This window comes from Aptenodytes patagonicus, chromosome 9 (genome assembly GCF_965638725.1).
Source record: "Aptenodytes patagonicus chromosome 9, bAptPat1.pri.cur, whole genome shotgun sequence".
Classification (NCBI taxonomy): domain Eukaryota; kingdom Metazoa; phylum Chordata; class Aves; order Sphenisciformes; family Spheniscidae; genus Aptenodytes; species Aptenodytes patagonicus.
This window is the reverse complement of record NC_134957.1, coordinates 18,519,759-18,647,619: the sequence shown is the minus strand read 5'-3', so window position 1 is coordinate 18,647,619 and position 127,861 is coordinate 18,519,759. Positions and strand designations below refer to the sequence as shown.

The 127,861-nt window shown below is 41.0% G+C and overlaps 1 protein-coding gene across 6 annotated transcripts; it reads right to left on the bottom strand.

Moving 5' to 3' along the window:
* Nucleotides 1-45,704: 45,704 nt before the first annotated feature.
* On the bottom strand, nt 45,705-127,388 carry STAG2 (STAG2 cohesin complex component). Of its 6 annotated transcripts, none has more exons than XM_076347333.1 (34): nt 127,149-127,387; nt 88,725-88,869; nt 86,586-86,664; nt 85,263-85,424; nt 82,375-82,471; nt 80,944-81,020; nt 79,173-79,377; nt 76,736-76,887; nt 74,239-74,312; nt 74,001-74,124; nt 72,720-72,818; nt 72,544-72,623; nt 71,909-72,016; nt 70,920-71,031; nt 70,158-70,275; nt 69,317-69,420; nt 68,355-68,447; nt 68,072-68,161; nt 66,828-67,031; nt 65,262-65,332; nt 64,842-64,929; nt 64,658-64,738; nt 61,406-61,498; nt 58,830-59,004; nt 58,282-58,421; nt 56,975-57,076; nt 54,648-54,796; nt 53,973-54,101; nt 53,417-53,622; nt 52,799-52,988; nt 52,600-52,713; nt 50,884-51,010; nt 50,470-50,547; nt 45,705-47,619 (listed from the first exon to the last, which is right to left on the bottom strand). In XM_076347333.1, exons 2-34 carry the CDS (start codon nt 88,766-88,768, stop codon nt 47,596-47,598), a joined length of 3,789 nt encoding a protein of 1,262 aa, XP_076203448.1. In that variant the 5' UTR covers nt 88,769-88,869; nt 127,149-127,387; the 3' UTR covers nt 45,705-47,595. The 6 variants fall into 6 exon arrangements, with proteins under 6 accessions (XP_076203448.1, XP_076203453.1, XP_076203450.1 ...); XM_076347338.1 differs by having other exon boundaries at nt 52,600-52,683; XM_076347335.1 differs by lacking the exon at nt 127,149-127,387 and adding an exon at nt 125,769-125,868.
* Between the last annotated feature and the right edge of the window lie 473 nt (nt 127,389-127,861).

Below are 127,861 nucleotides of genomic sequence, written 5' to 3'. Positions count from 1 at the left end.
TGTTGTTGAAACTCATTCTTTACTGTTCTTCCTGCAATATTTTCACCTATCAGTTCTAACAGACTGCAGAATAATCCTGGCAGATTTTAGGGCATCATAATTTTTTTTCATAACTTTTCCAAAGTTTCCTCAGTTTTTACAAAAATTTCAGAGATGTAAACATAACTTCTTTACTCTATGATAGCATGTATATACTTTAACTGAAAAACAACTGAGAAATTACTGAGTGAAAAAAGGAAAAGCAAATAAAAGTACAAGAAATGAGATAATTCTAGATAGCATGTTTCATTTAACAGAAAAAGGGGACAGTCACCAAAAAAGAAAAGAAAACCAACAAAACGTGTGCTTTTCCCTTGACTGAGCCATGTCCCGATTACATACCATTGGAAATGTTCCTCTTAACTTCCAGGTGTTTGAGGTCAGATAATTTCATGGAGTATCACATTTTTAGCCCACTCCTTTCTTATCAGTTGCGCCCCTGTCCTGGTTTCGGCAGGGATAGAGTTAATTTCCTTTCTAGTAGCTGGTACAGTGTTTTGGATTTAGGATGAGAACAAAGTTGATAACGCACCGATGTTTTAGTTGTTGCTAGGTAGTGCTTACACTAGTCAAGGACTTTTCAGCTTCCCATGTTCTACCAACTGAGAAGGCTGGAGGTGCACAAGAAGCTGGGAGGGGGCACAGCCAAACTGGCCAAAGGGACATTCCACACCATGGGACGTCATGCTCAGTACATAAACTGGGGAAAGCTGGCCGGGGGGGCCGCTGCTCGGGGACTGGCTGGGCATCGGTCGGCGGGTGGTGAGCAATTGTACTGTGCATCACTTGTTTTGTGTATTATTATTATTATTATCATATTATTATTATCATTTTATTTCAATTATTAAACTGTTTCTATCTCAACCCACGAGTTTTTCTAACTTGTGCTCTTCCAATTCTCTCCCCCATCCCACCGGGTTGGGGGGAGTGAGCGAGCAGCTGCGTGGTGCTTAGTTGCCGACTGAAATTAAACCACGACAGTCCTTTTTGGCGCCCAACGTGGGGCTCGAAGGGTTTGAGATAATAACAGGTTAACCGGAGTGTATTAAGGAACTTATATCTGTTAGTAGTTGTGGGTCACAATGTTGGTTTCTCTGTTCTCGATATTGATTTGTACAATCTGCATCGCGCTCTTTTTCCTGCTGTACATGTTAAAGATTGGTGTTGGGTTTTGCAGTTTGCTGTGGTCTGCAGTGAATAGTAATGTCTCGCTTGTGAGGTTTGTTTTTAGAACATTGACCTTGACATTAGTGTGGTATGTAAACTTCGCAATGAAGCCGTTACTGTACCACGGAGACCATTTCGTGGAGACAACTAGCAATTGCAGTAACTTTTCTGAGAGTTTTTTTACGGAGGAAATACAGAATGGCAGGGTCACTACCTTCTTCTATAATGTTTCCTCCTTCATTACAGTAACTTTTCAGTATTTTGAACATCCTTGGGCAGTTAAGATACTTCTATTAATACTTCTTGGGAATACTGTTTCGGTTTTGTCTAAAGTTGGTAAGCAATTTAAGAATATCATCCCGAGATCTGCCCCAAGGCTGAATAACTATGAGTGGCAGGGTGTGTGGGACAAGATGGGCAAGTACCTAGGCCAATGGGCACCCCCAGTGTTTTGGAACTTCACCCCTGAGCAAGTGCAGAATCCTGAAAAGTTAGTAGAATATTTGGAAAAAGTATGCTGTCACCCTGGCAACTCCAGAGAGATGCAGATCATTGCAACGTGCTGGGGCCTGGCCCATGCCTACCGAGCCCTGTTCAACACCATTCAGTGCCCTCAAAGGGAAGGGAAGGTCTCTGGATCTGACAGTAAAACGACATGCACTGCGGCCACTCAGACCCGGGCAACAGCCCTGCGGCCACTCCGACCCCAGCGACAGGCCGTGCAGCCACTCAGACCCCGGTGACAGGCCCTGCGGCCACTCAGACCCCGGTGACAGGCCCTGCAGCCACTCAAACCCGGGCAACATGCACTACGGCCACTCCAACCCCAGCGACATGCACTGCAGCCACTCAGACCCCGGCAACATGCACTGCGGCCACTCAGACTCCAGTGACATGCACTTGCACAGCGGCCACTCCAACCCCGGCGACATGCACTGCGGCCACTCAGACCCCGGCAACAGGCCCTGCGGCCACTCAGACTCCGGTGACATGCACTGCAGCCACTCCAATCCCGGCGACAGGCCCTGTGGCCACTCCAACCCCGGTAATATGCACTGTGGCCACTCCAACCCCGGCAACAGGCCCTGCGGCCACTCAGACTCCGGTGACATGCACTTGCACTGTGGCCACTCCAACCCCGGCAACAGGCCCTGCGGCCACTCAGACTCCGGTGACATGCACTTGCACTGCGGTCACTCCAACCCCGGCAACAGGCACTGCGACCACTCCAACCCCGGCAACAGGCCCTGTGGCTGAACCAAAGAACCAGCCTGTGCCGGTATCAGTTGCCCCTGTACACAAGAAGAAATTTTGGAAGCGGAAGTCGGCTCGTTTAGTAAGGGAGGAAGAAGCTTCTTCTAAAAGGGAACCGGAGGAAGAACTGTACGACTACCCTGGAGAAGGGCCATCACGAGAACGGGAGGAGGAGAGCCGGCCGCTGATCGGGGAGGAGGAAGAGGAAGAACTCATAAACGAGGCAGTGACCACCCGATCTCTATCCCTGAGTGAGCTGCGAGATATACGAAAAGATTTCAGCTGTCGTCCAGGTGAGCATATTGTCACCTGGCTGCTCCGATGCTGGGATAATGGGGCCAGTAGCCTGGAATATTTCTGGGGTGACGGGGGGATCCCAACAGCTAACTGTATTGGAAGCCAAAGTGAGTTTAACTGGGAACGGGTGGCAGAAGCACCCCATTGTGACTGGCCCAGATGCTCCGTGCATCCTTGGCATAGACTACCTCAGGAGAGGGTATTTCAAGGACCCAAAAGGGTACCGGTGGGCTTTTGGTATAGCTGCCTTGGAGATGGAGGAAATTAAACAGCTGTCCACCTTGCCTGGTCTCTCGGAGGACCCCTCTGTTGTGGGGTTGCTGAAGGTCAAAGACCAACAAGTGCCAATTGCTACCACCACAGTGCACCGGCGGCAATATCGCACCAACCGAGACTCCCTGATTCCCATTCATAAGCTGATTCGTCGACTGGAGAGCCAAGGAGTGATCAGCAAGACCCGCTCACCCTTTAACAGTCCCATATGGCCAGTGCGGAAGTCTAATGGAGAGTGGAGACTAACAGTAGACTATCGTGGCCTAAATGAAGTCACGCCACCGCTGAGTGCTGCTGTGCCAGACATGCTAGAACTTCAATACGAACTGGAGTCAAAGGCAGCCAAGTGGTATGCCACAGTTGATATTGCTAATGCGTTTTTCTCAATCCCTTTGGCAGCGGAGTGCAGGCCACAGTTTGCTTTCACTTGGAGGGGTGTTCAGTACACCTGGAACCAACTGCCCCAGGGGTGGAAACACAGCCCTACCATTTGCCATGGACTAATCCAGACTGCACTAGAACAGGGTGGAGCTCCAGAACACCTGCAATACATTGATGATATCATTGCTGTGGGGCAACACAGCAGGAGAAGTTTTTGAAAAAGGGAAGGAAATAGTCCAAATCCTGCTGAAGGCCGGTTTTGCCATAAAACAAAGTAAGGTCAAGGGACCTGCACAGGAGATCCAATTTTTAGGAATAAAATGGCAAGATGGACGTCGTCAGATCCCAATGGATGTGATCAACAAAATAACAGCCATGTCTCCACCAACTAGCAAAAAGGAAACACAAGCTTTCTTAGGCGTCGTGGGTTTTTGGAGAACGCATATTCCAAATTACAGTCTGATTGTAAACCCTCTCTATCAAGTGACCCGGAAGAAGAACGATTTCAAATGGGGCCCTGAGCAACGACAAGCTTTTGAACAAATTAAACGGGAGATAGTTCATGCAGTAGTCCTGGGGCCAGTCCGGGCAGGGCAAGAGGTAAAAAATGTGCTCTATACCGCAGCCGGGGAGAATGGCCCTACCTGGAGCCTCTGGCAGAAAGCACCAGGGGAGACTCGAGGTCGACCCCTAGGGTTTTGGAGTCGGGGATACAGAGGATCCGAGGCCCGCTATACTCCAACTGAAGAAGAGATATTAGCAGCATATGAAGGGGATCGAGCTGCTTCAGAAGTGATCGACACTGAAGCACAGCTCCTCCTGGCACCCCGACTGCCGGTGCTAGGCTGGATGTTTAGAGGGAGGGTCCCCTGTACACATCATGCAACTGATGCTACATGGAGTAAGTGGGTCGCACTGATCACACAACGGGCTCGAATAGGAAACCCCAGTCGCCCAGGAATTCTGGAAGTGATCATGGATTGGCCAGAGGGCAAAGATTTTGGAATATTGCCAGAGGAGGAGGTAACGCGTGCTGAAGAGGCCCCAATGTATAATGAACTACCAGAAAATGAGAAGCAATATGCCCTGTTCACTGATGGGTCCTGTCGTCTTGTGGGAAAGCATCGGAGGTGGAAAGCTGCTGTATGGAGTCCTATGCGACAAGTTGTAGAAACTGCTGAAGGAGAAGGTGAATCGAGCCAATTTGCAGAAGTAAAGGCCATCCAGCTGGCTTTAGACATTGCTGACCGAGAAAAGTGGCCAGTGCTCTATCTCTATACTGACTCATGGATGGTGGCAAATGCCCTGTGGGGGTGGTTGCAGCAATGGAAGCAGAGCAACTGGCAGCGCAGAGGCAAACCCATCTGGGCTGCCGCATTGTGGCAAGATATTGCTGCCCGGGTGGAGAACCTGGTTGTAAAAGTCCGTCACGTAGATGCTCACATACCTAAGTCGGGCCACTGAAGAACATCAAAATAACCAGCAGGTGGATCAGGCTGCTAAGATTGAAGTGGCTCAGGTGGATCTGGACTGGCAACGTAAGGGTGAGTTATTTCTAGCTCGGTGGGCCCATGACACCTCAGGCCACCAAGGAAGAGATGCAACATATAGATGGGCTCGTGATCGAGGGGTGGACTTGACCATGGACACTATAGCCCAGGTTATCCATGAATGCGAAACATGCACTGCCATCAAGCAAGCCAAGCGGTTAAAGCCTCTCTGGTATGGAGGACGATGGTTGAAATATAAATATGGGGAGGCCTGGCAGATCGATTATATCACACTCCCACAAACCCGCCAAGGCAAGCGCCACGTGCTTACAATGGTGGAGGCAACCACCGGATGGCTGGAAACATATCCCGTGCCCCATGCCACCGCCCGGAACACTATCCTGGGCCTTGAAAAGCAAGTCCTATGGCGACATGGCACCCCAGAAAGAATTGAGTCAGACAATGGGACTCATTTCCGAAACAACCTCATAGACACCTGGGCCAAAGAGCACGGCATTGAGTGGGTGTATCACATCCCCTATCATGCACCAGCCTCTGGGAAAATTGAACGATACAATGGACTGTTAAAGACTACACTGAGAGCAATGGGTGGCGGGACGTTCAAACATTGGGATACGCATTTAGCAAAGGCCACCTGGTTAGTCAACACTCGGGGATCTGCCAATCGAGCTGGCCCTGCCCAGTCAGAACTTTTACGTACTGTAGATGGGAATAAAGTCCCTGTAGTGCACATAAAAAATATGCTGGGGAAGACAGTTTGGGTTATTCCTGCCTCAGGCAGAGGCAAACCCATCCGTGGGATTGCTTTTGCTCAAGGACCTGGGTGCACTTGGTGCATAATGCGGAAGGATGGGGAAGTCCGATGTGTACCTCAAGGGGATTTGATTTTGGGTGAGAATAGCCAATGATCTGAATTATGTGATGTTAAGTACTAATTATAGTTATAATAGTTATACTAATAATACACAGATATACTAATAATACTAATAATATTATATGCCATACTAATGTTATTACAATCAGAATCACCCAGACTAATGAAGAATAACTTCAGTGAAACCAAGCAAAGCACAGTGATGATGGTACCAGAACTGACTTCAACATGAAACAATCCAACACCACATACCATCTCCATTTTTCCTGCCCTGAAAGATTATTATGACAGATGGAGCCCGAAGTCATGGACTAAATGAACTCACCGAACATTTTAGAGGGATGGCCCACAGACGAAGGGAATGATATCTCTGTGTGTGTGTGTGTGTGTGTGTATATATATATATATATATATAAAGGGGTGGTGATTAATGAAAATGTACTGGAAAATATGAGACTTGAGCATGACGCAGATGGTATAGAATAAGGGGTGGATATTGTCCTGGTTTCGGCAGGGATAGAGTTAATTTCTTTTCTAGTAGCTGGTACAGTGTTTTGGATTTAGGATGAGAACAAAGTTGATAAGGCACCGATGTTTTAGTTGTTGCTAGGTAATGCTTACACTAGCCAAGGACTTTTCAGCTTCCCATGTTCTACCGACTGAGAAGGCTGAAGGTGCACAAGAAGCTGGGAGGGGGCACAGCCAAACTGGCCAAAGGGACATTCCACACCATGGGACGTCATGCTCAGCACATAAACTGGGGAAAGCTGGCCGGGGGGGGCCGCTGCTCGGGGACTGGCTGGGCATCGGTCGGCGGGTGGTGAGCAATTGTACTGTGCATCACTTGTTTTGTGTATTATTATTATTATATTATTATTATTATTATTATCATTTTATTTCAATTATTAAACTGTTTCTATCTCAACCCACGAGTTTTTCTAACTTGTGCTCTTCCAATTCTCTCCCCCATCCCACCGGGTTGGGGGGAGTGAGCGAGCGGCTGCGTGGTGCTTAGTTGCCGACTGAAATTAAACCACGACAGCCCCCTTGAACAAGTCATGTCTTTCTTTTGTAAGAGTGTATAAATGCCCCCCATTTGACTAAGGTCAAAGTAGTAAGAATATAATCATAGGCATGAAACCCCTTCCAATTCAGCATTTGTAACACACTCATCTGCCTTAATCTTCAAGAAGAAAGGACTGATGCTTAAAAAAGTCCCCATGTTCCTCATTAGTCACAAAAAGGTGAAAGTAACTTTTATGGAGATAAGATTATGTGCTTTCTTTACATGTGTTTAAATGTCATTCCTTACTTCCAATGGCAAAGGTATGTAGGGACAAAATATTTAGAGTACCATCATAAAAAAAGTATCATAATCCATTTGTTCTACACAGTTGGTGCTCTATTAATGCAGTATATTCACTGCTGCCTTGGTCAGGGGAAATCTAATAACATGAAACTAGATCACTAATTTTTGACCTCTTACTTCTCAGTTTCCTTCAACGGGTAAAGAGCTGTTTTACTGAAGCCTTTTTAAATTACATTCACTGAAAATTATACAGTAAAACTCATTCAGAAGATTATTTCTTTATAGAGAAAATGTGAAATTACCTAAGCCTAGAGCGGCATGGGGAGCAACGTAATGAGCCTTTAGTACTGCAGTCCAGATCACCTGCTAGCAGATATCACCATTCCTCCAGAAAATAGCACCCACTAGTATACAATGTGCATCCACCTTTTTACCGCCCGGAGGTAAGATTTGTTTCCTTCCCTTCAGCTCATTTTCCCTGTTAGTACAAACTCTGCTTTTCCTCTGTCTCTCTTCCCCTCACTGAACATTACCTCCCACACCTTCACTGTGCTGTCCTCAGCTTCAGAGAAACAGAAACCTCCAGACAGCTGTAAGAAATAAAGTCAGTCCTCCAGTAATAGCTCCTGGTCTAGCTGAGATGGTGGCATTACTGTATTTTCTCACTGTATTTAGCTTCCCTGGCACTTCCCCCGCGACAGGCAATGTGTCCCTTTCCACTGTGATATACTGCCGTCAGGCTGGGCAGGCACAGATGCAGGAGAGGGTGAGCAGAGCTGAGGCACCGTTGTTTTCTCTAGTCCTACCTATTTATCAAAGTACTTTTATGGTCCCTGTCCAAGCTCTATCTAAGCACTACAGGCAATTAAAGGCTGGCTCTATGGGAGAAGGATTTCATTTTGCAAGAGAACAAGTAGAACATCGATGCCTCTCATGGATTAAAACAACCAACCAAGCCAATGCTGGGCACGTGTCTCTCACCTTCCTCAGTATGTTTTGTCCAGTTAGACAAAACAGAGATCAAAATTGCATCCAGGTCAATGGGTGAAGACTGCTGTATCACCACGAACTACAGAAGGAATGCACTTTGGGTAAAACAATTTTGAGAAATACGTGTTCGTGAAATAGTTTAAGATCCCTCCATGTAAGATGCAACATGTAGTCTTGTATATACATTTCTAAATAACTTGTATCTCATATACAGATTTCAGTCATCCCACAGCACTCATTTCCAGCGTGCATTTGTATATGCGAGCCTACGGCATTTTCAGTTTGCAACAGGTACTCCAGAGTCACAAGCTCAGCCTGATTTTACAGCCTGATCTGTAATGATCACCCAGCAAACCATGTCATTTTATATGAAGTCAAAGAAATTATTTTTGCTATCAAACAACTTTACAATCTTGTTTAAACCATTCTTTTGTTTCATTTCTTCATCTTCCCCTCAAATAGTCTTTTGGTCCTTTTTTTGTGCAGGTCTTTTATAAAGATGAAATTTAACACGATGCTGCAGCTCAAATACATAAGACTCATCTGCTCTGGCTGCTGAGAGATGTTCATCTACAGCATCCTCCTGACGGCCTGGGCAGGATGTGCGAGAAGAAAGGACCAAAGGTTCCAGATCAACTACCAAAAATTGAACAGTGGCCCAATTATTATCCAAAAATTGGAAAGGTCAACAGCCCCACGCTAAACAGGGGTGGGTTTTTTTTTCTTGAAGCAGCAGTCCAGGACATAATTTGCTGACTATCATAACCATAATGTTATTTAAATTGAGTTCCTTCTGAATGTAATTTACTGCCAAAGTTTATTGAGCTTATTTTAACACCATAGTGGGAGATTAAAAATTAAACTATCATTTTAACTATTTTTATAAAGGTTACATTAGTACATTTCATTTCTTTATTGCTTTACTGAATGTCAAGGTGCAGAGCACTCAGCGAAGCCTGACAGTGACTAAGAGATATAAAGGTCATGTCGTGTACATTTGCTTCAAAAGTTCAACCTTTGTTTTACCTCGAAAATTATTCACAAATTACTGCCTACAACAAAAATTAATAAAAGAAGAGGTTGTCCACACTCAGAGCACCAGAGACACCGCAGGAAATTCTGACATGGGGAAACCCGCCAGTCCTCAGAGCTGTCTTTCCATTTTGATTTCAGTGGTGGTTTAAATTCACACGCAAAGCTCACCTCTGCCTACGTGGAGCGATACGATCACGCAGCAAGGCGCTGCGCTGCTGCTGGCTGAGCGCGTCCAAGTTGCAGCTGGAGCGTGAGGAGTTTGTCAGTGCTCCCTTTGATCTCCAGAGCCCTGGAATCTTTCTGAGGGCCAGAGCAATAATAAATATTAATACGCAAATTAACTATTAATAATATACATGACGGGTGATAACATAATAGGTGAAAACAGTAATAAATTCACATTGAAGAATGTGTCTGCCCTAGTCTTGCCCCGAGCACCCACACAAGTCTTTTCTTTATCATTAGTGTATCTTAAGATAATCATTTAAAAATGAATTTAAAATATGCATCATCATTTGAAAATATTTTTTGTCCACTTCAAAAGAGCAAATTTGTCATAGCAGGGTTTAAATTGAATTAAGAAATGAAGTATTTGGTTAACAGGGCACTTGACTTTTATTACAGATGAGTATATATCACTGTTATTGCAGTTTTAATCTTCTCAGGGTTTTTTTCAGCAGCAGCTCTGAAGTCATTAGTACTTGGGGATGCTTTAAAACTCAGGATGTGAGTAGAAGCAGGGCAGGGGGCTCATTTCTGACAGGACAGGGAAAGAAGTGTTACGGGGTGAATCCACAGCGAGCTCGGGTTCCCCCGCACCAGCGGCAGCACTGGGGGGGCTGCTGGGTTCCACTCGTGAGGCTCTGCTATGAGCTGTGCAAGCCAAGCTGCTCACCATTGCATCAAGAGGCACTGCGGGGTCTGATGTGGGGCTTCAGCTGAAGGAAGAAGTCATCTGCAATGGCTGTAGAAACACGCCTTCTGCCGAGAGAAAGATCATAGTCAACGTGGGCAGGGAAACACCATCCTCCTCCTTTTCTCCACCGTTTCTGTCCTCCCTCCCCACCGAGTCCTGCGCCTTTGAGGCCCCTACCATGGGTGGCTGAGGCATCAGGGCTGTCCTGTAGCTCTGACCCCTTTGGCACCCACCTGCACAAGGCACAAGGATGGTTGCATGCAGGCAGCCCTCCTGCAAGCCCTGAGAGCAGAGGGGCCATCGCTGCCAGCCAGCTGCCCTTTGTATGGGGCACCAAGAGCCCCGGGGCCGCACCATGTGCCTGCAGCACCTTGAGCAACCGGAGCAATAGCCTGCAAACGGCGTCCAGCAACATGCGACCCATGCAGAGCTTCTCAAGCCCTGGCTTTAAAAAAAAAAAAAGGCTTTAGTCATAGTGTTCATGCTGTGGGAGCTGTACAGGGGTGAGACACACTGGGGCTTCTGGTAGGGTGAGCTTTTTGGTCACTTCTCCCCTTGCACCATCACCACAGGTGAAACGGAGAGCAGAAACCAGAAACCAAGAGAATTCTGCACAACTGGCTGAGAACGCAATTCAGAGAAAGATGTAAAAACCCACCCGACTACAGGGCCAGGCAGCATTTCGGCTGTGCATTGTGATTGCCCGTCCATGCCCCATCGCGTGCTCTGAGTGGTCCCCAGGAAGCAGCTCCCACACCTTGCTTTTTACATGGTGTGGTTTACGTTAGTTTATTTTGAATTCTGTTGTTATGAGGTTTGACACAAATGCAAAGATGATAAACTGAAAAAACAAGGTGTTGCATGTCCACACGATGGGGGGGTGCAGAGCTTAGGCCCTGTGAAAACCAGGGTGCCACAACCTTTTATCACGTTCTGCAGAACACAGCACAGGACCGTCTCTGAACGCACCAAGCCTTGCTTTCAGCTAAACCAAAACTGGGTTGCTCTTGTCATTTGAAACAGGGTTTTTCTTCAGTGGGGAGGGAGTATATTGTTCTATATTTCTTATGATGCCTTTTTTTTGGCTGTTTTCTTTCTATACCTGGCTTATCTTCCTATTTTTCCTGCTTAGTCTTCTACGTAAGCTTTCTAGGGCCCTGGACGTCTCCGTACCTTATCAGATACAATGGCCTGCTACTCTTGAATGTGCTTACACTTGAGAAGTTTATTCTCAATTTGACAACCCAAGTAAATCAAGATAATTTTTAGATTGAGCAGTCTTTCTTTTTGAATTTCAAATATATAAAAGTCCCATCAGTGAAACACACGGGCCTTGTGTGTTGGCACAAGCCAAAAAGCTAAAATTCAGTAGGTGCTTTTTCTCCTGTACAATTTGTTCTTCATTACAACAATGCAAAACGCTGGAAATAAAAATGAAGAAGAAAAATTAGATTCTGGTTAGCAAGGGGGATATAACCTAATATCAGCCACTATTACACTTCCGTATGCTGCTTAATGAATCAATGCCGGCAGGAAAAAAGATTGCGGAGCCTGAGGCACTTAATAATGGCGTGTAACATAACATGCATTTCCCTTTAGGTGTCACTTTAAAAAGTTGGTATGTACAATTTCTAGTTCTAATGTAATGAGAGCGGAGGGTGATGCTGTCAAGATGAGAAATTTTGGCAGCACGGCGTGAAGCTGCACGCAGGCAGCCAGTTCGTTAGGCAGCCGGCCGGCCTGGCGCAGCGCTGGGGGCAGGATGGGCGTCCCGAGGCTGTGTGCCCGGCACTGAGGGCAGGAGCATCCTCCCCACCGTGGGCACTGCCGGAGACCCGCCACCACCACCAGCTGAATCGATGTCAGACGGGTTTAGAAATGAGCATGTGAGCTGCTCATGCAAGACGTAACTGAAAGCATGCAAGCGTCAACTGCTCCCATCAGAGCCTGCACAGCCTGGAAACAAAAAGAGAATGAACATTTACAAAATGCAGGGCATGGAAACGCCTCCTGGTTAGCAGAGATGCTGCAGGTGCTGTGCTGCACAACTAATAGCATCCACCTGAAAAAAACCTTAATATTTGGCCCCACCTTCATGATGTATCACAACTCACGTATTCCTCCCACCCTGGGACTTTTGACTTTTCTTTGACCTCCACCTGGCCGTTTCCCCTGTACAAATTCAGGACCTCGTGGGTGCTGTGATCACCTCTGAGGTGCCATCGTTCCTCCCCATCTGTGGCTGCCTCCTGTATGCCCAGGTATGCTCTCCAAAGCATCCTCATTGGTATGTACAGCCTGTAATCAGCAATGAAATACTTTAGGATTCATTTCAGTGAAGGACGTAAGGCTTGAATTGTATTAAATTGTCTGGTAATTAATACTAAGAAGAGATCCTGCACAGTGTAACAGTAGCTATAAAATTCCTTCAACTACATGGGATGCAGAGAGAATAAATGACACGATATGATCATTATTATTATTTTTGCTTTTTTTACTTCTGCTAAATCTTGTAACATCCTTCATGAACTTACTTCCTTTCAAAATGACTTCTTGGCAGAAAATGGAACTAAATCTCTAAACGGGACATCACGTCATTTCAGAATGAGTCAAGATCAGCCAGTTCATTTTTTAAGTACAAAACTCCTAACTGCTCCCTGCTAGCCAGGGAGAAGCTACCTGTGCTGTTCCATCGGCCAGATGCCGTGCCTGTGCAAAGACGGAAAATAAACAGGAGCAAATGGGAGGGTGCAGCACAGTACCAGAAATACCAAGTGACCTGGTGTTGCGGGGCGATCAGGTTTAAAGACTAATTTCTTACAAGTTGCAGTGAGAGAACCTTAATAATATTGCGATGGCAAAGAAGCATTGCCCTGCCACAAATCTCCTGCGCTCTTTCAAATACCAGTTCCACAGTGACAATAAATGCAGCCGCTGGTTTGTGTCCTTTGACTATGAGCCAGTTTATACAATTAATAACGCATCCCTGCCCAATCAACAGAACGATCTGTCCTTGCCCCCAGGTACTAATCATGTGTCAAGACAATTAATTGCAACGATGTACTATGTAAGGAAGGTTGCCCTTAATGTAAAATGTGGCAATTTTTCTGAAGGGCCCAAGGCAACGATCATCTGAATATCCTCCCTTACAGTAACACTACCCTCTCTAAATGAGAGAGGAGAACTTAGTCAACATGAGACCTAATAAGAAACATCCCTCTGGGTTCAAGCCCACGAGATCCGGAGCACCCTGCCACCTCCCACTGAACAGAATCACGCTCTTCAGCAAAGGTTACAATTTTCCACTTAGATTGGATCAAAAGTCTCTGGACAGCTAAATTTAAAAGCTGATCACTGCAAAGGATTTCTAAGAAGATTTTTTTTCTCCCACCAACTTTGCTAGTTCACAAGAAGCATTTTCCTCACAGAAGCTTGGTCCTGCACCAGGGAAGGCTTGTCATTGATTTTCACAGAAATACGATCGGATCTTCCACTAGTCACCATCTCGCTGGGCGTGTAATTGGGTGCAGATGAGGGGAGCTAGCGGGGAGCCTGAGGACATGGACTTTGGGCATAAAAATGAGTCAATATGTCAAGGTGCTCTTTGTTTCACTTTGTCTTCTCTTCCTCTTCTTTCTCAAAGTGAGAGGGGAAAATCAGACCGGGTCCGCCCAAGGAGGGCAGAGCCACCTCCAGCGACCCCCTTCCTGCCTCCACCTCCCGACATCTGCTTCTGGCACTGCACCATACTGCACACCGTGGCGGGGGGACACCCCTTCTCAGGTGAGGGGGCCAACTCATATGGTTGCAATTAGCCAAGGAGCACCCACAAACCCTTTGCCCCATCTGCAACTGGGGCTACCTGGTTGTTGGCAGGATCCCTCCTTCAGTGTGGGAAACAGCCCCGGCAGCAAGAACCACGGCAGAGGGCCTGGTGACTGGGGAGGTTCTATCTCACCACTGCCTCACCTTGTATTTTGATTTTTCACTTTGACTCATTGCTCCCAGTCATCGTTGTCATCAATAATAAGAGGTGCTGGGGCACATTTTACAAATGCGTGTGCTTAATCATTTTGATATCTGAGAGGAGCCTTGTAGATAAGAAGGGCTGTTATCTCCATTTTGCAGAGGCAACGTGAACCCTCCAGGGCTGCACAGGATGACTGCAGCCGCACAAGGCTCCGGCAGCAGTGTGCAGACATCCCATTGTGCAAAACCGAGGGCAGAAAAACCCTTCCAGTGCTGCAAGGGGTGGATTTAACCTCACATGCTGCTCCGGGACCTGGTGAGTCCCACCAAGCCCTTCCACTACTGTAGACTCAAGATAACCTTTCTCCACTTTGTCATAGTTCTCTTTGGCTCATCCTCACCAGCAAAGCACACAGTCAGCCTTCCTGGCTCCTTTGGTACATGCTATTGTGCATCAGAACCTGCCTAGAAAGTGTTGCTCTCCTCCTCGTCCCGCTGTGAAAGGCCACCCGTCCCCAAGTCATCGGTTTCTTTTACATACAACAAATTGCACTGATAACGGGAAAGCCCAGGCAGAATTCCCCCGAGAGTCTGAAACAACATTTTTCAGGATCTGACAATAAAAACACCACTTGTGCTCTGCCCCTCATCTGTTCACCCTGTCAGTTAAGCTTTCACCCTGTGCATTAGAGAAATGAGTCATCTTTACCATCTCTCATGCACTCATATTCTCAGTACCTTGCCTTAATCTTCAGTTTTTCACTATCACCTGAAATATATGCTCCTTAATCTCTAATATGACTTTATGGGGAAAAACCACTAAAAAATAAATCACAGTTATAATGAGAAGCTTCCAAGGACTCTAATCCTAAAATGCACTCCTATAATAACACAGGGGAATCTCCACGCTCAATATTAAAAGGGTAATTTTTCAGTGCATCCCCAGTTTCACAGATACACACAGCTCTTCATTTTCACCTGCAAATGACTCCATAGATTAACAGAGAGACAAAACTCAATCAAGCATGTCTGTCATTGCGATTATGGCCTGGCTGTAAAGTAATTTCACAGAATGGGAGAGGACCATGATATACCTATCACAGCTCAAAAGCCTTCCTCATCGCACCAGATTTACATAACTTTATTCAGTGCTGTAGATTAAAGGTTAAAAAAAATCATATTTGCCCATAGGGATGGGAAACGAGCAAAGCGTAGACACTGGAGGTAGTTCGTCATTTGAATTGGGTTTTGCACCTGCAGAATTCCCCTCTTTCTTTTTGATAATACCTTGTGGCTTGCACAGACCAAATGATTGTAAGGGACTGTTTGTGTATTTGTATCTTCTATCAAATAAAAAATCAAAATAAGTTGGAAAGGCTGAATTAGAGACCCCAATATTTCAGTCTGACTCAGGCTCTGGAGTTCAGTGGGGAAAATGTAGCCCTTAAAATCTCTTAGGAAAATACACCAAGATGCATGCACTTCTCTGTGATCTTCCAGAGCGACTTCAGCATGCCTTCAAAAATCCCCCACAATGGCAGTTTTAAAGACATATCTATCAATACAGGTTGCCATGTCCAACCATTTTCAAACTCTGACATGCCCTCAAATCCTAAATCTGACTTAAAAGTTTTTCAAGAATTTTCTGACAGTTTAAGCTAGAAACTTTGACTTTTTAAATAAAAACTGAAATTCTTATTCTTATGAAAACACTAAATGATGTGAGAGTTGACATCTCAGTCATCCTGGCTCTGGCATGAGAGTTCATGCTTATTTTACTAGGAGATTAACAGGTGTGCAAAAGCTCCTGCAAGCACTGCAGAGCCGATGCAGCTGCAGGAAGCAAAACTCTCCTTCAGCCACAAGAACCTGCCCCAGCTCCTTGCTGCAGAGCTGCTGGGTTTGGGCTGCTCCGGCCCAGGCAGAGCATGGCTGGGTGATGCTGTGCCGTGCTCCCGAAAGAAAAAGAAAAAGAAAACTGGGGCATGAGTGACAGCAGGAGTGTCTCCACACTGCCAAACTGAATGTTTTCCTTCGAAAATCCCAAAATAGCCAGCCCTGATTTGGTCAAATCAATGCAACTGAAGGTAGTGTAGACACTTTCAAAAAGCTGACCACGTTTTATAAGGAATGGCTTAATCATGCCATTTTCAGAGAGAAAGCCATAACAACTCTTGGTGGTGTGCAGCTTGTTCCCATGAAGGCAGGGGAAAAGCCCAGGGCCGGGGCTGCCTCTCCAGTGTAGCGGCTCAGAGGTGCTGCTTTTTGTTCCTTATCATGAAAACTGATTTTTACTCTCTTCTATACAAGATGGAAATCTGATGCCATTTCATTTCACCTTTTTCCAGGATCCTGATTCTGCAAGGCTAAAGCTGAGCTCCCTTGAGTGACTCTGATGCTGAAACATGTACATAAGTACTTTGCTGAATCAGGCCCTCTTAAAGTATAAGGAGGAAGATATTCAAGCTTGCTAATCCAGCAGCACAGCAGGGAAACTGCTTGTCTCTGCGTGATTGTGTAATTGCTTTTCAAAGAGAGAAGCGAGTTTCTCTATCCACGTAGCACTGATAAACCTCAGAAGTCACTTTGGTCTCCTAGCCTAACTTTCAAGATTATTTGTTATGGATAAAAGGAAAGACACTTCTATTTCCATAGCTGACAAGCTTTGCTTCAGGGCATGCATTTATTTTCCATGCTGTTGATCTCTTCCTCCCTGTATCAGGCTAATTCATCAGATTAATAAAGGACGATTTAGCTTCCTGCAGGGTGTTATTGATCTCTTAGGGAACGTGGCAATTGTTTGATATGCCACTTTTCCCCTGAGCAAAGGGGATGATTTTTAAATATTTCTAATGCTTGAAGGCTGCAGCTGGCTCTCACCAAGCAACCATGGAGGAGCAAAAGGCAGCGACAAAGGGAAAAGGCAAAACATACCGCCTCGATCCCTCAGCTTTCCCCTGCCCCTGTACTCATCAGTGTGTCCAGAGCACACAAAGCCACCACGAGGAAGTGGGAGTGAGCAACTCGCTCCAACACGGGGCTTTAGAGAGACAAAGCTCATCTGGGCTGAGCTGTCACACACTTAATCCACCAGCGCCGGGGATTATTTGAAACATGCAGCGTAGTTCATAGATTATAAAGTCAGAAAGGACCCCTGTAATCAGCTCCTGTAACGCACCCCAGCCTGGTCACTCCTCCCTCTGAGCCATCCGGCACCGAATCGCCCCCACCAGTGCTCGGCGCGCTGTGTGGTGCCTGCCTGCGCTCGCCAGTGCACCCCTCTTTGCTCTGCCTTTGCCCACCTTCAGCTATCTGCGACAGGATCTTCTTCTACCTCTGACAGCATTTACCAAAGCTGCCTTTCTGTACACCTCTTCAGAGCGCCTCTGGAAGGCACTGGGGTTTCGACACAAGGAGCCCCGTCACAGTCGGGTGTGCCGAGCGAGGCCCAGGACGTCCGCCGTGCCGAGCGCCTCGCACGCCACTCAGCCAGCCCCGTGGCCAGCCAGGCACGACGGTGGCTGCACAGCTCCTTACCTCTCTGCCAGGCAGAAACCGCAATGCAAAATGTTCTCCCATCTCCTCTCGGGGCCTTCTGCAGCAGCAGTGGTTTTCTTAAGAGACCAGAAGTGGACACATGTTTCAGAAACATTCACGTGTCATCCAACACAGAAACAACAGCGTCTCCTTACCAGTGCTGCAATTACCCTCTTTATCCCACCAAAATTATTTCTGTACCTTTAGGCTACAGTGCTGGATGAGGAGCTTTAATTCACCATAATCTCTCAGTCGTTTCCTGGCTCCCTGCTTGTCTGGGCAGAAATCCCTGCCCTGCAAACACAGCCTGGCTCCTGGCTTCCAGGATGCAGGGCTTGATGTTTGACCTTATTAAAAAACAAACACTGTTTATTTGTGCCAAGCTACAAACCCCAAATGCTCAGCCTTAGTGACTTACTACCTCATTCTTCACCTTTCTTCTGGTTTAATGTCATCTGTGAATGTTCCATTTTCTCCCCAAAACCACTGACAGACATGTTAAATTGCGAAAGAGCAAGACCTCAGCCCCACCACAACTGGGCGGACGCAAGCTCACTTGCTCCCCTGTTTGCAGCTGTGTTGTGAGGCTTGTAAACCACTGGCTTGAAATCCATTCAGTATGTACTATATTAATTTTATATAATTCTAATTCCTTAATCAATAGCTTTGAAGAATCAAATATCTCTGTAAATTACAACAACATTATCACCTTTAGCAGTTTAATTTGCAATCTCATTAAAAAGATATCAATTTCTTTTCTGTAATCCTACAGTGATGGAATAACTCTCCATCCTTCATTAGTCATACCCTTGCACGCACTGTTACATGTTTGTCTAGGACTGGTGTCAAGCTGGGCCATTCCCCGCTGGTTTTCAAATCCTGGCACAGCAGCAGCTTGCTTTCATTGCCGCCCAACCGTGACGACCCAAGCGCCACTGAAAATCGGTACGACCGGTTCAGAGCGCTGCGGGGCCAGTCCCGGTGACCAGTCCCCTGGACCCGCTGGTGCGGAGCGTGCAGTGGTGGCCCGTGCTGTGCTGCACGTGCGGGGTCACCCTGGGACTCTCCACCTCATGATACGACTGCAGTCGAAACTTGTTTTCCCCAAACATGACACATTTATTGAATGTTTCTGCATGTATCGAGTGCCTTTTCTGCATTATCAATGGCTTTTCTGCAGAGTTTAGCTGGTACCTGACCAAATAAATGCCTTTTCTTCCCAATGTATTCTGAAAATTACTGAGCTCTGCTTGTATCATTTTCCTTCCCGTATGAAAGGAAAACACATTTTCTCAAATACAGAAGATTTTTGGAGCTTGAATTAGACACGGAAATGTTTCAAGAGAAGGGGTCAGGGACCGGTTTCTCCCAGCGGCGGGGGCTCGCTGGCAATCCGTCCAGTTAAGCCGGATGATTAAAGACTGGACCCACCCCGCGAAGCTGCCTGTGTCTGACTGCTGCCTGCATCCCCGGTTCAGGCACGTTTCTCATCATTATCCCTTAACCCTGCAGTTTCCAGTCCCACTTAATAAGGCTATGTTTATTTATCTGGCTTCTGGCATGACAGATAAAACAAAGCTATGCCAAATTTTAGTCCATAAATCCCAGTAAGTAGATTGGATGGGCCTAGATCATAAAGGAAAATAACTGCAGAGAACTTATTTTAGAAAAAAAATGAAGAGTCTTAAAACTGATTTGCTGACAGGGTAGACCTTGATGTCATCCTTCTGTAAGTGGGTTATGATTGTTCTCACAGATGCAAAATGATATGCAAATATATCCATCACATCCTGCTGCTTCCAGTTTTATCTGCCTTTTTCCTAGTCTTTTTTTTCCTTCCCCTGGAGTCTCCCAGAAGCTGATGAGAAGCGTTTGTCCTGCGTACAAGGCCAGGGACGAAGAGAGTGGAAAAGGAAAATATCCTGCACTATGCCTCTTCTGACGGGTACAAGTTTCCTGATGGTTTATGTCCATATCAAGAGACATAGGTTTTCATTTCTGTCCTTGAAAAATAGATCAAAGACCATTGCCAGTGTACATTCTTCCTCGACAATTTTTCACTGGTTTTGGAAAATATGGAGAGTTTATAGTCAGCCAATGTCGCTCCTAAAGTAACAACTTTGCTGTCCCACGTGGTTTGGAGCAAGCAGGACTCACCAGGACTGCGAAAAAGTCTTCCTCAAACCCAGAGTGATTTGTAGCACGAAAACCAGCAATGGTCTCCCATAGGAAGGAAAATATGCATGGGTTTGTTTCTTTTACTTTACTCAGTGCTATATGTTATCTTTAGGGTCCCCAGAACAAGATTGCGCTCAAGCTGAACCGCAGTTCAAAAATCATGGGGTTTGTGCCTAGAGGTTGATCTGACAAATTCGTTCCTAGCGAGGCACCAGAGGAGCCTTGGCGAGGGGCCGGGAGCCCTGTGCCAGGCTGCTCGCCCCACTCGGAGGGGTTTTCACCCGCTGTGGGTGGGTGCGAGGCGGGGGCCGGGGCTGGCCCGTGCCTTGCAGGGAAGCTGGCGCTCAGGCTGCCTCCAGGCAATGTGCGAGCAGCTCTGTGGGAAGCGGCTGCTGCTCCTAATTAAATAGCACAGATCCATTCCTGCTCATCAATCTGATGGCGGTAAGCCCTTCTACCGCCTTGGGTGCTGGAATTAATGCTGCTGTGAGACAACATAAATTGCAGCTTGAAAATGGCAGATGAGGTGTACACTTACTGCCATTAAAAGGCTTTAAATTGGTTTAGAATTGAAAAAGAAAAAAAATCTACCATAAAAGATCCAGATATGGCTGTGAAGGGCTGAATGCAAATGAGAGTCAAGTTGAATTCAGCATGAAGTTGCTTTAGGACTTTGCGATGCACACCCACAACACCAGCCCTTAGCAAGGGACGCAGAGGCTGGCTCTGCTTAGCAGCCAAGTTTTAAAGCAGTGTCAGATTAAGAAACCTGGCTTTGAAATACTGAATGTCTCTTGAACAACTTTAAACCTGTGTTTGTAATGTAGGATCAAAGTATTTGAAGCCTTAAGACAGGATCAAACTGCAGAAATTCTGGACACTCTCCACCCAGAAGGATCTAAGATCTGTGCTGTTAGCAATTACTAATACACAAGTAACCTGTTACATGACAGCAAAATGAATATACTACATCCATATTTGTGTGTATATATATAAAAATATATATATAAGGTCTGTGAGCTACAATAACATTTAATAAAGGAGTGACCAACTTTCCTGAAGTTCCTAAAGTTCAGTCTGCACTGAGATTATTTCCGTTTCAAAACCACCAAATAATCATTGGGTAAAAAAATCTATAAATAATTTTGACATAAAAGTCAGAACCCAGACTGCCGTTCTTCCAGGACAGCCTGAGGCCACCAGCCATGGCCATCCCCTCCCAACCCAGTGAACCTCCTCCTGCTGCTGACTGCGGTGGCTTAGATGGGAGCAGGGTGAGTGCTCATGCCCAGGGGAGCCCAGAGCCTGACAGCGAGGGACGTCTCTAAAAATGGGAGACGTGAAACTGAATCGTCCTGGGCAGGAATAAATAATGAACTCTGGGTGTCTCACACCTGTCACAAACGCTGGCTCATCGTGCAAGGGGGTGATGGACCAGCCTCATCTCCTCAGTCTTTCAAAGGAGGGTTGTATCCTTCACTGTGTTTTTAACCCAGTCTGTCTGGGAGATCAACGCTTTTTGACTATTTTGCACTTTGTGAACCCTTAAACATCTTCCAGCTGAAGAACGGACTAGCTCACAGGGAACACAACCCAAACGACCATTGATTTGCTCTCATACCTACCTTTCATGGAAGGGTGGGAAGACAAGGCAGTGCAGGGAACTTACGGCAGGAGGATGATGGAAGTCTGGAACAAGATGCCGAAGCCACCGACTCTTTTTGCTGTCATGGAGAAACAGGAGAAGGGTCTCTCAGCCCCTCAGCATTTTGGGTCAGTGCTGGGGACCCTCTCATGTGGTGGCCGTGCCACCAGCATTCTCCCCTCCAGGCTGGCCAGGGACACCCCTCCTTCCACAGTGGGGGCATTAGCACACACCTAATGCTGCAAAGCACATCCTAGGGAGGATGGGATTCCTGGCAGAGGCCTTGGGGAGTACTGCAGGAGTAGCTGTATTTTACTACAGAAACAGTGAGCAAAAGAGAATGACCAGGAAAACCCATGAGACATCAAGGGAGAAAAACAGCAGCCTTACAGTCCCAGTTCAGCACCCTTACAGTCCCAGTTCAGCACCCATTAGCTGGACACCGGTGTAACAGGGACTGAACGATTCTCATGTAACATTTTCTTCTGAAACATTAGCCACAGACAAAGATCTTTCTCTGTTTGAATTAAGTATTATTTCATGTTTAATTGCATTTATTTGCATTGAAAGCTTTAAACATCAGCCTAATAATTATCTTAAACCAATTTGTCATCCAGAATACAATAAACCATTATCTATGCCAGTGCTTACAAGGAGCTGATTCCCCTGCATCAGAGGAACTGGAAGAAAATAAAAAGAAACACTTAAAATGCCAGAGTGCGTGTCCAGGTTGCTGCATTTAGGGGAAAACATTGTGAGAATGATTGCCGGTAAAGGTGACAGTAGAAAAAAACTTCAGAGCCAGCAATGGTGCTTATTTATGGAGAAATGTCCAAACGGTGGTCAGGGGCTGGCACCCGCCAGCACCGAGCTGCCCTGGCTGGAGCCGTGGGTCACCCTGCTGCCCTCGCACCAGCCACGGGGCTCTCCTGCAAGCCAACACAAGGGGAGTTGCGTCCCAAATCCTTCTCTCTGGAGCTGAAACTAGCCCCGAGTACGGTGGGTGTGCGGCGGTGGTTTGTGTTGCTGCTGGCGGCATGAAGACTGGCTGCCTTTCTGTCTTGTCACTCCCCCTTCCCTCTCGCACCGACCAGGACGACGTTTCTGCTTACAGATAGAACATCAGCAAATATTTTTAATGAGGAAACTTCACACCGCTCCAACCCCTGCTCTTAGAAAAGGTCTGACTATTTAAAACCAACACCAAAAAAAAAAACTGGCTAGAGGCATGGAAAATTTTGAACAAAGCAATTATAGCCTCAGCAAGCTACGAGACACCACGACAAGGAGACAGCAACGCGAGACGCGTTATGGGCAGAGCTGTTGGGCCAGGGTTACTGAACGGGGCTCCCACCCAGCCCGGTTTTGCCAGGGGGGGACAGGCTGTGAGTCCCCGCAGCCTGGAGGGGAGGTGAAAATGATCTGTGCTCTGAGCCCCCAAAATTCCTGCGGGAGCAAGAAGGATGAAGCAAAGGAGAGCTATGACAGGATTTGAATATTTTAAACTCCTTTGACAGCCACGTGCTGTAGTGCATTTTATCTGCGTGAGATCTCGCAGCAATTGAGCGCTTTACAGCTCCCGTCCCGGGGAGCAGACATTATGCAGTGCTTAGCTTGCAGCATCGCGCCAAATTTTACTACCACTGCAAAACTTCCCCCCTGCCCCACAACAAGTTGCAGCATAATGGTCTTTATTTTGCAGAGTGATTTTGAAACATACACAGCGGTTTTTAGGGGCAGGATGAAAGCCTGATGTGACTCACGGTGGTGTTCTCAGGGGGTGTTTCCAGGGCTGTCCTCCCCACCAGGAAAAGGCACGTCACAGGGCCGCCGGCTGGAGGGGCAGCCCATGCCCCGGGAGCTGCCAGCTTCACCCGCCGGAGGCACAGGGGTGCTCAGCCAGGGGACGGGGCACACGCCGAGGGTGACAGCCCCTGCCCTGGGCGCAGCCATCGTCACCCTGTGCTGCAGGTCTGAGCTCTCGGGCGGCATTTCTTCCCCAGCTGGGAAGCCTTTGGCATTGCACAAATCCATTGGTGCCTCGGGATTTTTATTGGATTTTCTTGAGCCGCGCAGGCCAGCAGAAGGCGACACTTGCCCGATTGGCAGGCTGGGGAGCAGGGCTGCGCTGCGATGCTAGCTGGGTGGAAGCAGCAGCGCAGGAACATATTCCACTGGGCTGGGGCCTCCTGCCTTCACCACAATGTTCATTTCAGCCTACAGCCCTTCATATAAAGTATCATCAGATAATTTACAGTAGGTGTCAGCTGCAAGCTACAGCCAAAGAGAAGGTTTATTTAAGATACCATGTGGATTGTTATACAAGATCCTGATGGATTATTCCTATCTGAGAATTTACAGGTACTGCAGGAGGGTGGCCAACAATTTGGATTAGTTTAGATTAAACTCAGACTAGGTTGTTTTTTCTCCCTTAGGAAATCTCAGCCCTAGGTCTACGGATTTTTTTTAAAGGAAAGATATAGACAAAAACAACTTTTACGCTTTCCAGCAGGCACCTAAAGTGCTTTTTCCATCAATCACCTTTGATATATGGAGGCAGAAGTGTGAGTTACTTCATTAAGAGCACTCACACATAACTGGGTACATTTACATATTAATCAGACAGCTGAGCTGCTAGTCTTTCTATCTTATGCGCATCTGTAACCATTAGTCAGAGCCGGAGTGCTGTTAAATACTCCAGGTACCACCGAGTGCTCTAAAATCAAGACGAGTGCAGGTGACAGGGAAAGGCTCATATTTACAATGCTCCCGTAGAGCCGAGCACTGTTAGCTCTGCAATGGTAATATAAATACATATATCTAACACCGGGAGCTTTAATCCAGCGGGAACCCTAAGCGAGGCGAGGCACTCCCACCGCCGAGAGGCTAGAGTGATTCCTGGGGAAAAGGCTGGTTCCAGTTCAGCTTTCTCCAGGCTCTTCGCTGGTGTCTGAGCGGCACAGGGCACCCGACACGATGCACCCTGGGCACCGGGCACCCCGGAGCAAGACCCTGGGAGATGCTGTGCTCAGGGTGTGCCCACGGGTGCCAGGAGCTAACGGAGCGGCTGATGGGGATTTCAACCAAATGCGCTGCATGCACGCATGGGCTTACGACAAATTAAAAGGTGCCACTTTAGGTGTGTGTTTCTGTGTTTCCCCCTTCCCCGTCTTTCTGAAATACTGTTTTGTGAAACTTGTCCGTGTGTAATGATGGTGAAGGTCACTGCACACTGCTGCTCACCCCATCTGCCTCTTCCTCTTTTCCTTTCTTTTTTATTTTGGAAAGGAAAAGCTCCTCAAAAAAAGAAACTCTCTGCAAGTAGCGTGCCAGCTTTAATGAAACTAACACTTCTCTGGCCTGAAACCAAGAGGCAAGGGAGCCATTCACACCGGCGCCAGTCAGAGGGCCAAGCAACCCTGGCCGCTGCACTGCTCCGCCTTTCCCAGGGCCACACAAAATGCTGCACAGCCCCACCAGACGGGGAGGAACCAGGGTGGACTTTTCTTTGTCCTATCAAAGGGAAGAAAGGAAGACAGAGAAGCAGCTTCCCTCCACCCCTGATAGCCCACGGCCCAGCCCCGGGGAGAGCGGGGCAGCGAGGGCACGGGGCCGCCCCCTCCCAACCCTGCCTTTCCCCCAAGGGCAGCAGCTGCCCCACACCCAACCCCTTAACCCGGTGCTTGGTGGGGTGGGAGAGCCCGGCCCCAGTTATTCACACTGTCCTGAGTCTTTCGCAACATCCAGCTGGTTTTCTGGACAAGATTTGGTCCCTGGGTAAATCAGTTGCAGCAAAAGGGATTGAAGCAATGGAGAGATGTGTGGAAATTATGCTCCAAAATCAGTAATTACTGAGATGAACAACTCACATGGAACTCAACTGAGGATGCAGTGGCTCTACAATTGAGCTGTTCCTCGCTGTGGTGCTCCCAGCACCCGCCTCAGGTACAGCACAGCATTTGCTTGTGTTTTTGTTTTACCTTTTCACTTGCCAGTCCAGGGCCTGCAAATCCGTGTCCTCAGCTCCCTCCCTCCACCGCCTTGCACACAGCTCTCCATCTGGCTTGCACGGCGCCAGGCTTTGAGCTGCTGAATTAAATTCTCTCCATCCACCAAGAGCAGATAGCATCACGAGGTTTAAACTTGGGGCGAAAGCACACTGCCTGTTCCTTAGCACAACGCACCTCTCACCCGCCTTTGCCCCAAGGCCAGGGGCCCAGTGGCGAGGGCACCGGGCGAGCAGGGTGCAGGGGCAGCCGGTGCCCATGGGTTACGCACCTACAGCTGCAGACTGAAGAAAAAAAAAAAATAATACAAACACGTAATAACTGCCTTTGCTGAGGAAGTGATCTGTGGTATCACTTCTTCTTTGCAGAACTGTCACAGTTTATGTTTCCTGGGCTTTAATTAAACAAAGGAAAAATAATGTGGGTGACTGCAGCGATAACACAGGCTCTGCAGAGCGCTCTGACGTTCCCTGCTTTGGGGCTTCAAGTTTTTGTTTGCCACTTTCTCCGGTTTAAATGGATGGAAAGGTTAGCCAGATCCCAAGGAATGGCTTTGTGATTCCATGAGACATCACCTGGGTTATCTGCAGCTCTCAGCGCTTGATACAGCATCAGGCTGGCTTTGCTGCCCATCCCCAGGTACAGCAACCCAGCTGCACCAGCGACACTCACCCACCCCTCGGCACCACGCTCCCTGCTGCCATCCCAGCACCTCTCCCTCGTGTCCGAGCAGCACCGACCCTCAGACCACACCAGCAAGCTCTGCGCTGCCCTCCCCGCCCCCAGCCCACGCGTGGGGACATTTTGGAGACCATGAGCCTCTGCACAGGCTCTGCCGTCATTCTGGACCAACAACCAAGAGGTTTTGCCAATGGTTTTGGTTCTTAGAGGAGAGCCCGGATGCCTCACTGATGCCATTACAGCCCTATACACCCCATCCCAGCAGCTGGAGATGTTAATTGCTCCTATTCCTCACTCCATGGGAACAGGTGGATTTTGGAAACCACCAGCAATTCACGCTTCTCGTCTAGAGAGGCTGCGTGTGGCAGTGGTGCTTTACAGCCAATGGATCTCTCCTCCATCTTTCACTGCTTTTTATAATGTTTTATCAATTGGTTTTGTCGAACTATTTTATCAGTTGGAAGTATTTCCAACCTCTGCAGTCTGGACATAAATATTAAAGAGGAAATGAGGGAACACAGGCTTTACGATGGAGCCCTGGCTCAGCCTTGAGTCTGGCTGGAAACGTCGCCCTGGTCCAGTGGCCTTGATTGACCCAGGCCAAAAAGTGGGAGAAAGGAGCTGGGACACACTAACACCCATGTCCATATTTCTACCTTCCAGGCAGAGGCACAAGCACCGCAGCGCTGTTCAAGCTGGCTAAAATTAAGCCGCGGCCATGACTAACCCTGTGGTGGGGGTGCTTGAGGGAGAATGGGGGTCACGGCCACCACCGCTGTGGCTGGGGGACCCGGCGGGTGCCTGGCCAGTGGCAGTGTGAGGCCATAGCCAGAAAAAAACAACCGACAAACCCAACCCACTCACCCCTAGAAAGGCCAGGAGGAGTTGCTGTGGCACGTGGCACTCGCCCTGTGGCTGACACACCATGCCCTGGCTCCCCTGCGCATCTGCTGCCCGCTTACACCCTTCTCCTGCGTGCAGGAGGAAGAGGAGGGAAGGCAGCGAGGAGCCAGCGCTAGCACCACGCGCCCCTGCCTGGAACATCGCCTGTGCACCACAAAGCCAAATACTCAAGGAGACGCAGGGAACAACCAGGAGGCTTTTGAAGCTTCAGAAGCAAGCGCAGCTCTGCCCCGGGACAGCCCAGCGTCTGCTCAGCCGCCACTCAGGGATCCTTTCGCTTGTAGCTGCATTGGATTTTGGGTCAGGATTATTTATTCTTCACATCGTTTTTAAAAATGAGCTTTACAGTTTGGTTTTGACTTCTAGCATTCGCCTCTCCTACGAGCATGTGAAAGAGAAACACCTCAACGAATGCAATGGGGCAAAACCTCCGGCCCCTGTAACACCAAACCACTGAAAGATGGTCACATTTATCACGTTAACAGATGGAAGAACATCTCTGCTCCTTCCAGAGCAGCGGCGGTAGGCATTACTGTGAGGAAGAGCTAGTTAAACCAGAGAAGAGCATGCATGATGTCAAGATTCCCATTTCATACACGAACCATCAACAAATAAATAAAACAGACCATAAAAAGCACATGACTGCCCCACTTTCTCATGCAAACCCCCAGCTAGAAGGATTTACCTTTGCTGTGGTTTAGTTGCCCGGTTTAAGCAGTGGAAACAACCTGTCTTAAGATGAGCCGTGCCTCAGGCTGCTGCTTCATGCTAACAGCTTACAACACAAGCTCACACGAGCAAGTCACTGGGGGTTTACCATGGGCTAAGCTAAGCACAGGCAACCACAGGCAACAGCTGGCCCTTGGTCCTGCTTGCCTATCTCCTGGGAAAACAACGCGGCTTGTTTCCACCTGGATCCCATGGTAGGGATTTGGTGGCCTTTTCCAGCCCCCAGCGCAACCCCCCCGTTCCTGCAGGAAGGCAAAGCTGAGCCCCCAGCTCTTATTGAGGAAACCCCAATTTCCATTTCACTGGCTCTTCGCAGCCGCAGGGATCGGCGCCCTCCTCCACCTGCCCGCGAGCCCCCACAGCACTCCGGGGGGAAGGAAAGGTCCAACCCTCACCTGCGGAAAGGAAACTGAGTTATTTTTTAAACATTGTTAAGCACAGTTATTTAATAGCTTCCAAAAGCTCCTAAGCGCTGGTCTTACTGCTGCCCCCCAGTCCTCAAATTACATATATCAAATTAAATTTGCACTAGCCACTCTGGGAAGGGTGGATGAAGCTCTTTTTTTGTTTTTATCAGGAAAGAACACACAGCCAGAAAATGTAGTGGCAAAGCCAGCTGTCCTTTAGGCAGCTGATTTCACAGATAAGTTACTCCCCAACTGCGCACAGTATAGATCTGATCTTGCAAGCGGCCCCGTGGGGACACATCCCGCTCCCACGCAGAGCGGTGCCGGTACAGGACAAATCAATGCATGCTACAGCAAACAAAACTCATCTTAACGCACACATTTTTTAGCCTTGATTGAGCCTCTTGAAATCAATGGAAATATTTCCTTTGCCACGTGTGTCTGCATCACGCTGATCCCGTGGCTTGCAGGGTGGCACTGCGGGGTCCTCCACTTTGGGCTGCACAAAGGCCCCCCAGTATTTAGCAGCACACAGGGGGGGTCCAAAAGGCCCAACGCTGGGTATTGCCTCCAGGGGCGGCAGCAGAGCTGCTTTCTTGTCCAGCTCCTTTCTTCCACCTTTAACATTTATTTATATAAATCCTGCAAAGCCTCCTGGGGTTCCACCAAAGCGTGACTTTATCCATGGGGAAAGCAGACACAGCGCTCCTCTTTCCCCTCCGGCACCTGTCTGTGCCCACAAGTGACCCAAAGCACAGAGGAAACGGCCCTATATGTTCCCGGTGGCTGTGGGTGCCTGGAAGGGCCCTGGGATGAGCCTGGGGGGTCTGGGCTGCCAGCTCTCAGCTCGAGGCAAATGCAAGATTGTGGATTTTATAACTTTTCCTCTGTACTATAAGCTAAATTGAACTATACTGCATTATCGCATGTTATTTCATTTGTTTTATTTAAATAATAAAAACCTAAACATTCTCCCCAAAAGGAGGCTCCCGTCACCACCTTTAATTTCTCAGCAGGGCCAAAAGCTTCGAGCCCTGACACAGAGCACGGGCAAACCAGACCTTTACAGAAGCTCCCAGCCAGCCCAAACGCACATGGGCCTTCCCCAGAAAGCACAAGTATCCCTGGCTGTATCCTCCGTCAGATTTCAGCAGAGTAAGAACCACTTTGGGACATACGGAAAAATGTGATTTTTGCCCCTTCCGGAGCCCAGCTGAAGCGGCTCCCACTCCCCAGGGGGCACGCGGAGCAGGGATGTGTCCACCTTCGGGAGAGGGGAGGTGGGCAGAGGCGCTGCCGAGCACCGCGGACCCATCACAGCCCCGCAAGCGACGGGCCGGGGAGCGGGAATCACGCTAAGTTCCTAACACGATGGAAATCTAAAAAAATACAGACTAAATAAATCGCTGAACAATTTCAAAGCCCCGTGCAGGGTTCCCAGGTTCTATCTCAGCCTGTTCAAAGTCCCTGATCAGTTTGGCAGGGGGGAGCGGCGTGGGAAGTTGTGGGGTCTGCGGGGGCTCCGTGGCCGGAGGTGCTCCGTGGCTGAGCGTCAGCAGCCCCAGCGCTACTTTTGTTTGTTTGTTGTGAAAAAAGCAAGCCCAGCAGAAGCTGTGGGCCTTGGGGCCACAAGAGCATGGCAAGGGAGGGGTGTGGGGGCTCTAGGGCAGGCAAGACTTGAACAGAAAGCAGAGGCTTTCTTCTCTGCTGGGTGTGGGCAGCAACGCGGGGACTTGCCTTCACCCTCGTGCAGCTCCTTGAAGCAGGAGCACAAAAGGGCTGAGCTGCAGCTCCCATGGGAAGGTCAGGCTTGGCGGGGGGGAACCAAATAAATAGAGGGATTAAGAAGAGTTCAACTGTTTTTTCTCTCCATACTTGCACTCCAAACATAAGTTAAAGATGCTAATAATAGACTTCAGTGCTTGCAAACACCTTCAGAAAGTAAACAGTTTGGGGGAAGGATGGCACGGCTGATGTGCTGTTCCGGGCAGAGGGCTCAGGGTTGCTGCTGCCGTGCCCAGACCCTTCTTGCTCCTCTGTGCAAGCTTCGATGGCAGCTGATGTTGCACCGTGCCTAAAATATTTTAAATGGCCCAGCCACCCCAAATGTCTTGGCAGAGAACAAGGGGCTTGCAGCACTGCAGATATATCATGCCGCTATTTCTGGGCCATTCTATAAATACGCTTTTTCTCTGGAAACAGCCCTCAGCAGCACTGAGGCCAAAACTCTTCTCAGCACTTGACCTCTCCTTTTTGGAGCCAGCCCCTCTGCTTCCCGAGAAAACCCCCTCCTGGATTACAAGCTCGTTCCCCCCATATACAAATAGCTGTTGAGGGAGCTGGGAGCAGCCGGGGCAGGAGCCCTTCCTTCCACCCAGTGAGCCCATTCCCCCAGCGTCTGGCCTGCGGCAGCGGCACACTCACTCACAGTTAGCTGAAGTGAGGTTTAGGCGTATTTCCTAGGGAGAGGAGCCCGTATCACACCTTTCCCAGTGCCAGCAGAGAAACGAAGCCCATTTGAGGGGGACAACAGGACCATCCCAGCACCGCTGCCCCCCTCGCTTTGGGACTGTTGCTCTCAGGCCCTACATGGGCTCCACTTGCTAATCCCCGACACGCTGAGACACCCCTCTCCAAGTGCCGAGGGGACAAGGTAGGGCACGGCAGGGGAGCGGGCAGCAGGTTTTGTGCCCCCTCCTCCTCCGTGCAAACTAAAGGCAGCTCAGTGGGCAGCCGCGGGCAGCAGGCCCTGAAGCGGCACCGGCAGCAGGCTCACCACGGGCTCAACCTTGGTGCAGCGCAGACACCGCAATTGCGAAGAGGCGAAACTCTCGCCCCGGGGAGGTTTGTGTGTTCGCCGCTTCCTTCCTCGCCCGCTGGTTCCGCTCTGCAGCGAGACGGAGCCAAGACAGCGTCCTGCCGCCTCCTCCCTCTGGGACACAGGACACACGGATTTACCACCGAGCAGCACCTACTGCAGTGTCAGATTTATACAGTCTGAACCCTTATTTACACTCCAATTTAGTCACTGTTCGCACACAAACACAAATCACACTGCGTTCCCAAGACATTCTCACCAGCAAGGCTGCACGTGTTTTCTCCCCTGGCATTTAAGGGTGGAGTGCAGCCGTACTAGCAGGTAGATATTAAAAATAAATAAATTGGGGCAAAAACCCCAGGAGCTAGCAGCTCTGTTTGAAGATGAACAGGTACGTGGATTTTCAAAGAGATAGTGCTCTGACTTAAGCACACGAATGACTGATCACGTTTATAAGACTGTTCATCTGCTTTGTACTTGAATTAGATGATGCACTTTTAAAAACCCATCCCCAGGCGAGCGATGGGCCTTTTTGGAAATCTGGCATGAAAGCACAAGACAGACATGAGTCACGTGCCAAGCGATGACACACAGTCATCGCTCACCAAGTGCCATCTCTCTCGCGCCTGGTGCTTTGAACACAGTTTGAAACAGAAATGCAAATATCTATTTTTTTGTTAGTGACCCAGCTCAAACCACTTCAGTTTGATCGCAGAGATGCAGCATGAACAGTTCAACAGAATAAGCATTTACTCAAGTGCCTGAAAGGCTGGTGTATCCCATAGGAAGAAGGAAACTTTTTTCCCCAAAAAATTCACTTTTTTCTTCCCCTCCCAGAACTGTCAGGAAAGGCCATAAAACCTTTCCACAGACTTTTCTCACAAACCCAGAGGACTGAGGGTTTCCTCGCCAGCTGGCCGTGCCCTGTGCCGAGAGGGTGGGAGTATTCACATCCAGGCTCCAGGGCACGAACAGCAGGACAGATGTCTGCGCTGGACCACGTGGGATGGACAGACAGGCACCCGCAGGATGGAGCCCAACCCAGCCCGGCAGAGTATGAGTGTCAGGGGGTACGTGGCAGGGACTGATCTGCCCGTCCCCACCAAATACTGTGCCCTGGGGACAGCACCCTCCAGCCTTCCCCACTTGAAGCCTTTCTTCCACCAACCTGCAGCCTGTTTCTCAGGAAAGACCTAAATCTTTCCTCCCATGGAGTGGGCTGGAAATGGAGAGCTGCCAGCTGGGTCCTGTTCCACATGTTCCCCGCGCACAGCCCTCAGTTGGTGAGAACATTAGTGGGCCCTCGCCCACCCCGGGGGCAGCCCCCGGGCGCTGCAGGGAGCATGGCACAGCCTGCGGGCACAGCAGGATGCTGTGCAGGAGAGAAAACACTATTCTTCTCCCCAGCAAAGAGAGATCTAACTGCTGGGCTGGAGATGTTTCGCTAGATCCATTTCTAAATCATCTCACTTCTTTCTTAAAAAAAAAAAAAAAAAAAAAAAAGAAAAAAATGCTGCTGCTCATTTTATTAGGGTTTTTTTTCCTTGTACCTGGAGGAAGCAGCAGCACCATCAGCACAGTGGAGTCAAGTCCTTTCCCCCGCTGCCAGCACAGGGATGAGGACGGAGGCCAAGGCGCCTGTATCCTGCAGAACAAACTCCTGGGTTTCTGCTTGGTGCCCTGCAGCACCAAGGAAAGGTCTGATTAACCTCACTGTGAAACAGCGGGTATTACATTATGTGCCGTATTATACTTAATCCAGAAGGATAAAACCATTCATTTAGATACAAGATGGATTCCTTATCTGATGTCGTGAAATCAGACAGCCAAAATTTAGCATTTGATCTGTGCTAATCTATGGTCTGTGCTGGCTGGAGAAACATCACAGCTCCTATCATCACCCTCCCGGGGTTCCTATATTCCCGTATGCACTTGCATTTTAAGCAGATCAATAAAACCTGCCAATCCCACAATGATATGGTCTCCTCAGCTCTTGGCAGCGTGCACAGCTCATCACAGGTTTCAGGGTTTTGCAGAGGCGGAGGCCGCCTGTGTCTGCATGGAAGAGCGAAGGGGACAAGCAGGAGCCAAGAGACACTGCAAGGAGGAGGCACAAGCCCCTCCTGCTGCAAGCCCTGCACACTGGAAATCTGCAAGCTCTGGTTTCCACCCAGGTCTCAGCTGCCTGCCCACAGTCGTCTGGTTGTGGGATCGGGGCCATCTGCAGTCGCCACCCTTAGCCACACCGCACCAGCGCCCAGAGACCTCCCAGGAAAGGCTCCACACACGCGGGGAGGCTCAAACCAGCCGCGCTCGCTGGCAGGAGGGGCTGTGCCCATGGACCCCGCAATGCCAGCAAACGTGTCTTGTGCTCCGACAAGGGCTGAATATTCTCCTGTGGGATCACACAGCGCTTGGGGTCTGCGAGCCTGGAGCGGAGCCAGAGCCTGGCGCATTCGTCAGACAAGCTTTTCTCTCGCCCGCTGGGGTTTGGACTAAGACCTACAACCAGCGAGACAGGGGCCCTCTCATTCATCCAATACATGTGGGATTTTGTGATGGAAGAGCTTCAAAAACCTGCAAGAGGCCAACCGTGATGAGCGTTACAGCCTCGCTGCCAGGGGAAGCTTTCCCAGCCAAAGGGGCCCATCCTCGTGCAGGCAGGAGCTGCCTTTCCTGCCTTCACCTACCTGAGCAGGGCTCCCGCTGTCTCAGCATCAACGATCAGGTTTCTGCAGAGCTTTTTGCCTTCTGCGTAGCTCTGTGACTTCCTCTTCCTTTCCATTTTAGTGACTTCAGATTTTCCACCCAACACTGCAGTTTCCTTCAAAGCCCAGATTTTATAGAGCAGCACCAGCAGCTTCCTCCTCAATCACATCTCTCTCCACTTGCTGGCAGGTTCATTTTCCTTTACAGCTTCTTTTCCTGGGACATGCAGAAGTCCACCTAATTGCCAGATAGCCAGCTTGACTGGTATTATCAAATTTCCTGTTTTTCCCCCCCCCTCTCTTGGTATTTTGTGTTCCTAACCTGTATCTCATTCTCTCCCTCCTTGGTTCCCATCCCTCCTCTTCTCCACTTCCAGGTCCATCCCCCCCAAACACAAGTACAAGAGATTCCAGCTCACTGTGACCACGCAGCCCACCCCACATCACTGCATGCAGCCCAGCCCACAGCTCACCCCATGATCTCACGCTTCACATCATGTTGGTTTTTTAGGTGTACAACCCTGTACCTCTAGCACTCCCCACCTTCGTTTGTGGATGCAAGTCAAACACAGATCTCCACCGTGCTGCAGAAAAACAGCAAAAAGGAGTCCAAAGGCTCCTAAATTAACAATTAACCAAAGCCAGTTGGTAAGTGAATCTGCTACTGTCCCTCTTCTCTCACCCCCTGTTTCTTGTCCATCTGTCCTGAGGTTGTGAAGCTCTGGCACATCACTGCTTGTGGGCTAGGTGGGCTCCCAGAAGTTGGGAAGCCACTAGCAGGGGGCTGTAGCATCCCCTCCTGCCCGTGGAGGGCACTCACTACCATTGTGTGACGCTGCTTTTGTACGAGTGTGCCTGTATGTTGTGAAATAAACCCCAAATTTAGAACATCTGTGTTCTGCTCGGCTGCGAGACACTGCGTTATTCAGATATACATATGCAGCACTTGTTCAAGAGGAAGGTTGATTTTAATTTGCACATAAACTTTTAAAAGCTGTAGAAGGTGGTCTTTTGTGATACACTGAAAGAGATGATTAGGAAGTGACAATTTAGGTGAGAGGCTCCATGTGGCTTCCATCAGCCTTGCAGAGAATCACAGACTTCACCAATATGGCAAGATACTACAATGATTCCAGCAAATTTGTCCAACGGCTTAGACACCGTTCTGGCACCGGAGAAGATGTCTGTAAGTCAGACACCTGCTCGGCGGTCCCCGCAGCTCAGCCTTCTGTCAAGCATTTGCAGTGACAGAGTATCCTGGTTTTGCTAAAATTCCGCTTTGGAGTGTATCGAGCAGCCGACATCACCTGCTGAGCAAGTACCCAACCCTCTCCTCGCGTGAGTCTCTGGATGTTCACATCCACAGCTCCCACGTAGAAATACTCTACCTGGTGTAAGATGGGGCAGCACCAGACCTGTGGTCCCAAGGAGACAGCCCATGAAACCATTCTCGGGAGAAGTTCAAACCCCCACCCTGCCCTCCAGCGCCTCCATCTCTGCTGCACCCAGAGCACTGCAGAACCTTTAATGTCCCGCTGTGAGAAACTGCCCTGCTTTAACACACGGCATCTCTTAAGATGAGCAGAAGCCTCTTGACCTCTGAATTTGATGTAATGGGGTGGTGAGAATTTATCTATACAGAAAACTTCCAACACAAGCCCTTCCTAGAGCACTACCACCGTCTCATACATCCTTTCAAGGAGGGCAATAAGGAGCAGTTTGAAAACCCTCCAAGCACCCCCGGAGTGAGGACCCACCGGCAGAGTCATCCTCTCTCTGGCACAGCAGAGGCTTTCCTGGGCCTCGGTTTGCCCCACTGACGAAGAGGACACCCATTCCCGTGCTGCCACGGCTCACCAGCCACGCCTGGTCCATCTCCAGTAAACTGCTCTCTCTCCTCCATGGCTCCCCAGCCCAGACCCCCTCCTCGGCGCTGGCCCCGGGGAGCACACGGATGCTGAGCCACCAGCTCAGCTCCCACGGCCACAACGCTCCGCACAGCGGCACTGAAGAGATGCTGTAAAACACACATCAGGCTTACGGAGCCAATTACATGAAGTGTAAAATGGAGGCAAAGAAAACTGATTCATCCAAGGTTTTATGATCATTCCTCGAGAAAGAAGAAGGTTTTGCTCCCACTTCCTCTAGCATTTCTTTTTATCGCTGTAACGGTGCCTGGCTGATTGGAAGAAGAGCCTGCAGAGTTTTAGCCTGGCTTAAAACAAATCCATCTACAGCACCAAGGAGACTTCGACTACCACTGAGAGAGGGTGGAGACAGAAACATTCATTATTTAGTGGAAAACATATCAAATTTGATAGATCCTAAATTCCTTTTTAAATGACATTGATTAGTCCTAATTGGTGCAGGAGTCGGCATTACCTAGGTCCTGACACCAGCTCAGGAGCTGAATGCAAAGTCAAATAAATTCCAGTTTAAAACTATTCAAATTTTAAATAAAAACTGGTGGGTGTGTGGGGGTGTGTGTGTGTGTGTGTGTGTGTCTTTCACTATGCCAAGAACATGTTTGACAATTAATTGTGCAAATGCCTAATGAGTTAAGAAACTATAACAATTTTAGGGGAAGAAAAGTTGAAGTAAGGCAGTAAAAGAGTCAAGGACAGCACTTTGGACAGGCTCTCCATTTCATACCCAAGACTGAAAAGAACCGATTAAGTTAACTGCCATTAATGAAACGATATACCTGTATATCTTATGTCATCATCTAACACATGGCAGTAGCCATGTGGTTACTCATGTTACTGCTTTTATGCTTTACTGGTATCCACTTCTCAGTGCCTACTGCTTCGAGATGCCACTGTCGGGGCCAGGGTGACGGGTGCTGGCTGCGAGGGTGGGCGCTCCCCGACACCACGCTGCAAGGCATCTACCCTACTGCTAAGTCAGGCAACCAGAAAAGGGGGGCTGTGGAACTCTATCAGTATTTTCCAGGCTGAAAAACTTCGCAGCCATGACAAATCCATTCAGAAGAGAGACTCGAAGAAAAAGGAAATGTGGGGAAGACACGGGAAGTTGGAGGACTGGCTTCTGTGGAACTTCCATCCCCAATTCCTGCTGAACACGCACAGACCTTTGAGTTTATTTTTCTTTCTAGCTGGAGGGCCACTGAGAGGACACAGTAAGACACACTAGTAGAGAAAACACAGTCCAAGAGAGCTTTTGATGCACATTTTTTTTTTCCCCTGATGATTTGGAAAGAACCTCTTCCCAAAGCCTCAACTAGAGACCACTCCACTACGGTGAGGACCTCCTGTTAACTGAGTATTGTCTTGAGAAGGGCCCTACAGGAGAAATAGGGAAGAGAGAGTGGTCCCTGTGATGGAAATGGAATAGCCAGCTTAGACAGCATTCAAACCCCACTGATCCATAATAACGTGTTATAAGGACCTGAAACAAGCCTGAATACTTCCCCAGAAGTCATTATGGTGAGAGTGGGGAATTCGTATTGTGGTTCGAGTCTCTTAAGGGAGCCCTTCTGGGGCCACGTATCTCTTCAAAACCAGCAAGATGACCCTGCTGTTGAGCGGATCACTTTACGCTGTGGAAGCACAGGTGTCTATCAGGCTACTGGAGGAACTATGAGAGGAGACAAAGAGTATCTGCACAGCATAATGCACCACCACTTACACTTCTGGGCTATTTTGGGTCCTAGAATAAGTTTAGCTACATTTATGTTGCACTTAAGCCTGAACAAAAAGTATTCTCTTCCCCAAATTTCTGGCCAAACGAGAGAACGATGAAGTCCTCTCCCCAGGAGCCGAACATCACTTACCTGACCTTTTCTCCAGTGGGAAGTACAGCAGTCTTCACCACAGTGACGCTCCAGCACTTAAAACATATTTTCCATTACACATCTAAACCAGAACATCTGTAAATCATATCCTGACAGCATTGGAAAGTACAATCTGCTCTCAAATTTCTCAGCCACTAAAACCATGTAATCATCTCCTGTTTTACCCTTCTACTCTGCCGGCTCCTGTATTTTTATCAGAGGCTCCTGTAGTTTAATATTTTCCTAACATATTTTCCTAAGACAGAGAACTCGGCCCATTTTAATCTAGCAATTAATTCCTTCCAGCTCCAAAAGTACTTGCCATTTTGTTCATTAACACAGAGGTAATCCTCCATCCACTGAAAGGTGAAAGCCTCTGCAGAGGTGAAGGCTGCTGGAGCACACTGCAGAGCTGCTCTTGGGAGAGAAGAGCATTAAGCACTTCGTACTGAAAACAGCGCTCCCGGGATCGGTCAGACACCTACACATGCACCCCTTCACAGCGCCCTCCGACAGCTCCCGGGCCTCAAGTGACATGGGGAAAGATGAAGTCCACACACACAGTCTGCAAAACACGGTGGAGAAGCCTCAGCCCTGCTCTCACGTTACAAACCCTGAAGTATCCTTTAAGAAGGTTATTTTCTTCATCACTATTATTCTTCTCTATGAAGAGTCGTTAACCAATTTTACCTTCACCCTGGAGTGGCTTATAATGACCTTCTTTCCTCTGAATAAAGGATTATTTTTTTTTTGTTACCATAAAGCAACAAGAACAGCTCTGCTTATTTGTATGTTCTTTTAGAGATTTACAGTTTGCGAAGATCTGCAGGTACAAAGTGATGGGGGGGGGGGGGGGGGGGGGCAGGGAAGAAGAGGGGGGAAAAACAAAAACCCCACAACCCAAGCCCAGAGGCCTTATCCCAGGCTGCAGATAGCCGTGAACCAGGCATGGCAGCGACACTGGCATCGGGGGGGATCAGATCAATTCTAGCCAAAAGAAACATCCAGGCTGTGTACGTGCAGATGTATGGGCCCTGCAGAAGGGGACACGCCACACCACACCCTTTACACTCTGCTACTGTAAGGTGCTATACTTGGAGTTTACACACAAGTATCAGAGTTAATTGGAAATATTTGAAAGAGAGAAGATCATTTTAATACATATAAGCCTTCCTGTACTCGTTAGCCTGATGGAAAGCAGGCTGCGGGGCCGGGGAGGCACCGCGCCTCTCCAGACCAGCACCCCTCATTCCGGTAGAGTAAATCTCTGCTCATGCAGATCGAGCGACTAAACAGGCATATACGGAATATTAAATAGTCCCTCAAGTACTGATATATTAATACGATGTACAGTAAAATATATTTGCCTCATAATTCTGGAAATGCCTGCTGAGAGTCAGCTGAATGTAAAAATTGCTTGATCCTGGCTTAAGTAGATTAAAGATGATCTTCCACTTCTTCACGGCAGCCTGCCTGGCCAGCAGGTTGAGGTGTTACGGTCCTCTGCTCCGGCGAGGTCATGCCTGGGGTAGCCTGTTGACTGTTGGGCCCCCAGTTCAAGAGGAGTGTGAGGAATTGGGAAAGCCCAGCGGAGGCTACGAGAGGGTCACAGCAGAGGGCACACGACCTACTTGGAGAGGGGCAAGGGAACCAGGCTGTGCGGGCTGGCAAACGGGGGCAGCCCCCCAGCAGCTCAGCTCCTGCAGGCCAGCTACCAACACCGTGGAGTCGGGCTCCTCCTGGCTGGGGCAAGCGATATAGACGGGGAAAGAGCTGTGGCTTGGAGCGCTCAGCGGGGACGTACACAAAACTTCTTAGCCAGGAGGGTAGTGCAGCAGGTTACCGCCATCCTTCACAGCGTTTAAGGCTCAGCTATGAAAAGCTGTTCCATTTAAGCTGACTTAAACTTTCAGAGGGATGCTGGACTAGATGATCCCTACAGATCCTTTCCAATCAGTATTTCTATCATTCTACAATCTTATTAAAAATTATAACCAGGTTGGATGCTGTAACAAACATTTTGTTGCTTTAACAACGTTTTGGATGTCATAAACAAATACTTGCAACTTTTCCTCAATCTGGTTGGAGACTAGGGGCTGTCTTAAACGAAAGTCTCAAGTTGCCTGCTAATATGAAGGTTATCTTCACTCAGTAATGTGTTGGGTGTCAAGAGCTATACTGGAACAGCGTTAAAAAGCCTTGGTTCTCCAAACAGGATATATGTATTAAAAAAAAAAGACAATAGGGACCAAAGATAACAAGAAAAGCTCCCTGTATTTTGGAAGGGTGGCAGAAAAAAACCCCAACTGAATCTCAGCCAGGGATAGCAGCACCAGAAATAGAAGTAACTGAAAAAACACCCAATGTTTGAATAAATCAAAGAGGGCAAATTCAATGAGTAAGTTACCACAAATTATCTATCCAGATCTGATTCTCATACCAAGACAGGGAAATCTCACCCCTAAATGCTACGGCACTAGAATGAAAACAGAATTAATACTTTAATTTGACTTTTGCAAAAGCTACAAGGCATCACTTTGAAACTATCGTACCAATTTGAGCTGCACGGATTTACTAACTTGAGCTTTACTTTGCGTAACTGCTAGCATCATCCTTTGAAAGCAGAATTCTTTGTAATCAGCTGTACCACAAACATCAGTTTACTTAATGATATGTATCTGCCTTGAAAGACAAGGCTCAGCTCCCCAAATCATTCAGTCCAAATTCCTGTAACACGCGCACTCCTTTGTACCTTAAAATTGTACAGAAAAATTCTATCATTACAAGAAAGAATCACTGTTCTTAAATTCAGAAAATCATCATCCTGTTCAACGTATGCAGGTGAAAGAGGGCATCTCGGTGTCTGCCTGGCTGCCATTTCAATACCCCCGGACAAACACTTCTGTCCACCTTCCATTACCTACAGCAGGGCCCGAGGACGGAGACAGTAGCGGACTTGTATCACTCTCCTGACCGGTTACACACAGAGTGGAGTAAGAGGGGCCTTCTAAATTCAGGCTGAGAGTGGAGAATAAAAGCAGTGACATTTTCAGTCCTCGTTTCAGGAGGACTTGTTCAAAAACTAAGTAGGAATGAGTTAGGACTACATCTAATCTTCCGAGTTTTTTGAAAAAGGTATCTCAGGTAAAACGTTAGCGGCATAAATGTCCCCACTCCTCTCCCCCCGCAAGTCCTACAGGGGTAAGAGGCGTACGTTATGCTGATGCATCAAATCCGTCTTTTTATTCCTAGAATACAATGGTCTGAAAGCCTTGGCCCAAAACCAAGCTGGTTTCTCCAACATTGAGGCCTGACTGCATTTGCCCGGCTCAAGCTGACCACACTAATCGATTTAAAATGAAGTGGACAGCAAAGGTAACTTTTTTGGTATTCTTTTTGGTGGAGTCAGAAGGTGGCTGATCCAGGCTTACAGGACTGGCAAGGCCACCGGCAGCTTGGTGACAAGCTAACATAAGAATAATAATTAATTACCCCTTCAGAGAGGGGATGGGCACCACACACGTCTGACACCATGCAGAAGGCAGAGCCTGAGGAGGAACCACGTTGTGGCCAAGCTGTCAGCCAGGCCCCAACATGCTGCCTGCTCAGAGTATCTTGTTCCCCGGATCCATGTTACGCTGGTGTAAACTAGATCCGGTGCCGTGATTTGTGCGCACGTGTGTGTGTGTGTTTTGCAGAACAGGAGTCGTTATCCACCCGCAAGACCCATCCTGCCAAGCCACCACGTCTTTGATTATACATCACTGAGTGGTGTGGTTTGGTTCTTTGGGCCTCGCCACATATCATTCATTTCTGGTAAATGAGTAAGAGATGAGCAGCAAATCAAATTTAAAAAAAAAAATTAAATCTGACTTCCCTTGCGGGTAGGGATTTAAGAAAAGTCTGAAAGACACGTCTTTTGAACTTTAATAATAGATCAAGTGACCTAAATCTAATACTGTTAACTAAAGGAACAGCATGTGAAGAGACGATGCTTCTAAACTGCCTAAATCCACAAAATCTGTGGATCTGTCACAATCTGTGGCAAATCAGTGGAGTGCCACACCAACCAACCAACCTGTTCTCCTCGGTTAACTCAAATCCCAGGAAAAGGCAGGTACTGCAAACAGCTGATACCGCGTCCATGGCAGTCTCTCTGTTCTACAGGGCACCACTTCTGTCAGATCTACAAATCCAACCCAGGTGAGCTGGGGAACTATGCAAGTTAAAAGTCGTTCTGAAGTAGAAGATGAAGTATTGCAAGGTTAAAAAAAAAAAAAAAAAAGAGAATTTGTAATGAAAGCAACTTTAAATAGAACATCTGTTCCTTTTAGCTTCATGGCACTTCAAACAAGCTGCTTTCACCAACTACAAGCTATTGGTATGAACAGGAAAAAAAAAAAAATAGTTCCTAAACAAGGAAAACTACTGATAGTCCAAATCTGTAGGCTTCTCCTTACAAGCATTTACACAATATGCCCTTAAACCGTAACACCATCAGTACCTCAAACGGGATGGAAATGACAAGATCACGTTTTCACTGACAAATCCCTAATCCACGCTAGGTTTCACAGAGCACTTCAATTCCTGGCTGTAATGGAAGACTTCAGTTAAAAAACCGCCCCAAAAAATCTGCTTTTCAAGATTCAAAAGATTACAAGCCAGCAACAGAAATAATGAAAAGACAGGTTTTGTCAGTTGATACGTAAGAACAGTTGTGTAAAAGAGAGCTCAGTATTTTAAGATGAAAAATACAAAGAGCAGGCTAAATATAAGATATGCCACATCTTTACATGCTTTTGTGCACAATACGAAAAACAAGTGGATGTGGTTTGCTTTTTTGCTTTTGGTGGAGCTCAGCAGGCTAAAAAGAAGAAAACAGAATATAAACCTGTGAGAAGAGCGTGTTGAAATAGTAAGAGATCTGTGCGTATGCCACTCAAGAACTGTGGTTTAACTGCTATTTAAAAAGCAACAGCAAATTGCGTGGCTTCCTGGAATGGCCATATGGTGTGGTAAGTAAGAGGTTTCACATGGAGCTGCCAACACAGTACTCAAAGGCTGAAGCACTCTATCAGGTAAATACTCGGGCTGAGCAGCGCAAGATCAGAAGGTCGAGATGGAGCCCCGTCATACGTACCACAGCTCTGAGCCAAGCCAAACCAACTACGAGCTGCACTAACTACGGCACAGTGTCCACGCCAGCCCCCAAGGAACCGCTGCCTTACAGTGCCTGTTGACAGATGTTACAGGCAATTGTGAAAGGTACACGGAAAAAAGTTTCAGTTAAGGTCAAATGTATGGAACGCGCAGTCTAGAGAAGGGCTAAATAAGCACAAAGGACATCATCCCTGCTAAAATTCTGACAAATAAATCATAACAGTATTAGTATCCAGGAAAAAAAAAATAGGGAAGGGAGGGGGAAAAAAAGGCTCTCAAAGGCAAAGAATGGAAATAAACAGGACATCGGTCGCTTATTCATCAAGACAGCATTCTAGACACGTCCACAGCCTACCAAATTTGAAACAAACTGCTGCTGTTCGCATTGATCTGACCTGTCATTACCCACCTCAACACACAAGAAACTGTCTTCATCAAGCCAATTAATCAATTTCTCCAAAACCTCGTTGTATTACTTGAGTAATACAAGTAATTATTACAAGTAATTACTATACAAGTAATTCAAGTAATACTTACTTGAATGCTTTATTGAAGTAACTACCAACTTCACATCCCCTTCCTAATTTCAGATGTTCTAGGACCCCCAGAGGTTTTATTATTTTCATTTATAGTTTACTGTATTAATTTTTTTAAAATAGCTTTTCTAAAAGGGCAGAATTCAAGCTGTTATCAGCTGAACACAAATTTCACTTTTGAAACTGGTAACTGCAGCTTTTTCTTTGACAAAAATAGTTAATATAGGCAAAATACGATGGCCTTTCCTCTCCTTTTCCAATCAAAAAATGCTCGGAAAAGCTTAGCAGAAATTACACAATCAGTTTTGGGAAGCATGATTACATTACAAAGAACTGTACATATTCTCTAGAAGAGCAGGGAAGTTTTCATGCGGGATTCTGTCAGCCAGCCAACCAATCACTTTAACATGCTTTGGATCATTTTTCTGGGCACGGTTCTAGCTTCTTACCACTGTACTGCCACTGTGATTTACATCTATAAAATCTGGCAGCAGCTACAAAAAACATAACCCAAAAAAGGCAACTGAATCTCTAGTTGGCAGGCACTCATCTACAAAATCTGTAACGACTTGAAGTCTAGCCGTTAAGAACTTTTTAAAAATATGAAAATTAAAGATTTAATCAAAGAAACACATTCAAGAAAGCTCAGCAACATGAAGAAGGGATACAGGAGAGAAAGACAGCTGAGGAAGATGACAGGCACAACCGACACTGTTACTTTTTTAATAGAATTATTATTGTAGTATTGTCCTACATTACCTCGTTTTCCAAGTACGTGTCATCACTCACCTCCATCAAAGATATGATCCCTTTTGGATGCCAATAAATAACAAAAATTAAACAATCTCAGTACTAGAGGTTTCTTTAGGATTATGAAAAATGAGGGAATGGCGTAAGCTGCATTTCAGTATCATGAACTGATTAAAGAAAATTAAATTAAAGCAGTTAAGTAGGAATGAGTGTATTTTTAAAGAACCAATTTGTGTTTTATCAAAAGAATTCCGAAGCACAAATTGACAATTTTGACAAATGCTTCGAAGAACGAACAAGCCCATGACGTTCATCAGGCTATTTAAAAAAAAAAAAAAAAAAAGGTAGATGTAGGTTGAAAAGCAGCAAAACACTATTGTGAATCAAAGCATCTCAAAAAACTCAGTAGACTTTTTATGGGCAGGAAATTAAAAGTTAGTAGTATTGGTACCCTGAAATCCCATGCTAGGACAAGTGTTTGTATAAACTGCCAGGAAAAGAGAGAGGAGTAAATTTTAAAGAGGCAATTATTTAGTTATCCCGAGATTAGAGAAGATGGGGAGTTACTGGCTCCAACAAGCTACAGGAATCGGCACCGCACCATCCAAAGGGAAAAAAAAGCCAAACAAACAAACAACAGCAATCACTAACTTCTTACATATTGTCTTTGGTTGTTTAATATCAAGAAATACTTTTTACAGAATATGTGAAGACTATTCCTTTGAATTTCATTCTGCGTCAATATCTTCTCTGTGGCCTCTCTGGTAAACTAGAGGACAGGCTTTAGTTTCTCTGAATTGTTTGTTGTTTTCTACATTTTTATCACATACCTTTTCAGAAGTCAAATTTCTTTCATTTACAGGCTTTTGTACCAAAATGGTATAACTAGAACAGACTTTACATTGTATAGTGAAGGTATTTTCCTTGTGTTATAACCTTAGAACATACTAAAACCATTTTCCACAAGATACTACTGAACTTACAGCAGGATTTAGGAGACAGGAATGAACATTTGTAATAATAGTAATAAAAAAAACCCCATCCAAAGTTACAGTAGCAAGGATTAAAAGTATGATCTCTAAGATTTTAAAATGACTCCTTTAAAAAGCCTTGTAACAGAAAGGAGTTTTCAACACACGGCGAGAGCCGCTCAGTAGTTGAGGAGAGGGGAGTGGGAGGCAAAGAGATGTTTAGGCTTTTTCCCCCCGATTTCCTTGCTGTCTTGCCAATTAAGCTTAGAATGTTTATCAGATGTATGATAAATGTAAGAAATGGAGAGTAGCGTACACTTTTAGTGGTATTTCGATTGGACTATATACAGTATCTCCAATGCCTGCATCAAAAGCATTCTGAATAATGTCAGATAATAGTTAATAGGAAAAAGAAACCAACAGAAAGGCTATCGATACACCTTTAAAAAACATAACACAAAAATAATTAACCATTGATTTCTTGGCATGTAAAAGTTCTATACAAATTTTAAAAATTTTATTTGCAGGTACTAAACCTCTTGAAAAGCTTACTCTGTATTTACACTAATTCTTTTAACAAGTTTATCTCAAATTAAAGCATATTTAACACAATCATGATTGCATTAACTTTTCTACTTTAAATTATTACCCAATTAGTGCTTTATTCACATTTTAAAAACTTGTACAATTTATTACAAATATAAAACAGTGCAGTTTTTCATACATTATCCCAACTCTGAGACAAACACTTAAAAGACATGGAAAAAGATTTTGATTTCTATAAACATAACATTTGCATTACTCATACCCCTTTCTTCACTGTCCTCCCCTAACCCCGATTTAAAAAGATCAAACATACAACATACTGTAGGTTTATTTTTATTCAAAAAGTTACTGTCTCAAGACATAAATACAAATCAGAAAACAGTACAATTAGGACAATAGAATGTGGAGGACAACAGGTTAAGGTAAATATATAAAACATTTTTAGCTGGTTGAAAACAAAGCTGTAAGAACTGCTTTCACAAAGAAACACTCCTTCAAGAGTAAGAAAAATCAACTTAAGTTTAAAATCATATATACAGTCCTCTCAGCAGTTCTATTAAATGCAGTGGTGTGAAAAACAATATAGGCAGTACTTTTAGACATGAGAGTATTTATTTATGTAAAATGAGTTAGGCAGATCTAGTTTTGAGTTTGTTGTTACCCCATGACTTAGTAAAATAATTATATTTTATCATGATCCTTTAGATAATCTATGGTTTTTGGCTACCACAGCCGAATGTTTAATTTCTGAAGTCTAAAAACAGGAAGCCTTTTTGTATTCACCCATTTGGGGAGATTCTTGTATTGCAAGCATATTAAGGCATGGAATGATTAAAATAATATACCTCAAGAACTGAGAGACAACTGACAAAAAATATACATATGTAATATAAGTTAATATTTCCTTTAAAATGATGTCTAGCTGCCTAAGCCTTGCAAAATGAGTCGATGTCAAAATGGCATAGATCCCACTTTCTGTTTTAGACCGAATTTATTTGTGAATGGACACAAAATGAAGTTTAAAGCTTAGCTTTCAAAGAATATTATGGGTTGTTTATGAATTTCTATTATCCAATCTAATTTACATACAGAGGAAATGTACTGTAACCTGTTAGAAGTATCTTTAACCTGAAGACTGCTTGCAAAGACAGATAGATAAAACAATATAAAATACAAATTTAAAAATCATTTTTAAAGCATGAATTCTCATGCTCTTCTATTTTTAAACATTGTTAAACTTTCAATATATTTCTGAAACCTCATAATTTTAAGTTGGAATTTAAAAGTAAGAAAAAACTAAACAAACTGCGCAATTATAAAATCAGCACCAATTTATATATATATATAATTTTATTTAAAATTTAGATCCCTATTCCCACACTCTAATAAGCTGTATAATTTTTGTTTAGAATTTTTCTGCAAACATACTACAATAAGCTTCTTTTATTTGGAGACAAAATACAGTGGCACTACTGGAAGGAATTTCACAACATTACATTTTTCTTAAAGGACAAGCAAACTTTCAGGGTTGGTAATGGGCAAGCATGACTGAGATCTGTTACTTTCTGGTAGTTCATAGTCTATGGACCCTTCTGAGAAGGCTAGCATGAAGCTTTTGGAATAAAAGTGTGTTTTAGATTAAAGAGCTGTTAAAATTCTGCTTTATGTATTTTTTTTTCCGTGATTAATTAATACAAACCTTCTGTTGCTGAAGTTTGCATTTAATTTAAAATACTGACACTCTTCTGGTTCTATCACTGTAAGAAAACCAATCCATCTATTATTTCAGTTCATGGATGTAAACAGCAATCCAGCAGAGCTCATGATTATTTAGTATAGCCAGCAAATGTATAGAGAGGGGCTCAAATCTGTACCAAACACCTCTCAGACTGTTAGATTAAAACTCTGAGGGAATAGTTCTTATGATCCGGAAATAAACTGATAGCACATAAATAAAATATTGTTTGGTTTTTTTTTTTTCCCCAACAAAAAGTGTAGCTTATCCTCAAATTGTTTACTTGTCCTTTACATTTCTTTTTTTTTCAGGCAAACAAAACTGCCCCTTCAATGCACTTGATCTTGAAAGCATGTCATTCTCCTTAGAGAAAAATCTGTTCAGAATTTCACTGTATCTACCACAATTTTGTATTGAAAAACTTCCTCTTCCACTTAGAAAATGACTTCACCACTGATTTATTTGCTGCTCTGGTATTAAAACATTGACACCCCAAGAACCTAAAAAAAAAGTTAGAAATGGTGTCAATTTGTAGTCTACTACACATTTAACAAAAACAAAGCAATTAGTATATGATTTAAGATTAAGACACTTCAAGATATGTTAAGGCATTATAAGTTTATTTTTCTTCCAAACCAGATTCACCACACTTTGATTTATGTAATAATATGAAAAGGGCACCTCAGCATTAGAAAATATCTTTCCCACACTTGACATTAACTAGATCCAGTAGGAATGTGATAAAGACTGTGCTTTAATTATTTTAGGTAATAACTGCAAAATAATTTTTAGTCAGTTGCCTAACTGAGACTTCTTTGACAATGGCATTCTATAGGCCTTAACTTGAAATCAAGTGTGTAGTTTCCAGCAACTAAGCCTGGGACAAAACACTATATGCTTGCTGCTGCTGCGTCTGTGTTCATAAAAACAACAGGTCATCTCGCAGCAGCCAGCCAGGACACCAACTTAGTATTTCCTATTAAATATCTCAACTCTGTCAGGAAGACAGCGAAAAAAATCAAACAATAATCAAGTAAAATCAAAATACTGTCCTTCAGGAGACTGTGTGATTAAGTGAAGAAAAAGCTTTCCTGAAACGAAGAATCAGTTTCCACTTCCCATGTGGGAGCAAGCCATATATAGCTTTCTATGCCAATGGAAGTAGGTATCACCACTGATATGCCAAAACCTCAGAAGATCCAGATCTTTTGACTGTCCTAGCTTTTATAGGACTTTATAAAATAAGAAAGAGCCATGAGAGTGTTAATTTTCCTGAACCTTAACACTGCTGTTCACATTTATCTGTTTACAAACCAATTTTTACTGTTCTTGGTATTAAATTCACTTTAGATGCATCATACAATATAGCACGCTAAGACACAACTGCCTCTGGTGCCAGCAATAACTGGACACATCAAAAAATGAGAAGACAGACTAAAATTTTGATCATAAACCATGTGCATCTGAATAAATTAAACAGCTTTATTATGTCTAGGTCTATTAAAAACAAGTGCAACAACTCCAATCATAATGGACCTCTGAAATAAATATATGAATAAAGTAAATTAACTTTATTCAGAGAAGGTTTTTTGCATTTATGAAATTGGGTTTTTTACATTTAAAATACTGACAGAGAAATTCAGCTCTGATTTAATAGGGGTTGTCTCCTAAACTATTAGCAGAGCTTTCCCCACTTAGGCAGTTAAATTCGTTTAGGTGGGGTTTATGCTAAAGAGCAGCTGGGTTCTGCGATGCAGCTGTTTTCTCCAGTCCTGCTTCCAGGATCACCACCCTTGCCGCGTCCTGCCCGGGAGGAAGGTTTGCTAGATGGTGCCCCCTTGACCGTACCAACTCATTTCAGTGCACCACTGCTCCCTCCTTGCAGAGGAGCAGCATCCAGCTTGTTGTGCTGGCACACTGAGGCAGGCCACCGCTACGCTCTCGGAACAGGCTCCAAAAGCTTGTGGAGCAATGCGACTGTAACCGGCTGCCATCATGTGGTGATACTCCCACAATGCAGCTAAGGAGTGCCCAGCAAATCCTGGGCTCACAGGGGATGATGAATGAGAAATAAAGTAATAGGAAAGAAACCTAGCTAACTGTAAACCTATTAAAACTATTCTTAATTAGTTTTAGAAACTGAAAAGCTGAAAGGTTTCTGAAATCAATGAAATGCACCTGTAGAAGACCAAATTTTCAGCATTGTCAGAATAAAAAAGGACTGGTATTTCACAGATCGATCAAAAATCGAGAAGGGGAGAGGAAGAACTATTTTAAAACAGAACGTCAGAAAACAGGTGATATACTTTCTTGATGTTACTTCAAGAACAGAACACACAACAGCTAGATGCACAACCTAATCTGATTCATTACTACTAAAGCAAAGGCCTACTGGTACAAAATATATGGATTTCCATTTAAAACAGTATTTCAGACTTCTTTCTCCCATAACAAGAACAGGTTCACGCTGCAACGATACTGTAAAAAAATACATAACCGTCTTCCAAATTCCACCAAGCTGTCCAAGATTCCCAGGAAGCCTTGTTGCACTGTCCTCTGCTGGCTTGCTGCAGCTTGTTATTTCCAGTGTAATTTTGTACCAGCTACACAAGGTCAAAAATGGCTGCATACATTACAAGTGGTTCAAGACAGAAGGAATCCCTCATGCAGATTTTTAAAAGAGAATAGAGACTGCAGATTTATCAAGTCGGAAAAAAGGGCAACTGCAAGCAGAAACTACAGACTTCGGATGTTTTGGACCTAAAACTTTATATGGAAAGAAAAAATACCTCTCATCTCTATAAACAGGTATCTGTATTATCTCTATTTTCTCCATTATCTTACTTATGCACAAAAGTAAATAAGCCAATTTAAAAAAAAACAAAACCAAACCAAAAAAAAACCAAAACCCACAATGCAAACCATCCAATGCTGACAACTGGTAATGACAGAGTCACTCAACTAAGCTCATCACAACAGAAAACTTGCCTTAAATATTGTGTATGCACAATTTTTTTTTTTAAAAAAGCTTTTTGCTACCAACCTCTGCAAGGGTCTTTTCCATACCAGATGTGTTTTCTTCTCAGATTCAAAGGCTTTTGATTTTTACATAGCTACATATAAAGTATTAAGAACAAAAATCCTATGAACTTGCAAAGAACATTGACTACCTTAGAATTTTTGAAGCTGAATTACAGCATAAAGTATTTCACTGCCTGTACCAGTCTGCCAAAATAAGCTAATGAAGACAACCTAAAGATTGCATTCTTTCCATTTAAAATTTGGAGTAAGAGAGTATTGTAACCTTAAGACTGATTTTACATTATTTTCCTCTTAGTAAGTTAACCTACCGATTCATCCATGATTGAAGCGGGGTCAAAGAAATCTGGTTTTAGTTCCATTCTTTCTCTCCTGTTCTTTGATGGTGGCTTTAGAAAGCAAGCAAATAAATGTGTTAACTGTAATTTCAGAAAAAAAGAGTTTTTAAACTATAATAAATGAAGCTGAACTCTCAAAGGGGTAGGAATTTACAGGGGATAAATGTTCATCTCTCACATTATTATTACAGGAAGTGTTCTTGCTTTTTGTATGGCAGTTTGAACAGATGACACTTGTATACAGATAGTGGCATAGCCGTTTAAGAATGCAGAGATCAGTAAGAATGATTTTTCTGTTTCACCAAAAGGAAAATTTGATTCAAATATCCTACTTTAAAAGGAGAAATACAAATCCAAAATCCACTAAAAAGAAAGTAAATTTCTTACTAGGTCTATGTCCATGGTGTCAAAATCCATGCCTTCATTGAGATCTTCAATCCGCCCTTCTGATGACATCATCACATCTTCAACAATTGGCTCTTCATCATCTTCCATTAGACTTGTGCCACGTCGACTGAAATGAAAAGAAAAAAGCATACTGTTTAGCACAAAATCAAGTTAAGTTTTATGTGAATATTTAGAAAGCTAGCGTTCAGTAAGGAACTGCCAACGAATGATAATTCCATTACATAGAAAAGAAATTAAGGAATTAAATAAATGCATAACTACTATTAAAGACAGCTGTTATTTAACCAGCCAGAAGATACTAAAAGAGTGAGAGAGAACGACTAACAAAGATCAACTTATGGAACTTTGTGGTACATCTCTAAATGGGTATTCTGAGAGGCTGCAGGAATTGATAAGCAGCTCAAACCCACACCTAATTCAGACATTTCCGTGCAAGTATTTATGCTCAAGTGAGAAAGAATGTAAGTTTTGCCACCTAAAGAAAAATTGTTCCTGCCTTATGACAAGGCAAGGAAGAACATCTTTGCGATAAAGTGGATGCATAAATCCATTTTCAGACAGACATTTTCACACAGTCCTTCATCCTCTTTCCTCACAACTTCTACATGCAACATCAGACCTTACGGGAAAAGTGAGGAGTCATTCTAATTATACTAATTGGTGTCACTATATTTAAAAAAAAAAAACACCCACCACCTAAACTATATTGCATGAAGTACTGGTATTAAAGAATTAAAAACAAGTTGGGGAAAGATGTAAAGCTCCTCAATATGTATGTCCATGGTTTTAGTTTACAACTTGTACTTTTCTTCTGTAGAACCACACAGTCTTCACTAAAGCAGAGAACTTCTAAAACTAGTCTTCCCCTCCTCAGCTAAACCACCTCTGGAACATAATTTCATTAGCGTGCATGTCAAAATGACCACGTGATGAATCACAATGAAGTAAATGACACTACAGTAAGAATGTATGACCTTCTGAAGGACAACATTCATTTAAGAAACACTAGACTGTCTTCATCTTCATTCACAATATTGAGGACTTCACAAGGTTTTTGTGTGTTTGGGTTGGGAAGTTCTACAAAACTGGTACTACAGGATTCCTCTCAACTTTGGTGTCAGTTTAGGTCAGACAAAATCTGTATCGATCACAGAAATGCCGAAGACAGCAGTTTCTTTAAAAGGAATACTTCTTTTAAAATAAAAAAGCAGCTGAACTCTAAACGTACAACTCAGAAGTCAAAGGAGAAAGAAATAGTAGAATTAAACTGAGCAGAAACTTTCTGCTTCACACATTGAACTCCTATTTTAAAACTAATTTTTAATGTTCTAAAAATGATTCTGCAGTTAGGAATACATAAAGATGATGTTTCACATGTTGTATCGATTATATATATATCTGCCACAGATAGCATTCAGTTCAACAGCTAGTTCCCTTTATTACAAAGTTCACTACTATTTAATTTTTCTGGAATTTAAGTTCAAAAATAAGCAAGAAACCAAACAGATCTATTCTGCTAAAGGCATCACCATGCACTTTTACCACTGCTTTTCTAAGGCAACTTAAAATTTTAAGACATAGGAAAACATTACTCAAGAACTAGAACATGTGCCCCTTTTAGAAGATACAGGAGTAACACTGCATTTAATAACCACCACCCCCAAACCACTGAAGGAACGTTTCACTCTCACTCACATAGCGTGTTGCAAGTTGGTTCTCAGCTTGACGTAGTTCATCGCTGCCCTCTCCTGTTGTTGTCGCGCGGCTTCTTCCTGTTGCCTTTGAGCCAACATCCACGTTACTTGCGTGCTTAAAAAGACCATTATTCTATTTTAAACATGAACTGGTTCTGTGTATGAACACTAACACAAAGCAGACCTACTCATCTACGTACTTGTAATCGAGTGGAGCTTGGTGGTGTTCAGGCTGCATAGGATAGACACCCATATAACTTTCTTCAGGTCGCAATCTCTTGGGCTCCCTCATTATTGTAGAAGTAAGCTGAGGTGTCTGCATCATGACTGGTGTGTGCATTGTCTGCTCCCTGTTCAGCCACATACTGTCACTACTGCTGCTTTCTTCAGCTGGAAGGAAACATAGGACATCAGTAAATTTTTTCAAACTAGTCTAAAATCGAATGTTTAAACATGACTTAAATGCATGTACTTTCTGCTTACTGAGAATCAATGTCTTTACTTTTTGCCACGAAGTCTTACGTGTGCCCCAAAAGGCCTGGATCTATAACCACTGGCTAGAGTATTCAAAATACTTTTGTATTCTGTGACTTAACGCAGCGTAGTGCCTTTATTTCCTTTTGTGAATCAGTGTTATGTTATTCAGACTCTTCAAATGAACAGTTTTCCCACTAAGACATATACATGCACAGAAGTTATCCTGTTTTAAAAAAATACATTAAAGCATACAAATTCACTCAAGCTAACAAACAGGGATTGACACATGTAGTTTACAGGAATATCTACTCTAGTAAATTTTAAGATGAAAAAAGTTCTACCTTCAGGTACTTTCCGTTTCCCTGTTGCTGGCTTTGTCTTCTTATTTCTTACTGTAGATCCTCGACTACTAATTCCACTAATCACTGACATAGTATCATCATCCCCACCAGCTAATAAAGAGTTTCTGTAGGACATGAGAGGAAGCCACACATCTTCTCTTCGTAGAGACATCTGAAAGGTCATAAACTTCTCCAAGTAAACATACCTTTAAATGGAAAAAATAATTACAAAGATGCAAAATACCTGTAACAAGATGTTAACATACCAAGATAAGTAAGTACTGAAATTAACACCCAATGCTCCTCATCTAGTTAACAAAAAGGCCTGACAACAGCAAATCCAGAATATGATTTCTGTTCATCCACTATAAAATGAGAATAACAAGGATAAATACAATTTACCCTTTGTGATTATACTTGACTGCATTAGTGTAAAATTATCTTGATGTGCCGAAGATTCCACTTTAGGTGAATGCAATGCACATAAATATGTATTTATTCAGATGTCTTTTACGGTTATCATTACAAATATTAAGAATATTAAGAAAATACTTACACTGTTCTTTTATCTTGTCTGAGAAGTTTGGAGGAGAACTCACTCAGAATATCAAGAAATGCCAAATTTAATGGTGGGTGGCTCTCACCTTGCGGATTAGGCTCCTTAAAAGCAAATTCTATGCCATCCCTAAGAAAAAGTTTAAAATTAAGTCACATAAAGCACAAACAAAAGAAAAAGTTCTAAGCACTGGGAGCTATCAAAACTGAACACCTTTCCTCTACCTCAAGAAAGCAATAATTCAATGCTTCCATATTCTGGCAAAAAAGTGAACACTATTCATAGTTTGAATCTGAACGCACTCTTTCTGTCATGATGCTTCTACCTTGCATTTCGAGCTTTCTGCACGAGGCCAACATGACCACCACTGACAATGAAGTGGATCAGTTCTTACTGTTACAGCTAAGACATTAAAAATACTTTTTCATGACAGCACCAACACTGCTATCATTTACAGGCTTATACAACGATGCTGAAGAACATCAACATTATTTAACATTTGGATTTAATTCAGGGACAAAACTGCAGTCATCTCCTAATTTATAAATGGGCTGTATCATCTCTAGTGCTGATGCATTTTGTATTAACAAACTGATTTTGAAAGACTGAAAAGGTATTTTAATGTTAGTAAAGAAGTGTTTACAAAAAGGGAAGTAACACAAAGCACACAATTACTTGTGTAACATCGCAATAGCTTCTCTTGTTTTCAACTGATCCAGTCCAAACGTTAAAGCAAAACGTCGAGCAAGTTCCTTTATGCCACTGAATGTCGGTGATGATCTGTCAAAATTATAACCATTTTCTTGAATCATTTCATTGAAAAGCTGTATGAAATGAAAAGGGAGATTTCCATTTATTAAAAGATTATGCCAAACTTTGGACCAATCAACACAGAGCTAAGTTTCAGTAAAAAAGTGTTTTACAGTTTGTTTGGTTTTTTCTTAATTCGACAACCCCAAAAGACAAACATGGAGGTTTAGGAAAGCCAAGTCAAGGCTACTCTTGAAGAGTCTGCAGTTCAGAGTTAATCCTTGAAATGCACACTGTCCAAGCACATGTCAAACTGTAAGTACGTTGGATGACAGATTTCAGCACTTCCCTAAATGAGGTGTTCTAGAGTTGAGAATACTAAAAATTAATAGGATTCCCTGATACGTACACTAACAGAGAAGAAATAAATGGGGTAAATTCTCACCTGGCCTTTACTATTACAGTTTGTTAAACTACTACTTTCTAATCATTTTTTTTTTAATCTTTTCAAAATACAAGTACAATGAAGAAATTCTAAAGTGGAAACATGTCTTCAGGGAAGCTGCCAAAGACACCAGAAACTTTGCCACTGAGGATCAGACTTTTAACTATTCATCAATAGTTGGCAAAGCTGAACACTCTGAACTTTAACATCTTTTTCTTCTGTGATCAATCCTTTTCTCATCCTACTGAATTTGACCGTAATTCTCTTCAACAGCCAATTTTTCTGTTATTTTCTAATTTTGTCTAACACACTCACCCTTCACTCTCTCATATAACACAGAATAAACCAAAACCAGACTTACTAGGGCTATGAACATTAACTTGTCATTTATAGATACGTTTTGGCCCATAGTTGCATACTTTTATGTTGGTGTAGCTCACTACAACTTAGTTATCTCCTTTATCCACTATCACTTCTAGTGTTTCTTCTCTGGTTAGGTTTTTTTTTGTTTGTTTTTTTTTTTAAGAAGTTTTCCTGGAAGAAATGCTAGTTACATGTTTAACTTCACACATGGGGGTTTTTTTGTTTGTTTGTTTTATAATACTTGGGTCCCCTTGTGTTACTATTCTTATTGCCATATTAGGATTGTGTAACTGCCTCCCTGTTATGTGCGTAATTGTACTTACTGCATTCACTTCCTCCGTCTGCCCTTTAAAATATAAGGGGCTGGTTATTCATGAGACAGAAAAGACTAATAAGGATAGCATTTACCCAATATCACAAAAATTTGTGAACTCTGGTGAAAAGTCAGCAAAAAACGTAGGAGTATTTAGTTGCATATTTTATGTTGCAGTTCCACCAGCTACTTAAAGGAAAGTATCAAAAGGAAAGGCCTCATCCTCCCTTGTATTGACAATATTCATACAGATGAACCAGCTTAGGGGCTTCATTAAGGACTTTTTCCAGTTAGTTCTCAACCAGGATCAGTATCTAGATCTATATCCACTATGTTGCCCTATGACCTCTAGTCAAAAAACAAAAAGGTGTGGGGAGAGAGGGAACAAACTGGAGTACATTTTTCCTTTCAACAGTAGCAGAGATCTATGTTGGATTACAGTGATTTGCAGAGACATGGCTTTATTGTTCTGATCCTGTAAATAAGATCCATGCAGACGGTTCATGTGAGCAGATGAATCCGACTCTGACCTCGACTGAATTCATCAGGTCTCCACACAAACAAGCTCATTTACTGAAGAGAGCATTAAATAATGTTTTAATTTCAAAGATGGGTGAAGCCCCTACCAAACATTAAGAAATACCAAATTACTAAAACTTCCTATTACTTCTCAGAATAGTTTAAAAAAAAAAAAAGGGCAAAACAAAAACCAAACTACAACAACAACAAAACCTAAAACAAAACAAAAACACAAACCCCCACCACGCAGGCAGGAAGCGTTCTCCCTTGTTTATCTGTTCATGAATAAGTAAACTAGCAGTTTCACAACACGTTTCTATTGTTTTAGAGTTAAGAAGGTATCACAGAGTTACATTCATTTCGTGTTTATCAGCCTCTCACATACACTTTTTGTAGCACAGTATTTGGTAAGTACAGGAAGACTTCTAGCAGTTTTTCAGACAGTTGCAGAAAATATGTTCTAATTTAGACCTATTTATCCCTACCTTCCATAAGAATTTCTTCATTAATACCTCACATTAGCTATTACAACAACAGGACGTGATCTATAACAACAGGACGTGATCTACAGTATGGAATTTCATGCATCAAAATATTGTAAATCATTCTTACCTGCTGCAAGCTAAGAATAAGCGTTTTAGCACACTGGATTTTGTCTATCTGTCTTGTTTTACTCATCGTTTCTTTAATAATATCACCATAGTCATTGTAATACTAGGAAAAATAAAAAAAAAGTTTAACTTTCGATTTTAGTTGAAAACATTACAACTAATTCTTCAGAAAACAACATCTAGGATTTGCTATTTAAAAAAAAAACTGAACACTTTCAAAAGGAAAAAACCTAACATGTTCATGATTACATCATCAAAATGATACCCTAAAACACCTCCAAAAATGATAAAAAACCCTCAAATCAGAAAGAGTATATCCACTTCTTTTCATTCTTGTCGTTAGTACACTTTAGAGGCAGAATGACCTATTTATCTTCAAGGCCATGACACATTTGTTAATGACACGCGTTCACCCCTTCAGGGTACAAGATTAGAATCTAATCTTTTTAGTAACTCCTGTAACTCTGGTGGGGAGTTTTTAGTAACTCCTGTAACTCTGGTGGGGAGTTTTCTATTTTCTCTGCTGAAAGGAAGGACTTATGGATAGCATCATAGCCATTATTTTTCCAATGAAGACAGCTGCCCGTTCAGTTCTTTAAGTATTTCAGGTTCAATAAAGACCCAATTAGTTATTTAGAGATTCAAAATATATGTAGGGCACTCAGACAAAAGCAGGCTGCCCAAATTTTAAATTTTTTAAGGTAATCACCAAGGAGCAAAGCTTTATCATGTTCCCCAAATGAGAACTCATATTATTGTGCAGCTGTGAATCTCAGGAGCCAAGAAGGGGGTTTTATATTTAAATAAAATAGAAACAGATATAAAGATCGCTTTGCGGGAGGGGGAGGGAGGGAGCAGGCAGGCAGTGGGTAAAACTCAAAAAACTTTTTTTTTTTTCTCTTCTACAAAGTTTAAGCTGAAATTATTTGATAAGGCTAGACATCGTGGAGTTGATCTTTTTGAGAAGATTCTCAAAAGGCCTGCTAAACTAATAACTGAAAAATATAGCATCGATCAGGGTAAGAAAATAAATCTATTTAAAACAACGTACAAATAATTATCAGGTTTCCTTCCTCCCTCCCCACTACCCACACACTGGAACTGTGAAACTTATCTCAGTCATTGTTTCCCTTCTTACGGAAAAAGAACTTTTAAAGGCCTACGAACTACCAACTCTGGAGTTCTGAATTCTTCACATTTTGAATCAGTTATCTTGTAAGGTAAAAAATAATTTAAAAAATCCACAGCTACTGTATTCTAGTAGTTTTATGAAGTATCACTACTAGGCTTCATATATTGAAGATTTACCTTCATATATTGCTTGAAAATGTCTGCAGCTGTATTCATTTCCACCACAGTATATACAATGAGTTTACAGAAAGCTGCAAGTAGATTTCTTCTTTTGTGCAATGCTTCAATTTTGCTAGCTTCATCATCCTGCTGTCCATCTAGAAAGAGTTCAGAACATGAAAACTGTCGGGTTTAAATACTTCATATTTAAGCATTTACATATAAAGTGATGTGGGCTAATGGTCAGGATTCAGAAAATCAAATCTCAATTCTGATGGCAGTGCACTTCATTGCCCACTGACAAGTCTCTTTTCCTGATACAGAGACATACATATATTCGTGCCTATTAAACCAAACCTTTACCACGATTATCCTACATGTCCCCAAAACATAAAATGCTTTAATCAGCTGCTGACATTTAAAAGATAAACCTACCTCTGTGACCATGCACACCTCTCAATGCCAGAAAAAAAGAAAAGAAAAACACACACACAAAAAAGCACAGGCAAACAAATATATTAGTTAGAAGGCAAATAATATAAAGGAAACATAAGCTTTGTACAAACCTGCACTATTATTATCATCATCCTGATCAATGAAGACATGATCTAAAATAAAACTGAGTAGTTCAGATTGCAATGAAGAATCAGGAGTGTAAACAAGTGGCTCCAACATGTCACGTCCTCCTGTCATAATCTGATGACTGAAGATCATCAACACATCACACAGAATTGTGAAAGCCTATTAAAAAGAAACCTTAGTAAATACTTCCTTGGAAACTGGATTTTATTTAGAATAATGTATTTCTACTTAATAAAATACTTAGAGCCCAGAGGTGTACGCAGGCCACTTAAGTCCTAAACAACTACACAGGCCAACTGGTAGTCAAAGTGTGCACAGTTTCTTGCAAGAGGTTGCTATATGAAGACTGGGTCTCCAAATAAAAATATTGCACAGATGAAGCCAACTAAATATCAAAACATTGTGAGATTACAACATGAGGAGCCTGAAACTCCCAAATTCTGCCTGATGGATACTACATTAGGTCACTAGAGAACTTTGTGGATGCTAACCATAGTACAGTCTCCTTCTTTCTTTCTTTTTTTTTTTTTAAATTGTTTCAATCACATTTGTAAAACATCTAACAGCTGCAGGTCATTCAATCCCTTTAAATCCTAAAGTATGTTTTGCTTCCAAAAAAGCAACCACCTCTTCCTTTCGCTGGCTAACTTGTGCATCTGACATCAGATTTAAATGTCTGTACTCCACCTCCCTGGAAAGTTCAAATGTATCAGTACCTAGACTGACATTCTTCAAACTGACAGACCAAGGTAACACACTTGCTTAGTGCTGCACCTCATCTCTTCGACTCTAATCTGTTAAGTACTTCCATTGTAACAAACAGCTCTGTTCTCTAACTCGTCAAAGCAAATATTACTAATTTCCTGGTCACAAAACCACATATGCTCCTCTGAAGTCCCTTGTGCCTTTTCATGAGATTAGAGAAGGAAAGCAGAACCACGGCTATTGTACTCTATGTGACTGAGGCAGTTCTAGTTTCTAGATCATTCACCTGAGTAAAAGGCTATATAAGTCTCAGAAAGAGACCCACTCACAGCTTCAGTAATTTTTGTTACTTGCACTTTCACACCCTACACCTTGTGATTTTGACACTAGATAGCTCTCCGACATAGAACATGCCTACTGAGTTCCAGGAACGTTCTTGTTATAACAAGAGTTTCAAAAGCTGCAGTTGTGTGACTTGGTGGACCAGATTTTAAACTTCAAGCTCAACCAGGTTATTATTACCTTTAGCTATCAGTAACCTGTGCTCTTCACTAGAACATGGAACTCCTGTGAGTGTCCTGGCTAGAGAACTATTTGACCACAGACTGGAAGACACTTGGCCCCTACAGTTTAGCCTTTTCCATTGACCCTGTTACCCTCAGAACTCAAAGTATTTCCCAAGATGACGTCTCAATTCTTTTTGAAACAGAAGAAAAATAAAAAAACACCCCAAAAACCTTCATGCCTGCATTTTTCTTCAAAAAAGCCAGGACTTCTGTCTCCTGCCTGAAGTGTCAGGCACTACTTGCATGGACTAAATACCTACATATTTTACGTCTGAAATAGCCAAGAACTTAGTTCCAGCTAAAACTCTCCCCCACAAAGGACAACTGTATGAGGGACTGACTACAAAACTGGTAAAATGAAAACTGCTCACATCTTTTCCGAGCAGTACATCATTGTTGAGGCTTCCAAGCATTTGCTAGAATGGTCTCCAAATATCTCTAAACAATACTGTTAACAATTGACCAGTGTGTGATTGTACCTAAGGGTGACCACAAAAAAGAAATACCACTTCCCAACAATAAAATCCCCTAGGTTACAGTGCGTACATGTGCATGTATAAACACACACACACGCTCATGTTAAGTACCCGTTCTTTTTCTCCTGATTCAGAGATCCCCAAAATCCTGGGACTCTGAAGAACTGAGGAATATATTCTGCATGCAGCATCATGGTAAAGGGGAACAGACAGAGAAGTTGCCCCTCTATGTCCTCACAGGTTTACAGCAAGAGGAGGAAAGTTGTTTTCACAGCTCCTGAGTGGATGGGCACATATATGTCACAGTACAAATGTGGGAACGTAAAAGCATTCAAAGATAGAATTAAAAAAAAAAAAAAAAATCTCTCTTTTAAATAGCTGTCCCTAGCTCTTCCAGCTCTGAGTCTATGAATCCACAATCAGCTCCACTGGAGATGTCATGACCACATGGTAAGCAAGAGCTTTGAAAGGGAATTCTCCAACCTAACTTACAAACCAGAATGCTTCTACAGTGCGCCTGCCCAGTCACTGTTTAAATAAACAAACAAAACCCCCCTTTGAATAAGAGTTTATGCTGCCTAAAATTACTAGAAAGAATCAAGTTTAAATTGATTCTGAAATCCTACCTAAATTACCTAAAGGAGGGCAAGCATACAAGTACAGTATGTATTCACACTCAAAGGGCATTCAGCCTAAACATCCAAGACATACTACATTCCCACATAAGCACTAAAAGTATTAGCAAGAGGAACTTTTCAACTGCTTTAAAAGTATAATATTAGAATACTACAAGGACAAACAACAGTCACTAACCTGTTCCTTAACAGCAGTGTTTACATTGGTCAGGTAGTGTTGACAGATTTGACAGAATACTCTCATCTGCTTCTTTAGACGTAGAAGATCCTCCTTCAAAGAGAAGGATTTCATGTAACAGTTTTGCTTTTTCAATTTTATAGTCACATTTAGTGCATGCATTTTCACAGAGCTATCCACCACAGACCTCGTACGTAGTTGTAACATTCAAGTCCACTGCATTATTTAAAAATCACTATTACAAATAAAAATAGCAATTAGCAACTTCCTCAATTTTGTCATCCTGTGTACCACAAAAAGAAATGGACGTTGGGATGAAAATAGTGAAGTTATTTATTAAAAAAAGAGTAACAAAAAAACCCCAAAACCAAACCTAAAAAAACCCCACCCCCACCAAAAAAACCAACTCAGACCATAAAGCATTTTCTCTTTAAAATATCTGTATTTTCAACCTAGACCATAGATTTTAGGTAGCTGTTTATAGCTAAAACAGACATGGCTACATGGTATTATTTTATTTTTTTAACTCACTGCTTGGGGATAAAATAAAATGTGAGATGATAGTTAGGGTTTTCTTCCCCTCTTCCATTAAAAAAAAAAAAGTAGCTTTAAGTGTTGCAATAACTTCCAGAAAAGTAGATTATTGAGCAAATAAAGTATCAAATTGGTACAGATACCATCCACATGTGTGGCACAGTTGGTGTTACTCAATCACGTGAAGATTCTAGCCCATGTAGAACTGGGGAAGTCATATTACAGAAGACCAACTGTGTAACCAGCATCAGTCCAGACGAAGAAGAAATACCACTGAGATAATTTCAAAAACTATCCATGCAATCTAAACCAAAACAAGTCTCTCCCTTCAAGAAAGCAGGTAACACACTGGACCAACGCATCATTTAATCTCAGCAGGAATCACAAAAGCAACAGCTGCTTCTTGACTATGAGTTTAAGTATAATATGATTTTAGAACACCTTCACTACATAAAACCTTTTCTCTCAATATTTAAAATTCAGATTACTATACTGATGTTAAGAGAATTGCACATGGGAATATTTTCTTTCCTTTATACAGAATTATTTGTTTAAATTTTAATAAAATGTGAACTATTTATATAGTCTTTTATTTTAGCAGCCTATATTATGAAGCTAATTCCCATACTTAATCAACCTGTTCACAAACAGCATGCACGCAGTTAGCAGCTAATTTTGTCACAGAACAAAAAAAACAAAAAAACTCAACCAAACAAAAAAAATCTTTAGGCACAGTACATTTCTGTCACTTCTGGTTCTGTGCTTCAACTCCTTCGCTGTTATGTTCCATTGGCATTGACCAGAAATCAATGGAACTTCTGTACGTACCTGGTATATTTGGCAGCAGTCAACCAGTTAAATATAATAAAATAGTTGTGGTTCAAAAGTTAAACCTACGAAAGCTTTAATTTACCAAATTTTATTATGCAGGAGTAGAAAATAATCTCAATAAAGGACCACTTTTCAAATAAGTTCTTTTCATTCCTGCTGAAAGTATTACAGACTACATTTTACTGCAAAATAGCTAAGTTAATCTTCATTTCTAACCTAACTTTTCAGTATTTAGCTCCGCTTCTGCCGTCAGGCTTGTGATAAAGCTTTAATCACTATTACAAAAAACTCAGACTGCCTGTTTATCCTTTAAAGAATAAGCTAACAAAACCTCCAAATCCTTCACGAAAGTGGTTCTCAACAATCTATGTATCCACTTCATAGCTGGTATTTTTGGTTTTGGTAATGTTAGAAGCCGTTAAAACCTCAATGGTAAACTAGCAGTGTTGAAGAAGTTCACATTTATTTAACACACCTTCAGATCGTAATTATTGAATCAGTAAGGCTGCAATTATTCATTGGACTAATGAAGTCTTAACGTGATGGGGGGGGAGAAGAAAAGACACCATGATCTCACAAAGCTGTTCTGTTATAAAAAACGTTAGTACAAGTTACATAGCATGCTTCTCCACTCCTGTATCTACCAGGAGCTCACACTACCACACCCTAAAATAAAGAAAAAAGAAAAAATGTATACATCCTCACATTAAAATGTTTATTGTAATAATAATTTTAATTAATTACAAATTACAATTTATTGATTATAAATTATTAATGTCATGAGTTCTGTTTTCTCCCTAGTAAATTGTGACAGACGCATACAACTTTTTTCTTAAATTAATTATAAATATGGCAATCAAAGTGTTTAAAGAAACTGAAGAACTTATTTATTTCATCTCTGACATAAATAAAGGATGTGTTATCAGTAACTCCAATAAAAAAGTGCAACTCCAGTGTAAATTTCCAGTGAAAGAGCACAAAATGTACCCTTCTTACAGGACTGTAGAAGGCTTCCAGAAAAAGTATGTTTGATTATAACTTTTTTTTTTAGTTAAAGAATTCATCAAGATGTTTCAGCACTTACAAACTCCATTCTAAACTATCTAGCCTTTCAAAAACCATCTTTTACTAGGCAGTTCGCACAGCAAACCACCTAATCACCCTCTTTAACCAATGCTGTCCAGTGGATACAAGAAACCTTAATCCTTCCTCCAACATTTTTCAAGAAGTGAAATTAGAAAGATGACATTTGCCAGAGCTTTGCCCTTCAAGATTACTATACACAGAACCAGAACACAGGCCCTCTTATTATTTCCTGAGAAAGTCTGAAATTTAACTTAATCTTTTCATGTCTTTATTCAACAATGCATTTAAAAGACTGATGAAGAGCAAAGTATGATTGTAACATACAGAGCAGTAAGAATACTACGGTAGCGTGCAAATTCTTATATCTCACTGACTTGGCACCGATACTTCACAGTTTGCAAACAAATTCAAACCCACTACTTGAGAGTAGTAAGACTGACTATACTGTGTTTTATAATTGGTATTCTACCCCTCCTTAGCATTGTTACTGTGCCAGACTAATAGATACTGCATTAATTTACTACAAATACTTTACAATTCTGTCAAATTAAAAATAATATTGACATTTAAATAATAAAAACATAACAATTTAGAGAAACACTAGGTTTAAAAGTCAAGCATTCCACTACTAAAACTATGAATTCAGAAGAACTTATTAGAAAAGTAATATTTAGGCAGGTATCGGTATTAAAAAAAAAATATATATTCTTAGTCTTAATTAATTCCATCACAGTTCCCACTTGATGACACTGCAGGTATATACAAATGTTTATTTACTAATACAACTGGAACAAGGCATACCTTTGTGGAACTGCTTTCAGTAATTTTTGCTAGCTGCCAAAGGATTACATAATGAGTACACTGCAGTGCATGAATAACAATCTGAAATCAAAAGGAAAAAATGCATTAGATGACAAAAGCCAATAAAAGACAGCAACAAAAGCTATTTATTGTTGTACCTAAAGCACACACTGTAACTACAGACCTGTTCTGGCATGTCTCCATTTTCAATGCCAGTTTTCAATAACTTGTAGTTGCAGCCAAACAAGTCCCATCTTGATAGGTCGTGAGCACTGGAAGCATTAGAAATGAAGCAAAGATGTAATTTAACTAACACCATTTCTGCAATTTGACATTAACAACTACTGAAAGCTTAACTGGTCTAAAACAAACAAACAAACCCAGAAATACACCCCCCAAACCCAACAAAAAACACTCCCAACAACAACAAAAAAAAAGCAAAAAAACCCCCAGATTTCAGTGTGTCACGTTCTGCACAACACTCAATCATTCACACTAAACAAAAAACCTCCAAGTTGCATTAAAAAGTTAATATCAAATTAAAAACAAAACAAAAACCCCACACACCGCAAACCCTGACAGATGTTTGCAGAAGCCTACTTACTTGTGAAAAGCTGTGATTCTCTTCAGTGTTGACAAGACTTGATATGCATCATCTTCATCAGGTTCCTCCCCCTATTTAATAATCATATAGTAAGGTATCCTAAGCAATGTATGCTAAGCAAACTAGGGAACTTAACAAGATTTAAAAAACCAAAACCACCGAACCCTAAAACACCCCCCAAACCCAACCAACAACAACGAGAGAGCGCACGCTGCATCGAAATTATTTATAAATGACACATTTGGTTTTAGAAGAGTTAAAGAGTTTGAGAGAGAAGGTAGCATTCATGTTTAGAAATAGTCACCAGCACAAGGAGAAATGGGGGGGGGGGGGGGGGGGGATATCTAGGATAGCAGAATACAATGTATTATGTAGGTGCTTCAATTTTCTCTGAAGAATCCAGCAGAGGCCACTGTCAGACAATAGATACTGGACTAGATGGGGCCACAGGTCAGTACCTCAATCTTACTTTAATCACAGAAAAAAGTCTTTGAGAGAGGTAAGGGAAGTAGTTTGTCCTAATTTTCCCACAAGTTCTTACAAACTTGCCTTTGGAGAAAGAAAAGGAGTAAAAAGGAAAGGGTCCAAAAGTATCTATTTAAGTACATAGGATAAACTATCAGAGATACTGCAAGTTCAATGCATTTTACTGTTCTGTAGTTGCACAACCTTATCAAAGCACTATGGATTTCAATGCTTTCACCGGGGTATTTGCCATTTTCCTCCAAGCCAACCATCTGACATTTCATTTCTTTGCTTTACCTCTCATTCTTTCTTTTTCTTACAAAGGAGGAAATAAATGGATTACTAGGCACATTTCTTACATAGTCCACATGTGTCTAGGGTTTCTACAGTGGAGTCCTAGTTCAGGCCAATAAGCAAGAAGAACAGGAGCAAAGCTTGATAAAGTATGGATCTGAGAAGCGTGGAGAATGAAGTAGTCAAAAAGACACTTCCCATGCTCCTTATCACAGATGAGGAGGAGGAGAAACAAGTTTTGTCTGAATGTCAGAGGTCCCACATAGTGAAGTTAAATACTGTATCAGAAAATTCTCACTCTTCAGATTAGCACAGTGTGGGAACAAAGTCATTTTTAAGCTATTAACTGCATCTGCTTGCATTCAGGAAGGGAGGGGGAGTGTTTTCTAGAGATTTTGATATTTAACAACAGCAACATGCAATCACAGGCAAGACTAGCAACACCAGTACATCTGAGGAGAATCCTAGTGGAATTACAATGCTACATCTCTCAAAAACATGAGCTTCAAAACCTAAAGGTGAAAAGTTTATGTGATTTCATAGTTTATCTGAAACTTACCTCAAATTCCCAAAAGACACTTGTCAAAAGGAGATTAAAATTAAAGACTCGCTGTCCTAATACAAAAGAACAGTCTGAGTTCACATAATCACAGCAATGATACTGTTGTATTATTGTGCTTGACTTAACAGTTTTGAAAATCAGAGGGAAGTTCCCATCCCTAACTCATTGACTTGCATAGGAAGGCAGAAAAACATACTGGAAATATTTACAGGGGCAGGAAAAGTTGATCTTGCACATTAAAATACCTCTTGCAGGAAGTCTTCAAGAAGTCGATTAAACTTGTCTGCCAATTCATCTATTAACTGACTTCTTGCAATGTCAACCCTGTTAAAGATTGTGAATTCTTCATTACAGAGAGCGTGGTATGTTTTTGAACAGGCTTCCAAAACATCTATATCTGTGTGCTTCTCCACAATATCCCGGATTTGTCTCAGTAAGGCATCCAAATGCTACAAGAAAGATGAAGCGTGGGGAAAAAAAATATGTATTCGTATATATACACACACACAAGTATTTTAATAAACCTTAAGGAATTTTAAAAGATAAATTCAATTTATTACTTTTGTAACTGTGATTCAGAACACAAAACACTTCTAGAAAGCTGTGGAGCTTCTGAGTAAATTAAAAATCTGTTTAGCAAAAATTAAGTAGGAGATTGTCAAAGGCTAAAGATTCAATGCATTTTAAAAAGCCATTAAAAATTTGCAATTGTTGGTATGGTTTTATCTAACACTTGAATTTGCAATGACAACCGAACAACACAGAAGCATTTATCTCCCACTCACACAAACATTTATACATGGTCTTAAAAGCTGTGTAATTGAAGATTTAGTTGCATAACACTCAAGTGTCAGCACTGAAACCAACTTCAGTTGTTGCTCACTGCTGCTCTATCAGTGCTAGCTATGCTGCCAACTAAACGTTTTATTTCTTTTTTGAACCTAATGATTTCCAGCTACTTGCTTCACAGTACAGCAAAACAGTGCATCTGAGAAGGAGAAAATAAATATGAGAACAGCTTACACCAACTTCATCACCATAGCAGATAAAATGAGAGCAGTAACTACATAATTTGTGATCAGGTAGTTTTCCTCTTTTTCATGCAATGAAGATGGTGGTTTATTAGTTTCAGTGATCGGAAAGAGAAAACTTATCAAGCTGTTTCTACAATCTTTATCTGTCAGGCAGCATACCTCAAGCATGACCATAACCCAACAATAAATGCTCTCGCATGAAGTTCAGGTAACTGGCAAGATTCTCTGTTAAAACTCACTAGACAGGCCTTAGAAAACTCAAACTTTCAGTATCTCTAAGAACAGCAGCCAGTCACAGCTCTGAAGTCCAAGTCTCATTCTCAATAAGGGTTATGATAAATAAAGTCTCACTTATACAAAAAAACGCACCTACAATGGTGACTGAAATTCCAGTGACTAAGTCTAAATTCTGGGTTTTCTCCTTTTGTGTTAAATGTTATTGAATGTTACCTTACCTTTTCTAATCGCCCTGTTGTATAAATTTCCAAATCAAAGTACTGTGGCAACTGCAATAAGTTGGTGACTTTTTCTGCATCTACAGAATACTGTAAAATTGACATGGAAAAAAGTTCAAATGCAAAAGTCTTGGACAACACAATTCGTTATAGAACAATCAAATATTAATAAAGACCAGTAAGAAAAAATGAAGACTTGTGCAAGCCATACAGTTAATTACAGAAACTATAGTTGTTAACATTTCAATGACAGTCCATCAGCAAGAAATGGAATTAAACCTACCTTTGCTAGCAACTGAGGAAGTGCCACTGCAAAAAGTTCAGTAATTTTTGTCCTGTCATCCAGCTGGGTTTTCTTTTCCTTTGCTGTCAGCACCTAAAATATTGGTATTGTGAGGATTTTACAACTAAAAGTTCTGGTGCAAAGTTTCATTATCATTAATGAAATGACTATTAGGTACACAGACATTCTAATATCGCTGTAAAATATCAATGTAAAAAAAAAAAGCCAATAAAAAACCCAATGTTCAGCACTCGAAAAAATGCAATTCAAAGTTATGCCTAATACTATTGAGATTATCTTGAAAACAGAAGTTACAATCTAGAACAAAAGGTTTACCTTCCCTGCAACAAAATACCATCATCAGAATGCTTTTCTTGACAATGAAAGAACAGCAAACTTCTCAGCTTACTTAGGATTTTTAATGATATTTACTCAGTTCACATGTCAATCTGATCTTCATACAAGTTTTCAATCTGTACCTAAATGGGTTTCTTACCAAAAGCTGCACCAGTCTTGAAAGCAGTTCCCTTCCCTGCTTAATGTCCCAGTAAAAGAAGGCTGCCTAAACTCTATATAATCAGAGAAAAGACTGTCCTCCTCCCAAAGAGACTATGAAGTATATTCCCTTCCCTCATTTTGCTCTTTCAAATTGAAAATAGTTTTCGCTTTCCCAAACATTGATTTTTGTTCTCCTTTCCAACCAATACTTCTTTCAAAATCAGTTTTGTATTACCTTTAATAGTAAAAACAAATGCAGTAGTCCAAACAGTATTAAGCACGTGCCAAAGTCCAGAAAAAGTGAACTAGCCAGGGTAGTCAGATACTGGAGGCTGTGGAGACCAAAGCTGAACTTCTGAATTCAGTCCCTTCAGCAGCAACAGCCTACCACCTTTTCCTTATTCCCACACTGTCCCCACACAGCCACTCCCACATCTCTAGACGAGTAGCTTTTTGCTTCCTACCCTTTTCCCTGTTCCTCTTCCCACAGGAGGATGACATTCAGCTGCTTGCCGAATTGTACAAAGCATTATTTCAATCAGTGCGCTCTCCTGTCTATCCGTTAAAGCTGAAATTTAAGAAACAGATGTTAATACACAGCTTGATTTTTCATTTTCCACAAGTATTAGTATCTAAGGATCAAAATATGTTTGTGTTTTTTTTTTAAAAGAAAAAAAGAAAGGCATTTAGGCCAATAGCTCATTTCCAGGGATGGGTGTGACATGGGATAGAGAAGATAAGCACTTTATAAAATAACACAAGAAAATATTTAAAATTGAGGGAGTATCACTGGATGAGTCACAGGACAGGATGAAACAAATACCAAGCTTTATAATCATTTTAGTTCCTTTTCATTTTTTTAGAGGTCCATTTACTAGGACCTATGAATTACAGAATTATGCCAGGGGGCTTGTTTGGTTTTACTGTCATTAAAGAAATTACGGTATTTTCCATAGGGTAGTTTTAACGCTCCATAAATGAACCAGTTTCACAAGCAACTTAGTTTCTCTAAAGCCAGAAGTACAGCCTGAACCTGTGGAACAATAGGGCAACTGGACACTGCATGCTTATTCCCTCTCTTCTCCCTCTTTTCTTCCCACCGTTGTTCTTCTGTGTCTCACTTCCGTACCAGAAGTGATCTCTTTCTACTCTTCCTCACATTTTATAATTAGTATTAGTGATTTATTATAGTCATGTAAAAATAGAGAATATATGTGGACTCATAAATGTAAGCATCTTATTTCCTTATAAATCAAGACTAACAGAAACTGCATAGCAACATAAAGATCTACGAAAATTTCTTACGTTCTTCTCCATTGAGAGGCTCCTCCAACAGAAGACTGTTCATACATTCCCAGTCCTTCAAGAGGTCTGTTGCACAGTCCCACATGCTGTCCACAAGATAAGCAGCATGTTCATGCAACTAAAATGAGAACAGAATAAGTATTTTTCTTTATCAGCAATAAAGTTCATTACAGAACTTGCTATAATACAGGGTATTTTTCTCGCTTGGCTCCTGTCTGTGGCAAAAAAAAAAAAAAAAAAAGAGAAAATTTTGCGAGCTCTCTGGTTCAACAGAAGCCTCTCTTCCCCAATTAACTTAAAAAGATTAATCCAGACCAACTGCTGCAAAGAGTAGTGCTACAAGATCTGCCAAAACTTGAAGGGGGGGTGGGGGGTGGGTTGTGGGGGTTTTTTGTTTGTTTGGGGTATTTTTCCCCTCCCCCCTTATAAATCTCCTAAATCACAATTTCTTTCCACCTATGTATTAGCATAAAGAATGACAGACGAATATTTGTCAGAGTAGACAGTACTCAACACTGTGTTCTGGACAGATCCTTCAAATAAACACAACCACACCAGTCTTTCGACCCCCAGGTTGCTCAAATAATAGGAAAACCAGGACAGATTCATGGTTATTAACCAATGAGTGCGGAAAAGAAAAACAACAAATTAAATAATAATTAAAACAAAACACACCAAACCCCCCCCCCCAAAAAAAACCGAACAAAAAACCCCACAAAACACACACCACAAAAACAAGGATATCCCTGAAACTCAACTTACTTCACTTTCCAAAAAGAAAAACACTAATGTCTTCACAAGATTAGCATTCGGACTTTGTCTTCCCCTCCTTTTAAGTATTCCATCGTCTTCAGGATCTCTGCGGCTGAAAAGCCTAAAAGAAAAATTATTTCAGGACAAGTTTCTTCTTCATTGCCTTTGCCACAGCCAATTCATATCAAGATATTGGTTTTTTTACAGACACACACTTAATACCTTGCTGCTTGGCTCCACATGTTATTTTGAAAGAAAATAAATGTATCATTTGAACAATTTCATATATGCTGAGTTGGTATTTCACTGTTTCCAGTGGAATGTATAATTATAACAAAATACTTTACAAACATCAGTGATAATTGCAGGTGCTTGAGGTCCCATGCTCTTCTTTAGCAAACTACATTTTCTGAACCTCCCCCACATGAGACTTTAAAGCAGCAAAGAAATACTGGAAGAAGGTCTGAAAAGTATTAGGTGGAAACTCTGTTTTGTTTCCCTACACACCCGATATATGTGTTGAATCTCTCCTTTTGTTGTTGGGGTTTTTTTTTCCTCCAGAAAAATACTTTATGAAGTGGTCATATGAGCCGACTTGGGGGAGGTGGGGGGTGGGGGGCGGGAAGAGGAGGAACTACAAATGGGAAAATACTCGTTATAATGCAAGCACTAAGGTACTAAACTACATGAGCATTTTAAGATGTTTCACAGAACACAGGAAGGACGGGAAAGAAGACAGAGGAATGTTTTAATTATATTCCCTGTAGGTACAAGTTTTTAAAGTGCAGCCTCCAAAATTACTCTCTACTTCCCATTCAGAAAAACTGCAACAGTTCAAAAACTACAGTAATGTCACGTTTTCTGTAAGTTATTTCTCTTAAGGCCACTTCATTATTCAGTTTTTCCTTTTCTTAATTAAAACTAGTGAGAATCATAGTATTAATACACACACTGAAATCTACACAAACAAGAAGTTAACTATAATTTCTCCACCTTACTTTTTATAAAGAAATTCCCCTGCGGCAACTGCTACTGGCCGATGAGCTGAATAAACCAGATGGTAGACATTTTCACAGTCTTCTGCAGTCAGAACTTCTTCACTACTCCTAGGGGTGGAGATGGGAAGAAGGAAAGAAAGAAAGAAAAAAAAAGCTGAGTCAGAGTATGAACTCTAATGAGGGAGATGGAAATGAAGGAGAATCTAAACCTTTTCCTTCAACTTGTCATCCTAAAACCCAAAACAAGATAGCTTAGTTCCAAAGTCTTCCTAAAGAAAAATTACTGATAAAGTACGAGCGTTTGGTAGAAGATTATGCTGAAAAGTTCAACTACTGTTTAATGTTCAATACATCCTATATTTCTTCAGTTCAAATATTCCACAATAGCTTCGAATTAGGGAGGTTGAATTCTAAGTTTCTAACTGTTACACTTACTTAACTGTGGTAGATAAGTAACAACACTGTTCTAGCCAGATTACTTTTGAAAGTCCAATTTGTTTGAGTGTAAGGTGCGTAGACATTTCTCTAGACTTTGGATTATCTGAATTCTGCCAAGCTGCTGTCCTCACCCACAGGTATGAGAAATACTTTTAATATTTGTTGTAGGTCAGATAAGGAGATATACATGTACTTACTGTAAAACAAGAGTGAGTAATTTTATTGCTTGGACTGCAACATCATATTCTTTGTCAAGAGTCATAGACACAATTCTATCCTAAGAACACAAAAGAAAGTATTTTCAAAGAGGAAAGAAGTGTAATACAACTTTAAAAAAATTCATACGTACTTAAAAATATGAAGTTACACTAACCTTGAACCGACTGGTGAAGAGTTCCAATTTGGAATTAAGCTCTTTATTATAGTAAAGCCCTTGCAAAGCAGTTAGGCATTTGAGTCTTACTTCCCCTTGCTAAAATAAAATTAAGAACTGGATTAAAAGTCAAGTATAGGATACAGATGTGATCTTCAAATCAGACAAGTTTCTTTTGCAGTCTGAATTAATTCAAAGACAAAGATTAAATGTGGTCAAGATATACTATCAATAATCATGTTAATAACATAAGAATATGTCCTTGTTTGTAACAAGCCAATGAAGGGGAAAAAAAAAGCCACCAAAGAAACTCCTCCAATGTCTTATTGCAGTTAGTATCTCTGTAAGTCAAAATACACTTGTTTCATTCTATAAAGATGTATTCTAAATGCTCGAGATATTTCTAAGTAGAATTCTATGTGTTTCCTTTCACTTAAAGCTGTTAACATCTATATCGTTAACGACCATCTCATGTTAGATCAGAATTACCAAGTAGACACAGAGAGAAATACTCCTTCTGAAGTACAAGATCTACTTTAGCAGAGAACATGTTTTACGGTATAGATACAGAAATACTTTTCAAAAGTCTAGGACAACTGACTTCACAGTTTCTTATCACCCCACTGCCAGAGGTTATTGGGTTTTTTGATACCAAACCCGTGAACAGCATAGCATGAGTGAGCATCCCTCATTTGTTTCACTTCAAATTCGATAGCTTGAAGTCTCCAATGCAAGAACTGAGGCAATGTGCTGACTCAACAATGAATGAGGAGTATTTGTAAACTATACCTGTTGACCACTCCCAAGCAGAGAATAATCTCTAGCTAATAGCTGGTAAGTAACAGCTTGAGGCACTCATCAGCACAAACGGGGACTTTTCCCATGTTTTTTACAGCTAGCTAAGAATGCTAAGAAGTTTCTTAACTTGGCAAAACAGAGAAACTGTTAGGCTATATGACTGGACTATTCCATGTGAAATGCATTAATTTTAAATAGTTAAGTATTATAAAGTACAAGTCTCTATCAGCAATAAATAAATAGAAAAAGCCATTTCCTTACAAATAACAGTTCCTTAAAAATCTATATATACTCTCTAAAACCATTCAAAATATTCAAGTCTATTTTTTTTATACATAAAAAACCGCCAGCGCTTCCGAGTGTTAAGAAAAGCAGTGACTGATTAAAACAGTTAAGAGATCAGAACCTAGTCTGGCAAGATCAACAACCAAAAACATGGAGTTATGCTTCGTGGTTCTGTTCCTTTTCCTCAATGCAGCTTACCTTATCATGCATAGTCCACCCTACGTATTTTAGGTAGCTGTCATTTAGAAAGGCGTCACTGTACATCTTCATCCATATTCCAATCTCTTCAATACAGATAGCTCTTATTTCAGCAATTGCATCTCTGTGGAGAGAAGTGGGACAATAGGATCAAACAGATGAATAATTAGAAATAACTTGTCACCAGCTTCCAAAATAAATTAATGGAGCTACAAGTTACTTACTAAGAGAAACTTACCGGTATCTATGCACAAAAACACCTTTAAATATTGCATTCATCATGTTTTCTATTTCATCCTGATTTTCCTGAAGCTGAAAGAATGAACAGAATACATAAACAGTGAGCAGCACTTTTACAGTCAGATCAGATGGTGCTGATGCTAGACAAACTAAATTAAGTTAACATTTGCAAGTGTGGCCATTAAATCCTTTCCTGAAATATTCACAAATCTGTTTCACAGTACAATATGCTATTATTTAAGGAATTGTATCTACCACAGCATACAAATTTCAGTAATTCTGACCACTGGAAAACTGTTCTTCAACTGTAACTAAGACATCTTAGGTTTCTGCAAGGCCCTTCTTAAGTTATTTATAAGAAAACTTGATTTAATTTTCTAGTAACTTTTTAAGCCCAATGTTCAGCCCAATTTTTAATACACTTACTATGTTTTTATGGACACGTATCATTACAACAATACCCAAATCATGTGAACTGCATTACAAGGAGTCTTTTCTGTATGCTAAAGAATTTGTGGTCTAAAAAGACAAGATACAGATGAAGAACTTTGCAAATGGCTACATGAGCAGCATATACTCTGTTTTGAATACCTCTTTCCTCCTCATCCATTACTTAATTAGAGAGAAAACAAATGCAGAAACTGAGTAAGGTATTGCAGAAAAAGTTAGTTTAAGAATATGGAGCTGAAAAATAAAGGAGGAGACAAAGCCAGTCTCAGAGTAACAACACAAGAGCAAGACATGCAGTGAGTTCAACAAGAGTTGAAAAGTAATACATGCAGTGTTTTAAAACACAGAAAATTGTATTTGCTTTGAAAGTGCAAGGAAGTCCTTTAAAAGATTTGAAAATAACTAAATACTGTTAGCAGACAAGCATATTCTTTTTGCAGTTTGAACTATAACGGTAGGACAAATTGAGACAATGTTAATGAGAATAGTCAAGGACTGAGGAAGTTGACATGTTGGTGGATCAGACTGGGGGGGGGGAGAAGACACCCACAAACAACTCCACACCCCATGCCCCCCCCAATCCATCCAAAAACACCCCCACAAAGAAACCACCAGAGATATTACCCAGATGGGGGAGATGTGCACATGCAGGGGAATGGATACAAAAGGTAAAGGACCTCTCGTACAGAAGTTTAGAAAAAACAGCAAGAATGAACAATTTCCATAGCGTCACAAGATTTAGGAATTTATGGAAGAAAGGAAAAACTGTAAGGAAATACAGTAAGAAGAAAAAGACTAAGCAGCAGGAGAAAAGGACTAACAAAGCAAAATATTTAACATGTTCTGGGCCTAAATCTAACACTTGCCCACAGTAGCCTCTGAAGTAGGAAGACGGAAAAAAATTTCAAAATATTAAAACAAAAGATACAAAAAGAATCAATGAATAAATTTAATTTTAGTACTGGATAAGGCTGAGTTATAAATGAAACAAAACCCAAAATCAAACAAACTGAATGTTACTTTGAAGCTTACTTAATTATCATTTAGCACAAGAAAAACAGAAAATCAAAACCAAAACTAGAAAAGCTGGTAAGAAATCCTAAAAGCCAATATACATAAGAGCAATTGAGATCGGGAAAAGTCTTGATTCTCACATCACTGCCTTTTCTGTGTATTACTTATAAGAGATGCACACGCATCTAGCACAACTACATTTAATGGGTGTTTAAGGGATCAGTCTCAAACTGCAAGATCTTTATGAGATGAACAGAAGACAAAGTTGTTTGTTTATCTGAATTGTCAAGAAAGTAGAAACATTAACAGGTAACAGCACAAAAGTTGAAGAGCAAAGGTGAGATGTTTCCTTTGAACATGGGAAGGTTATTTCTAATGTCTAAAACAAAACAAATGAAAAAAAACAAACCCACAACCAAAACTAAACACCAGTTCCTCAAAAAATAAAAACTTAAACCTGAATGAATCAGGGCTTTCAACAAGACAGCACTGTCAGCAATGAATCAGCAAGTCCCTTTTACACAAAAAGAAAGAAAATAGAAGTAGATTGCATTTTCAATTTTGATAGTGTATTCCGTAAAGCCTTTAAACACACTTTCTGCTGAGATCGGTATTGACATCATAAAAGCTGTATTTTGTCCCAAGATCATGAGGTTCTTCTCTAGAAGCCAAAATCAGTCAATGTATGGTAATTTTTGTTACATATTTGAATTCAGTTTAGGAAACTAGTCAAGAAATACAACAAAAAATTATCTGTTACTGATTGCAGTCTCTCTTGCTAACTTTACCAAGACAGCACTATCTGAAAATTTTTTAAGAGTCTACATTTATCTCTTTTTTACAGAAAACCAGGCAGTAAGAAGCACCTTTCAAAATAATTAAGTTTTTCAAACATTAAACATGAACAACTTAAAGAATGAAACAGAGGGACTAATAACTACCTTTAAAAAAAAAACCTGCAGAACAAGATTAATTATTGTCATTTATCAACACTCATCCTATGCACACCAGCTACAGACAGTTGCACTAACCTCCTTTCTTTTCTGTAGTAAGAGTTCCAGCCTATCATTAGCTCGTTTCCCAATTATTTTATTTCGTTCTGCTTCATACTGCCGTTGTGTATTGTCCATGTTAATACTAAGATTTAATGCCACATTCACTAAAGCAGTCATCAGCTTCATGGCTACAAAAAAGTGAAAAGGAGTAAGGATTATTTAAAAGGTTACCTGATCTAAGAAAAATGATAAACAAAAATCTTGACACCACCTCCTGTCAACCCTTTCTGTATTTATGAAAATATATTCACTGTAAATTTCTTGATATGCAAAGCTTAGCAGTGTTTTACTAAGCACTGCATCATTACTTATCAATACAATAGATAAAACACTGACATTTTGTTCTTTTCTTTCTGTCAATTTTTTAATACTATAAGGATTATCGTTGAATTGAGATACAGGATATGCTTCCCCCAAAAAATGAAGGTGGAATGTAAGATTCACAAAGATAGTCCAGGAAATATTAAAACGATTCCATTTAGAATCAGTTAGTAGACTGATATTACCAATTCACTCAACCTCAAACATACAAGAAATTTCTTTCTTCAAAACGAAATGTCTTAGACAACCAACACCACCATATCACACCATTCTTTTCCCCTCAATTTAATTTTCATGAGGGGCCATTTTCTTTAGATATTCCTTTAATTGCAGAAGCAGAGAAAGGACATTAGCCAATTAGAAGCCAGAGAACTGACCAAAATGTAAGATACACTTGGGTGGGATTCTTTGCGTGCTTTCATTTCTGAATCAACCCTTTTAAAAAGGGTTCAGACAAATATGCCTATTCCAGAAGCCAGGAGGTGGTCAATAGTATACTTGCTTTTCTTACGAACTTTTGTAACAAGAAGACATGAAAGGGCTTGCATTGGCAGAGCGTACACAGAACATTATTAAGCGTGTATCACTAGCATGAAGTTGGTGAGTAAGACAAAGACATGCAGATATATCAAAATATTGTCACAAACTGATCTCCAAGGATATCAAGATGAAAAGAACAAGTCTGAGCTAATCATAAAAGCCAAAATTACTGCAAATAACAGTAAATATGGATACAAGGATTTTGTTGGCTGTCTCTATCCCATATAAAACACAATCTTCAAGAATACAAACTGGAATCTCATATGAAATGCACAAGTAATTACACAAAATCAACAGAATCGACTACTGATGTGAACAAACACAAACAGACTACTGATAAAAATTATTTTGTGTGACAGAAATTAACATGCAACAGGGCAACTTCGGCAACTTTTATTCAGGCACAACTCAAATTAAAAAAAGTAGTAAAATCTTGGGTTTTTTAAGAACTAAGATTTGTATTAGCCATATGGTACAGCAGTCAAATTGATGATACAGCAGAATCAATATATACTCCTGAAATAAAAGGTTTTGCTCCTCTCTCCATAATGCATGCCTTGGCTAGTTGGAGTCTCACAGCGGCAGCCCAATGCGCAGTGTGCTAATGTATATTCAAGAGAGATGATCGATGAAATAGAACAACTGATCAGATAGTCAGAACTGAAGCTAGCTGTAAATGAGCCAGTTCCAGTGAAGTTAACAAGAACTATTTCCAGTGTGGCAAAAAATCAGTTTCACGTTTTGTTGTGCAGTCCGAATTCACCTTGTTCAGACTAAAATTGCTATAATAAGCCTTACATAAGTGGACTGCTGCACAATGTCATCTGAGACCCTTCTTCATTAATCAATGCAGGTTTAGGACTTCCTTATCCAAGAAGCTTATCCTTTGTCCATATAATGATATTTATTTAAAACACTCCATACTTAACTCATAAGGGATTTCTTTGTAATTTAACAGACTTTTTAAAAAAATAACATAAAAAGGACAATTACTTAAAACCATACAGAAATTTAGTGACTGTATCACTGATGAAGCATTCTTTAAAATTATTTCCAATGCAATGAACGGAAATGCTACTTTCAATTACATCGTGCCATGGCCTCAATATACAGCACAATTTAAGTCTGTAGTAAAAATTGCATCCAATCTAAAATATGACTCCTGTTTGACTTAATGCAGAGCATAAACAGGTTCAACTGCATTTGAGGTTAAAAAGATACCTACACCCTTATTATGACCAAGGACGAACTTGTAGAATCAACTGGAAAGTTTCCTTCTATTTACTTTTTCTACTAGACTTAAAGCTAACATAAATTAAGTACTAGACAGCTGGTAAAGAATACTTTAATGCTGTGTTTTTCAGTAATGAAAAAACAATAAAGGCAAGATAAGAAAGCTGTACCAAAACAAGCTGCATTAGACGGAAACTGTATCACACAATGAAACACGAGTTGAATGTCGAATATCAAGAAGTTCAACCTGAACAATTCTTTCCTGTGCAACACAAAACGTAAAATGGATGCAATACACAGATAAATATAATTCACTGACCTGCCAGTGTGCTAGTGTGCCGAAATGCTCTGACTTGTGAGTCTGACAGCCCCGTAAGCAGTGAAATGACAGTATCCATCATATATTCATCATATATGATGCTATATTGACATTGTCGGACGAGTACTCCAATGAACTCACAAAAACTGGATTTGAACTTCTTCCACTGGGGACCAGCCATAGTTAGCGGATAATCTCCACTATCCTATTAAAAAACAAAAGGGAAACAGGAAATTCTTTCAAACATCTTAAAAGTTATTTTATTAAATAAAGATTAAAAAGAGATGGGTACAACTTTAAAGCCAAAATCTCCGATGCCATAAAAACGATACATCAGAAGAACGCGATTCCACAAAAATGCATCTACTTTGCAGCTTGGGCTTGTTATATGCAGAGACAACATTCTGCAAGTCCTACCATAAAAACTGCACATAACCAGATATACTGAAATAACTACTTCTTTCTTTTTTCTGTCCTACTCCCTAAAAAAGGAAAAAAGGAAAAAAAAAATCATACCCCTTACAAATCTGCTTCAGGTTACACCAGAACAAAAGAACCATCATGTGAACAGTTAGTTGACATGCTTAGGAACACTCAGTTCAGGACCATAATAAAGTTTACAGGGAGATGCTTACATATCAGACTGAAAATTCCTTAAGTCATAAAATGACCTACTATAACACCTTGAATATAACAAATGTGTGTTCTTCTCCTGATTTGGGAACCTTTACAAATAATGGTAAAGTGATTGGGGGGGGGGGGGATTGACAACCATTTGTATCAGTGCTTCTGTGTGATCAGCTTCTTTAAGAGGCTAAACAACATTACAGGTTGAAAACGAAGAAAGCATCCATGAAAAAAGATTAGAAATCCGAGAGTTGTTTGTTAGAATTCTGTTACAAGAAAGAGTGAGCATAACACAGTGATAAAAAAAACCCTGAACAGTCCCAGCTGAAGGTTTATAAGTTTCATACATTATTTCCTTATAGTAATCAAACCTATTTATGCATTGAGATGGTTCTAAGGAATACTAAAATCCTTTTAAACAAAAACATACCACATTTTTGCCTCTGTTAAAGTTATCAATGTTTTCTGGATTTTTTTATTGGGGGTTGGGGGGATGGGGATTATTTCCATATTAGACAAATGTTGGGAGGAGCTTTTAAAGCTACCTTTACATTCTTTGGAACACAGGTTGAAAATCACTCAAAAATAAACCCACAAAAAAAACCCCAACACCCAAAAAACCAACGCATCTCATTTACCCCAACACTCAGTGGAACAGAAAGTAAGTGACAATTTAAAGGAAAAAAAACGTTATAATCCCCATGAAAGGCAAAGCATTAGTCTTCAATTGGAGAATAATCAAATTCAAATCCCCACGATTTGTAGATTAATGAATGCATAGAAATAAATTTAGCAACCATTTTAAAAGTTAAAGACGACTTAAAGGCCTTACATACACAGCAGGAACGGGGAGGCATCCCACACAGACCCACAGCAGTAGGAGTTCCCACTATTCAAAAACTGAAAGTTGATATTGATTTCTTAAACCATTACTAAAACAAGTTATATACACGCAGAGCTTTACTTCCTCGTCTTACAAGTTCAATGAAATAAGGGAGTTCAAGATTTTCATTCATAAAAGTCCTGTCATTTTTGCAGCTGACCCTACCCTTGAAAGAAACCTGTAGCAACATGATCCAGTAAAATTAGGACAGGTAAAATAAGAAATTATCATCAATACATTATCAGCACTTCATTAAATTACCTCATCAAATTCTTCAGTCATTTTTCGGATTATTTCAGAATTCTGCATATGTCGGAACATCTCTGCTGTAACAACTCCTACAATTTAGATATTAGACTATTAGCACTTTTAATATGAAAGAGGTATATGGCAGATGACATGCCTCCTGCTACAACGTAAAAGTGATCAAATTTCAGCTAACCTACAGATTATACATGTATTTTTTAAGAAGTTACACATTTTTTATTTTAGCATCCGTGTATAACAAACTCTTGGCACCAATACTTGGGGTTTTTATATATATATATATATATATATATATATATGGTTTTTATTATTATTCTTTTTTAAAAGTGTGTTTGTGTGTGTGTGTACACACACATCTAGAATTTACTCATTCACTTATATTCAGAAGTCAAAGATACTTGTGCCAGACCTCTTCATCAGCCAAGAGACTACACTAATCTGAAGTGACCTTTCAGGACTCAAGATTCTAAATGGTGTAAGACAATTTTGAACAGTTCTATTGCTACTTAACATCATCTGCACTGTAACAAACACAGTGATTTCATGCAATTTCTATTTGTCTTAGCCTCAAATTGTTAAGAGTGTAAATGGTGATATAAAAAACAAATAGATCTCCTGAAGTTTACTGCAACTATACTGCAAAATTCATGAGAAGGATCATCTCAGAAAGCATTAAAAGATTCTGTAGTTTTATCTGGTAACAATAATCAAAAGGTCACTGCTCTTGAAAGCATGGATAACCTCTGAGGAATGCTGTTAGCTTTCTAGAGATTTATGCACATTAAAAGTTTATCAGGACAGAGAAATACTTGAGCAGAACAAATTACATCCAGTCCTACTCTATCAAGCACAGTGACGCTGCAGAGTAAGTTACCTTCTTCTCTTCAAAAGGAGGTGAGGGGAAAAAGAATGAAGGATGTAGAAGTGAGGAAAGAAAACCAGAAAATAAAGAATAAAATATGGAAATAGAATCTTACTGTAGGCAGGCTACCATGAAGCTGTCCATAATACCTTTTAAATCAAGCATCTCTACAAAGGCTATGAAACAATCTTAAAACACTCAGTGATAAGAACTAGATAAATCCAAACTAGAATTCCAAGACTGAACAAGCTAAACTACCAATGTTAAAAGAGAGAGATGATTTTCTGAAATAATAACAGGAGCAGAGGAAGATGAAGTAAGCGTTAAGTACCAATACTGCATTCTCTCTGGTGTTAGGCTTTATCTACATTTTTAAATATAGTATAATATTTATAAACCTCCTGCTCCCAACTTCAGAAATACTAGCTTAACTACAAGAACCTAATAATGTAAACTAGCTGCAGGGATGGAGCAGTCCTACAGCATACGAGGTATAAAAGCAAAGAATTAGATTCATACTATAATATTACTTAAATGGATGAGTAAACATTTCAGTATCTTACCTTTGCAGCCTGAACACTGAATAAAGAAGTTAATGAGATCAAGAAGTGCTATATCTCTGTCATGTTTGTATGACTCTATCCAGTCATCCACTACAGACTGAAAAGAAACAAATATAAAGGCACTTTTTAGTTTTCATAAATTGAAGACAGTGTTATTTAACTGCTTTCCAGTAAGTGATTCTTGTTCCTTCCATAAATAACATGAACTTTGTTTTTTTGATTAATACAGAACAAAATGTTTCAATGATCCTCTACTGCTATAATATCAGTTTTCAAGAAAAGAACTCATTTTATTCTATAAACATATGCAAGTATGAAACCAACACCTAAACATAAAGCACAGGAATACTATATAGTCCTACAGTAACTTTTTTTGAGGGAGAATGCAAAAAATACTTGGTATTTTACAGAAGCAGGTTTTCTCCCCTGCCCCCAACTAGTGACGCTTCTCTAAAGATACTATTTAGGTGTTCAGTTCCAACAGCTACAGCTCCCTCTAGTCTTCAAAAATGTTGCCCCTTCGATGAACTGTGCTCCACACACATTAGCCATAACAGGATGAACAGCACTGCCCTACACTGCATGGACATTAATTACTCTGTATTCACTAAACCAAATAGCAACAAGAGCATTTTACTAAAGAACCTTAAAGGGAAGGAAATTAATAGGAAACCTGTGATGATGGTTTTGAAAAAACAGAATTTACATGCAATTATGTTTAAACCATCCATGTGTATAGTACAAACTGTCTACCGCAGAAGTCATAAAAACTTGTATCATGCAATTACTTTATTAACACAGGCACAAGAGACCCACTTTAGTATCAAGCTTTCAGTTTTGAGTTTTTTAATATGTTGATACCCTGCCCTAAAATCTAGAGTCATTCCAAATAGAGAGAGATGATGGAATAGTTCAGAACTTCCAAAAGACAACTGGACTACGCAGCATCTCCAATGCTTCCTGCCTGTACTCTTCTCAGTGCTTACTCTCACAGGCAATAATGCTGTGAGGACAAATAAAACATATTGCCATGCAGAAAAACTTCTCAACAGATGCACCGCTAAATCCCTCTTCCCTAAATTTAAGACTGTTTATAGTATGATGCACAGCTTCCATCAGCAAGACAAAAAGAATGAAAAACTCAAAGTGAAACTGTCGTAGTCTTCCCAGGAGAAGAACCTACAAACCAGTACTGATTTGGTTGATCTGTGGGGAGGGGGGAAATAATCTAGGAAACATCTTAAATTAGGCTTATAAAGGAGGTCACTGTGCAAGAACAAGATAATGCTAGGAACGGGACAAATATTTCAGTCAGGCAGCCTTGTTTTCAGAATTTATTTATTTTCAAGAACCTCTAGCAAAACAATAGTTTCTCAAAACATTTTGTCTTAGTGGATGAACCATCTGTTTTTGCCAGAGAATAGACGCTAACTCAGAAGAAGGTATGGAACAGAATTCAAAATAAAATAAAATAAAAATCATCACCAAACCTTTTCAGGTAAGCAAGCGCTGAGGGCCACAGAGAAAACTTTCTACACTGAGCACTGAAGAGGACTTTACTTTAGAATTACTTTAGAAATACTTCGAGAATTTTTTTCTTCCTTAATTTTGACAAAAAAAATTGACTAAGATTCACTCTATTACCCAGATATCAATTCCCCAATTCAACAGAGTAATCGGGCCTGGCAAAGGTCCATTTTGCTCTTGGAAAGCAAAAGATTTTGACTGTATATCATTTTGAACAGTTAAAACGTCATGAAAATACAACCGCTGATAATTGGCTGAAAATGTAGCGCACACAGTAACAGTCAGAAAAGTATAGTTTTTCTACCCGCTTTGAAATACGGCAGAACAAAACAAATGATGGAAGTATCAGAATTTCTCTGTGCAAATACATCAAAGTAGTCTGTTCTTTTTTAAAAGTCTGAACTAAATTTCTGCCAAGGAATTCAGGCTCCAAGGTTCCCAGCTCTAATGCCGGAGCCTTCAAATCTCGAGAGGACTGCATATAGACCCAGCTTCCTGCATGCACATCACAGAAGCTGTAAACTCTAGATTTTCAATCCCAAAGTCTTTCTTCGAGGCTGCTGAGGAGTCACATGAGTGAGTCAGCAGGAAGGCTTCATGGCTGATAGGCTTACACTTTAACCCTCTCTCCACTGGAAGATTCACACAGTCAAGCAAACACTTTACCAATTTAACTGAATTTAAAATAAAAAAGTGCTAAATTTCATAATAGACTGACTTCAGTCCTATTAGTAAATGCAGTGGAGACAGTGCCTAATGCAGAGACTTCTAACGGGTTAAAACTTCCTGACCCAAATTCTACCCAATTAGTGTTGCAATATACATTAGCCAAGTCAACTTAAGGGGAATTTAAAGAGTAGCCCTTAAGTTGTAGTGTGTAGTGTAGTGATTTTACTTTGGGTGACAGAAGAGAAGCAATTATTTCTTTTCAGATAATCTAAGCTTTGGGAGCATCTACAGACTACAGATTTCTTGTTAAGTTCTATGACAACCAGAGGCATAAACCACATTTGTATTTAGTTACAGCCACACAAAAAGGACTTTGAAGTCATGTAATCTAAAGTAACCTTTCTTCATCCAGGATACTGAAAATTCACTTTCAATCATAGTCTGAATTTCTTCATTATATATGTGATTACTCATGCCTGACATTTAGAAATGAAAAATCAGTTCGTTCAAATTCAAACCTTAACAATGTAAAAACACTTCTTTTTCTTTAATCTTAATCTGGAACTAAAAACTACAAATTGAAGAAAAAAAATTTACTTTAGGCTTCATTTTATTAAATCTTATGTACAGGAAAATATTGTTATATTTAAATTGTATATTCATCCAGGTCACAGAGATATCTCAAGTCTTACCTGCATAGCACTCTTGCCCATTTTAACTACCTCAAACAGCATCATGTTTTCCACACCATTCTGTTGGTGATGTCCATTCATCCGATTTGGACCACCAGGTTTCCCTCCTCCGTTTCCACTTTTCCCCTTCTCTGCTGGTCCTTTTTTTCCTTTTTTACAGGTCTGCAATCACACACACGCACAAGAATTTTTAATTGGGTATTATGTAGTAATTAAAGAAAAAAATTATTATTCATACCATGACAACAATACACAAGGCCTTTTGTTTTCAGGAACGAGATTTAAAATCCGAAGTTGAGAATAATAGCTGATCCTGACTGATACAAAGACTAATGAGAATTCTACAGGTTCCATTTCCTCCTTCCCTCATTTAAAATCTTCTAGCAACTAGCTAGAAGATTAGTGACAGTGTATGACACAAAGATTTTTCCTGTGTTTAAATTGTAAAACAGATTATACAGATTTTATTTAAAACGGCTATGGCAATTCCATTAACAGACATCACAAAGTCTCCTCTGAAATTCATTAACCTTTTGTTTTTTAATTTGAGCACACATTGGCAAGTGGGGGTGAGGAACAGCACATAAGCGTCTTCGTATTTGATTCCCCAAATCAAGTATGACTTACAGAAAGAAGTAAGAAAAAAAGCATTTAAACAGAAATTAAATTACTGTTGTATAAAACTATTTATCATCACCTCTTAATAACTGGGAACTCTGTACCGGTACAGGTACATGGGGTGCCCAGCAAGGCAGTCACAGCCCAGGCCAGCCGGCATGCAGCAGCCTGCCTGCGCCACAGCAGCAAAGGAGCTGCATGTGGTGGGTGCCAAGCCGGTGAGAGGGCAGGAGCCACCAAGGTGGGGAGGACACATGTCTGATGAGGGGAGAGAAGGGCTATTAACTGGGTTTAGACCTCTCTGCTCGGGTAGCGTAACCTCCTGTCTGCGACCTATAAAAAAACCCCTTTTAATTGAATTATTTGCTTCTGTTCACTTTTCAAATTGAAAGAGCCAGAATTAAATGACACTAACCAAAAGAGACTGTATTAGAACCAAATTTAAGTATAGGGTGGAACACATGCAGAGAGACTAATCAAATCAAATCTTCTTCTCCCCCACCTCCCTTATGCCTTCATAGCACTTAGGAAATATCATGCAAATACTCAAGACAAAGCATTTCAATGCAAATACAAATATGAATTCTTCACAGAACACTCGCATTTTCAGAAAATATTCCTAGCTCATTCAGCTTCAAAGCAAGTGCTGAACTCTTCAATTCGTAACAGTAGAAGTGTTTCAGTATCCCTATAAACTGAACATACTTTTCCTTTGCCTTGTTTTTGGTTTTTTCCTTCAATATCCTCAAAGTCTGTATCAGAAGAGAAGTGTGTTTCAGACTCCCTGCAAGGATAAAAAGACAAACCATTTACACATTTCATCAGAAACATTCTTAAATATACTGAAGTCACATTATGCTCTCTGTCCAGTAAGTCAACTCTAACAGTGAAACTGCTTTTTTCTTCTGTTTAAGTCTACTATCGAGGAACAGATCAGAGCATATCCTCACACTCACACCCTACCCTGCCTCCTCCAAACAATCTACCTGCAAGGAAAGCCATACAGTAAGGTTAAAAGATGTGAAGGCGGGTAGAAAATAGCAACAGGTTGGGAACTCTGCCTTTAGCACGCGACAAACATTACACCATCTCAAAAAGCAAGCAGCACCGTAAATATCTGCCCCAAATACTTAAACAAAACAAAACAGAAGAAAGAGGAAAAAAACCAACAGCAAAAAAACCACCACCACCTTCCCTCATAACCAAAGCGTCTCAGCAGATCTCTTCATGCTATCAGAAACTAAGTAAGTAGTTAAGAGGTACACACTTATGTTGACAGATACAGGAAAAAAGTTTAGGTGAGGTTTCTCCATCAAAAAGATAGCCTGTAGCTCTGTTTAAGCTTGTAAGGTAAAAAGATGTTAAACAATATATGAACAATATATGAAAATATATTAATGTTTCTCATTTGTTTAATTTCCTACATCATTTAAATACGCTGCATCAATATACAAATCCTTTATTGCCAACATTGGGGGGGGGGGGGGTGTGTGTGAAGTCACCTGAATTATTAATAGAGAATGCTTAGCTTGTGTATTCTCTATTTCTACATTTCCTGCAGAATACAACTTTAAAACAAGATCTAGCAGCATCATTTAACACATACATGCAGTACAATGAATTCCAGCTGCTATCACAAATTTCTGATACACACTTCCTGATTCAACTTAACAATGCAATCATAAAGACGACCAGGGACATGGGAGACCCATTCTTATGTATTTATAACATTCTAAAACAATCCAGAAACTGAAGGTCTCTCACTATTACAAGTGTCTGAAAGGAGGTTTCTTCCTTTTAACATGTATTTTGCTATTTCTGGTTTTGTTGACTATGTACTCTGATATGGACTGAAAGTGTCTCCTGGAAGGGGGAGGAAGGTGAGAAATATTTCTTCTTCAAAACTTCCTAGGTGTTCTTATTTTCACAGGAAGAATACAAACACAAATTCCAAACGTTTCACTAAGAAATGAACTGTACCAACAGAGTAAAAAAACACTATAAACAGCTGTAAAAACAGTATTCCATATTAAACCATCTTCCAATTTACCTTTATCTCTCATTAAAAGGAAAAAAACCCCACACAACCAACCTCGTTGATCTTTTTAGATTTTATACCAATTGAATCCATTTCAACAGTCTGCTGAAATGTATTCACGCCAATTTCTTGACAATTAAAAAGGTGAGGAACTGGATTCTTTTGGTCTGCTTAAAATAATCACTTTATTTCTCTGTCCAAAATGTAATCTATACCCGACTTTATATCTTGGAAATTCAAATGTCTGTTTCTTAAAAACTGTAGGAAGACTAGCGAGCTAATAAAATGATGTCAAAAACACCAAGGAACTGATGCCTGAGGGAAGCTAAGACTTTGGCTTTAACTAAAGCATTTGGCAGTAGGTATTTACAATATTACGTGACCTGCCCCAGTTATTAAGGGCAAATACCTCAACTACTTCCTCCCTCTCTATAAAGAGGCTTTAATGAAGGAAACTTTTTTTGGTATTCCTAATCAAAGAGTTTCTTATTCAAACATTTCATTTGGAAAGACAAAATCCTGAAAAGTACATAACAAACAAAAAAGTGTCTGTCACAATGGCTTCCTACTAGCAAAGTTTAAAAATTGATTTAAAATAATTAAGCGCTTCTAAAATACTTATTTTAATTAGTGCTGAATACTCAAGAATTCAGACAATGCAGCATCAACATCTCAATAAGAAAAAATCTAGAACCCTATTCCTCCATTTTGTTTCCTTGTTTCCAAGAGAAAACCAACAACATGTATTAACACTAAAAAGAGCCAGTACATTTAAAAATGAAACTAGAAATTCTTAAAACACTTACTGAAGGAGAGTAAAATCAGTTGGTATTTCTGGAGCTGCTATCATTTCTTTATCATCTTCTGGAACACCACTGTATTAGAAAGATATTCAAAAACCAGTCTGAAGTACAAGATTACTTTTCTTTCTTCCTTTGTAGTGGACAACTTCTATAATAAAATAAATAAATAAATAAAGTGAAAATTTTTCCACATATGAAGGGGTAAAAAAGTTGGAAACGCAGAAAATTTAGATCATGCCCCCCTCTGTTTCCAACTAAGCTTTTTCCTGTTTAAAGATTTTATATTTTTGACTCCTCCCATGATCTTACTACAAAGTACCTCCACAAATCTTAAAAGCATCACAGTAAAATAAAATACAAAAACGTTTGTCAAAAAGCATTTTCTGAATAGGATGAGCAAACTGGAATGGTTTTCAGTAACACCTTGCAAGTAATAACTTTTATTTCTAAATCTATACTAGATTTAAGTTTGAACTGTAATACCATGCACTGCAGAGCCCAGACTTAACAACACTAGGATATTTCTGGTTAACCAAACCAAAACCAGACTTGATGTACACATACTGTGCTTTTAATTTAACATTTAAGGACACTATGTATACCACCTTTGTATCTCTGATTTGTAAACTTCCATGACATTTTCCACAAAGATAAGCTCTTATAACAAGTCCTTATAACCTAGCCAGCTGTTTCACAACTCTGTCTTCCAGAGTTGAGAAACGTGGCTTACAACAGTTTTAACATTTAAAGCATTTGACAAGACTCTAAGAATATCAAGGAAGATAATACTATCCACATTATAAAGGAAAACATCAGAAAAACATAGCGTTTTATCAAGAGAACATAAGATTGTGAAATACTTGCCTTTCAACCTGATTATAATATTGCCACCTATTCATAAATTTTGTTATTTATCTAATTTTCCTATGTTTAAAGGGAAAAAACTCACTGGATACTTCAAATGTGAGATTTAACCACGCAGGCTGAAGTTTTCTATGTCAATTGTCTGCCCCAGGCTAACTTTTATACAGTTGAATTAAGAAAGCATGATGTTCAGGTATTTTAAAGAAAAAATAGCAAGGAGAAAAACCTTCAAAGTCTGCTGACTCTACAGCTTGCTGGAGTGATGAGGTATTTGAGGGAAAGATTTAATTTTGGCATGCTAAGCACATGTTGCTTAATGTCTGGTAACTATGCTTCAGAGACTGCATTTCAATTGAATATGTAGAGAGAGGCCGTACATTTTTTTTCCTGCAAGTGCTTGCTCTGAATGCTAGGGGCCACTGTAGCTTCCAGAATTTAGAGAGCTGAGAGAAACCATAAACCCTGAACTTATTATGTTCTCTTTCTTCACATTTCAAACAATTACATAAAAGCAGAGAACCAGAGTGGAAAGAAATAGTGGCAAAAAGAGAGGAGGTTCGAGATAGGCTGGTGAATCTCAAGATAGTCTGCAACTACTAAAGCGTGTTCCATCCAGAACACAGGAGAAGATAAAAAGCTTCAAAAACATTACTGCTGCAGAATGGCAGCAACCTCTGTCACCCCATTCCTCCCTTCCTAAAACCACACAGGCACATGTCCGGTGCGCGTTTCATCCTCTCCTGCTCCATTTATACACTCTCTTTAGCAAACAATCATTCACAGGCAGGGTAACACCCCAACTCCCCAGCCATTTATCTTTGTAGGCTCTGCCATTCAGTATCACCTGATTCAATTCCCCAGTAAAATGGGCAAAATATACCTCAAGAATTTTCTTCCCTGGATTATCAAGTTAAACTGGTTCAACAGCAGGTATTTGGAGCCGATGCACGGGAAACACAAGACTGCATAGCCATGAGCAGGGGAGGGAAGAATAAAACTCCCTTCTTTGGTGGCAAGGAGCTATTATACCATCCAGGCTGTCTGTAAAACTACATGCTCAGTTGGTGACGTATCAAAATGCCCTACACTTTGGATTATATTTTATTTATTTATTTTAAGATTTGCTCTTATTCCTGTCAGCAACTTGAACTTGGAAAAATACCACAGCACACTTTAGTGCCTTGGTCATGAGGCTAGCACCTGCTCAGAGGTGTACCTCAGTAAGGAGGGGGAGCAGGGGGAGAAATGGGGGTAGGGGGGAAGAAAGCAAGAAAAAGAAAGAGATCCAACCACACGAGTCCTTTTTGGGGCATGCCTGAGATTCAGTCCCAGTGCAAAGCAAAGATGCAAACTTAAAAAACCACACTGCTCAGTTTCAAGTTCAACCTGTCTACCAACATGTTATTTGGTTTTTTCTAGTTTACATTTTTCAATGTTGAGAAGCAACACATCTAACTACAGTGACAATCAGGATGCTTACATGCAAATTTTGTATTATGGCTCATTAATTATGGCTACCTATTTACAATACTAAAATTACCTATTCCATAAAATTTGAAAGTACTGAGAAACAAAGCAAGTCAACCCCTTGTTCACAGAATTAACACATTTTTAGCTCCCTTTATGAAAAGCTAATCTATTGTCCTATCAAGTTTTGCAAAAATGTCTCAATAAAGTTTCTTACATTCACATAAATATTTTAAAGAAAAAAAACAGTAAAAAAAACTATGAAAAAGGACGGGTAAATTAATAAAGTATATATTCTCTGCATCAAACAAGTCAAATAAATCACTTGACAAAACTAGCTGGCTGCAGTTTATACCAACTTGAACTTCTTGTAAGAACCGTTCATCTTACTACAAACAACAAAACACGAAAGAAAACATGGCATTGTTTGGTCAGAATCACTTTATAAAATGGGAAAGAAATAACAAGTTCTTGGTAGATGCTGAAGTGTTAACCTACTAAGATTTATGCTTCAAGAATTGTTTTTCTTGAAGGAAGAAGAAACTTGGCCCTCATGAGTGCAACTATACACTAGTATCATGGAATACTAGCTACAGATGAATGCCTTGGAAGAATGTATGAGGTAAGACTGTAAGGGATCTCCAGCGTCAAGCTCAAACTCCAGCAATGACCAAAAACCCCCTTGCATTTGTCCCAGTAAAGGATAATTTTAAAAGATTTACATACAGCCAGAATATGACACGGACTTTTGATTCTTAACCAGCAGGGTCAACCTAGCCCAGCATGCCCTCTCTGGCAGTGGCCAACAGAAGTTGCCCAAGGAAGAAAACATTCGCTTTGTTCTTATTAGTGATGTTTTCCCTGAATACCTTCCCAGCATCCAGAAATAAACTCAGGGATTTTTTCAGCCAGAGAAGCTGTCCCTATATTTTATAACCCCCATCAGTATTTTTTCCATTAATATTTCCAATTACTCTTTGAACTCAATATTCAGCAGCGATGGTATTCCACACAAGAACTCCCACAGCCAAACTCCATACTACCAAGAGGCATGTTCTTTGCTTTGAATTTATCACTTTCCAATTTTATTTGATGTTCTCTTGTTTTGGTATAGGAAAAGACTGGCATTGGTCATCCCCATTATCCTCGATCTCAGTAAATGCCTTCTGGCAATTCAAGACTACTGCCAGCCATGTCTCCTTCATGCACATACTTGATGACTCATTCAAAGCAACCTGGTTTGGGAAGTCAATGAGAAAGGAGATCAGTCCATATAAGCACCCCGTCAAAACTTTTAAAATATACCAAGTTCATCACAGTGCAGTCTGAAAAGAGGAAAGTGAAATTCTTGCAGATGCCATTCCAACCAGTGAAAGTCTGCATTATCTATTAAATGTGCTCTAATAAGCAGATTATTTTAATAAGTTAAATCTAAACTGGAGTCATAAAAAGCAGCTGTTGTTCAGTTTCTTTTTTGTGTGTTCACAGAATTCCAACTTTAATTTTCCCAAGCAGATACTGAAATCTCTCAAGTCTGAAAACTTTCCAAAGTCACTCAACTTTGTGAAATAATTAAATTATTAAACTATAAAAAGAAAATGTATCCTGCTGAAAGATCACAAGGTGGAGCTCTAGCCTAAAGCTAACTGAAGAAACTCCAAAAGACAGGTCATCCAGAGGTTGACCTAGTTATTTCTGTGCAATAAACTTTATAATAGATTGCTAAAACAGCAATAATATTGTAGCACATTTCCTTTAGATTTGTATTTAGATTACATAAAGTCACCTGAAGATTCCTGCATCTTTTCTGAAATAAATGCATATACATGTTTGATTCAATGAGTCTTCCAAAGATAGAAACGCATACAACTGCTGTAGTATGACTAGTCTCAGTATTTAGTTTTCAAAAGCAAGCAGAAGAATTTCAAAATACATTTTAATAGCAGAAATAATGTATCCTGTTATTGTACCTTGCCATTTAAAATTTTGCTAACAAAACATTAATGAACGAAAAAACCACTGGAGCAGTAGTAGTCCAGGAACAGTAATCATACATAATGTTGCCAACTCTAAATGTAAGAGGAGTTTCTATTTAAAATAATTTGACCGATAAAAGCAAGAGCTAAGCATGAAACACTATAAAGAACTCAAATGTGTCTTCACTGAAAAACAGATTTAAATTTTAAAATATTATTTTTCTCAAATACATGAATAATTAATTTAGGTATGGTTGTGATTAACTCAAATATACTGGCCAAATGTTGAGATCTGGCAAAAGTTGACAAAATTCACACAATAACACATATGCGATCAGCAGCTGCTCAGTGCTACCTGTCCTCTCACAATTCCTATTACATGCACAAATATGCTAAACAAACATTAATATAATTCAGTGAGCAACCTTTGTTAAAAGAATACGCATATATATACACACACACACAAAATATAAAGAATCACAAGATCCGTCCCAGAAGCTTGTGTTTCATACACTTGTGTAAATGCAGTAGGGTATTACTTAACAAGCTCACAGCAAGGAGTTTCAGGTAGGTGGGTTTTGGTTTGGGGTGGGTTCCCTACACATGCACTTTTTTGTTGTTGTTGTTGCCTGGCATCTATTATCTAGAAGTTTTATAAGGCAAATCAGTAAAGCGGTTATCATTTTTCTGGGAAGGCAGGGATGCAAAGTTTAAAAATGGCTACGTGGCCAAGACAAAGATTTTGGAGATGCGGGATGGCTGTTCAGAGGTGCATTGATTTTCCCCTGTAATTCAGTTAATCACCTGTAAAATCAAGGACCTCGCTTTCTTAATTCAGAAAATTAGAACTTCTAAAATTGTGATGCTGAAGTGTGTGGCTAAAGTTCATCCCTGAATTATTTATCTATCCATGAATGAGAGATGCTGATGCTTCAGAACCAATTATGCAGCAGCAACAGTTAAAATGCTAGTCAGATAAAATTGAAATAAAGGATCAGAAGTGTGTCTAATATTTTCCCCTAACTATATTAGAGGAGAAAGCTGTTATCAACTACATTATGCCCCTCATTCCTTTTCTGAGAGACTAGAATATGTCTAAACTTTTATTTTATAAAATAAGGTTTGGTTGTTTGGGGTTTTTTCCCCACCAAATAAGTATGCTTCTTCATATTATTTTTGCATTCATCTTCGTAAGTGGATTTTTAAGAGAGATTTTGAGCAACTGCATGACATTCCCTACAGGCCTGAAAGAGTGTGTTGTTTCTACGTGTGTTATTTCTACTAATATTGCACAACCTAATATTTCAGCTGCTAACAAGCTTTAAAGCAATTCTGTAATTTGAGTAAAACACAGAAAACATACTTCAAGTAGCATTCTGTATTGTAACAACTGTACTTTAACATGATTTAGTTATAACTGTATCAGCAGTTTTGATCATATTATGATAGCATAATCAAGACTAAACTGAACAATAATGCAATTAATGCCTTTAGATGTGTGGTTATTTTTGTCCTGTTTGTTTAACAGATGAGTCTTGTAATTCCTTTACAAGACCACCTGAACTAGACATCATCAATCTACATTCTTCCACGCTTACCACCAGAGACATGGTCTGTATATGCAGTAACAGTCCATGGTGCCAAAGTCACTGAACAGTTAACGCTCCAACAAAGAACCTAAATGACCTAATTTATACACGTCTTACCTTTTCAGTCTCTTTCCTCACAATTTATTTTTTTCTAAACTTCCAGCTCTTACAGCCCCTCCACACCACTTCTGTCCACACATCTCTTTCTCTTCATCTTTCAAAAAATGAAAAAGCAACATTACGGTGGCTGTTGATACTATGCCATCACACTACCACTTTTATTCCCTGGCCTACTTTTTATTCAATTTTTATGGTATTTGTTCTTTAGTTCATGCAACAAGTCTGCTGATTAAGCAGGAAAGAGCCATCTCAGAACATGCTTTTCTGACACTGTGGGCTGCTGCTGGAAGCAGTAGTCTTCCTTCCCACTCCCTGAACACACAGGAAGGCTTCTGCTCCCTTCTAACACTCAAATGAACAACCAGCAAGCAAATTATGAAAACAAAACTATTTCCTCCCCCCATGATTAGCTCTCCATTGGATCAGCCAGCTGAATCAACTCATCCTGCAGCCACGCAAGTCCCTAGATGCAATATGCGAGGCAGTTGAACTCTACCCCTTTACAACAAAGCCAATGGAGAGCTTTGCCAATGTCAGTGCATCACCAGCAGGGGCAGAGCTCTGCTGCGGCGCAGGACCAGATGTATCAAAGACAAGTGGCAAACCGGAGTCCTTGCATAGCTACTGCTAATATTCCTCCCCTTCCCTTGGGAGGGGCCACAGCCAGCAGTCTGCTGTTCTGTGGCTCCGGGGGGGCAAAGCAGGCAGTAAGGCCCAGATCCCCCACTGGGCTCCCACTCGTGCACCTGGCTACCTGCCGAGGGGAGAGGCAGCCCTGCAGGCAAGCACCTCACCTGTGACCCACACATCACAGGAAGACAGCATGTTCTACTTGTAAATTCATCAGGCACCTGCCCAGTCTTAGTGGTCTCCTTCTCAAGCATTCTCCTTAATCCTTTTTCACACGCATTTCCTACATTTTCATTATATAGCAGACTGCACATACACCTATATAACTATTTGCTTCTTACCAGCCTTCAGATGAGAAGCCCAGCTAACAGCTGATGGTGACCACCAGAACCTGAGAAGACGACCAGCCAGGAAACAGCCAAGCACATGGAAAACATAGGTCCCCAGAGGTAATGCACACATCAGTAAACAGAAAGCAAAATTTGTTTTCACAGTTTAATGCTGTGAAAGGAAAAGCTTAAACACACCTGGGGGGGGGGTGTAGCAAAGGAAAAAAAAGATTTTAAAGGCCTATGAAAAGTCAGGCTAAAACCTAAAGTGAAGGTTGACTCTTTACCCCAAGTTTAGAGACCTGAAAAGTGAGTAACACACAAAGACCTCTGTACCACCCTAATAACTCTGCCAACCTCAACTTCACCATCAAATAGTCCCCCTCTCATTAAAAGTATTTTTTGGACTTCTGCTGTTTTTATTAAGTATGTGGAAAAACTATTATGGAAGGAAAAGAGCATGCTACAGTGCTTCACAGTCACAGGATTACTCATTAAATTACCACTAATAACATCAATATCTTTAATGCAGTAAGTTAAATACTATTTTGAAATATAAAGATACTGTTATGGTTTGAATCATATGGGGCTTTTATATCACTATTTAGTAATTTACACTGTCCAGTAAAATGTGGGTTTAAAACACTTGATGTAAGTATTACAAAATACTGAAAAATGAATCAACTGTACAATAAATGCAACTATTATCCTTACTAAAAGGAAAACCACCTACATTACTCTAATGATTCTGCCCAAAAGTATTCCTGAGCTTTACTAAAATGCACCTGAAATTCCCATACATCTTGAAAATGGTTTGGGTTTGGATGTCTTTTAAAAAAGGCAAAGGTAAGATAACAAAAGTAGAAGTTACACCTCATTGTGTCTGTCACATCTTTCCCTGCCAAAGAAGAGATGGCTTCCAGATGTTGCAGTCTGACTGCGTGGAAAATGAGGCTCTTAGGAAGAATAAAAGCCAAGTCAGATGACAACCAAGATTTAAAAGAGGAAAAAAAAAAAAAGAAAAAAGCCATATATATGCCTACTTAACAAGCCAAAAGAAGAGTACTAGTTCATTTATGATACAAGGCAAGCACACCTCCCAGCTGCCTAAATGCCCTAAATTTCCAAACTAAACTACAGAATAGATCAATATGCCCCTTCACAGACTGATTTTTCAAAAACGTAGTCCTTTGCACATCCCCTCAAAATTTTGGCTCTTGTAAAAGCTAGGGATGAAGATGCACATGCACTGCCCACAGCAAGCAGGTAACAAGCTACCCAGTAAAAGCCTAGAACAGAATCAGCATTGTTCAAATGCGCAGCCAACAGTGATGAATTACTTCAGTACACATGGCAGAGGCAGGGTTTTCCAACCGACAAGGTATCCCATCTGGCAAGTTCTATTTTTTGTTCTTCCACTGATCAATGTGAGCCTGCAAGTTGCCTCACTTTATAGGAGCCTGAGCTTCCCCTCCTACCATACAGATTTTCCCCTTTGAAAAGTCCAGGTCACTAGGGCTTTGTGCCCAAATCTTTGCTTGCGCATTTCTAAGAACAACTGCATTTGATTATAGATTCTGGAGGGGGGACAGCACATACTGCAACAGCATCAGCTGCTACTTTAAGATACAGTCAATATTAGATGACTGAAATAAGGGAAAACCCCATAAAATAAAACTACTAAAGAGTGGAAAGTAAAATCTCTCAAGCACATCTCCCAGAGTTGGCTCATATCAGCCTAGGTCATAGCGCACATTGGATAGTCCTTTGAAGAGCCCCCTGTACTCCTCTGCACTGTGATCCCAAGCCTTCTAAGATAAGAAGAGAAAAGGAGAACCAGCTCGGTTCTCTGTTTTGTCACCTGAGATCCACCAGAATTTATTAGCTGAAGCTTCACACTACATAAAAATGGTTGAACTGCTTCCAGACGATAACTAAAGAGACTACGTCCAGCACAGAAACAAACAGAACAGAATATAAGCACAAGTCAAACTGCATTAGTCTTAACTGGATCTTTAAAATAATTAAAAAAAAAAAAAAAGGGGGGGGGGGGGGAGATGGGGGTGGTTGGTGTGTAAGAATGCTTCATGCCCCATTCCATCCTGCCTTCTTCCCCTGCACCAGCCCATCTTTTTTTGTAACAGGCCCGGACTACAGAAAGGGCATCACTTTCTCGGACTCCCTGTGGGCCACCTGCAGGAATGCAGCTGCTCTGCACCCCAATGCAGCGTGCTCTCCTGTCACCCTCAGTCGGATGTCTACTGTCATTATCAGTCTCACAACAGCAGTATAAAACTCTATTTATAGCGAAGCTCCAAAAACTGCCATTACCTTGGTGTTTGTGTAAACAATCAAGAGCAGTCATCCATCCTTCCCTGGCTCAAATAAAAATCTATGCCATCAGAAAGGAAAAGGAATATTTAAGAAAAAAGGAATAAATATTGTGCCGCATCCAAACCAAGCAGTATGACAGCTAAAACCTAAGTCTTCCGTAAGTGGATTATGGTTCTTTCAACAATCAATCTGAATAATCATCCTTACAAAATAAAACTCAAGCAACTACTCATATATGCAAAAGTTGGCTTCACCTCTAAAACAGAAGAAATAAAGATAAAAAACTTTTAATGAAAGATAACAAGGTATCTCTGCAATTCTGCCAGCCTCAGAACATCTGTGCTCCATACATCCTCAGTCATAACTTAAAAGATTTTTAATACCCAACATTTTGTTCTTTTTCTCCCTCATAACATTTGGGCTAAAATCCCAATTGGTTTGTTCGGAGATTTGCAGCACTGAATACTAATTTTATATGAAACAGCAGTTGTGATGTGCATGGCTTTCCCCCACACAATTCAGAGAACTGAATATATCTACGATGTAGAATGCTAATAATCCACTAATGAATTCATTACCAGATGAAAAAAATATATATTATCATCACCAAGTCTAAAAATCACCCTCTCTTTCTTTATTCATCCTAAAACAGAGCCCTCTTAAAAGAATTTTGTGGGAGGCATGACTGGTGCTGAAGCCTCACGTATGGAGACCTAGAGTTAGCTATTGACATTCATTAAACATCCAGAGGAAACCAGCATGGCAACTTGTATACGTCCCAAGAACACTGCAAAAATATTGGCATTATTCAAATCAAGAAGTTCTCTCAACTCTGTAATTGCTTACTTGTGGCAGGTAACAAATTACACCAACTGGGAGAACTGTAACATACTGTGCCTGTTTTATGAAAGCTAACATGAAGAAAAAGTCAGCTTTTTCAAAACCAGTTTTTTTTTAGAGACCAAACTCATTTTGCTAAGTAAGCTGCCAAATACTGAGAAACTCTTGATGTGTATAAAATATTCTGAAGCAAAGGTTAGTGAGACTTGTCCTTTTGAAATTATGTTCCTTTATAAGTCTCTCAAATACTGTGCATTAGGCACTGTAGGGGTACAGGAACATCCATTCCACACAGATCTAAAATACGAAATGTACAGCTTGTTAAATCAAACAAAATTGAACCTTAGGTTTCTTCATTTAACCTAAAAGAAAAAAATACCAAAAAGCTATACCCTTACATGTTTGTTCTTGAGTAAATTCATCATGTAAAAAAAGCTAGTAGCTCCCTCCTCCTTCAAAAGGCTTCAAAAGTTACAGCCTACAGCTAAATTTGTATTTTGTTGAAAATTTACTGGTCACATTATTATCATAATTTGTAGTAAATATCTTGAGCAATGTTCAATATATAGAAAATATTTTTAAAACCACAACTATCACACTTATTAGCTCAGCAACACAGTAGAAGCTGTTGAGATAAGGTAGTTACTTTCATCCTCTTTTTCCTGTATTTTCTTTTTAAAAAAAAGGAAAAAAAAAGGGAAAAAAAAAAGGAGCAGTAGTGCCAGATGTCTCTTAAACAAGCTACATGTGCTGTGATTCCTCCCCCTTCCCCCACTCCAAGAGAGGCATTCTGGAACGGGGTGCACCCTAGAGCATCAGTTAGCTGAATTCAGAAAATTGCCCCATACTCTTGGAATCGCATGAAACTCACAATAATTTCTAGGACTCCAAGGTACCAATCGCTTACTAATACCCTCAACCTCCAGCAGATGAAACAAGTCTCACATGCTAAATGCTGGGGTTTTTTTTTCTTTTTCTTCCTTACAGAGGAGACAAAAATGCAATCTTGGACATAAGCAAAGAATCCAAGCTATTGTTTTTACCGTATCTTAAACACAAAAAGAACCTCCTTTTAGTCATCATAGTTTACTAGCTCCCTTTAATGCAAGGCATACCAAACCCCATTTTTCTCTGCTAAAAGTTAGTTGGCAAGTACATATAAAATGTAAAATAACATTTCATTGCAGTATTGACCGTATTTACAGCAGCTATATTTTAATTCATACAGCAGTTTAATACTTGTGATTTTGTGTGGCAAATTCAGATAAGTTTACTGCTGAACAACCCTTTCCCAGGACTCTTAACAGGCTGCGACCCGCGGGGAAAACCTATCTGGATCAAATATTATCATTCCATTGTGGGGGGACAGACAACAAAAGGCAACATGTTTTCACATTTGATATGCTCCGGTTTACAGTCAGATCTGTTAATGACAGCTCATCTTCACTGACAATTAAAGCTAATATTCTGAACTGCAAATAGGAGGACTAAAGAGCTGACAAATACCGTTTTGCTGGCTTTCGTTACATGGGTGGTAACCTCCAACAGAGGGATGGAAAACTCAACTGCCACGGCAGAAGTCACCAGAGGACAACTATCTAAACCTACAGTTGTCCAATAATTACATGGAAAAATGCTTCAGTCACTCACTATAGTTTCAGCTTTTAATTTATTATCTGAACTGTATCATCTTCTTGTGGTTTTCAGTTGATGATATTTGACTTATCAGTTTGAAATTACCTCTAATTATTAAAACAAGAATTGCTAGATTGCAAGCACTGTATCTGTCACCACGTCTTCCCCAACAATTGTTGTGGTTTCATAATTAACTGCATTCCTACTCTTAGCACAGGTTTCTCTTCCTCTGTTTTGTACCAAATACATATCCCCCCATCTCCCCACACTCAAATCAGAAATGGGTAACCCAGCAGTCGAGAACACAACACACTGTTAAGTGTACAGGGCTTTTTCAGTCCTACTTTAGTTTCTTTTGACTTTTCAGTAAATAGTAATTCCAACTATTTTAAACAGTTGGACAGAAGAGGGATTATTTAAAATAGGCAATACCTCTTTCAGATTCCTTTGATCTTTCTATTCCATTTTATGTTGTACAATGATGCAATGCTGAAATAAGTCAATATACTTTCTCTAAACCACGTATTTCAATTTCAGAAATACAAAATTAAATCTAGTTGAATTCACCATATTAAGTTACTCACTTGTCCTAGCTACTTATTCAAGAGCAGTGTTGGTTTGACTTAATTAGTTAGCCATGAATTACATAATTATTTATTACTCCTGTGTTGAACTCAGCAGACTCTGCCCTTACTTATGGCTAACAGACTTTGTTCTCGTAAATTATTTTTACCAATAGCTTGTGATCACCACTCAGGATTCTAACATCAAATCGTACCATATAATGGCAAGTAAAAAGTTTTTCACCTGGTAAGATTCTGCAAAGTCATTTACTACTTACAGCAAGTTCACAGCTCCTGAAACCAAGGTCTACTTAAAAAAATTCCTATTACATATAGTTTGTTATCACAGGGCTGGCTATTCATTATGGGAAAAGGGAAAAGACTAAAAATTAAGTAACTGGATTAGGATTCATGCATGTTTAAAATACCTTCATACAAAAAATAACCTAGTATACTTAAGTATCATCAAGTAGCAAAGTTTTTCAAGTCATGATTTTAATGCCCCAGGCACTGATTTCATAAGAATACTGGATCAGCAATAAGCTATGTTATATTAATCTCTTTACATTACTAATGCAAACTGCCAACTTTGTGTTCTGCTTACTCAAAAAGCCACTTAATGTTTAGAATTGCTCTTACAATAAATCAGCAGTATAGAGTCTCATGCTGTTGTACCGCTCATCAGGATTACAAGTATGATATCTTGTTTCAAATAGGTTTGCACTCAAAATTTTCTAAAATTTAAATGAAATTCCTATACAGGCATGCCACTGGATGTTAATATCACCTGGCAAAATAGCTACACATAATGTTTAGTTACAATAACACAATGCTTTGACTAAAATATATTTACCATCTTTCCCTTTACTTTTGTTTGCCCATATACAACTAAGTGTAATCAGTTTTAATGTTTCAGAGCAAGATTTAATTCCTCACCTAACCTATATGAAAAACCTCTCACTATTTTGGTCCTGATCTATTACATAGGTGGCAAAACATAGGTTACTAATAAATAAATTTATCTGAAGAAGTATCTATAATAATCCTACTGAAACACACTTATCAGATCTGTCTGGGAAGACTCAAATGTAAATAATCAAGAGTTACATCTTTCCAAGATTTTTTTCTCCCCCTGTTTCAGCATCATTGACTGCTTCTTTTTTGTGGACATCATATTAAGAAGAGTTTATATATTAAGAAAACATTCTATTTGGAGGAAGTCTCCTATCCCCTCCACAACAAGCATGCTAGGAGCCATTAATATGTATACCTGATCCTGCACAATTTCATAAACTCGAAAGGTGAGACTAATATTCCGTTCAGAGGATGCTTTCTTGGCATTAAACTACCTTGGTCTTGAAACAATATAAACCAAATTTTAGCAGAAGAGGTAATAACGTTCAATCTAATTGTTAGACAAGAACATTTTTATCCGAGTGTAAATTAGGTCTGGCAGTTGTTCAGCTTGACCTCCACTTACTATAATCTTGCCCTAGGGTATGAAAATCCTAGATCATTAAATGCTATGAATTTAGTCTTGCAAGCAACCTAAAATGAACCTGCAATCGGAGCCACGGTTTTCAACTGCTGTTAGGAGTTGAAGAGACAATAGTGATAATAGGTAACACCATGTCAAGTTGGGCTTTTTCTTTGGTTGGTTGTTTTTTGTTTGGGGTTGGTTTGTTTGTTTTTTTTAAAGAAACACAACTACTATCTCTACCCTTAGCATATTATTTTTAATTTCAGAGTGTTTTTGAGATTAAGGGAAAGTAATTACCCTTTAAATTCATAGGTCAAGAGAAAAACAATCCACCTTTTTTTAATTTTTATATATATATATAGTTCAGTTAGAAGTTTGGGAAGTTCTTCTGAGAAAAGATGGGTTACTATAAAGCTGCCTACTTCTTTCAGTTATGAGAAACATTTTAAAATGCCAGCTTTCCTATAATTCTCTAGACAGTCAACAGACATTTGAGGAACTGCTACCAATTCATTACTGTGAAACAGATGCCTGCCAAAAAAATTAATTACAGAACATAAATTTTATTACTATGTGAATTAACTTAAGGCTTGATATGCTAAGCGTAAAAACTACTCTAGAACTGCAGAATCTGGTATAATACACAGCCCACTAAGAAAACAAGGCAGAAGAAAAAAAACCCAGAAAGGTATGTAAGCACTTCCTGCAGCTGATCATAGCAAGATACACTTGCTAGGCCACAAACTAGTAAAATTCCTCTTCTGCAAGTCTTAGCTGCAGGGAAGGAACAAAGTAAGAATAGTGGACCAGCAGAGAAGGAGCCAGACAGCAACACAGAACCTTTAAAAAGGTCAGAGAAGACTGATGATGGACCACACAACAAGCAGTAATTAGCTGCTTGTGAACTTAACTTACGCAGTAAGGGAAGGTCTAAGAACACAGCTAGAGCATTTGAAGGACTAAAGCACAAGAATGGCAAAGTCACAGCTGTTTCAGCAGCAAAATAAAACGACAAAACACAAACACCATCTGAGAAATTAAAAAAGCTTTAACAAGAACCGGAGATATCACTTGATTTACGGAACGCTGCGCAGGTCTCCCAGGGAATTAACTCCAATTAAGATCCATGTGTATTAATAAAAATAAGAAAGCATAATAAGTGTTAAAAATTAGATATCAAGTCTTCGCACTGAATTTACACACAGTAAACACATACTACCAGTGACAAGCTCTGAAGCAGCCTTTTCACCCTCGTAGTATTGATACAGAGAAATAGAAAGTACTCCATCAAAATTGTTGTTCACACAGCTTTCTCACAAATAAATGCATAAAACTCTTAACACCTAGGACACAGATAAGGAAGTAATTCTGCCATTTTACACTGACTACAAAAAAAGCCAATCCACAAAGGACACCTTACCAGTTTAGGCTTAACAGAATGTCATCAGGTTTCTCTGTAGCATATACAAATACTAATCTCTTCCTCCCAAGCAAAATAATTGTATGCCATTCTCTATCAGACCATACAATGATATTAACTGTGTGATGATTACAGACTACAAGTAACATTCTACAGCAACGAAGGTTTAATAATTCTTTACATTACAGTATTTCTATATTTAATTCTGTATTACAGCCCAACTGAGTATACACATTTTAGAATTGCAATCAGTTAGTCCCCTTGAACCCCCCAAAAGAACCCATTAGGGAGAAAATTAAAGTTTTGAGACTGGTAAGTGAAAAACTGTATAGTATAAATTGAGAATTTTAATGATATCAACATATCTTCACCTGACTTCCCCAAGAATCAATTTCCTTAAGTTTAAATAGAAGGCAAAAGATAACTTTGCAGAGAAAAAGACAATTGTCCAGCATTATTTCCAGAAGCAGAGACCAAGTATTTTCACTTCCCCCAATAACCCTGAAGAAAGCGAAGCACTCATCAAGCAATTCACTTTACATATGAGGTGACTTGTTGGAGCAACACAAGCAGCAATTTCCAGCTCAAGAAATCTCCCAAGTATTTGCTGGATTGCGGTATTTACATCCCTCAAGCACTAGCATAAAATGATGCCATTAAATGGCTCCCCTTTACCAAAACAATATTCTTGTTCAAAATGGAAGCTAGTATTTGTCAAGGGAGAGAAGACAAAGAAATGCCCTGGATGCCTCTTTAAACCAAACCTCTCACCAATTAACACATCAAGGTTCATGCACTATGATGATTCCTTATCCTCAAACGAAAATAACAAATTTAAGTTTTGATACTTACCTTTCCCAAAATTTACATTAAAATAACAGACAAAATAAATATTATTTATTATTTATAGATAAATCACAGTCTCATTTTATATAAGCAGCAATCGTTTAAAACATGTCCATCTCTAGCACAGTAGTAGAATGTAAACAAAGTATGACAATATAGGTGTATGCTGTAAGTAACAAACAAAAGCAAAAAAAAAAAAGATTTAAACCATCGGGGTTGAAATACCATTTGATGCTCTCATATATCACACAGCCTCTAATATGACCTGCCACTTGTTAACAGTTCTCATCTAGGCAACGTGAAGGCAAAACCCAAAAATTCTGGATGTGATTTTTCAGTTTTCTGGAGCACACAAGACTAAAGGGGGGAGAAACAATATAAAGCACCTATCGTAAATATCTTTTTAAAGAGACTGACCGACCACTAGAAAAAAAGGAAGGAACTTTTATCTTCCATAGGAAAATGAAGAAAAAACATTTTGTAGAAAAATTCATTTTGTAAAAATCTATCAACATTTCTGTCAGCAAGACTAACAACTAGACAGAACTTGTACCAGAATGATGAGTACAGGAAAAAAAAAAAAAAAAACAGAGCATGAAGAAGTCAACAAAAACTAAACACACTAGAGAGAGTTCCTTAATAATGAGCAGGATAGAAATCACAAATGAGAAGGGAAACACTATGTAGTGACCATGTTTAAATATTCACTACTAATGGCTGATAATCATATTCTGTAAGCAGCAGGAATAGAGGTGTGATGTTGCAAATGCAATAAATCCCCAAGGAAACAATATGTCTTCAAGATGTTCTCTAGAAACTGCTTATGGTTGATTAAAGCAGCATCAATAACACATATCTAGCTATGCACAGGCAGGTAACAGCCACCCCACACTGCTAGTGAGAGAGGGGAAAAAAGAGAAAGACCACATGACTTGTGTTAACCTTAGCAGTTAAAAGCCAACAAAAATCAAACCAGCAATACTGCAGTATTCTAGTCCCCTCAATCACATGAAAGAAGGGATGCACATGCATTTTGTCATGAGTGACGAGAACTTACTATTAAAAATACTTGTTAAGCCACAATTAGCAAAACTCCCCTCTTTCATGGGAAATACTGGTATTTTAGTATTTTTAATACAGACATAAAATCACTCATGAAGAGCAGTATTTTAAGAAAGACTGAAAATATTATATTAATTTCTACTCATTTAAAACAAACCTTTCACAAACTTTTATACATGAGAAAATCTTTTACATTGGATACGGGTTACCTGTTTTCCAATAAAACAGCTTGAAACCAGAAAGAATAATGAACACCCACAACCCAAAGCCCAAAGAAGACTGCAGAGCTGGAATAAAAGCTATTCATCTTCCTGGTCTACCCCCAGCCATTTTACAGTAGACAAAATTTCTGTTATGTCTGCTCCAGTGCTGCCTGTACTTTCATATGTGGGGAGAAAGAAAAAGGACAATGCATCCTAACAGATGATACCTAGTTCTCAAAACCTTCTTGAGTATTAACATACAGACAGCACTCACACTTGCATCTCTAACAATCAATCTATCCGCCCCTGCAGCACAGGCTCCCTACATCCTTTATGATCCCTTACTGATCAGAAGGAAGTCATGAGCTACGCATTTTTACAAATTTTTTTAAATCTCACTTTAACCTGTGACAATTGCTTGGAACTTCTGGAAGGCTTCCGCAATTCCTCTCTAATGAACTAAAAATCCTACAAACACATGAAGTACAGGCAGTCAAAGTACAAATCTAGGCAGTAACTCATCATCTGATTTATCAATGGTTACTAAGAAAAGATCTGTCATGGTTCTAACGGTACAAACAAAATGATGTTCAGTGAAATCCATTTGCAGAATGTGTATATATTAAAAAATGTTGCCTACCACAAATATTTGTAAATACATAACCATTACCTATTAAAAAAAGACAGCCTTTTAACTATACCAAACTTATTCCTTAAAAGAGGCTATTAACCTAACAGTTACCCTTTAGACAAGGCAAGCTTTGTATTGTTCCCTGGAAAAGCCATGGTGTTCAATGGTCTAAGACAAAAAAAATTATGTTTGTAAATTTAAGCCGCTAAATTGCTAAGAATACTGTGGAATACAAAACATTTTTCTAGAGGCTACCTACTTGAATCTCACATGCTTTAGTCATCTGAAAAAACATTAAGAACCCAAATACATACAGTTTTTTTCCCCCACAACAGGACACAAGTGTAGTTTCCAGAAAAATGCCAGAACAAATGCTACTGACAAGAAATTGGAGGATTTCTTAGAGGGATGTGAGTTTTGAAATAGACCTTTAAGCTGGGTATATTGGACACAGAAATGCGGACAGTTAAATACGGTTGGCCAAAGCATAAGGAACTGGGTGACCATCCACTACAGTCAATCTACCAAGGTGTTTTTGCCTACTCTAAACAAAAACTGAAACATTATAGCACATCCCAGTTTTAAGCTTCCCTCACTAAAACTACACAAACCAAACAGCAAGATCACCAACGCTCACACATTCTTTTAAAATTCCTCCACTAGCTTTGCCCAAGTGCAGAAGCTACAACGCTCATCTAACTTAACCCTAACAAACCCCACTTCCCCCAAGAACTCAGCAACACACCTGCTCACCAATTTATCTGTGGCCTTCAACAACCATTTTTCTAAGCTTGTGTTTTCACAGCCCAGTTTATGTAGCACACATTATTGCATGTCCAAATTAGATTAGAAGCAGTATGCATTTAAAAAAAAGAATGTTAACAGAAAATTTTTTAAAAACATTTATTCAAGAGTACAACACTGTACTTCTCTCTCTGAAGTAATTAATCATTTCAATTAAAGTTGACTGGTCTAATGTGGAAACCTTTCCCGAGACGGTGAAAAAATGCTTGGTTTTTATCCTCTCCATCAATACATACCAGAACAAAATGAAATTTTCATCCAAGAACTGCTTTATGAACTTGAATTTATGACTAAGTTGATTTTGGGCCTTCACATTTCTACGGGTAGGTAAATCTATAGAAGCCTAACAATGCATTTCAAAAAAAGAAAGAAAAAAGCCTCTGTAACACTGCAGAGGAAACCACACATCTAACCAAATAATAGCGAGTGACAGAAAAACGGGGAAAACATTTTATTTCTCCCTTTCCAGCCTTTTGCCCTAACTGGTACTAAGTGATCAAGCCTACTTCCACAGATATGAATGGGTTCCTAAAAACCAGTGCGTCCTCTAGGCTTTCTTCAGTTTAGCAGGTTTTTTTAAAAGGTCCTGATGGAGTTTCCTATGCCTTGTCAGTGGTAGTTGTTAACATGGACCCATTAGCCTACACCTCCATTATTGACAACTCCCCTTTTTCTACTTGCTACGCTGAAGACCTCACTAAGAAGAATTAGCAAACATCAACACAAGATTTTTTTTTTTTAAAGCAATTAAATAGGGCAGCACTACCATGTCTTTCAGAAAATTCCGAAAGACAGAGGAGTTAACAGTGTTAAAAGACAGATGCTATTCATAAATCTAAATATGTGGGGGCAGGAATGAGGGAGAAGGAGGAAACAAATGAAAACGGTATGGATGAAGAATTACTTCAGGAATGTAACTGCTACCAAATTAGAGTAAGAAGATTAATATTCAGCCATTATGAAATGGACAGTATTTACCTACCATACAATTTAGTCTTTATTAAGCAAAATTAGTAGTACTGACTCTTCTGCAATATCTTATGCCATTATTTTAATTAGGCTCTCAATGGAGAGAAATTAAGTATGCTAGTAATAATTCACAGTTATTAGAAACTTCAACAATAATATAACTTATGAATTCCATTTCCATAAAGCAATACAGGTAGGTAACGCACACCAACAGGTATACTCACCTATACTGTCATCACACAGTTCACAAGGAACAACACTCAGGGGAAGAATAACCCAGTCTATGCAAAGTAACTGTATGGCATTTTCAGAATAAATAACCATCTTATTCCAAAATTAAGTCACCAGAGGAAGAGCCCAAGCACAGGAAGATCTAATTTACAGGACAGTCAAAAACTGCAGTGCAATACTTAAATCACACCATCTTCCAGGTTTCTGCATAAACATCTGCCTTCTGTGCCAACAGGACACAGAAGTACACTGGCAAGAGTCCTCTGACAGGGATACCACAATTGTTAATACTTGTCAAAGTAGTACCAGATCACCCAGTCATGAAAACTTGACATATATGAGACTGACGCACGCAACTACATTTCTGGTAATTTTGCATGAACACATAATGCCAGATCTGTCCTGGACAGAAGATATGTGATTCATCATTAAACCTGTTTAAGATTTATAGGTTGATTTTACAAACAGGCAGAGTAAGTTAGCACCTTCCTAACATGCAGCTGTGGTATTTCTGATTCATTGACACTTAGGGCGCTGCCAGGCCTTTTTCACAAAGGATGGACACCAAAATATGATTGTTTTGTAAATTATAAAAACATTAACTAAGTGAAGCAATACTAAAACCAGTATTACAGACAACAAAAGCCCTTACTTTATTAAGCACCAGTTGAATTTAGTGCTTTCTTTAAAAGAACACCTATACTGGGGCGGGAAGCCAAGAATGGAGAAGGGGGGAGAAGAGATGCAAAAGAAGGCACAGAGCACAAATTCAAACGTCACTGCTACTCTAAAGTATTACACTTAAAATACAATGGTATGTTAAAAAGAAACCCTAACTTACATAGCAGGACAAAGTATCTCCAAGAGTAAAGATAAACACATTATTTGTCCAGTAAAACCAATATAGACTATAGCAAACCAAAATACTGTAGTATATGCCCAACAGCAATGCAAAATAGTATTTCCAATCATGTCACCAAATACCTTTTACTACATTTTCCTTAAAGACACTCCTTACTGCCTTAAGTTTGCATTTCCTTCAATGCTGATTTATCATTATACTATATCATTAAAATATTCTAAACAAGTTATTTTCTTACCATTTTTGAAATTCTATTTCTTGGTAATTTATATTTCTCAAACTAAACAACTTATTTTCTTCTCCTTTTCATCTCATTCCATGTAAATCCATACAAAGACATTCCTTAGCATTGCCTTCTCAAGATTTGAGGATCTAGTAACAACACTGGTGAAATATATTTTTCAAGTAACTTTTTTTGCATGCCAATAATATTTTTTGCTTATTATCATAAAATATTAACTGTTCTGATTTGCTGTAAGATATCGCTTCTGAACATAACAATTGCAGTAGTTAAGCTTTTGTATGATGCCTAAAATAGCAGTATTGTTACAGCAATATGCAGCTTATACTGTTTGACATGTCTAACTGATTAATTCTGTCATGTACGTGTTCCCTGAATAAACTGCAGAATCTTCCTCCATTTTATTTGGAGTATAATCTATTCCCAGATTAGTGGCTACAGAGAGCCATTTAAATAGAAGTAACAATATGGTAAAATTTTAGTAGTCTGAGAACACAGATACCACAGATTTCTAACACTCTAGACTACATTCTACTACATTGTGATACACAAGTCTCAACGTACAACCTGCAACACATACCCTTCAACTCTAAATGTCATTGTCAAGTCTTTTGTGCAGAAACTACCAAATCCTAAAAATTAAGTGTATATTTAAAATCATCATGGTGTCCAGCAGTTGAAGGTTTTACACTGTTATTATTGAAAACTTAGAACATAAAATGCATTACACATGCATTATACAAAATCCATTTTTAAAACTTAAGCACTTCCACAAGTTCCACTTAGGTCCCTATTTCACAATCTTTGCCTTTTATATGCCTTCTCAAATTGCCATTCACCTTTAGAAAAGGAAGCTGTTCAATGGCAACAACTTGGCCAAGCACTAGTAATTTGAAATTTTCTTCCAGTATTCCTTTCAATTATCAACTGAAAGCACATTTTGTACCAATTTGAACAGACTGCATTAACTATATCTAGCCTCTTTTTTGCTAAATAATGAATGAAACTACAAACAAGAACCACAGTAGTTTGACTAACTAAAAAAGATGGGTTGCTACTGGTGAAAGGAACAGTCCCACTGCCCCCTTCTCCCTGTGTTTACTTCTGGCCGTATCTCATAGTCAAGGGCACTTGTCAGACCCTTTGTTGAGCAACAATCTATTAATTTCTTTTTGAATGAATTAGCTTTCCAACAGTTTAGTAAGTTGAGCTGGCTCGACAAAAGAGTCCTGTGGCTGGTGCAAGAAAACAGATCTTTTCAAAATCAGTGAGACACTACAGCAGACATGATCGACTGTCAAATTATGTCAAAGGAGAAAAAGAGATGTCCGTACTGTTTTGGTAGGCTACAACTGCTTTAAAAGTTGCCATACACTGCTCCAAATCTAGCTTATCCTCTCTGGCTATAGCACTATGATGCATACTTAGTACAGCACCCAAATGCCAGTACCAAGTGTTATCTAGCCAGCTATGAAACATAAAAGCCTGGCCCCAACGTGCAGCTTCTCCAACAATAACAAAAATTCATAACTCACTCCGTTTTGTGGTGTCTGAATAAATGTTCTGACGAGCCAACAGTTGATCACCTTTGCCTAAACCCTATATAAAATGGCAATGAAAGCAGCAGAGATGTGACAGAAATAGAGACGTTACATCCCTGCTGAACAAAGAACCACTAGCTCATTTTACCAAGTACAGCCATGAGTGGTCCCATTTAGGTTCTATAATCCATTACTATTACAATGTTTCTTCAGCATATCAGACATGATTAGAATCTGCCAGTACTCCATATAAAGCCAGGACTAGCTTTATTCAATCACAGACAGCACTCACCACTGAGTAGTTAAATACTGTAAGAGTACGTAATGAGAACTAGTTCTATTTCTAATGATTTTCTTCATTGATTCATTGTAGCTTCTAAAAATCATGCTATTACCAGAAAGCAAACAAAAAGAAAATGTTTTTCACTGTGTTCATACCCGAGTTGTTTTGACTAACATTTTGTCAGATGATAATCGAACAGAAATACAGTTTTATTCCATTTTAACTAAGATCAGAACAGTACTAGGCCTGCATATGGGATACTTATGCACACTAGTAATTTTTTGTACAACGCTACTTTTCTTAAAAAGCTAGCTACATTTCAGACACTTAATGAAGGTCAAAAGTCCCAGAGCCATGTAATTTCTAAAGCTACTGAACTTTACAACAAACAAAAAACCTGCTCATTAACTAAAACTCAAAACCTCATTAACTAAAACTCACCAGCAAATTAATACATAACAACCAATTTAAAATTGGTGAACTGTTTGGTCAAAGACAAAATGTAACAGGAAGTAAAAGATTAGACCTCCTTCTATAGACCTTTTCTCTCTGAAATTTACAGTCAGCTTTTAATGTGCTACAAGTTACAATTCAAACTTGCTTATAGACTAACAGAATTTTGTTTTCAAAATTCTGCAAACAATATATTCCCAGAGACTGTCAGACCAATTTTTTTTTTTTACATTAATTTAGGAAATTTCTCTTTCAGCTTTCTGCTAAAAGTTTAAGACCAATATGCCCTATCCACCACTTCATTTTCCTTAGTCTTCTGTAAGTGTCTCCAAGATGCTACACAACACCACAGGAAAGTATCCAGGCCAGTCCCGGTGCAGAAAATGAGAGCTGTTTCAGCACAGTACCCCACCTATACTAAGATGGCCCTGATCTCAATATTTCTTCCTATTAGTCCACACTGTTTCCAACATGCAGTTTACCGTATAGACCTGTTCTTGCAAATTTTCATGTTTAACTCCCTAAGGAAAAGTTGGCATGACAAAATCTTGAAGCTTAAGTCAGAACTGCTGAAGCCTCACTTTAAAAGGATGTTTAACATGAAAACATATCCAATCCAATTTGCAAAGACACACAGTTATAAATTCATGCATATTACTGTTGTAAAATACCTGAAGAAAAGAACACTTTACAATCTCTTCAAAAGAAAAACAAGCAGTAGAAAATCTGGGTAATACAAGCTAAAACATACAACTACATAACTTTCTGTAAAAACTGCCGCTCAAAAGGGGCATTTTTAAGAATAAAAAAAAAATCTGTTTGTTTTAAATCCTTATGCTGATTTTTTCAGACACTGCTGCAGCAAAATACTTCCATACAACACACTGGTAATTTACAGGTGATCAACGGCATAGACAAAACCCAACGTAACAGTAATTTTCAAAGTAGAGTATAGGATCCTAGTAAAAAATGTACATTAGCTACTTTGGTTTTGGTGTTGCGAGAACCTTACTCTAATCAAACCACTAACAGCTTAATGAATGTCATACCAGGTATATTTAATAAATACCAGTTAGCTGAAAACTACTATTTATAATGCCAGAACACAGATAGGGAAAACCTTAATAACTTTTTAGTACAGGTATACAGTAAGTAATTAAAATAATTTTCAACTTAAGACTATGGTTTAAGATGAATGACAGTTCTTAAGAAGCAAGCTCAGAATGAACATTATTCTCACAGCATTACTTGTTATGAACATGCTATGGCTACCCGGACTGGAAAGAAATAAACCTTAGTATAGCAGAAACAAAAACTAGCACAGAAAAGCTTGAAATACCACACACAAAACAAATGAAATGCCATTCTTTCCAGCAGTCAGCATCCTGCAACGCACGGACCTCCTGAAGAGTAGTACTATACTCTATTCATAACTTTTTTCTACACCACACTAAGCCAGAAGGGTAGAGCGACAAAAATGGTATGTTAATAAGATGATAAAGATTATTCTTAACTACATTAGTTACAGCATTTCGTTCTTTTGACGTCAGAAAAAGTAGGGGTCATAACTGGCTGCTACTGATTTATACTGACAGAAATTGGGCTCAAATGTTAAATAAAGATTAGTTAATATTTGCAGAAGACTTTGAACATACAAAATGCTATGTAAGTAGCAAGTATTAAGTCTTCCCACACACTCATTCTGGCATGCCTCCAAGCAGGGAAGTCCCACAGAAACATTTCAACAGCAGTAAGGAGAAACTGAGAGCGCTCAGGCAATTGCAGCTATATTCACAACAGTCCATCTGAGGAGCACCTGCAAAACTGGGGAGGACTTATGCCCACTAGCCATGCTCACTGCCTTCTACAAATGCAACACCAAAAAAGTAACTCCTCTTCCAACATGGCTTATATAAATGGATACTCAACAACCCCAATCTCTATAATCCTCTGTACAACCTAAAACGATCTACAAAACTGAACATTTTGTACATCCTTCCCGTTGTCTAGTATTTCTGACCAGACTACACAAAGCAAAATCACAGCCTACAGTGGAGCTGTCGGTTTGATTATTCACATAGAAGCTTATTTTCAACAAATTATAGTTTCTGCCTAGAGCAGACCAGTTTCCCCAGATCTAAATTCTAAAACGGTGAAGAATTAAGCAATGAATCATTATGCAGTAGTTTCTGATCAATCAACAGTAAAGCTCTTCCCGAACACCTAAAGAAGGCGGCCGGCATCTTCTTAGCTAGTTGGGGGGAAGAAGAAAAAAAAAAAAATCAGAGGATTCCACACTGTAAAAAACATTCTGCAAGTTTTCTTCCAGGAGCGGAAGAAAACAAAATGCTCTGAACTGAGCTAAAGGGAGGTAGAGAGGAGAGGCAGGCAATGTGTTCAGGCATTATTTGGTCTATTTCTCAGTATTCTCTGAAGGACAGTATCAATATTTTATGAGATTAAAAAAGGGCATGTCTGGTTTGGTTATCAGGTACGCACAGAGATGAGACCTGTAGCTTCAGCATGTCCCCAAAAACTCAGAAGCTAGGAGGGAGATGAGTTGGGAGGGATGGGACTTAAGATCATTGCATAGGATGATCCACATTCCATAAAAAGGCCAAAGACAGACCTCACGTATAGAACTGGCACTGCAGCTTCCATAAACCACGGAAAACTCAAGAGTGCAAAGGCTCATAATAAGATCTAACCACAACAGGCTGGTAAGCATCCAACTGAAGGAGGAGGTCTAGCAGGGTTTTGACAACAGCATCTGATTAACCATGCTAAAGCTGGAAGAAAATCTTGAGGGGAGGAAACTCTTCTATAACCGTTCCTAAATCTTCTCTTACCCCTTCCGTCTCATTCCAAGTAACACCTGCAACAACTTCTAACCAGGGCGTAGACTGAAACCAAAGGAAAATGTACATGATCTTCCTGCCTGCATAAATTAACACAAATCAACAGCACTCCTGAATTTCCTTGCAGAGCTCTAATTGATCTATGACAGACTATGTAACATTTCAGAAAAAAAAAACCAACACAAAAACCCTGAGATCACTACAAAGATCAGAGGATTACTTTTGGAACTGGCATATCGCCCAAATGGTTTTTAAGAGTAAGATCAGGTAGAAAAGTAGCAGACAACAGCAGGAGGAAATTTTTTTTTTCCCCTGGTCCTACAGTTACGGAAAACATTGCCACTACTGTTGGACCAGGCAACTGATACTACACTTCAAATACTGAAAGGGGCAGTCCTCCTCAATTCTATATTCTCACTGGCCAAAAGCTCCTGTATCCTTTTCCATGCAGGAGCAGCACCCATTTGACTCCACAGATATTTAACCCACAGAAAACTACTCTTCTTCACAGTTTAGCTCCTTAAACCAGTTCACCTGTGGGGTTCAAATGGGCAGAAAACACAGGCACCAGGCAAACAACAGAAGTATGTGGTCAGGACACAGAGACAGGACCACCCTATTAGCAGCAGCTCACCATTGAACTGGCCTAGTTACATGGTGAAGGCACATCTTCAGTAGCTTGAAGGGAACAAGTATGGAAGAAAGACTATGAAAGAGGGAGGAAACTCTGCATGTGGAGTTATGTTCAAAAATTACTTCCAGTTACATAACTGCCCAATTCTGTTCTATCAGTTAAGTAACTAGTCTCTCCACCAACTACCCTCAGTAAAAAACAACTTTCCATTTTCAATGGATTGCCAGCTTCATTTCTCTCCTCCAGATCCCCCTGCAAAAGGCCTTAATGATTAATTTTTCAATTCCTAACTTTATCAAACATTTAAGACAAGCATTTGCACCTTCCACATCGGACAGAACAATGTATTCCAAGATTTAAGATTTTACATAAAAGCAGTTATTTATACTTTATGTAGCTAGTAACTCAATGCCAACATACTCCACAACAGAAACAAAAAAGTGAAGGTGATGGAACACAGAACATACTTCTGAAATGGTTCTAGTAAGCATCAACATATTCTTACATTTTCCTATCTTCCCCATCTTCCTTGGTATACTTTCCTTCATCCTGGTAATCCTACTTCATCTTCTAGGTTGCTTAATTCCTTATATACACCATCAAATAGTACTTACTGTAAAGGAACTGAAAAACTTCAGTAAGTTTCTTAAATCCCCAAGCTACCAAGAACATGGACTCAATCTTGCATCCAAAAGAACTGTTAGAATTTTTCCATGCTTCTCTTCACTGGAGACAGGGGAAGACTAAGCCCATTTGCAGGATTATGCAAGAATGCATAAATCCTCTCTGTAAACAAAACTTCCCTAACCAGTTTTGAATGCAAGGTATGCTTCACATAGTTTATGCCCCCTTGACACAAAAAGGAAAAAAACTTGAGAATTCAGTTTTACAGATTGTTACTGCATTTGGGGGTGAATATGAAGAATCTTAATGCCTGGCCTACTGCACATGAAGAGGATGACTTACTGTATTTTCTTCTATCCACAGTGTTATTGAACTGCAAGTTTCTAAAAATGTTTTTGACATTTTTATAGTATACTGATGTATACAACCTGTGTCTTGCCACCTTTGAAATTTTTTGCTTAGCAGCAACTACTGCTCTGAGGCACAAATATACTCTCTTCTAAGTACACAACTTTATTAACTTTCATAAAAGCATTGCATCGCTGAATAGAAATTGAGCAGTATAACCAGAAAGACAATGCAAAGCAGCATGAGAAATAAAATGCCTAAAGACTGATTTTTCTGATTATTTTTCAACTGTCAAGCCACAGATCTTCTAGTTTACAAAATCTGTTCTATTTCACAGTAGAGTAGTAATATAGCATACACACATTGCTACATCAGCAATACTTTAATTCATAAACATTTTAAAAATTAAACAAATAGCAATATAAATGTATCAGTTTTGAAAATACAGCTTATCAAAGTCAGTCAAATGGAACCCACTTAATAAAACAAGAGCAGCAGCTTAAACATGGAATATTGAAGACAAAAATGTAATCCAGCAGCACATGTGAAAAAAAACCCAAACATTTTTCCATTATCATTGAAGTATTTGCCTTAATAAACCATTTTTATGTTTGACAAATCAATATGCAAAAGGCAGTTTCACCTTTTTTTGGCCAATCATTTATTAGGCAAGTAACAACAGACATATACCACAGATGCAAGAGAGATACTTGTGCAGCTTTCCTTTCTGGTTACCATAGTTTCAAATGAACTGTAGATTTCTAGAAATAATACTTATGAGAAGGAATAAAAATATCATTGCTTAAATATGAAAACTGCAAGAAGAATCATTTTGAGTGGTGTATGAATGACACTTAAGTGAACAGGTAAATGCTTAGGAAAGGAAATTTTATTTGCAAGACCTTGTCGTAGACACAGTAGTGAAGTTTGAGCGTGGACAGCAGGAGAAGAATAAAGATAGTAAATGCGACCAGAGGGAAAAGGAAAGTAGGCACCAAAAAGGCATTCTGTAGCCATTCACCTCTCTCTCTCTTTTTCAGTAATACCCAATAAAAACCACAATCAGCTCTAAACCAGGTCATTAGCTTCCCAAGCCTCCATCATCAAGGAATACTTTCCAAACGTATACTGGGGGGTGGAAAGGCATGAATCTTCATAGGAATTTAAGATGACTTTAAGACCTGAAATAAAAAAAAGACCTTCCAGTAAGAATAGCATAATAGGTTGCCAGAGAGACTGTGGAAACTCCATCCTCTTGAGATTTGACTGGACAAATTCCTGAGCAACTGGACAAGCTTTAAGCAGGAGGCTGGAACAGACCTCCAGAGGGCCTTTCCCTCCTATACAATTCTGTGACCTAAAACACAAATGATTTTTTCACTGTGGCATCGCTTCTAGGAAACAACTGCCCATCCACAATGCAAAGCTTTATTTTATGTGGAGTTAAAAGAAAGTATTTTGGATATAGTTTTCAAACAGGTACATAAAGCAACGATAAAAAACAGTATATGGCAGCACACCAAGTTGGAACTTTCCTGTAAGAACATAGTTCCCATCCCAAAATAGTACAAAACAACAGAATTTTAAAAATACTTATGTTACTAGTCTTAATTTAAGAATACCACAGTCTTTCCTTTTCAACTGTATTTAAATTGTATTCTTTACCCTAAATCAAGATACAATAGTCCATATCAATTCTACTTCCTATTTGTTTGCCACAAGCATAGCACTGCCATATGTAGACTGTAGCCGCTGGTCATTCTCGTTTTGAAAAAAGTCTTTACCAAGTTTCCCCAGTTTTCCCGCTTGGAAAAAACATCATAATTAATCAGTTCTCTGTTTCTAAGATCAGAAGTGAAATGAAAATATTGCCAGTGGTCAGGATGTACCGCCTTATTACTCAAATTAAATTAGTTGGCCACTATATCCATAACTATAAAAAAAACCTTATTCCAGGACTCATGTCATATAAAACCACCTTCAAATTATAAACTAGACACCTCAAATGCACGCTACATGGATTACAAAACTGTGTTCCTGACATTTACTACTTACATTGTTTTTTCAGTAACTTCAGTTATCTATATATTCAATTGCCCATAGTAAGATAATAAAAGTAACACAAAAAAATATGGATCTTCAATACTCACACCCCTACTCCATATAAACTCTCCTCATACTGAACACTCCCTCCTGGAAGATTACACTCTGACAAATAAAATCAGCCAATTATATTACTTGCATATTATCTGCTTCCTAAGACTTGATATGGTCCAAATTTCCAGAGTTGATCCTTCTTAAGGAATTAACTGGGAGTTTTACCTAAAGGAATAATAGGTAATCACATGAAAGACAGGAAAGCCTTATCTTGAACAGCTTATTTTTATTTGTAAACAAAGTAAAAGTCAATCTTCTTTTCCCCCAGATGAGATGCTGCAAGGAAGACATTATTTCATAAAACTTAGGCTGAAATCCTATGTTAAGTAAAAAAATGCAATTCAGCTATAACCAAGAACTGCGACATTGCCCCCAAATCAAAAATATTCATCTCTTTCTAGACAGATCACATGTATTAAGGAATAGGAAAATAACTGCATTAAGTCCTCTTTGCTCTGTGACTACATGTACTACATCACCACATCTTCCCAAGAAGCAACAAACTGACAAACTTGTAACACTAAATGATGCCTGTCACTCGGTGGGAGTGGGGTACTACTGGGGAAGGCAGAAACTCGGGGAAAGACTGCAGGTAAGGTTAGCTGTCCTGCAGATCACCCAAAGCTCACTCACTGGCCAGAAGTTGAGCAGCATTTCACCAAATCTTGGCAGCAACTCGAAGGCAATTTTGGAATGCAATCCCAGCTAAATAAGACATGCATTCCTAAGGTTTGTTGTTTCTTTTTTAAGTGGTCAGTAGTTTCGGAAGTGTTTTATGCTTTCTGAAATGTCAGTATATTTGATTTCTTTTCATTATTTTGCTAATAGAAAACCCTGAAATTTGGACTCCAGCTATAATTCTTCTTATCAATCTAGACCACTGCAGACATATGTATTACATGGCAACGTGCACCATGTGAGACCTTTTTCGAAAGCAAGTCATTGGCTTGCCCTATCAACCTCATTGTTCTCAACAATGAGAACAGATGTAAAAATACTTTCCTCTTTAGGAGCCACACAGAAGCACTAACAAAAAACTGCTGTAGAAAACATATTCTTCCATTGACTTGAGTGCCACACATACTCCCTCGCACCAATCCAATGACTAACCTTTACCGAAATAAAAGCATAGAAAAGTAAAATGCATAAAAGGTTGTGTAAGGGCAGGACTAATAAGCCATCAGATTCAGAGCCATAAGAAAATAAAACATTCATCTACCTAAAAAAAAAAAAACAACCAAACCAACAAAAACACCACCACACACTGATCTCTAGATACTTGTTTTTGGGTGGGTATTGTGATTAACTTCTCAATCACAGATCACAATCTACCCTCCAATATATGCCAATCTTCTTACATCTACTTACTCTTCTGATTATACTCTTTTACAAAAATAAGCCCTCCAGAGGGGGAAGTTACAGCCAGTTACACAATCAAAAAAAAATGTACAGAACAGACAACAATAAAGTACATACCTGGAGATAAAGTGTGTACCTGGATAAAGCAGTTGCATGACAGCTAACTCAATTTCCCTCTGAAGTCACGGTAAGAGGTAATTGCATATTGTTGGCCTTCATTTCCAACTCAAATTGGGATAAAAAGCCTAAAAACAGACTGTGCTTGTGCTCCTCCATGCAGCTCTGTAGCCAGTAAAGGCTAGGAAAAGCTAACTGTCACAAGAAAGCCAAGGGGGTACCTTGGGGGATCAAATTTTCCTACATCCCTATCTCCAAAATTGGGTGCCAGATCTCTCCTCAGATCTGACCAGTTGAGGGAACATGTTTGTGAGATGAACCAAAAGAAAAGTACCCAAGATCTCACAGATCTGAGATTTTCTTAATAGTGCAACACTTGGAGATACAGAGATACTAAAAAGGCTTAGAGGATGCTGTGAAATATTGCAATGGCATAACCCATCAAATTTAGGACTCTGGTCTAGTCTTTGTGATCACGGCTATCAAACTGAGAGGATCAAGAAAAGAGAACACAGTTTTTGTGTTGATACCTGAACAGTGAAACATCTTCCTCAAGACAGAAGCCAGTTAGACAATAGCTCCTCAAGCTTCCCGACTTGAACAAGTCAGCATTAGCCCTACATTTGTCTGTGGTGATCTAAATGAGGGCCACCTTCAAAAGTTTCCCTTACTTCATATTTACTCTCAATAAAAAAAAATTCCTATTTCACCTGATTCTTATGAACTGCAACATGAGAAAACTTAAAGAAAATAAATTCTAATTAAAACATATGATTAAAAGTACATTATTAATCTCCAACTCTCAAAACCAGAGGTTTTCACTGTATCACTCATAAGTAAATATCTGACCTTGTTAAAAGTCACATCAGATTTCAAGGCTTACCCTTAAACCACAAAGATACACAACTTTTGGAAGGCAGATTTTTTTTTTTCCTAATATAAAGAGCCAACTGAAGTCACCAAACTAATCTTCAAACATGAAATCTGTTCACAGAACGGTGGAAGAGTTTAACTGGTTTACTCTAGAAAGCAGCCTTTTCGAAAAAACAAATGCTAGAGCAAGAGCGTCAGTTATGCTGATGTAATACTGCAAAGGTTACCAAAAGGTTCTCCCTCCCAAATTTCCCTTACCAAAACAGAAATCCAAGTCCTCCTACCTTCGCAGCCTGCCCTCCAAGCACGGCTTTCCCACGAAGACCCTTCCCAGACCTCCGCAGCGCCCTCTGGGGTGCAGGGCCGGCCGGTGCAACAGAGCGACCCGAGGCCATGCTAAACCGCAACCGACTCGGCGGATCCAGACCTTGCTCCAGAAGGAGCCCAAGCCTCAGCAGACTGTAGCGAGTAACGCGGCACGCTATGAACTCCATCCTGGCAGGAAGGACTCTAATATCTTAACCAGGACGTTTAATCTGCCTGTAGCCCCACTGAGTTCCACCTCTGTCCATGGCCAACAGGACAGAAGGGCCAGGCGGCAGGAAGAGGACCAGAGCAGATCAAACCGCAGGACTGCCAGGGCCAGTGACAGAAGAGCTATGGGACCACGAAGAATTCCCATTCTTACTTACACTTTGACTTTAAAAGTGGAGGTGATCTAAAACGTTGGATAGCATTGAATCTAAACCAATGCAATAAGCCCATATGTCACCATTTCAGTTTTTGTGATGCATATGGAAAAGAGCTCTTTCCATTCCTCCATAGATTTGTTGTGTATAAGCTTCCCATTTTCCAACCTACAACCCCAACTTCCTGCTCACCCATTTCCCAAGGACTAAGTTATCACTTCATTCTCTCTTCTTCTTTGTCAATGATCCTCATATAAGGAAGCTGAAGTTTTCAGAATGTGCATGTTTTAAGTGATACTGAGAAAGTGAGCAGAGCTCATTTAAGAATATTAAACTGATATGTTGATGGCTGCTATCAATCACTTCCTTCCATTACAAGACAATTACTGAAGCAGATGAAGCTCTTGGAAATTCTAGCATCTAGCTCACAGAGACACAATCTACAACACGTTTCTTTTCCAGTATGTTTTCTTAATTCCTCACATACACACACAAAAAACCAAACCAACCACCACCAAAAACTAACAGCACCATTTTGGAAATTCACACCTACAATATTCTCTTAAGTTTTCAAACTACTTGGAGAAGAAATGGTCACACTGCAGGCAGAGATCACACTGAGTTCAAAACCTCATCTCATTTGACAAAACACAGCATTCTGGTAACACAACCAAGAAGCATAAGTAACCAGCAGAAATATTTGCTTACTTTTGGGGATTCATTTGGTGAAAATAAGCAACCAAAGTGTTTAAGGTTTCTGTAAAACATAAAACCTGTTTATGCTGGCACAAAGTCCCAGAAAACCTAATCTCTCCTATAATATTTGCCTGCAGCAAAACAACCGAGACAGTAACACCACAAATGAAAATGACAAATGAGGACTCTCAAATCATTCTAAATTTGAACCGTGACAAAGAGCAATCTAATTAAAAAAAGTTCATAGTGCTCTGACGTGCTAACATTATTTCACGATTTGACTAAGTCTAATGTAGTTGCTCCCACCAACAAGAGCACGCACTTTCAAGTGGTTTGTTGCCTGCAGCTATTTTCTACAGGAGACTGTAGTAGCATGTAATATTCAAAAGACACTGTCTACATTACTTAGACATGTGTAATGTAGTCTAATTATTTTTTTTAAAAAAAAAATAATTCAGTTGCTGTTGATAAGTTATACTGAAACAAAATAAAACTAAAGAGAGCATTTAACTGACAATTCTATTTACACTCCAAGTGGAACTTCTTTCATTCCGCACATTTATGCCTTTAACACGTAAAGCTGGAATATGATATATTTATGGAATTTGAGTTAGATTAACAGCCAGCTAATTGAATACTCCTATTTTAAAAATGGAATGCTCTTCAAGTAGCACAACGCATTTTTAAACCAAATGTTTTAATAACCTATGAACCTACCAATTTTTTTTGTCATTTCACAGAACCCTTTTTTTTTTTTTTAATATTTTAAAATATCACAGCATCAGTCATTTGAACCAACTTACTCAAACCAATAATTTCAGCTTTCGGCTACAAAACATCAAGCCTTTATGTCTAAAAGAAAAGATCCGTACATAAATTTTAACTAGTCTTCTTAAATGCAAGTTTAACAAACCCTTACATTGCTTATTGAGTTTACTCAGTATTATCTTCCTGAAACTGTAAATGGATAAAAAAGCTCCAAAAACGTAACTCTGGCCCAAGTACATAACTTGGGAGAGATCTGAGCGCTAGGAAGTTTCACAGGAAAATTAAAGAGTCTCTCCCATCCCCCAGTTCCATGCCTGGTTTTTTTGTTTGTTTGAATTTAAGCTTATACAACACCCACCATTAAGTTTACCACAGTTAACTTAATACAAACAATAGCAACAGAAATTCACAGATTTCTCTCACAGGTTGCATAAAACCCACCTGTAGACGACACCGTAAAATGCCATTGGTTTTGCTAAGAAGGACCCACATGAGCCCCATCGGTTACAGAGCAAGATCTACTGTTAGAGATGGGAATTAATTCATATTTTTCTCCTTTGTATAACTTTGAAGCTTTCTTCGTCTTTGTTTAATTAATCAGAACAGCATGGGGATTCCACCCCATTCAGCTCCAGTGCTGAAAGCAGTGAAAAGATGAAGGTTTGTGCTAACAGCATGGCGGCTATCTTCCCACACCTTGTTTCATTTTGTAATTAAACTGTTATCATGGTTATAAGAGAAAAGAAACAGTGTTACCCAGCGAAGAGCCCCATACAAGGTCTGTGGCATTGTGATTCTGAGACCCCTCACCACCAAGATCTATCCGCAAAATTAAGAGTTGGGGATAATGAGCAAGTAATACCAAGACGATGGAAATTAATGCCTGTCAATTGCACAATCACTCCTGGTATTTATTTACCTGCACATAACCGACCAGGCTGCACATGGACATTTTGTAAGTCCTGGGCAGTTCAATACCAGATAAACGCTCCAGGAATAATAATGAAATACATGAATAAATAATGGATTTAGGGAAAAGAGAATATGAAAAGGGGAAAAAGTTGTTTTAAACGGCCAAGCATTATAAACGAGAAAGAAGTCATCAATCACAAATCGAGACCCAACTGCCGAGAGTTAACAGTGAGACCTATGCTTGGAGAACATCCTGCTGTAGGGAACACGCTAGGAACTCCGGCTTCTGGTCATTTAAAACAGGGTTGAACAGAACTCCCAGACAGCATAAAACCGGCCGCACAACGGCTTCGAGGGAAGCGAACCAAAAGGCGTTTTCTTCCCTTTCCATTTCAACAAAACCCAGCAGAACTGAGAAGCCGTGGAAGCAATTTACACGAGGTGACCTTTGCGCTGCCGCCAGCTCTCTGGAACCGCCGCACCCTGAACCCGCTGCGCCTCGGGCAGCGCCGGCCGCGAAAGGCCCGCTCCTCTGAAGGTAAACGCCATCCCCGCCGAGAGCGCGGCGGCCGGGGCCCGGCGGAGGCGCCCGGCCGGGCCGCCCGCCGCGGGGCGCGGGAGGAAGCCGCCGCCTCCCGCCCGGGCGCTGGCCAATGGGCGGCGGGCGGAGGCAGGCGGGCGAGGCGGCGGCGGCCCAGGCCGCGGCGGGGCCGCGTGTGACGCACTTCGGTAACCCGACTCCCCGCCCCCGGCGCGAACGGCGGCGCTGACATGGCCCCTCCTCGCCCCGCCGAGGGAGACGGCAGCGGGGCGCAGCGCAACCTCGCCCGCCCCGGGTTACCTGCGGGCACTCCTGCTGCGGCCGCGCGGGGAAGAGGAGCGGCCGGCCGGGACGCACGCTCCTCCCGGGGGAGGAGAGGGGAAAACGCGGGGTCACACCGGCGGATAAGGCGCCTAACGAGACCGGACACGCCAGGGTGTGGCTCCGGGGAGCACACGGGAAGAGAGCACTTACCCAGCGCGGGCGGGGGGCGGCAGTGCTACCCGGGCTGCCAAGAATTAATTAAAAAAAAAAAAAAAAGAAAAAGAAAAAGAAAACAACACCCACACTAACTACAGCACCGGACTCGGCGGTTACTGAAACTTTGTGTTAACTCCGAACGCCGCATCCCGCGGGAAGACGACAAGAGCAAGAGCCGAGCCGGGGCACTACAATAAATAAAAAGCAGCGAAAGAGGCAGCCGAGCGCCTTCACTCCCCGTTCTCGGGGGTGGGGGGAAGCACACCACACTGAGGTCGGTCGGTCCCGGATTTCCACGGGACGGACGGATTACAGAACGCTACCAGCGACAGAGGAAAGCATGGAGGCACAGCGGCGGGGAGGACAGCGGTGCAGGCACCCGAAGCCAGCGCACCCAGGCACCAGGGACGCGCTCAGGCAGGGGGAGAGGAATACCCGAAAAACAGGGCCTCCCAGCCCAGCCATCTGCTGCCGCTCTCCCCTCCTCCGCCGCTCGCTCCTCGCTCCCCTGTCCCTCCAAGTCCCTAAACACGGCAACAACTGTATATATTTTTTAATCCGTGTAGAGAAAATAAGCGCCCAGAAAAGAGAAACACCAGGAAAGCTCTCGCTTCCTACCTGGGCAGGGTTCAGCTCAGTTCAGTGCGTGCCGAGGAGGAGGGGGCAGAGGAGCACTATCTAAACAAAAGTGGCGCCAAAACCCCCCAGTAAGAAGCATTCTTCTTCCTCCTCCTCCTCCTCCTCCCCCCCTTCCCCCAACCAGGGCCGGCGAGAGCCCAGCGGGGTTCCCGCAATACGCGGCTCTCGGCATCGGGCGTCCCCGGCACAAGTTGGCAAGCGCCCTTTCTTTACAAAAAAAAAAAAAAAAAAAAATAAAGCAAGCCGAACGGAAACTGCCACAACTCTTCCTCTTAGCGGGCAGCCGCCTAAGAGCTCGCCCAAAGTCACTCGGAGGGGAAAACTCGCCCCACAAAGGCCTTCCCCGACCTGGGCGCCGGGGGGCGGGGGGGGGGGGGTCGCCAGCTCTTTCGGAGGAGGCAGCGAGGGGAGGCGGGGGGGAAAGGCGCAGGTCAGTCCCCACGTCCTCACATGGGCCGAGGGAACTCGCTCTCGAGAGCCCTCCAGCCCAGTCACTCGGGAAGAGGCGGCTGGAGTTGCCCCAGCTCGGTCGAGCCGGGGAAGAGAGACGGAGAAGAGAAACCCCGATCCCTCGGCACTTCCCTCCGCGGGGAAGCCGCCGGGAGCGGGCTGGCAGGAAGAGCTCAGCTGCTGGGCGGCGGGAAGGAGGGGGAGCGCTGTCAGGGGTGGGAGTCCCCTCTCCCCGGCCTCCTCCTACACTCCACCCCGGGGCACCGGCAGCCGCCCCACCATTTTCTCCTGCGCGCCGCGCGGCCCAGCGCTCTCCCCCCCCTCCCCCGAGCGCGGCCCGCTCCGTCCGCGGCGGCTGCGAGCCCCCTTCCTCTCCCTCCCCACCCCCCGGGCGGCCCGGCCCGGCCCGGCTTGCCCACACGCACACCCCACACACACACAATGCCCGAGTCCTCCATCTTGCCAGCAGCCCCTGCTCGGCTCGGGAGAAAGGGGGAGGAGGAGGAGGAGAAGGTGGTTCTCCATTTTAGCTCGCCGAGCGCTGGGCCCAGCCTGCCCGCGGCCGGCTCTAGGGAAGGAGGAACGGGGCTCCGGGCGGGCAGCGGGGGCCGCTTTCGGCGCCCTCTCGCTCTCTCACTCGCGCTCCCGCTCGCGTCCCCCCTCCCCGCCGAGGCGCGCTGGGAAGGGGGGGTGGGGAAGCGGGGGGCTGGAGTGTTTTCGCGGCTCGGCCCCGCCGTCCTCCATCTTGGCTGCGCGGAGTCCCTGTGGCCAGCCGGCCTAGCGCCCCGCGCCGTCCTCGCAGGCCCGGGGACCGCGGGCCCCGTCCCGGCCTCTCTCCGCAGCCACGGACCGCGATCCCGAGTCCCCCCTCCAAACTTCCAGAAGCTTCGCCGCCATTTTCTAACTTACCTTGCCCAGTGTCGGCGTAGGCAGCGAGGAGGCCCAGGCTCGTAGCTCCGCTCCTATATCCCCGGCCCGGCTGCCGGTTGTGCGCCCGGCCCGGCCCGGAGACTTGGCCGCGGAGGGGGGGGGTTTGGGGACGGCGCGGGGCGCGGGCAGGTTATTTAATTTGGCGGCGGCGCTGGGGATTGTTTGGGGTGTTCGCTGCTCGGCGGCTCGCGAGCGAATGGAGGGCGCAGGCGCCACCTGGCGGCCACCGAGCGAGGCCCGCTCTCCTGGGCGTGGGGCGACACCTGCCGGCCGGCCGCGGCAGGGCCGCGCCGAGCCGGGTAAACAAGGTGCCGCGCATGCGCGCGCGCCCCGGCCGCTCCCCCGCCCCCTCCGGCTCGCGAGCGCGGGGCGCGGCGGCGGCGCGCGGGGCCCGGCTGAGGCGGCGGGAGCGGGAACGCCTGAGGGGGAGCGGGGCCGGGCCGCCGCCGCCGCCGGGGTGGCGGGGCGAGGCGGCGGCCTCCCGGGCGGTGTGGGCCCGGCCTCCTCCGTGCGCGGCCGGCGGAAGAGGCCCAGCTGCTGGCTCCGTTCTCGGGGCAGGATCGGGTAACCGAAACACGAGGACAGCCTAAAAAGGAGAGCTTCGGGACGGCGCTGCCCCGGCCCGAGGGGAGCCGGAGGGACCGCCCGGCCTCGCACAGGCACGCACAAACGCGGGGCCTGGTGTTCTTTCC

Bases quoted from the DNA above. Each gene is read 5' to 3' on its own strand.
- STAG2 (XM_076347333.1), bottom strand. From the start codon at position 88,768: ATGATAGCAGCTCCAGAAATACCAACTGATTTTACTCTCCTTCA. The intron at 76,888-79,172 runs GTCAGTGAATTA...ACTTTTTTGTAG, and splicing joins GCACACTAGCACACTGGCAG to CCATGAAGCTGATGACTGCT. The intron at 70,276-70,919 runs GTAAGTTGAGTT...TTCTCATTTTAG, and splicing joins TTTTCTTTTTGGAAAGTGAA to TTGCATGAACATGCTGCTTA.